The 144179-nt window shown below is 38.7% G+C and overlaps 1 protein-coding gene across 4 annotated transcripts; it reads right to left on the reverse strand.

Moving 5' to 3' along the window:
* Positions 1–37968: 37968 nt before the first annotated feature.
* Positions 37969–115610, reverse strand: NEK7 (NIMA related kinase 7). Of its 4 annotated transcripts, none has more exons than XM_075156548.1 (10): positions 115530–115610; positions 101274–101358; positions 94609–94749; positions 84701–84763; positions 84043–84153; positions 68982–69090; positions 66572–66679; positions 58507–58601; positions 53784–53897; positions 37969–46954 (listed from the first exon to the last, which is right to left on the reverse strand). In XM_075156548.1, the coding sequence occupies exons 2-10, from the start codon at positions 101328–101330 to the stop codon at positions 46844–46846; spliced, it is 909 nt and encodes a 302-aa protein (XP_075012649.1). In that variant the 5' UTR covers positions 101331–101358; positions 115530–115610; the 3' UTR covers positions 37969–46843. The 4 variants fall into 4 exon arrangements, with proteins under 4 accessions (XP_075012649.1, XP_075012648.1, XP_075012651.1 ...); XM_075156547.1 differs by lacking the exon at positions 115530–115610 and adding an exon at positions 114864–114888; XM_075156550.1 differs by lacking the exon at positions 115530–115610 and adding an exon at positions 96894–97032 and having other exon boundaries at positions 101274–101349.
* Positions 115611–144179: the final 28569 nt, after the last annotated feature.

Consider the following 144179-nt stretch of genomic DNA (forward strand, 5'->3'; position numbering starts at 1 on the left):
GCATTATCATATCTTCGCGTTTTAACACAAAAGTCATCAGTATCCTGAAATGCTTAAGTTAGCATCTCTCTCAAATATTCATAGCTTAATACAGTTGTCATATGCTGCAAATATTCACTTTACATAATCAAATTATCAGTTCATGATCTTGCAGGTACTAAAATGTGCACACACTTATCTGATAAACAGAAAAAATCCACATTTCATCTATTAGCTGATGGACACATTTTAAAATCAGTATTGATTATTCTCAGCGTATCTAAATGTATGACTCATGTATGCGTCACATCACAATCTAAGGACCAAGGTAACTGTTCAACTTTATTCCTGTGAATGAGATTGCTTGTATTTGCTAAACTAAACAAATATGCAACTCTTTGAAGGCATGGAGAATAATTTGAGACATTAAACTGTACAATGGGAGAAGAGATTGCACGAGCAATCAAAGAGATGACAAAGCCATGTTAGATCAGAATGACAGGGCTATCTCACTTTTGGGTACTTAAAACTACTAGATCTTCAGGAGATGCTGAATATTTACCTTCAGAGAAAAGTCAAGCCCATCCGAAGGTGCTAGACAAGAATATCTCTCTTGCAATAGAAGGCTTGGGTTTCACTTCTACTGCGCCAAGAGACCTTCTGCCTCACCTCAGCAAACCTGGAAAATACTACGATGGAAGGTGCCTATCACAGCACTGGGAGTCAGATAAATATCTGGAAGAGAGTCATCAACCGCAGCATGGACACTAGTTTCCTTCAGGGTTTTTCTTCAGCTTGTTTTAAATTTGGTGCTTCCTTCATTTTTATTCTCTTGCTTGGGACCCCAGCACTGAACGGGGAGCGGCGTGGGTCACCCAGGGCAGCACCTCGAGCTCCGTTGCTACCAGTGGCTGTTCCAGGCAACAAGAAAAGTACGAGATGAAGGGCATTGTGCACATTTTAGGCGTAGGTTGACAGTGAAGTTGCTACGCATGACACTTTTTTGGTACGGGCTCTCGTTTCTAGGAAACACTTTGGTAAACAACTTTGAAGTCAAAATGAAAAATTACAGCCTGAGTGCTTTTTTCGCTTTTATCCACCGTACCTTCATGACTGTACTAGTCCATTTAAATGGCAAAGCAATGCTGAATGCAAACAGCCTCCTTCTGCAGGCTGTCTCCACAGTTCAATTACCAGTGCTTTAACAGTGCTAATTAGCATTCCTCAGAGCTAGATCTCTTTGAGTGACAAGTAACCATGGAGAGTCACAATCCTGTAGGTGATCAGCAAGAATCTGACTTTTCTTTTTAATTAAAAATTAGAAATGCCTTAAAGAAAAAAAATAATTCACTGATTTATGCTATTATCCCAGGGTTGCCAAGCTGGCGAGAATAACATTAGTGTTGCAAAAATGAAACAGTTTTTAAATGAAGAGACTAGGGCGATAGAAAGGAGAGCAGGTTTATTATCTGTAACAGAGAATGTACTCATAATGATGGTACAAAATAGTAGACACTTCTCCAGAGAGTTGGCATGGAGACCAAAAATAGGGCACTTTCCTGAATGTGGGATGGGATTGCCCCAATTTATTGTAGATTTTAATAAGATAGGTAGATAGATAAATACTAAGTCTGTTGCACAAATAGAAATTTCATAGGGATATCATTTCAGTAAAATTTAACCATGAGTTATACTGAGATATAATATTGCATCTGGTCCAAGTGAGAGCCAAGATTGGAAATCAAATCAGCCAGATAATCAATTAGTGAAAATTGTTTTCAACGTAACTATGCCATTTCCTGCCAGCTGATGATCTAGTTCTCTTTCCAGAAATGGACTCCAGCAGAAAAAAAATCATACTTATATTTTTGAAAACTGCAGTGGGTCCAAATCAGCAGTGTTGACCCAACCTAATCTGAATATTATTCATCAACAAATAATGACGAATCTTTTTAAGCTGAGCTTGCCAAAGATGGGGAGAAGGATATATGCATATTCGTAATTATGAAATATTTTCCATGACCAAGTCATCTCAACTCAGCAAACTCATTACTTACTGCTAGATTCTAATTACAATGATTGCACATAAGACAATAAAAGGAAACAGATGATAGAGCAAAAATTATTCTAATAACAATGACCATAATTCAGAACTATAACCATTGTTCACACGTAAAATCACGGCTGTTAATTGCGAAGCATCAAATGTCTATTCAACAAGGTTTTTTTAAACCTTCACCCACATAATTTCTTTTCTATATGCAAAATAAAACATTTTTAAATCAATATGGTTCTTTCTGCTAAAGAGGTATTTACATCTTTAAGACCGCATTCATGCTAGTAAAATTTAACTCTATATGGGAAGGAAGGAACTAAAAGTACTTGCATGCCTATCAAAATTTCTGTTGGATTGACTGGTACTATTTCCTTTTAAAGTAGGAATGGTAACCAAAAAAAGTTAATTTCCACAAATGCGGGGAGGGACACTTTCCTAAAAATACAAGTAAAAAAAATGCAGATAGCTTTCCATCTTACCCATTATAAATGTATAGTAGGCACTAGTAACATAAATACCTAATTTTCAGCTCATTTATTAAATATTTTAAGCTTACAAATGGATAACAAAGTATCCATCCATAGTTGTCAGGATAGGCAAATAGCCAGGGCTAATCACAGTTTTACTGAATTTATAATACAGCCAGATGAAGAAAAAAAATATTAAGATGAAACATGTTTCAGTCTAATATTATCTGTGGTTTTTTCCATATTTACAAAAATATCAATCACGGACAGATTTTTAACTCCACCGAATGCTCTGAACTTTTTATTTGGAAGGAGAAATTTTACAAGCAGACAAATCGGGGAACTGGCTTTGTGCCGTTAAGAGACTTAAGAACTACCCAGCTCTTATCCAAAGAGGAAATCTCAGCATAGCTGGTAGCACCAAACTGACTCAGTTTCTGATGATTCCCAGTAAATTCAGTTTGACTCCTTACTAGTTATACACACACACACGCACATCTCCAAATTTTTAGGTCTTGTAATCTTCTTCTTAACCTCATATTTCAAGGCAATAATAAATCAAGATTAATAATAAAGCTATTTTGTTCCAAATTCAGCTTATGCATCCATGTAGAACAGTTCATCCAAATACTGTAAATTTTAGTCACCAGCATCAACAGAAAATTCTTAATAAAGGACAATTAATTGGTGGAAAATAACTCTCAGAACAAAGGCAGCCTGCTTTTGAGATCAGGTTCTTCAGCTTGTTTTTAAAGCTGTTCTGCTTTCCTTAATCTCTACTGCAATGGAAAGGGAGCAAGCAAGGCAAAAGAGACCGCTTACACAGGAGTGGGGCAGGAAAATAAACCCACCACTCTGGAATAACTGCTCTTGTCCTTGCTCTTGGAAAGAAACTCTTTCTTTTATGGATCTGCTAAACTATCACCTACTTAAAAGTCGATTTAAGCTACTACAAAAATCACAAATATTCCCATCAGTAAGTTCCAAATTTAAAGAGTTACCAGAAGTGTAGAGTTTCGATTAGAAATAATCATCTTCTCAAACACTAAAGAATTTAAATAAAAGTGTTTAGTTCAGAGTTATTTTAATTAAAAGTACAGAAAATTAAACCTTCTATAGTATCACTGTGCTGTTCAACAGTTTATATCCTGCTTGCTTCGCTCACATCCTGGCAAGTTTAGGTTTTTGAAGATTAATTATCCTATCCAAAGATGATTCATTTGCCTCAAGAACACTTTCCCTTCATGTTGGTAAACTGATATCAACATCTTTATATCCTATTAGTAGGCTATAATCCAGTCTTTGCAGCACCAAATCCCATTTGAAATATGAAATGAGCTCTCTGCTAACTCTTAGCTGAGGGATGAAGTTCACAGACAAAGGAAGCTGATAAATTCTCCCCAAAATGGCTATCAGAATTTCTCAGCAAGGACTCCCGCTATGATAGCCTCTGTGCCTTGCCCTGGGACTATGGAGCTGGACGGGTCGCTAGCTGGAATCTCTTCGTTTCTTTTGCAAAATCTTTGACAAAATCTTGATCGCTGTCATCCTTCCCAAAATCAATGCAAGCAATCAGATTGCCTTCAGTAGAACTTCTACCAAAGCTTAAGCATGCTCCTGTTACCGATTTTGTGATTGATTCTGGTGGATATTGCAGTATTAGTAAATATTTATAAAACTTCAGAATTTTATACAAGCTATTATTTCTCCTTTTCCCTGAGAGAAACCCTCTGGCTATGAAAATTGAGTGGCATTTTTCTGAAACCACACTCTGCTGCTCTTCTTTCAACTCTTGCCTCAGCCATCTTAAAAACAAAAATAACCTCAATCCAGTTTGGTCTTTCCATTAGTCTACTTGTAGGTAGGCATCATAGGGTAACGTAAACAATATTTCCATTTTTTTCTTTAAGGGGTCCATAACTCTTCACCAGCTTTGTGGAGATTGCTCCCAAAAGCAGGAGTCTTCACAGGTGGTGCTTTAACATGCTGTCCCTGTCCCTGCTGTGATAATCTCATCTTGCTTTCATCATTTCTTAACATTTTGAGATGTTTACAATTTGATACAACCCATTTTCTGAATAACATTATTGAGAGTACTATAAATCTGCTGTTCAAAAGTCCCTCTGGATGACTGAATAATTATACAGCTGAAAACACTTCCTTCAGGATAAGAAGCAAAATGTCCTGAAAACATTCAATTATTAAAGTAAAAATTGCTCTACTGAAAAACAGGGCATGACAAGAAAACCTATCTGATAAGAAGTTACGTGGCAAATTTGTAATTTACCACTGAATTATACAATGAATATAATTCTGTAATACGAGTGTCTTGCTACAAAGCCCACTCTGGACAGAGTTCTCGCCCCCTCTCCGGGGTTAAGGACTGCCCCAGGAGCTGTGCCAGCTGGACCCCGCTGCAAGCGCAGCACGCTGCAAGCGCAGCACGCAGGCGCTCGTGCTCTGCCTCCCCCGGCGTGCTGGCCTTCTGCGGCTGACTACGGCACGCCAGGAGATAATCAGCAGAGGCTGCTCCACGATATGTTAAAGTTCAAAGTATTACAAACTGGTACCTATACGCAATCCCCACAGGCTCTGCGCTATATCAGGAGTGTCATCTTCTCTTAAGCTAAATTACACTAAACTGTATTTCCATCAACTCCAGAAGAGCCATGAGGTGTGTTCTGCAGCCTGAGCTCAGAAGCAGGTATACTGTAGGTGGTGAGCAATGAATCTACCTTGCTCCTGACTCAAACACAACCCTAACAGGTCAAAAGTTGAGTGTGGCACTCACTGTTATTTGTTTTCCTATTATATTTTGGGTTAGGTCCATTTTTGAGTCATTTTACAAAGACGGCAAGCTGAGACTGGATTAACGATCTGTTCTCAGGCTCCTTTAGTGAACGCACACATAGAAGCAGTGTTGTTTACGCATGGCTAAATTGTGTTTAAACACGCATGGCACGAGAAAAGAGAAGATGCAAGTTAGACATCTAGGAGAATAACTTTTGCATCTCTTTTTAAAAGAAGCTGTTGGAAAAGCTGCTGGCGGTTGCAGAAGCCCTGCCTAGTTTGGCTACTCCTTTCAGACTCAGCATCAAAATGGGAAATTTCAGTGCTCTCCAACATAGGTGCTGCATCTTGGCTTTCCCAGGGACGGAATAGGAATTGGTAACTAGTGAAAGTGTACTATACTTTTTCCTTTGGCAGCAAAGAGGCTGAAACACAACTTAAAGCCTAGAAAGAGAAAAAGTAGGATGCATCTTTTTATTCCAACCAAAGAAGAATTACTTGCAAAGAAAGGAGACAGTATCTCAAGTTCATTTATTGAGTTTAAAATGTATGTATGCAAGTAGCTGTCCACACGCTACAAGAATTTCAAATGCGCAGGGGCTAAATCTAACTTTCAGTGATGTTAAAAAGCTGTTTGCTACTTATTTCAGCAGGCCATGTGATTTTATACTCAGCAGAGTGGGACAGAATGTATTTCTCTCAGGTACAGCAAACTGAGTACCTTACAATGAAAGGATGCATTGTTTCGTCTAACTAAAGAGAAATAGTTGATGAGTGAATAAGAGCATGATCTAAAGCCTATTGAAATCACTGGAAAGATTCTCATTGACTTCTCCAGGCTTTGGATCAAGCCTCAAAAGAGCAGCTATTTCTCTCTGATACAGCAAGGAATCAATTCCCTCTCCCAGCGGTACTCTAAATAATTCAATATTTTGTCTCAGATCATTTCCTAAGAAAAATGATGAGGATGTTGTTTAAGTGGGTGATACCCTGAAGTGACAGAGTTTACAATGCATTCAGCCATGTAAAATCTCCTCTGTGTTGTACGCCGCACAAAGACAGCAGAGTCAAAGCACCCCTCAGACGACGAGGAGCGCCTACCGCTCGCCGGCTGCAGGACAACGCACGGTCCACTTCTCCCGCTGGCCAGAAAGAGCTGTATGAATTTTGCTAAATCTTGAGGTATGCCTGCACAGTGACAGGCATTCCTGTCATTCTTTAAAGAAACAAAATTTTTTTTTCTTTGCAGTAAAATCACAATCTATTTGCACAATTTGTTTTGATACACACAGAAGGGCAAAAATTGGACTGCGGATTGTGTTGTTATTTACCAACAGAAACCATACTCTCACCATTCTCCAATGCTTTTGCTTCATAGAGCAAAACACAACATGGAAATACTATCTTCTTTTTGAGCTCTTTTGTTCCACGTGAAAAATGAATCGGTAAAAAGCAAACCAGCATTAGATTGAGGAACTCTGCCCCAAACCACAGCAAAACCTTACTAATTTTTACTCTCCTGCCATAATCAGGTGGCCTTCTGCACACTAATCCCTTTCTCCTGTAAATCGGAGAAGCCTACTACAAGTTGTTTACGAACACGAGCTGCAGCATCCGTGCCGTCTCCCACGCGCAGAGGCCGACAGGAGCACAGCCCCGCTCGCAGTCACACTTTCTTTCGGCCGGCGGCAGAGCAGGGCTGGGAAGTATTCTCCCCATTTGCACAGAAGGACGGCAATTTGCAATAAGCCGTTTTAAGGGTGGAAAAAAAAATCCCACTTCTCCACTCCCACCAGGCAGCTCCCTAGCAACAGTTGACAAACGCACAGGATGAAATTGGTACTGAGCTACAGCTCACGCGATTATCCCCCTTCCCTATCACTTCTGATTGAGTTACACCCGTGGGGAGCATCTCGCCAGCAGCACCTCTGATGAGTGCAGACGTGGCAGCTCTGGCACATTCGCTCTCTTCCATTCCCAACACAAAGCACAGCCACAGTCCGGTCTTCCATCATCATCCACGGAGAAATACTGATCAGCATCTGTCCAAGCATGCTCCTATTTTCCTCCCAACCTCCTTGCTCTATACATATATGTGTACTTATGCTCTTGCTCACTGTCCATTGCAACTGAGCTGGATTACAGGCAGTATCACCTGCTTCCAGGACCAGGCGTTACCTCAGATGCACTGTGGTGCCAGTCCCAAAAGCTTGCCCTGACTCCGACGCAAAGCCTGGAAATCCCCACGGACAGACAGAAACCTGCCGCCGAGCCCAGCTGCCCCCGGCAGCTCTTCCCTAAGCGCAGGAAGAGACAGGGGCTCTTCCCCTCGCCCAGGAGGGTCACACAATGTTTTCAGAGATCAGCTGGGCATTTCTGCCAAAGCCCACCCAGCTGCTCGGCCGGGCCAGCTGGCTGCTGCTCACCACTGGCACAGCTGGGACAGTCGCAGGGCACAGCTGACTGCCCAAAAACACTCGTGAAATCATCCTCGTGGGTGGTACAAAATACGCCCGCTGTCCTCTCAGACACCAGGAAGCGTGTGGCCTTGGCGAGGCCAGAGACGGGATCCTCAGCATCCTTGCTCCACTGTTTGCCTAACAGTGCCACGTACAGCCTGATTTTTTTTTCCTCTATTAAAGTACTTCTGCTCTAGTGGTTGAGAAGATAACAGTTGCTAAACTGAGCTGCTACTCAAGCAAAGAGACTCAGAGTATTTCTGACATGTCCTTCAACTTTGTCAGAAATTGCTCTTTTGGTTTTTCATGGTATCAGGACATTTAGGAATGATGAATTTCAAAGACATGATGATAAACAGATAATGAAAAATAAACACTGTCCAAACTTCTAGTCAGAGAAATATTTATCTGTAGATAGACGAATGTATTCCAACAATTTCCACAGTTGCTTTCATATTATGGTCAGCTGAATTGCCTACTTTTCTGGAAAAGGCTTTCAAAAATGCAGCAATACACCATTAGTGCTGTATGTATTCATTTAAATATCTTTCCCAAATAATCCAACTCAGATTCCTCCTCCCAAAACCAATTTTTGATTAAACAATTTGTTACAATACCAAGGGGGATTTGGCAAAATACCATATTTAGGACTCATTGTGCAAAAACCATGAACCGTCTCTCTGATTTGCTGTGTACACCTCCGAAGATGAGTTAATATCAACATCACTCAGTCATTTGAATTGCCATAACAACGCCTTGTGAGCAAACTCTAAGACTAAAAGCAACAATTTGAATTCCTTCTTTTAATTAGCATTTTAGGTTGGTTTTAAAAAAGAGCAAAAACTCCTTTTTGCAGTTTTTTAATGAGCAACATAGAGGAGAATAAATATTATAGTTAGAAGCTTTCTTCTAGCATGAATCATTTAATCTATTTTATATATGAAGCATTTTACCTTTTTACATGGAAATTTAGGCCCTACACACAGAAGACACGCGCTTCTTCCCCACACACACACACGAGCACCAGACGCAGCATTCGCCCCCTTTCATTCTGCGTTAGACTCCGCAGCTCAACTGTCGCGCCGAAAAGACCACTATAGGCATTCGTGTGCATCACAACAGCCTCGTCGACAAGGCACGGAGTAACGCCTCCGTGTGCCTTCGCCCTGAACCTCCAACCATTTTAAACAACAGGATGAGGCTCTGTCACAGTCCCACGAGTAAAGGGGAAAGACAGCACGAGAATTTCATAGTTACACCTATCTAACCACAAAAGAAATTAGCTGCTAAAACACCACTTCCTTTTCTAATGAGCAATGAACAAAGTACATTTGAGAGCTGCTATTTACTACAAGGAAATTAAAAATGCTCAGAGCACACAGAAAGCAAATTTATTGGGGAAGACATTGCATCCAATTCTCAAATGTTTTAACCCCTGACTGAGACAGAGGAAAAACGTTCCGCTTTTTCTTTAACCAACCCTGGTTTTGTGTTATTAAACACTCCCCCCACTCTTGATAAGAGCGGGCGGTGCAGGAGACCCCACGCTAGCTATCTTGCCTCGTTTCCTCTCCAAGCATGGCTCCATGCCTTTGGGAGGCTCCCAGCCGGATCCCGCACTGTCGGGAGCATGGGTACACCGGCTCTGCTGTGAGACACACAAAACCGCACTGCAGCCCCTTTGATTCTGTACTTTCTGTCCCTGCCTAGATAACTTTTCAGAAGCTGACAGAGCCTTTACAATTTAATTGGTGTTGACACCTTTTGAAGCAATGCCTTGAGGCGCCGAGGGTCATTGTCTATTTTTTCCTGCTTTTCTGCGGCTGCCTCCATTTGGCTACCTTGCAGCCTGTGGTTCTGTGGTGGCCCCTGCACTCTTCATTCATGTTTGTACTTGTACTGGGTCCCGTTACAAGGACCCTTGTTAAACGCCCAGCAGGCAGCACTGAATAGAGATTTTGACTATCTGGGATCTGAAGGCCTCTAGCAATAACGGAGAAAGCCCTGTAAACACAAAAGTATCCCAGTAGCAGTGGGGCGTTAACGTAATCGTGCATTTATGCCACAGGACCTCAGGACCAAGCTCCTTACTGTCGATTCACCAGCTATTAAGCCTTGGTAATTAGGTGGTTTCCCGTGACTTTTCTTTCTTGGGATTCACCAGCTATCATTTTCCATATGTCCCTTTTTCCCAAGGTAGCTATACACCCTCACACATTCAATAAGCTGGGCAGATGGTACCACGTACCAGCCTCTGAGTGCCAAAGCCAATTCAAAACAAGTAAAAAGGTTCGGCCTGGCATTCCCAAAGCTGCCCAGGAAAACTGGATCCAAAATTCACAGAGGTCCCATGGCCTCATGATAGCAAACACATCTCTCCAGGTTCAGCCCTGCAGCAACCGCCAGCAGCGAAATGCTTATGGGCAGTCACATCCCCAAAGCAGCACTTGCACGGAAGACAAACAGGAGAAAGACGCTACCAGCACTTTGAGAACCTTCCTTCACTTGATAAACAACTTTTAAGATGCTTTTCAGTGACTTTTTCCAGGTTTAAATAACTAAAGCGCTCAAATTTCCTACTGAAAACACACAGGATTCACTCACTTTATTTGGTCCCAAATGTCAGTGAGTTCGGAGCCAGTCTCACTAGTCAAACCTGATGCCTGGGCTTTGCACTTTCCAGCCCTCTCTTTGTCACATTTTAGAGACTGCATTTTCACATTCATTCTGTATTCCAGCCATTCACCTATGGGGATCCAACAAATGAGACTTGTAATTCCAATATGATGCTACCAACTGCTCACGCTTTGTCACCTGGGGGATGCTTGTCCCTGTGTCCACGATCACACCAACCCCTCGCTCCTACTGCAGAAGTAAACAAGCAGAACCAGGCCCCTGCGCACGCCTGCACCCCATGGAAACCAGGATCCGACTCCAGATCTCTATTCCTTGTTGCCTCTCTCCCCCACAGTCATGCCCAGCCAGCTGCAGCCATCCTCCTTCCCTCTGTCCCCTGCCTGCCTGACAGACGGCTGCACCTCCAGGCTCTTTATTTGAACCAGTGCCGTACCCTATTCGTTTCCATTACCTCAATTAACAAGTGACTATAAGAGTTGCCAAGAGTCAGAATAAAAACAACTTTCCACACACAGACAAAGCAGCATTCAACTGTGATAAAGGACTTACCTTTCTCATGCTCTACGAAATCCCTTTGCATCTTTCCATACACTTCTCTGGCATGGCACACGGGGCTTTCTGGAAGCACATCAAAGTCCAACAAACAGGGCAAAAAAACCCCTGTAGGCACATGGAAGAAAGGAGCGGTTCTGGAGGGGCCGGGCTGGCCTGGTTATGAACAGACATGATAGAGAGTTTCACAGAAACCACCCCTGGTGACAGGTTTGCTGTTTCAATGAGCTAAATGTAAATAATGCCAAGAACAGCTTCCAGCTGCAACGCGCTTCACACGGCTCTGCTGGCTCAGCCAGGAGAGGTTCCCCTTTGGCTGGCAGAGGAAAACGGCAGCTGCAGAGCATGAAAGTCCCATGAACAGCACTAGCGGTGACAACTTGCTGCACAGACTTAGGGAGAAAGTCACTGGACGAGAGTTGATTACGTTCGGCTAGGTGTGTGCTTCCTTGAAGACTGAAGTCAATCAAAAGGGCACTACAGCTGAGTTAAGAGCACATGTTGGGGCAGAACCTTGCTTTTCTTCTGTTTTCATCGTCTCATACAGAGTCTGCAGGAGGGATGGCAGCTAGTAAATAAAAAGTAAAGAAGCTCCTCTAGACTGGCCACTCTATCGTGTAAGTTCAGCTCCGGTTGTTCCTTGCAATGATTAAACTGAAAATACAACTCTTTCCTCAAGGAGGCAAGGCCTTCACAGAGTCCACTGCAAAGTACAGGATATTATCTATGTACATAAAGAACAACCATAGCCGGTCAGATGAGAGGCTGACCTCTCTTCTTCTGCAAGTGGCCTTTCTGCCCTTTCCTTTAAGAGCCTTTAGTGAAGCTTTCTTCCATCATTGTGCCCAGCTTCTTCCTGAGTCCATGCAAAAACTTTTGACACCCACCACTAGACACCCACCCATTCCAGAATCATGATGCTCATTTAGAATATCTGCTCTTTTCCTAACAAATCATACAAAATAGAACAAAGTACAGAAACTGTTCCCACAGCTAGAACAGTTTTCTCACCTTGTATGCTTGTCTTATTACAAAAGGCTATGGAGAAAACATTAGTTTTATTTCTGAATTGTTCAATATCCTCCTTTTTTGGGGTTGTTTGTTTTTGTTTTTTTTTTTAATTCTCCTGTATTCTCTCCAAGATGGGAGGTGCATACCTTATTCAAGGACTTCTATGCACAGAATCTGCTGAGCCGAAAGAAGCCCCGTGTCTCCCCTCCCTCTGACAGGCGTTATGTGGGAGCTCTTTCTCATGCACCTTTCATATCCCGAACACAGGGCAAGAAAGAATATCCCTGTTCTTTTAACAGCTAGTCAGGATAGATTATGTGTAGGTACAGTCTATGTCCAGCAAGGCACAAGGGCTTCCCTAGCATCTGCTACTCAGGCCTGTATCCTTGGGGCCAAATAGTCATGCTGATTACAACGCGCTCCAATATCTGCTCATTTTAGGGAAACCAGGACTAAAAAAAGTCAAAAGCTCTTCTTTGGGTTGGAAAAGCTCAAAAAGCTCTTCTTTAGGTTGGATTTATACCCGTTCCAGTTGTCTTCCAGGAATTTACCTCTGATTTACAGCATGCTGAAGCTGAAGCCGTCTATCTGACTCTAGTTATCAAGAAAAGCAATACTGATCCTACCGGGTGTCAGAGGGGGGGATTACAAATGAGGGAAGGAGCCGTCCCAGCTGATTGGACACACTTCAAAATCCTTTCCTTTCTGCATCCTGCATTTGCTCTTTATTAAAGCAAAAAAAATAACGCAGTGTTTACTTAGTGCACCGAGTAGCTGTAAAATTTAATTAATCACTGTAGCTTAGCTTGCTGAGATTCTTAAATGAAAAGCCCTATAAAAATTTAAAGTTTCCTATAAAGAAAACCCCTCAAAATTGCCTAACTTCCTGCTTTTGTATTGTACCTTATGGCACCAGTGGCTGGACACTGCCTATAGTCCTGATTCAGCAAATCACCTGGAAGTAAGCATATACCTAAGCCAATGGACACCAAAGCATGCATTAATACGGTTGAGTTGGATGGACTTAAATTGGTGCCCTACAGACTGTCTGCTTCCATATTTCCCGTCCCCCTCCGAGGGAGTCCAAACTACCAGAGGAGCCTTCCTTTCTCACTCCCAGATTTCCAAATGCAGCTCTAGTCAGAGTCAAAGTGTGAGCCCCTACTTAATAGTACCTTACTTCATGAATACCCTTATGGGTCCGAATGAGTGGGCTTACTGCACAGTATGTTATTCTGAACAATAATTACATCTAGGATTGCGAAACTAGAAAAAGCAACCCGCCCTCGCCCTTCAAGCAGCACTTGCCTGGGATTTGCCCCAAGGTGTAACAGATGAATGCACACGGTGGTACAAAAGATGAATGCTATATCTCAAGTGTTTCTTTTGTCTTCTGGGTAATTCAGTTTCATCACATGAATATATACTGTTACAAGCTGATAATCCCTACAGATCTCCTTTCTTCTACATCAGATACACTAGAAGAGAGCAAATACTCCTTTTTTTGCCCTGATTTACAGCCTTAAATAAAGATTAGGACGTAAGGATGGGATGAGCACCGAATGTTTCCTCCCCCCTACAGATGTTATTTTCACTCTTCCAGTCTCAACAAAAAAACCTCATGGGTTAATTTTTCAGTTACAGGGAAAAGCAGAAAGGGAAGAAGGCCCTTAGTGAGATACAATAACATGTGCAGGTTTTCGTGGATCAATTGCCAGCATTGACACCGTATCCTTCAGCTAGCAGTCTGTGATGAATGGTACCCAGTAGCACTGGAGAGGGCGGCGGCAGCCAGGCAGGCTGGGTGACTGTGTGCCCTCCGAACTGGCTGATGAATCAGGAAACTCAAGAGAGACTCGGAGTGTGGGAGCTGGAGTGGTAAATGTTTTCATCTTTCTCTTTTATGATCTTTCCTTTTCCATTTATATAGGACATTTTAGAGACTGAGCTTTGTTACAAACTATTAGCCCAAGGCAGTAGGTTGGGGAAGTGAGATTATATGGAAAGACGGAGCACAAGAAAGTGTGAACAACTGGAACTACATGTGATATTAGTGGTTTGTTGTTGAAGGAATTTCTGTTTGGATTGTAGTTCAGAGAGTTGCCTTGATGTACTGCAATGAAAATCAGCACCCAATGTGCCTAGAGAAAAACCACAGAAGTGTCAAAAAACACTCTTCTTTTTATCTCCCAGAATCTTGAATTCAAAATGAAAAGTCCCCATTCACCCACTACACAAAAAATACAGCTCGGCAATCACAGTACTGTGCAGTACCACGCTACAGAAAACAAGACAAGCAACTCCCCCCAAAAAGCACCAAAGTGAGACGCTGATGTATCCAGTTGCCCAGACACAGTACCAGCGAGTGTGACAGAGTGTAGAGCCTAACTTTAAGCAATCCCATCTCTGGTAATGACCCAGAGCCAGGGAAGCACCCATTCAGATTGACCAGGTGTCAATCTAGGGCAATTCTACTGAATTCAATTTTTATTCCATATTTTCGTCCATACAGTAGAGAAGAATATGGTATTTGCTAATTATATCGTGACCCATATACGAGCGTTGCTTTAATCTGTGTGTGATCAGTTTGTTCACCTGTGTTGCAGCTTCAGCTCAGTCTGGTGTGAGCTCCCTACCCACCGCTGAGGGTACGGGCTAGTGTTCGCACACCGCTATGAGCTGGAAGCGACATCATGTTTGTCATGTACTTAAAATGTTCAGCTTTGGCAGAGCTTGTGCATGAAGGTTGTGCAATGGCTTCCCAGAAAACAACAAAAAAATGCACACACCGGGTGCTCATTTAAATGGCAGTAGGCAGTCTACAATGCCAAGAATTTCTCTGATCTCTTAACTAGCTACAGCTCTTAACCACCACGATGAAAAAGCTGGAGCAATGCAAACAATGTCTTTCCCAGCAGCATGGCAACATGAGAGGCTCCTCAAAACACACACATGAAAATCTACATGGGCAGTCCACAGAGGAAAAGGGATACCACGGGACGTCCCAGAAACTCTTGATTTCTGTGATGCTATGGCAATCTCACTCAAATGTTTCAATGCAAATGAAGACGAGTAGTGATGCAATGCATGGACGCATTACGGACCCACATTAGATGGCAAAGTAATCTTGCAGGAGCTGTACAACTGACCGAAATCAAAAATATTGTCTACAGCTTGTTAAAATAGCCCTTTTTATCCCTTTAATTGTGAGGGGACTAGTTGTGAGACTTCCTTCCTGTCAAATAAATAATTTGTTTTCCACTCGGAGGCAAACTGAACTGCCTACTGGGAGAGCCCTGCAATGGAAACGGCTGAGGAACAGAACTCCCAGTTATGAGGAACTGAGGGCTTTAACCGAAGGGAAACGTTGTTTTCCTTATTAAATTAATCAGTTTACAAAATATGAGATCATAGAAGGAAAGGGGAGTTCCCCTTGTTAAACATTTACCATTAAATCTCCGCAGGGACTCCTACCATAAGTCAGGAATTAAAGAACACGAGAATTAAAGTCAGTTACTTCCTGCACCATGGTATACACGATGCCTGGAGGACAGGACAGAAATCTTCACCCTGAAGGAAGCATTAAAGATGGAACTGTCTTCTCTCTCTGAGTACACCTTTGATGGGTGTATGTTCTTCTCCTCTTTTGCTCTCCTTCATTAATTTGTATTAAATTACTTAAAATGAAAACTTAAGATCTTTGGACAAAGTTTTTAACAATAGGAAACTGAATGTTCACATTTAAATACATAGCTTGATTTCCAAAAGCATAGGCTACAACTAATGCACTTACAAACCCAGCTTTATCCTCTATTAAAGCTATTTTTGCAATGCTTTTTAGTTCTTTTTTAGAGTATTTTGTAGAACAATTCCGTATTTTGTCTGCCCTTGCTTTTATGGGAGAGGGAAATTTTGAGTTAGCCAAGCAAAAATTACTTCCAGGTCCTTCAAGGTTCTACTAAAAAATGAAAACCAAACTAAACCAAAAAAAGCCACAAACAAAACCACAAAGAAAACGACCACTTTCACACTCACATGGAAAAACATCTGAAGAATTGTTATAGTAAATCCCCAGATAAAAAGGGGGGTTGTCAGAAATTTAGGAGATATTGGATGATGGACACTTGAGTGAGGGATTGCCCCATTTGAGGCAATCTGACCTGCCCAGTCAACAAAAATCATACAGGCAATTCACCACGTCCATGAGTATTAATGACATATCTTTCTATTCTACCTCAACAAGAAAAAAAAACAATAATAAAAAGTCTTCCTTGGTCTACCATTAGAACATGTTCCCATCACCTTCCTAATGCTCAAAGCGAAGAACCCATCGGCCAGCTGCATTCATCCAGGGGAGCAGCAACAAGAAGAAGGAACCAAGACAACCAGACATCGATGAAGACAACAGAGGACGACTACAAAATCCAACAGCTTGGACTGGCAAATTGCACGTCAGGCTGTGTTCAACAAGCCAATATTCTGACTGGTGTGAGTCACCCTAAGCAAATGTCATATTTTGTTTATTTCTACAGGAAAATAATGGAAAGAAGGAAGAAATGTCTGAGGAGGCTGACAGAGGAACCCAACAAGAGTGATGAATGTTTTGGTTACAGTCGCAGGTTGCTCTGGCAACCGTGGGAGATTCCAGGAATGCTTTCACCCACAGCTCTTGCACGTAACAAAGCCTAAACTTGTCTGGAATATGTTTAGGTTTCATATAGTTCAGGCACACCTCATTTGTAAATAGTCTATGTCACTTTTAATAGAAATACTTGTTCTCAAAACAAGTCCAAATAAGACTGTCAGAACGACTTCAGTCAGGAAAATCAAGCCCTCCCATAATTTCAGTAGATGGTGAATTTCTGCAGCCTTCAGCCCTCAAAGTCCGGTCCCAAAAGCAAGTCCCAGTGCTGCAGCACTAGAACGATGGAAGTAGCTGTCAATGGTCGAGTCCCGAACTGTTCTGACAGCCACAATGTACTGTACATAACGTGAGCATAAGAATCAGCGCAGGACTTGACCCATCTCCACCAACCTGACTTTTGCCTGGTGGTATCCTATCTACTGGTTCCATTTGGGAACCAGGTACAGCCCATTTCTCCATTAACTAACAAGAAGGCACCAGTGGGAGGGAAGAGGGGAAAAGATTCTCATTGATCTCTCTGTTACTGTGGCACAAAACATGGAAGGATTAGGGTCAAAACACAGCATCAAACAAATATAATTTCTGGCCTTCAACTTCAGTCATGCAAGGACCACCTTTTCACCTCCAGCTCTCTACGATTTCAGGCCAGAGCAGCCTGTTGTTGCCACTTGAGTGGTGCTACATGGAGTGGACAGAAATTCGTATTGAGCAAAGCCCATATGCAGAACAACCACTCGGCCTCCTGGCCTAGAGACCCAACACACTGTGGATGTGGAAAATGCAATAATGGCACCCTTGAAGGTCCTCAAAGGTTCATTCTTCCAAAAGCAAGGATGAGGCACACTGAAAAACGAGTACTCACTATACTTACTTCAACAAGCGAAAATGTCAGACTTGGCCCTGTCAGTCCCGAATCTTTCCAAAGCACTTGGAGCTTCATTTTTCTGCTATATCTCAATAAAGTCAAACTTCCAGAATTAACCCCTAAATTTGCACGGCAATGAAACACCGGAAAAGACATATGTTTATCAATATAACTTCAGAAAGGTAAGGTGATATAACAGAGAATCAATCACTGCTGAAAGTAAAATAGAAGGGCAAAATAAAAGGATTCCACCTGCTTTCAATTTGAACGCACAACACAAGGGAGAAGTTAAAACTCAAATAGGTACACACGTTCCTTTGACAGGCTAGGTCTGTGCCTGAACAAAAGAAAGAGGCTTTTCACTTACCTTCTGTGGTATCAAAGAGCCCATTAAAAACCAATAAAATATCATGAAGATTTTTCCCTTTGTGAAAAAGTGCAATTAATATCCTTCAGCAGATGATTATTGATTTTTATAAAGCAATTTACAGGCTTCTAAAGTCATGATTATCCAACCCTCTGGGTGCCAGAAAGGAAGAGTTTTCAGAAGTAGGAATCGTATTCTCATTTCCACATCAGCACAGCTAGAATTTACAGACTTCTGATTTTTTTTTTTTTTTTTTTTTGCCCCCAGGATATTTTTGTTGATGTTGATGTTGCAGTGCTCCAGCACAGGATTAACCCTTTTATTCCCTCCCACCTGAGACAGATTTTTTTTGTGACCTGTTCTCGAAGTGTATCTCCTGTCAGATATTCATCCACTGCTCACAGCTGGCGGGTTGGATGCTCAGCAGAGTAGACTTCATGTCAGAAAATCAGCAGCTGCTCATATATCACACTGGTCATTAGTAGAGGATCATTCTGGACCTTTGCCCACAGCACCTTGCTATGGCAAGAGAAAGGCTATAAAACCCTAGGCCCTGTCAGCTGTTGTCATTTAGGTGAGAATTTATCAGGTCTCAGAGTGCCCTCTGACTGGATTATTATGAATAATGAATGAAGCTTTATGCCACACTGAGGCATTAATAAGACTGGGATGACTGGGAGAAATTCAGTACAACATCATAGCAGTAACTTTCTGTGAGCAAGTACACAGCTGGTGGGCTCGCTGGATTTAGCTTATGTTAGATACTGCGACTGAAATGAGGAGCTCATTTAATTATTAAGCAAGTAGCACGATGTTTTTGGTTTAGCCTGTGGGTGGTATTACTGACCTGCTCATGGAAACCGTGCAACAAAAGGCTTTCTATCCTCTAACCGAACTCATTCTGCTCTTAAGAAGCTGAATCGCTGAATCCTCCCCAAAACAAAATCAGTGAATGTTAATCTTCATGTTTACTTTTAATCCATCTTTAAAAAAAAAAAAAAAAGATATGTCAGAGCAACCAGTTAACAATAACTTCCTAAAATCTCCTAACACAGAAGTCATCTAACCTGTTGGTGATACTCTGGGGATATCAGTCAGGATTACTGATTTTCTTCCTTATTTTTCCTCAGTTCATTCAGTACGTATCCCTATGGCACACAAATGAGAAACAGAGAAGGAAGGAGACAAAAAGGCAGCCACTGACCTAACCGGGGGTGGGGGGAAGCAACAACAAAAAAAGCAGATGCACAGCAGAGACTATTGGCAATAATCAACCTCCTGGTGCGGCGGGTCCAGCTGCACTCCAGAGGACCGAGCCCACAGAGCTGACAAGCACTCGAGGCTGTCATTTATCTTGGTACCAGCTTCACTAGGAAACGTATTTTATAGGGCTGGACACACTTTTACAGGCTCTTTAATATCTTAGGTGCATAACATTATTAAAACCTTAGGCTCTTACCATCTCATATTACTGTGTCCTCAGCAAAAACAAAAACTGCATGATCTCTTTCAAATAAAGATGTTCTCTCTAAATTAATTTTCTTTTTCTTTTTTCCCTTCTAATTTGGCATGCAGTCTCCAGAAAATCCAGATCTTAGTTCTTCCAAATGGCCCTAAATAAGGAGGCAGCGAAACAGGACCCAGCCTGAAGAGCACCAACCGGAGGCACCATGTCTCAGAAACACAACTCCCTCTCTCAGAGACGTGTCATTCACAAAGACTATTTCAACTTCGTACTCGTGCACGGGCAGGCAGCGCTAGGACTTGGCCTAACTCTCACATCAACCTCACATCAATTAGTTGCTTTTGCAGCAGAGCCACTGATGCACAGCCAAATTACAAACAGAGAAACTTTATCTTCTTAAAAGGGAACATGGCTTTTTGGCAGGGGCTGGACATTTGAAAGGGTTCAGTTTTCCGCTTACTCATAGTCAGAAATGGAAAATGGAAGAGCATCGTGAACCACAGCTAATGGCAGACTGAAGGCAAAATACTGATCTGGTGGGCAGCCTTCCAGACCCAGCCCCTGGGACCAGGGACAAACCTGGGCACATGTTCACGGTGTGACCAGAGTTTTACAAGCAATCATGTCAGAGAGGCTTAAGAAGCTTTTCTCTAAAATATTAATCAAATTATCAACTTGGATACAATATTAATGATACAGGTTTTTAAATATGGTCATAACGTAGCAGCCCTCAAAACAAATATTAGGTAAATTAAAAGGCTTTGACTTGTCCCAACTCAGTTTCTGCTTTTTGGCCCCAATTGCTCGGACCTGACCCTCGATAGGACTCATTTTCCAGTCCAATATTCAAGATCTTATTTTCTTTGATTGTTTAAGAAAAATCTGACCAGAAAGAAAAGAGACAAACATACCCCTCCAAAAACCCCAAATTTTTTCAAACAATACATAAGAAAAGCTCCTAGGAGAGCAAATTTCATTATAATAAAAGCAGCCAGTACAATTCTGATTTGCAGTGACAATATGGCCCTTTTCCCATACTTCTGCTATTCTTTTATGAAAAGGAAACAATAAAGACAAAAATGATGACAATCCCTTCATTTCTTTAGTACCTAGAAATAATGTAAAGTGTTTTATTTCCATTTTTTCAGTGTCAGACCTCAAAACTTAGTGTAATCTGGAACTCTGAAACCACACTGTACAACTCCTACTGAAAGATTCCTATAGATTTTTTCCTTTCACTGGATTTAAAATATTTATCATTAGTATCACTCACTGTATATTTTGTGGATAATATCATCTTCATATTTTTATTGCTTTGATCTAGAATGCCTCGTATTTGCATCCTGCCACTTTTGTTATGTATAGGGAATTTAAAGATGACAGTGTAGTCATGTATGGTTTTTTAACTTGCAGATCTTTTCATATATCAGTCTTTTTCACAATGAGTCAAGAATGTAAATAATCTATGCTTGATTTCACATTGGTGAAACAAGCTTTGAGAAGCTGTTTAGAAAGCTAGGAAACAGAAAACCGAGTTTTCTCTCTTATTTTTTATTTAATAATCTTTATGACTTTGGATGGTTTTCATGATAGTAGGAAATTTTGTACGTTCGCAGCATTTCTTTAAGAGTCTCCTCTTTTGCTAAAAACAGACACAGTCCTATTTTGGATGAACAGCAGCAAGAACGGGAGTGAAAAAGCAGAGCTCCCAGTCCTGCAGTTAATTAAAGCACAATGGCTATGGGCTTGGGGTTTTTTGTTTGTTTGTTTGTTTTTGTTTTTTTTTTTTTTTTTTTTTTTTTTTTTTTTTAAGGGGTCTGTGGGAATGTGGGTGACAACAGGAACTGGGTGTTCACCTCACTTGACTTTCCTGTCTGTGTCGCACAACCCTGCTGAGGCTAAGCCGTGTTTGTACCGCTGATGGTTGGGTTGATAACATCTTGTTTCGGTAGCTGTCTATGAGGGGTTTCCCCCTGTTCCCCATTACAACTCCCTGATGGAGCTTCCCCACCTGGAGTTTGGGGGCAGCAGGTGCTGCTTAGCCCATTTCGGACATGCTATCCAGGCCCCCACCCCACGGGAGGGGTGCCCGACGGGTACCACAGGGCTGCAGAGGGGCTTCATCGTGGTCTCTGCATCGTGATGCTCTGTACAGATAACATGAGAACCAACACAGTATCCCTGATACCCCTCCTCCCACTGCACCTCCTTCTGCCTCCCTTGGCTCACAATCCATCCTGCTTTCCTAAAATTTAATTTGTACTCTACAACAAATTATATACACCTCATTATTTCCACTAAAATATTTAGAGGGCAGGCCTGCGAAAGCTCTGGGCACTAGCACTGCCCACAGAGCGCAAGGACTGTTTTGCAGGGACGCATGCAGGAGCCCGCTTTGCTGAGGGGAGAGGCTGGGCTGGGGCACCAACACCACACCCGGCTTTTCTGAGCTTGTTAAAAGACAAAAAGAAAAGTGGCACTGTGGACACCAAGCTTTTGCTTAGAGCATATTTATAAATGAGGTTACATATCCTTAAAAGACATCGTCCTTTAAATGGTGGTACAGGGCTAGGAGAAACCTGCCCAGCCCTGGCAGTGTGAATCCTCCCCATGTCATAAGCAATACACCAGAGGCGACCGTGTTTGTAGAACAGGCAAGAGGTTAATTTTGGCTGCTTCTGTGTTTTTTAAATAACCATTTGATATTTCAGCTGTCTTGCTGCAAAGTAACATTGTCAGCAACACCTAAAATGTGAGAAATCAATGAAACATAACTACAATTTTTCTTTTTCCTTTTTTTCTTTTTAAAGTCACTGCACTGTGGTAGGTAAGGGTTTACCCTTGCAGTTACTCCTCAGTGATCATAACGTTTCAAGCTGTTCTCATGTTTAACAAACAATTACCACAATTCGCTGGAAAATGATATTCAGAGGCAAACTTGCTCTGGGGGTCTCAATGTCCAGGACTTACACAAAGCAGAACTGAGTGATTCTTGAGGAAAGAAGGGAAGAAAAGGATGAAAATCAGTAATTCGTGAATAATGACTAAAAAGACAGCTTTGGAGGCACTGGAATGATTTGTGAATTCAGTTGCATTTTGACTACTGAAAATAACTAAACACATACATAAAAGTTAAAGTCGCCTCCTCTGCGCAATGCTCAATTTTCACACAGGAACTCTCCCACCTTTTTTCTCGTGTGCCGTTATAATGGAGCCGATACCTTTGGAAAAAACAAAAACCTCTCAGCAGAAACCCCCTAGATCAGCGTTCATGCTCACAGAAAAAGCATGTCATACACACACAGCAGGATCCCTCTCATTTATTTGAGCCACCCAAGCTTTTACATCGTTCCTGTGAGCACCGGGGACAGCCGATATGGCCACACATCCACCATCCCTTTTGGAAGAAAGTATCCAATCCACTAGTGAAATTGTGACAGGTTCAGGAAAAAAACCTTCCCTCTCCCCCCCATCCCTCCGCACAAATCATCCAGTACCTTATGGCTGAGGCACCGCAGTTTCCGGCTCACCCCAGGGCTATTTTTGGCCGTCAGTAGGGTTCTGCATCATTCCATGGGCAGCCCGACGGGTCTCCTTCCCTAATTTGGGCCAAAAGAAGTAATAGAGATCGGGTCCAGTTGAGTTTCCCATTGCGTGTGTCTTTCAAGCCTTCGCAGCAGAAAGCACAATTACAAACTCTTATTCCAGAAGGAAAATGCACAAATCCCTATAGTTCCGCTACTGTAGAAGAGCTAAAAATCTGCATTTGTTTTATTTTTTGACCATTTGGAACTTTAATTTATTTTGTCCTGCTTGCTGGAGCTATTTCCTTTCTTTTAGTACTTCACATTTTGGTTAAGCTGAATTTCTGTGAGCTCTGTTGTTGGGCACACGCTCCAGTTTTTGCTTTGGATGAAAGCTACAGGCAGCCACACTCCCATCTCTCATTTTAAAATATGAGACTGTTCATGCAGGGAGACAACACTGCATGTTTTAATTTTTAGGCTGCATAATCTAGGAACATTGGTATAATAACCTTTTAATTGTAATTGAGCTAATGGATACGTCTAAGAACAGAAGCACTGGTAACTAGCTTTATTTTATTATCAGCAATAATGAGTAGCAACCCATTCATTTTAAAAGTCGAGGTATACACTGTAAAGTTAGTAAGAACCTAGAGTCAATTAAAATAACAACAATTAGGGCATTTTATTGATTTTTCAGCTTCCTCCAGCTACCTTTTACCTGTAGCAATTTTGTGGCACATATCACACTGATCTTGTAGCTTCCAAGGAAGACGATAATTTCCATTTAAAAACTGTATTTACTTTCCTATGATTGCGCAAAACTTGCTGCTTTAAAAATCTCTGGTTTACTATTATATATGTCTAATCTATGCCATTTATTCTATTCTGTAAAGCTTAAAACCATTTTTCAAGCTTAAAATTTCTTAAAACTTGGATTAGGAGAATCTGGGATAGGTGGAATTAAAGAATAGTCTTAACCAGCCCACATTCTGTATGTCTTAATTCAAGGGTCTCTTCTGGAGAAGAACTTTTTTTTCCTAAATTTATTTCCAACTACTTTTGTTTTCCTTGAGGGACCTTTGAAACACTATATTGCTACTTTTCATGTTTTTTATTTGCCCTCTGGAACAATAAAGGCTCAAAGGTTCATAAATATGCATTCTGTAAATGTATTATGCTGACAAAGTGTTGCTCAGATAGCTGCTCTTGCCTTTAGGGAATGAGTAAGTTTACAGCATGCTTAAACAACAGTGTAAGGGGAAAGAGAGAGAGGGAGAGAGCTGTGTCAGCGTGTGGGCTGAAAACGGAACAAAAGAGTTATCCTGAATGCACAGAGAAAATAGAAAATAAAGTTAGATAAGACACCACAGCTAGTACCTTGCAATAAGCAGGGGTGGGGATTTGAGGGTGTTACTTACTAGTGACATGCTTGAAAGGGCATCGTACCTTGTTTTCCAGGAAGGCTACGCAGCCAAGACATCATAAAATATCAAACTTCGTTTGCTAATTTTGGCACGTGAATCAGGATAATTCCTTTGTTCCTCCCAAAACACTGTTCCTGGCAAGGTCCCTGTCCCGCTTAATTCTCAACCCATCAGACACAGATCTAGTTCTGCTTCACTCGTCTCTGCCTCACCGGAAGCTTAGGGCTGATACTTGTCAATACGTACACTTTTGGCAGGAAGAAAACGTTTAGTGATTAAAAATACCATTTAAACACATACCTCCAAATTGGCTTATTAATTAATGTTGACGTGACAGTAGGTTTTGACAGATAAGCCTCAGGACCAGCCAAAGGAGGAGGGATGGAGCATACATTTATATCTGAAATAAAAGCTGCTGACAACCCTTCCATCACGTTCTTAATATCAGGCACTTCGTAAATGCTGGAAGTTCACGTCCAGGTTTCGGAGCACGGGCAGCAGGGAGACACATCACAAATAGCAAAATGTCACATGTGTATGGCACATCAAACTCCAATAAACCTGGAGATAGGAGCATTTCACAGTGATGTTTCTCAGCTTCTGAGCAGCCAATACAGAGCCAATCCAGCCCCACCTGCCTCCATCCATCTGACAGCATATATAGATACACAGACATGCTATGCTTCTACTCTTCACAGGATGATGACTTCTGCAAAGTATCTTTACTTAAGGCTAAACAAACATGCCAGTACGGTGAGGCTACAGGTGATCCCTTAGACCTACAAATCTTAAGTCCCTGACATTTTGTATGGATAAAATCCAAAGGGATAAAGTAGCCAACCAGTTGCTATCTCCAATTTTTTCATAGTCTTCAAGCTATTGGCTAAATGTCTCCTAAGCACATATATTTTCCCACTTCATCATCTAGGTTGTCTCTGGTTCTTTTCTTGGTGAATGTTTTGGGATCATCTATCATATATATCAATACTGGCTACTAAAATTATTCTTGCTGGCCTGAGATTGCCTTCAAACTAATTTGGTCTTTCAAAAGCCTTATACCTTTCCTGGTCTCCTTTACTTCATTCTTCTGTTTTATGTTACATCTCTCTTAGGCCAGGATTAATATCTAAAGCTTCTTGATATTTATTTCCTAGGGTTTTTTTTCCATTCTTGCTTTGTTTCCTCTTCTCAACTGTGAGCAAAAGCAATTTCCATCTGAAGACTTAAAGGATGCTCTTTTAGCCATGTAAACAATTAACAATGCTTGCAAAAGTAAAATATCAACAGCCTAAGAAACCCCCTTTAAATAATCTCTGGTATGTTGTATTATACTATTCTCAAAAACCACCCTCTAAGTTGAAACTAAGTGAAAAACCTAGTATGCACTACATACCATGAAGAAAAACTATAGAGTTTCTAATCTACGATTGTTCTCTTCAGGGAAGGCATGTCTTTGCAAAAATAATCATCAAGCTATGCCTCATCAAAAACTTCTCCAAATGCTGCAAAGAAAGCATTGCAAAATATATTTCCTCATAACAGCCTCTCAAGATACATAAGTCTGCTTTGCTGTCTGGTGTTCAGTGTGGCCCCAGTCACTGCTCAGGGCAAGTTTGGGTGTTTGAGAACATAACGTCTTCATTTAGTCCTCCGATTATCCCTGACGCTTATACACCAGGGAGAGCCTGAATTCAGTCTACTCCACAGTTCCCAAACTGGGGTGAATGATGCACATCCACCTCCAAGTCTGGAAAGGTATCTGTGCTAGATACAAAGGACTCGAAGGGAGTGGTGAAGGCTGTCTGAGAGGTTTGCCCCATGAATAAGGATGAAGAGGCAGTCAAATAATCACATCCTCTCTTGTGAAGATGTGAACCCACGTTCCAACTTCCCCCTCTCACCCAAAGCTTTCCACGTGAAGCAGCAGGATCTAACAGCCTGTGGAGCCTGTTTTAGCCTGAATGGCTGAAACTCTCTCTGACAGGCATGTAAAGTTTGAAACAGAAAAGAAAATATAATTATTTCACTAGACTTCTCTATTCTTATAACTCCGCTGCAGGCTGATACAGCTCTGGCAGCACTCAGCCAAACCCCAAATCCCGTTTTTTTCCTGTATCTCAGGTCAATATATCACTCCATGTCCACTGGCACTTTTGCCATCCCCATTTTGCTTTGCTGAGAAGCACTTCATCTACTTGAGTGTATATTTATTTCCATACAGCTCTTTTTTTCTTACTTAAAATGATCAAAATTGCAATACTCGATGTACAGTATGTTCCTACATCTAAAATTGAAATGTTCGCCCAGTCATTTCTCAACCCTTTCCAGGCAGTGGCTCTGGATTTACCGTAAAAAACCCACAAACAAAAGTCTACTTGCAGAGCACAGAATAAAAAAAGGATTCCTTGCTTAAGAGTGGAGCAGTCTCCCCCCTTTCCCACCAATGCAGGATCAGTAAGTTTTCTTAAAAGTTTATCTTAAAGTAATTAAAAGATTGCAAAAACATAGGGGGCCTTTTTCCTGTAAGCCCTGAACTGCATCAGACATTTACCCTGCGCTCTGTCTGCAGACACAGACAGCATCAGCTGAGCATCTTTGCATGATTGTATGCAATTTATTTCCTGAAATGGCACGGATTGCAAATGAGGGAATGAAGTTAAATTGTTGGCTACTACTTCAATTATACCCTGTCCTGGTTTCAGCTGGGATAGAGTTAATTTTCCTCCTAGTAGCTGGTATGTGCTGTGTTTTGCATTTAGTATGAGAATAACGGTGATACCACACTGATGTTTTAGTTGTTCTTAAGTAGCGCTTACATTAGAGTCAAGGACTTTTCAGCTTCCCATGCTCTGCCAGCTGCACAAGAGGCTGGGAGGGGGCACAGCCAGGACAGCTGACCCCAACTGGCCAAAGGGGTCACGCTCAGTATGTAAACTGGGGGGAGTCGGCCGGGGGGCAGCGATCACTGTTCAGGGACTGGCTGGGCATTGGTTGGCATGTGGTGAGCAATGGCATCGTGCATCACTTGCTTTGTATATTCTATTATTACTACTCTTTTACTTTATTTTATTTCAATTATTAAACTGTCTTTATCTCAACCCACGAGTTTTCTCACTTCTACTGTCCCAATTCTTTCCCCCATCCCACCAGAGGTGGGGGGAGTGAGCGAGCAGCTGTGTGGTATTTAATTGCTGGCTAGGGTTAAATCATGACATGCCCCTTGCTAGAAAAAAGAAATTTTCCTAGTATGGACGAGGCTAGGTTTTAAACTGAAATTGTATGCAATAAATCTTGACAACCAACTGAGGATGAGGGAAGGGGGGATATAATAATCTGACTGCCAGCCAGTTTGTTCAGTCTGCAAGCATTCAATGGCAGAAGAAAGGGGAGAGTCCTAGAACGAAGAGGGGAAAAAAGAAATAGGCTCCTGGGCTATTCAAGACAGAGACAGACATACTGTGAGGATTTCCAACAGAAAGAGAACAGATCAAGACAGGGGATACAGATGCACACACGTTCTGCATCTCTCCCATAGATCTAGTTTAATAAAGCACAATTGATGATCATTTTTTTCTTTTTTAATCTATTATTAGGTTTTTCAAGTGTGTAAGTGTTTCTTAATCAAAAGAACAGTTCCATACAGCTCTTGACATCAAAGGAGAGCATTTCCAAAGCTATTACAGTATCAAAGTAATATTCTGTGCAGAATCTAAGGTGAACCATTGGAATAATCCTTCTGGGATAGAGATAAAAAAATGCTGCATTCAATGTTGCCCAGAAGCATCCAAAGCAATCTATCAAAAGGCCATAAAAATATTGGGCCACACTTACTTGATGCATGTACTCACCACTACTATTATTTTCCTCCATTTTCTCTTTGTCTGGTTAGCTACTAATCTTACCTTTGTCTGAAAGTTCCTGCTGTATATATGAAAGTACCAGAGCTGACTAGTGAGTCACAGGAGGAAATGACCTCTGATGTGCTTCAAATCCATAAACCTTTTATATAGTTGAATCATATTATGAAAAAAGCGTTACTGCAAAAATAGCAGCATTGTAGCAGCACTAAAGCCAGACTGCCTGGTATTAGCAATCCTTTTCATGTGCTCTTAGCAAATTTTCACTATGTCGAAGTCAGTTATTAGTGACTTCTCTTCTGCTTATTGAATATGCATTTAATAGTAAACTATATTTAACTACAGCAGTTTAGTTTGATAATCCATTTCAATAAAAGACTTTGGTCATCCAACCAACCATCAACAATTATATGCACTGTACAATACACAGACTTCTCCCTTCACCTATATGAGTGAAATACTGGTTTATTTGCAGAAGGGATGGGCAGTTTGGTAGCAGCTGTGGCTAAGTGAATCGCGGGGACGGGGGAAGAGAGGGAGAGAAGGTAAGAAGTTACCAAACAGCAAAAGCTATTCCATCTGACAACAGTAGTTAACTTGCTCCTTGAACTTAACATCTGGTAACATTTTCATCTTCTGCAAACTTGTAAAACGTTACGGTATTTTAGACAGTGGGAGTTTGTTTCCAAAAGAACTTTTAACAGTACAAAGAGACCATAAAATCAATTTCTTACGGGGCCATAGGGTTTTCTAATTCTTAACTCATAGCTTACTTCAATACCTTAGAAGTTCTCCATTTGCTTATAATTTTTTGAGAGTGTTTTTAGCATTAGTTTTCAGCAGGCATAACATGCATATATGGAAAGCTTGATCTCTTACATATCCTCATCATAAAGGGATAAATGTGGATAGATGAGATATTTTTTCCTTAGCTGCCTAATAAGGCCAGCATGGGAAGCAGAGAAAACTTCGTTGCTACCAGAACGCATCTAAAATTAATATCCACAGAGGAAGATGCAGTATTTTCTGGAGCTATGGTTCCCACCTTTAAACTCCCAGTTCGCAGGGCTGAGGGGCTGCAGGGGGGCTGAAAATCGCTTCCCACCCTGTCCGAAGGGGGCACAGCAGTACGCACGCTCGCCTGCCGCTGCAGGAGAAAGGTTGGCAGCCGATGGCATGGGACGCTCTGCCCTCCAGTGCATGCAAAGGAGAGCCAAGGAAACAAAACCGGAGACGATCACGTCCTAATTCCTTCTTCCCTAACAGTACTGCTAAAGCTATATTGGAAACTGAACTTGGGGTTAAATGAAGCCAGCAAAGATTTACAGTTTGATATTAAATGAGCTTTAAAGAAACTCCAACATTGCCAATATGCAAGCAGCATAAAGAATCACTCAGCCACAAAGACCCAAGACACCCATCATGTATGTTGTAGACATTGTTTGTAACCAAGCTTTACTTTAAAACACAAACGAAAAAAATCCCTTTAAAATGGTTTCTCTCTCACACATACGTATATTGCTGCATGATGGCTGTCCCCATACGTGGAATTAACACCTGCTCCTTCTGGGAAAGATTATTTTTAAAAAGAAAAATATGTGATTAGGTGAGAATGCGTTGGTGAGTACTAAGTAGCTGAAGTGGCAGTGGGCACTGCATTTGCCACTCTCTCTAAATTAGCGCTATTCCAAAGCATAAAACAATCACACGATGCTAAGAAAAATGCAATCAAAACCTGCTGTGACCCAAAATGCAATATTCTTGCCTTAGTCTATGCTGAGATAGCATGTAATAAACAGCAAATCTGGAATGAATACTAGGCTTTTGCGTATGTACTACTGTAATGAAAACAGGGTTGAAGTACTTGCAATTAACTACAGATTAACTGTCAAGATTGGAGAAAACTGGGAGAAACCACAAAATTCATTTATCAAAAGGAAAACAAATAGCTGATGATTTTTCACTAGGGTCAAACACAAGATAATGCACTACAGGAAAAATAATGGAAAGCATCATTTTTTTTCCTTCCAAATCAAGTTTGTTCCAAAATTTATTATAAATTAACTGTAGAAGTAGTCATACCTACAGACAGATCTTTAAAAATATTAAGCTCCTACATCAGATAAAGGAAATTCCAAAATAAAGGAGCCAGACTGCATTTTAGCAGTGCAGAGGCAATCTGGAAGACATTGATCCTGATCAACCTCAACCAAACTCAGGGTGCTTAATCCAAAAGCGAAACAGCCAGGAGAAAGTTATATATCACCTTTTGGAGCAACCGTCGTAAAGCTCACAGTCAAAGCCATCCTTGGGAAGTTTATCTGTTTACTACACAAAAGATTTTAAGGAAACTCCCCTTCTGAACTGGGCGACTCCTTTTTCTCAACATAATAACCATATTTTCCTTAACCTGGGACAGGTTAACAACCTCCTCCACAACTGGGGATGGATCCTCTGCTGCAGATCTTAGGAGCATCCAGAAGAGGAGCTATGCAGCTGAGCAGCTCACAGGATGAGGAAGGGCTGCTTTGGACCTGCGGTGAGCTTTCCGAGTGAGCTAAATTAGCTATGCTATTACTTCGCAGGATTTACTAAGCTTCCATTTGCCTCTTCACTCATGCATGCTTGCGCACATACAGGGGAAGAGCATACTGCATATCTTCAGAGGTAGGTAAAGAAGTAACATAGGCTGCTCTTCCAACTGTCTCATTCTATTTGCACCGATGCCTTGTGATGGATTTAATAAAGCTTTTGTAGATCTCAAACTTCAGGAAAAACAGATAATCTAAGGGAGAAATATTCTAAGTATTTGTCATCATGCTGTCCTACAGGGATCAAAAATTGAGAAACATGTTCATAGATAGCTCTCCCTTAAATCCATGCATAAGCATTTGTGCTTTTGAACAACTTGATGGATTATTGAGATGTGCCTCTGCCTGAAACAAAGTGAATAATCCTGGGTGGTCAAAAAACAAGCAATGACTATGCAATCACAGTGAACTGAGCAGTTTTTTTGTAGCAAGATGTATGCTTATATACTTTGCATTTAACATAGGCCATAACACTAAAGATCATTATTTCTATCTTTACTACCTTTAATGGCTTCTTATTTGCACTACAGAAAGCAAGCAAGAATCTTAAGAGAAGTGACATTATACATGGAGCTATTTATTACAGGTAAAATGTTTCACATACTTGCTTACAATACCTCAAATATGGTGTAGATAAAATAGTGCGAGAAACTGAACCGCTCTGGGGACAAGATGGAAGGAGGCAGTTACAGGAAAAGATTTCTATCCTATGGAAAATGTCTTTTTTTTTTTTGCCTGCATGTTTGAGAGACTCTTATTTCCTCTGCCTCACTTGTCTACAAGATGACAAGTGATGCCCAGCTACTTTGGCATATCATATTGCATTGTGTCATTGCACCACCTGCCAATGCCAGTGGCCCATCAAGCCTGAGAAATCAAAAGAAGCAATTTGTTAGAAACTGGGAAAAGAAAAAAAAAAAAAAAAACCACATTTTAGCCAAAAATAGAAACAGTCATTTTGTATTAGTAAATAGACCAAGAAATATTGATCTACAAAAGTAAGCGAGCATGAGTAATGTAAGTATCAATCTCATAGGCAGATTCAAGGATTAAAGGCATTTCAGTATTTCTATGGAAGACAACACCTATCTCAGAACAAACATGATTCTGCAAAACACTGCTGCTCTCTATACTTTCCGTTAAGGGTGGCAGATCTTGTGATGAAAGAAAAGTTAAAGAAACTAGAAGTTTTAATACAAAAAAAAAAAATGTTATGGAACTATAACCAAACATGTAGTTATTTTTGCTGGCAACAATAAAAGGAAGTGCCATTAACAAAAACCAAAACAAAACAAAAAATCACTGCCTGGATCCTCATTTGTTCTTAAAGTTTAGTGCTGAATCACAGAGAAGTACATTTGTTATACAACCACAGAAAAATCCTTCATTTTTATACAGTCGATATCTATCAACAAAATCGTCTTTCAAAAAAAAAAAATCACTACTTGCTTTTCTCTACAGTGAATATTAATGGACAAAATATAGACAGAGAAAACAGCAAATTTACCAGTATTAGCCAAATTACAGCAATCATTTCAAGAGGTGCTATCCTTCAGGTAATTGTTTTGTTACTTGTAATGCTGCACAAGTACTCTTCATAAGAGTGTTTGCTTAAGACCTAATCCCACACTATACTGAGCACTACTTGAGATCTCCACTCAAATTTTTTCCCTCAAAATCCTGCGTAACGCGGCCTCTCAATTTTCTCGATAGCTGCCATGTGCAAATTATGTTTTGTAATGCATCCTTTGTGATCCACATAAGTAATAACAAAGCCTGCTCAGAGGCTCCTAGTCCAACTTCTGTGTAACTGGGACTGTAGCAAAGTAGTTCACGATGTTACCAGATTCTCAGAATGGAAAGGGATTTTAATGTCCCACTAGGGAGACGAGGAAAGAAGCCACAAAAGCAATCTCATCCTCAAATCACAGCAGAAGTACATGAGAAAGTAAGCACAAAATTACTAGGTGAATAAGAGAAGTACAAGGTTACCAAGCCAGATGCTGTGAAAAGGGCGTAACATTGAAAGGAAAGATTCTCAAAGCACAAAAAAAATCACAGAACGGAGCAAAGCTAAGAGGTAAAAGGCAGAACTGAGAGCTAAGCACGGTGTGAAATGCAGGATCCCACAGAAATTGGGAATGCTAAAAAAAGGCCAGAAGCACTGTAGGAACTGGCTAAACTCCAGAAAAAGAGCAGAAACCAGAGCTACAGATATACAAGAGGAGGGCAGAAGTTGTGAGGTTTGCATGCTGCTCCAAAGTTGCTGGACTCCTCTAGGACTCCTGCTCACTTACACAATTTGCTATGAAGTATTCTGCCTGGGAACATCTGTCTGGTACACGACAGAAACTGTATTGTGCAAGTTGCATGGGAAAATAAAATGGAAACAGAGACATAATTAGGGCCAACCTGTACATTCAGGATCATTAAGGTAGAAAGTGTGCAATGAGCAGGAGATCAGGCTGTTCAATAGCACTCAAGTGATTTTTCAGATATCCAGTTTAAAAGCATCTACGATACCCATATCCACATAATAAATGCTCAATACATGTAAATAACCAAGTCCCTTTATGGTGTCCAAAGATGGACGTCCATAGAGTTCAATAGAATAGATATTCCTATGCCATACATCTTCAAGACTTTTAGCTAGTTTAGAAATATAAAGAGGCACTACCATGATAGAAATAATTTTTGCTCCATTATTCTTTCTTAACTACTAGGAAAAATGATTTGATTAACACGAGTAAGTATGGGCAGAGGTGTTCCGGAAGCATACAAGGCCAAAGTAATGCCTTATTGTGTTTTTTAATAGAGTTCTGGATGCAGAAAGTTCTAACCATTAACTAACTCCTATAAAGACAACTCTGTGCTAGACACGCTCACTCATTTTGGTATGACTGGCAATACCCAGCACACAAATGAGTTGAGCACAATGAAGCAGGCCAAAGCATCAGCCATTCTGTGACAAATGCTAGCAAGTCAGCCTTAGTTCACCAAGCCGACACCACCTTGCTCGTAACACACTGTATCGCCAGGTAAGAGCGTGGTTAGAGGCTGCACAAGCAGAGTAGTTGCCATAGGGTGAGTTCATACCATCCCCTCCCCCAGAATGGCTCGTTCAAGGGTCAATATCCGTGGAGGCGAGTGGTAACACTGACAGTACAGATGGACAAATCTGCTGTACCTTAACATATCTGGACAGACTGAGCTCAGAAGTACCACTTTTATTCATTTATAAACTAAACAAAATACTACACAAATCAGAATAGCCAAAGATGCAATGTTAGTTCATGCAATCATCACCTGTTAGAGTTTGATACTGTACTTTTTTTTATAAATATGTCAATAAAAAAATAGCCCCAAGATTACAACCACACGTTTGTCATATGACAATTATATAAACCAATTTCAAATGAGGCGTGTATGTGTTTCCTATTTATGTCCTGTAGCAGAGCAAAAATGATTCAATATACCTCCAGCAGTGTGTGGAGGTATGATTCAATATACCCTCATTGTAGGGTACACGTAAATTATTTTAAGGGAATAATACATCTCCAAGGACGTTTTCATGGATTAAATGTCAGGAATGAAATATTGCATTTCAACTTAGTTAGGACCTTAAAGAATGAATATAAAGACAATTATTGAGAGGTCTGAAAAACACAATCGATTTCTTTGCAATTTCAACTCTGAAGCACTTTATGCAGTCAAACAAAAAGAATTTCTACTTCAGGTTTTCATTACATAGAATTATGAAGCTATGTAAAGATGTAACACTGACCATATTTTAGGTTTATGAGAGAACTGCAGAATATCTGATTTAAAAGGAAGTTGTGTTTTAGGATTGCATTTTAAGCACAGAATTTTACGCTCAATTACTGTGAAATAAATTACAATTATGATCTGCCGTTCTTTTTGCAGTAGCTTGATGGTCCTATACAAAGTCAGAAATTAAAAGTCAGGAGGAAATAAAAAGGCCAAATTCCAATAAGAGCCCCATAAAGCAGGCAGAAGTTATACATTTGGAAGGCACTTTGCTGCAGGCAAATGACTATCAGCATTCCAAATCAACGTGTGAGGCAACTTACTGCAAAAGTTTATTTAATTAGATGACAGACTACTCAATACAGAGAATATTCTCAAATAGATGCAGCACTTAGTTACAGTGGGATTCTGATCATGATTATGGCATTTGGGTACTACTCTGATAACAAAATCATACCGTGTCTAATTTGAATTTCTTACAGAAAAGAAATATAAATCATTAATTGCAAAATATATGCAGAGTTCTCGTAGCACACCATATTAGAATACCCAAGTTGTTTTTATAAAAGCTTGCAGCAGTTTTGAGAGCTATTAATGCTGTTTAAAGAAACCATTCAAGACTGAAAACAACAATAAATGGGAGGAATATGGTATCTATGAATAGTATGTTGCCCATTTCGTGGATATTACCTGAATGTCATCTGTTTCTACCCATTTGGGACCACTGTTATCAACTTGTGTGCTCTTAGAGAATGAAAAATAAAGCCATTTTCAAATAAAATATAGTTTTATAAACAGATTGCTTAGCATCATAAGCATTTCATTACTAAATAGGCAGAACTTTTTTTTTTAAAAAGTATTATAGCTCAAAACAATCACCAACCTTTTGTATCATAACAGCTTTAAAAGATGACAGCTTTCCAAATCTTGCATTGGTGGCGTTTCACAAGGTCTTCTTGGGATTTGTGACATTGTGAGGGATGGCCAAATGTTACAATAACAGAATGCCAACAACTAAGGGTCAACTGCATGATCCTTTGCCCTTCTAGCTGGAGCTGACAATTCATATCGAATTGCCCACTGCTTCTAAAAACTCCAGGCAAGTGGGTCATTTCTTCCAGTTGGTTATCCCCAGAGAGAAGTAAGAGATGGGGGAGGAAATACTGCGGCCCAGAGGCCCTGTGCCGGCTGTTGGATCAATGGCCAGTGTCAGCAGGCTTCTATTTAATGATGCTCGAACCAGCGCCAGCCTTGCTAACGGCCATACTTACCACTGATACCCACGCACAGGAAACAGGGTTCTGGAAAGACCAAATAATTGCCTCGTTTTGCAGTATGTGGATTTTTTTTTTTTTTTTAAAGGTGTACGCCTTGCATTTTATGTTCATAGGATCAGTCCTCAGATTTTAACAAAGAAAACATGTTCACATTCACAACAGTGCAATGTGACAGTCAAGGGCAGCTAGTAGCAAGTACATCTGGGTGACTATACATCAACTTACAAATGTTTCCTATAAAGAAGCATGCAGTGTTTTGTAAGCCTTGCTAATATATATAAAAATGTATATAACATTATTATTCCATATATATGGAACATTTTTTAATTATAATTTTAAGGTGAGAAGTCTTTGGCAAACAAACCAAAAACCATCAAAAAATAACAACCAATAAAAAAAACACACCACAGGAAAACACAAAAACAAGACAGGGCAACCCTTGTCCTGTTTTTGCTATTATACAAGGACTGAGTTATCAAAATCATCTCCATATCCACATAAGCTCTGGAGTGAAACAACTAAATTACAGAAACAAGATGACTGTAGATGGTTCTTCAAATTACTGAGTTACTATTATTATTGGATATTCCAGGCAAACTACCTATAAAGACTCTCCCACCTGAGGCAGGATTTTTCAGCCAGACCATGATTTAGCCCCCAAACAGACAGTACAGTTCTCTCAGCTAAAGGAGAAAGGACAAGCAGCCTTTCCTTTGAATTCAGCCTACTACGTACTGCAGCTGCAGACCCCCATATTCCCAAAGCCTGTCACAGAGGCCACAGCATTAAAAACACTCCCCACAACAATAATGCTTTAAGACCCCTTTCTTCCCTGCAAACTCATTAAAACTTTTTAAGGTGGTCCTCAGAAAGCTGTCTTATGTCTGCTAGCAGAGCTTCTCCCTTGGAGGAACTCCTTTCCAGCTACAAGTGGAAGCATTACAGCTACTCAGACTGGACTCAAACACAAGTCCTTCTTTGGGGGTTGAAATCAGTGCAACTGCATTTGGCTCTTCCTACACTTCTGAAAACAAACTCTGAATTCCTCCTACCCAGTGAGGAGAAGTATAGCAGGAAGAATTTTAGTCCTAACAGATCAGTATGGAGAAATCATACTCCAAAATCATTATTTGTTTTAGAATAAGCAACAAAAAACATTACTGCTAAGAACGCATATTGAATCCTGCAAAATTAAATTACCTTATAAGGTATTCTTCCACAAGAGTAAAAGCTCTGAATCATTTGCAACTCCTTTTTTATTTTTTTTTTAAACTTTTGAGTTATATTAAGTCATTACAAATGAATGAAAATCAGAAGAAATTCTACCATGGTGGACTTGATGTACATCAGAGATGTGTGTTTACATGGTACCTCTAACTTTCCTGTTTCCCAGCACCAGACGGTCTGACCTACACAGCTGGTGCTGGGAAGCAAGAGAAGGGAGCAGCATGTGCAGCTCCACCCCGTGCCAGTACCTGCTTGGAAGCGAATGCTACACAGGGCACACTCGGTCACGACGTTCCCTCTGCCGCCCGTGCTGCACTAACATGGAATGAGGCAAAGGACCCCAGCTGCCAGACGGCCCAGAGAGCTGCGATACCCCACAAGCAGCTCTAGGGAAACACACGACTTGTAAAAGCTCCAGTACAAAAATTACATACAGCCACCACCACCACCACCCTGCCAGATCGATAACTGTTAAATGATATTTTATAAGATCAAGAAATTATTCTTGGTTTAAGGAAACTGTCTCATAAGACTGAATTTCTGTCGAATTTGGAACTGAATCTGTTTGTTATGTTCTTTATTTGCTTCCAAGAAGTTTGTGGTCAGAAGTTTCAAATTTTGAGTTCTCATTTAACACATGGGAAAATCTACCAAAACCAACTACTACTCTGAAAACTGCCCCCCCCCACCCCGGCCATTTTCCTCCTCAAATCTCAGTTTTGATAAATCTCTCTAGGCAAGCTTCCACCAGCACATGAGAGTTTAAAAGTAGAGTTCCCATAACCACCATTTATCCTGATGTATGTTAGCTTCCTTCCCATCCCTGGCGGTAAGCTACCTTCCTCAAGGCAGGCTCCAGAAGACAGAGATGCAGTTATGTTCAGGATCCCAAGTTCCCTGCTTCACCAAGGCAGGCAGAACTGTGCTCTGCCAGGAAACATCTAGAAGATTTAAAAGGTAACAATTGAGAACACCCAGGCCATAAACATCACAGAACTTTTAAATCAAGTTTTACTGCCAAAAATTTTATTTTACACTGAAGTAGTAAATGAATCTAGTGTACATGTCATACAGGATGCAGAAGTACTACATGAACATATTTATTTGTTTGCAACAACAGTTTCAGAAAATAAAACATCGTAAGTTCTCTGTTTGTTTCAATATTTGACTTACCTTTTTTGCAACATAAAGAACATTTGAGGAGTGGCAGGAGAACAAACAATGGCCATAATTTGTAACTAAGGAGTTTCTGACTGAGCATAAGGAAAACAAGGTTTACAGTGAAGCTAGCTATGCACTGGAGCAGGCTGCCCAGAGAAGCTGCACAATCTCTGTCCCTAGAGGTTTTCAAGATCCAACTGGCAGAAGCCCTGAGCCCTGGTCTGAATGCAGCATTGACTGTGCTCTCAGCAGGAGGTCTAGGGGTCCTCTCTCAAGGTCCTTTCCAACCTGAATGATTCTACAATTTGATTCAAGCACAATCAGCAGCCAAATTCAAACAAATCAGTAAACGCTTCCCTTCTTCCCCTCTCCCAACAAAATTTTACCAGAAAATGCAATACTCATCTTTAATGATCATCTTTACAACAGTCCAGCATGACTGAAATCAAAGAAACAACCAGCAAATGAAGTGTACAGACGAGTACCAACACCACATTAAAAGGCAAACTAAGAGCCTTTGCATGATTTAAAATTCTCTTTGTAACAGCAAACACACATTTTTTTATTCCAAATGTGTAAAGAGCAATAAACAAATGTATAACAATACCAAAGATCTTCCTAGTCATTTTTAAATGGGAGATTTCCTATTCACACTGAGAAAGGACACCACAAGAACATCAGCAAGATAACATCAACATTTTAGTTTCGAAGTTTCTATGAGCTCTCAATACACTGGCAGTGCCGTGCCCCCAGCAAGCGCCCCAGGGAAACCAGAGAATCATAGAATCAAACAGGTTGGAAAAGACCTCTAAGATCATCGTGTCCAACCGTCAACCCAACACACCATGCCCACTACACCATGTCCCTAAGCGCCTCATCTACACGTCTTTTAAATACCTCCAGGGATGGTGACTCCACCACTTCCCTGGGCAGCCTGTTCCAAGGCCTGACCACTCTTTCAGTAAAGAAATTTCTCCTAATGTTCAATCTAAACCTCCCTTGGCGCAACTTGAGGCCGTTTCCTCTTGTCCTATCGCTTGTTCCTTGGGAGAAGAGACCAACACCCACCTCGCTACAACCTCCTTTCAGGCAGTTGTAGAGCGCGATGAGGTCTCCCCTCAGCCTCCTCTTCTCCAGGCTAAACAGTCCCAGTTCCCTCAGCCGCTCCTCATAAGGCTTGTGCTCCAGGCCCTTCACCAGCTTCGTTGCCCTCCTCTGGACATGCTCCAGCACCTCCATGTCCTTCTTGTAGTGAGGGGCCCAAAACTGAACACAGTATTCGAGGTGCGGCCTCACCAGTGCCAAGTGCAGGGGCACGATCACCTCCCTACTCCTGCTGGCCACACTATTTCTGATACAGGCCAGGATGCCGTTGGGCTTCTTGGCCACCTGGGCACACTGCCGGCTCATGTTCAGCCGGCTGTCAACCAGCACCCCCAGGTCCTTTTCCTCTGGGCAGCTTCCCAGCCACTCTTCCCCAAGCCTGTAGCGTTGCATGGGGTTGTTGTGGCCAAAGTGCAGGACCCGGCACTTGGCCTTGTTGAACCTCATACAGTTGGCCTCGGCCCATCGATCCAGCCTGTCCAGGTCCCCCTGCAGAGCCTTCCTACCCTCGAGCAGATCAACACTCCCACCCAACTTGGTGTCATCTGCAAACTTGAATGAGGGGCTAGGAGGTGGAGAGGAAGCAGGGAACCCCACAACATCTCTACTCTATCTTGGGGACCATTTCTGTCCAGTTTGAGACCTCTTTCTGTTGCTAGGATTTAAATGCAAAGCAAGCAGAACTCTCAGGAAGGACTCAATGCACCTAATTTCTTTATTTTTTATTTCCATATAAACAGAAGATTTCAATTAGACAAAAGGTGTAAGGCCTCCACCCATCATTAAGGCAGTTGTAGAAGAACAAATTAAGTAATGGTATGACATGATACAAACTGGCAACAAAGAATAAACATAAAACCTGAAAAATACTAAAAGTCTTTGTTTGGTGCGAAGAAGCAACTGATCCTCTAAAAGAAAAGAATTATTCTGGTGCAAATAACAGTGATTAAATGTGCGTATACCCACAGACACCAAACTGAATCTGACATTCAGCTCTACATACTACAGACCCAAAACCCCAAACTTCTTAGTTTTATGGAGAATTTTACTTCTCAATCTCAACATATATATGAGGATAATTATGAGCAAAGGTCAAACAGTTTGATCAACAGTAAATCTCTGCAAGCATACAGCCTTCCAAATCTGAAAGCCTGCTAAAACTGGCAAGTCAGATAGTGCACCTACACAAAAAACCATGCAGTCCACCATGCAGGCAGATCTGATTTGGCTTTAAATTAGGGTAGCGTGGACAGAGAAGTAATACAGCACAAAGCTCAGTTCTCGACCTACAGGACAAATAAACATTTGGCTGTTGATAAGAACTTGCAGTATTGCTGCAAATATACAAGCTACCTTGTCTGCGGCTGGCTCACCTGCATCTACACTACCCCGCAGTGTAATAGAGTGTATCTTCAGTTAGGCAAGGTACAGAGAGCAGCAAATACGAGAAGCCAGTGTAAGGGTGGGACAGTAACAGAGAGGAGCATTGTGCCTAACACTCTGGATCCAGCCACTGAAGCTCTTAAGCACATTCTTATTTCAAGCAATGGTAGAAGCACTGAAACCAAGCTGCTATAACAAGAAAACAACTGTTAGCTGCATGTGCAGAAACAAGACAAGACAAAATTACATACAGTAAACACAAAGAAATGAAGGGCAAAACCTTTGTATCTGAAGCGGTAGAAAACTAAATCAAGGCCCAAACTCAAAGACTTTTGAAGTACTTGGAGGAACAGAATCTACGCCAGCTCTACAGTCCTGAAATAAGACCAAATTTATGGGACTCAAGTCTCTTAAAAACACAAAACAAGGAGTAATTTGGTGGAGTTCCTTCTTCAGCACATGAAACAGCTAAAGCCCAATGACAGGAGTTTAGTCCTGTCAATTCTGATACTTTGAAGAGAGAAAAGAAGTCAAAATGACACAGAGGTTAGAACAGTGAAGATAAAAGATATGAAAGAACACAGATAGTGAAGAGGGCTGGAATCTGATACTACTAACTTTGAGACATTTGATACGCAGGCATGGGAGGAGTGTCAGGGATAGACAGGTTGTGGCCCTGGAAAACAGGCAAGTAAAATTGTCAGGGGTGTTAGAAAATAGTCTAGAGGGAGTTAGGAATAAAAATTAGATGTTCAAATCTGAACAGGTCTGAACAGGTCTGAGACTGTGGCTGGATACTCAAGGAATCATCTGGAGATAGAACTATGGGAGAACCAAATGGGGGAAGGAAGCACTGGATTTTTGGGGCATTCAAATTAAAGTGTAAAGCCAAAAACTTAAAAACAAAATAGAGGGAGGATGTTCAGGTACATTAAATTAGGGGATGACAAATGGGGAATAAAGGGCAAAGTATTAAAAAAGAGAACCATTAGGATGATGGGTGCCATCCCTTTCAAGACAGAGGAAAGAAACTTGGTTGCTAGTGAACGAAACGAGAGGAGGATTTAAAGAGGAAGAAGCCATTCAATAAAAGGAGTGAGAGACATAAAAGATACAGAAACAAATGGGGCAAACTCATATAGTCAGAGGCAGAGAAGTCTGGTTCAGAAACAGATTCTTAGAAGTAGAACAATTTTGAGAAAGATCTTATCCTGCAAAAATCAGGATTGGTTTTGAAGATATATTTTGTATCAAGAATGAATGGAGAAATAAAATGCAAGCAAGTTCAACAAGAAAAAAAAGGTGGGATAAAATGGCTAAAAAGTCCTTTTGGAAAGAGAATTAAAACAGGTAAGGCAAAGCTGTGTTGTGCTGACATAATCTTCAGAGATACCTGGAAAGGCAGGAATGGAAATTAAGAAATTACAAGAAAAAATGTCTGGGGAGAGGAATGGAGACAGGGCAATGTAAGAAGCAACCAAAAAAACCACATATAGAGAAGCAGATTGAGAAGAAAATAAAGACCAGTGAGTCAAAGGAAGTGAAGCCAATGAAGGGAGGAGGCAGCTGAGAAGAGTAAAGGAGTCAGAAAGGTTAATAGACTGGAGATCCCAAAAGGAGTGAGTGACAGGGTAGAGGAGAGAGAAAGAAAGATAAGCTGAAAGAGAGCAGGTAGTGATCAGAGAAAGGGAATTTAGAAATGAGACATAATAAAGCGAACAGTATTTAGTAAAGACAAGGTCATGGGAATGATTGAGGCAGTGAGAAAATCAGTCTAAAAGTACAAATCAAAGCTGTTGGCCTGGAAAAACAGTGTAGAACAATGGAGTTAAGTACTTATCGGAGGGCGGGGAAAAAAAAAAGAAAAAGAAAAATAGGGCTTGCCCATGGTGAGGGACAAAATTTGAGTAGACAGAAATGGGTTGAGTTCAGCAAAGTCACAAAGAAAGCAGCAAAGTAATGGCCACTAGGAAAACTAGACACAGAGGACTTTAAATCAGGAAGAGGGTAGAACAGACAACAGGGCAGATGAAGCAGAGGCAGTGGAAGACAGGAATCGTAGGACTTCAGAAGTGAATACGAAAGGGGAAAAAATTTTTAAAAAGCATCAACTGAAGAACAAGGTTCAGGGAAGGGAGTAAAGTTTGAAAAAGAACCTTAAAAATCTATATTTGACTCACGTTCGGAAACATAAGTAACACCCCACTAGGCATGCCCAGAGCCTGTACTTCCCTCCTTGGGTGATCTTGGCAGAAAGGTTTAGTTATTCACTGAGACCAAACGAGAGATCAGAAATTCAGAAGACCAGCACTGCTACTGGCTAGATGATGTGAGGATACGGCAGGGTTGCAAAAACTTTTGACTGTTAAAGTAGTATTAAAAATGATGGAAAAGCAGTGATTTGAACTCTGCTATCCAGCACCTTTACTTCCAGATTAAATTAACTCTCCACAAAGCAAGACTTGAAGGTCTTTGTTGACTCTCCCTCACATCAACCTCCTGTTCCTAGAAGCTCAAATACCTGACTCAGCATTCGCCACCAGCATTCAAATTCAGCCATTAAGATTCTCATCTTGCTGTCTAACAGCGAAGACAGAGATTAAGTGGACAGATTGTTGAAAACAAAACATCACTGCAATTTTGGGTCCTATTCAGAGATATCTGAGAACCACTGGCATAAAGTCCTTCTCCATTTCTAAGCCTCTGTCAAGAATTTCACTCTATGGCTTTCTTAATCACGAGCATGAATAAAACACCAGCCTTCTGAGACACTTCTAATACTGCATTTCATCTTCCGGTATATTGGCATGTTTTTAAAGGTTCTGCTCATTACAAAAAGACGACATACTTCTATTGCCTGCTCGTACAATTGGTAGCTGGATCATGAGTATGCAGCAGAACAGGGGGAAAAATACATTATTCCCTGCTACCAAACCAGTGACATACAGAAAGTATGTAATTTCTGTATACCCTACTGATTACTATTTATTCATGTGTGTACATGAGTTTCACTCAAAATTACTGAAATTACATAAAAATCAGCCTACCTATAAACACAGGACTGGGGCCATAATGGGAGCTCTTAGTTATTTTTATGCTTTTCAGATATTTTCATATGGTTTGAAAATAATTTTAGATTTGTTTTTAAATTTTAGATAAAAACACTCTTTTAGGTTAATTGTGAATAATATATCTGATGTAGTATTTTTAGATAAATTTTTGACAAATAACACAAAAAAGATTTTTTTAATGTACTATCTTTTGTTACAGTCAAGAAAACTCACCTATAATCAACTACTGGAAGCAGTAAACTGTCCACAAGATAGGTAGCATCTACTGTAACATATATATACATCTGTAACAAAAAAAGTTTGAAAAAATATCATAGAAACACTATCATTTTTACATTATATTTAATACCTGTATGTTTTATTTCTATTAGACTACTGCACAGCAGGGGACCTTTCAAGACAAGACAAAGATTTTATGCAATGTCACTCAAACCACAAAGTTCACTCATGAAGCAAGTTAATACTGTAGCATTACTGAAATAAAAGGAGGAGCTAGTCAGACATTTTGGTTAGAAATGTAACATGTTCTCTTTAAAGAAAATAAACACATAATGCCATGGCTTAAAATAAATAGTGCCAAATGTCACCATCAACAACATGAAAAAAAGAATGGGGTTTTATAAAAGAAAATATTTTATAGGTGTATAGCACACATGGGAGTGTTATAACAGACTTACCGTTTTCATATGTTACTAGGTGCTTTACGTAGGGAATAGATTCTGCAGTCCCCAGTTATATAAGCAGTTCTATTAACCCATACGGGCTTCTTAATTATAAAGTTTGGTACCAGAGTCATCTGTACCATTCATCTTACAGATTTTAAAATAGGAACAACTATTTCTCTTCCTCAGCACAAGATTCAATCATAAATACTAAAAAAAGAACAATAAAAAAATTTAAATGCTTAAGTATGCACATTTGCTAACTCTTAACTCATGTTTTCTTTACTCAATGTATCCTTCCAGATGGGGGGGAGAGGGTGGGGGGTGGAAAAATCTATTATTGTTTCTTTCAGGAGAAGTTCAATACTTGACGCATAATACTAGATGCAAATAGCCTGACTGTGTTGAGTTTGTTCAGTGACTTTTAAATGTTCTAGTACCTTTCAGAAAAAAAAATTGAGTACTTGTGCATATTAAGAGTTAATCCTGGCAGAAAAGCAAGTATTGTGCTGTCTTTTCCAATACAAACCATTTCATTCTGACAGATGAACTGTTGTTATAGAACATAACCATCATTTTTGAAATTCAATAATCAGATAATAAATGAAAACAGATCTAGAGGTTGCTAGACACAAACCAAGGTTTCTCAAATACTTCCTGCCTACAAATTGTTCCACTGAAGTCCTACAAGATTAAGTATACACAGAAGCTAGAAGGAAAACTAAGGATTCATCCTACAAAATCTGGAAACAAAAAAAATACGTATTAAGACAAGCTGATGATCTGGCACATACTATTTAAAAAACTCCCGTATTTTTTCAAACACAATTTCCATGGTATTTGTAGTTTTAAAAAATACAAAACCACAAAAAACCCTGAACTAGCTTGAACATTTCATCCACAAACCCCACAGTTGGATTTTTATTCCTTCAGCATTATATCAAATCAAAAATTAAAGCTGCACAGAGAAACAAACAAACAAAATCTGTGCATGCAGGGAACTGACTGCATCTAGAACCTCTATGTGTATGTGTACGTACATACCATTGCTTTTATTTGAACTAACTTTTTACCCACATAAGGAAGAAGATTTAACTGACCGTAACAGCTTCTTAGCAATATCACTGGTAACAATTATGTTTTGACAGTTCTGTATAAAAAGTTCAGTCTTGAAACTCAAGAATTTTCAGTCCATTCTCCATTTTTACCACATTTAAAAACAAGACACCTTCCTTCCTTAACAATAAAACTATTATTTAAGCATACTCAAAAAGGTACTAAGGTCTAACAAAAATATTCTGAATTTCCTTTTCAACTAATAACGTATTTGTAAGACATTTTGCATATATATTTATTTCCCAAATGAAGGAGTGGCAACTTTTCTCTTAAACATAAAATCTAAAATTTGCTTTTGCTAAATATAAAACTAATTCTCAGGATACAGTATACAAAACCAGACATTCATGAAGAATACATTTTGTGTTATACTACACTATTGTATCTTTTCCAAAAGCTTTCTGTATTTAAAAAAAACATTTTAAAATTTAAATATACTGTAAGGTCATTCAAATTATTTTAAACACAAAAATCTACAAACAGGGACATATACATAAACAGTTGGGAAATTGTATCTTAAAGATAGCATCTTTTAATCAGACCTTCTCATAAATGCTAGCCTCAAAAGAACCCTATTTGCTACAAGAAGCATCTGCATGGTTTTAAGACTTAACTATGCAGACTCCTATTGCCCCAGGGCAGTGCTGCACAAGTCTATTGAAAACGATCAGATTGCAGAATCGACACCTTAAATTTTCCCAGAAAACCTCCAACAAATGTTTTATGTGCATTATGACAGAATAACAAAACAAAAAGGGATGTTACAAAAAATCCAGCGTGACAATTTTTCCTGAAACTATTTTCCCATCACATTTGGCAAGCAGAAAACTAATCCTATTGCCTGTCTACTTTTACTCCGAGAACTGCAAACTACAAGTCAATATAAAATACAATAACCTTCTATAATAATTATGTCCCACTTAGAACAAAGATTAAAATAAAGTTAACTGTGCTGATCCATACTTTCCATAAATTACTAAAAAGGTGAGAGATTCAGACATTTTGCTTCTGGATAATAAGCTAATATCTGTATCATGTGCAAAAGTGCAACTGTGTTTTAGAACTGAGGCCCAACTGAATACAATTTTGTTATTAAAGAAAATGTACTTGAACCCACTTAACATGGAAAACAGTGGTTCTCAGTATCTTTTAAAGTTACTCTTTACATATTTAAACCTGTTGTAAAACTGCAAGTCAGTAAAAAATACAAAAAATAGAAATAAACAGAAAACAACAAAGCCTGTATATAAATTGGTTTACAATTCAAAGCACAACAGTAAGCTTCAAATAATTACATTTCAGTAACACACAAACAAAGAGGTGGGATGATCTACTTAAAATACTTGGTTACTTCTGCTTTTTCTTCATAATCTGATGTCTGTTTAGCTGCTCGCAGTGTGTGCATGCATACGTTTCGCTACATCATAGACATAGGTTATGTCTGGTCGCTTCTCTGGATCCGGGTTGATGCACATATTAACTAATTGTCGCAGCTAGGAAAGGAAAATAACATGTAAGAAAGCCAACAATCCTGTCAATTAGTATTTGTGCATTATCAAATTCAAATTAAGAAGCATGGCAAAAATTAGCCAAACATAGCAATTCTGCATAAACACACACACTCAACACCCCCCCTCTACACACACTGCACACAGTTTTATGCAAGCATGTATACAATGTACTTCCTCGATTTTTACATTTTGTACTGTTGTCCAGAAAAACTGATGAGCAGATTTAAGTTCTAATCCTTTTAACATACAACTTTAGACACGTATTTAGTCCCATTATACATCATTGAAATGAAAATTCCTGTGCTTTTGGACGGCTATGCCTGCAAACCGCAGAAGGCTGAAACTCGCACAGAGAAGGTAAATTGGGACTGCTTGCTCATTCTTTCCCGATACAAGAGTTAGCCAGCAATAAACGGCATTGCTGCAGACAGGTTCCAACAAATAAAAGGCAGCGATTCTCCTTATAACACACAGTTAACCTGCAGAACCTCCCCCTGCTAAAGGCTACCAATACACACGCATTCAGAAAGCAACTGAACAAATTAAACCCACTGAGGGCTATTTAATATAAAGACTCCACCTTTGACTGAGGAAATCTCTGAACTTAAAACTGGAAGCTAGGAAAGTATTTTGGGGAAGTATCACATTATGCTGGCCCTGTTACTCCACTTGCCCAATGTTGGAGACATGATACTGGAATAAATAACCTTTGGTCTATGTCCCAGGATCTATTCTTAGGATTAGATCACTGATTTTTTTCTTTACAGAAAGAAGCACATAATTAACAAATAAGTTCATGGAAGCCTGTGTCTGGGAATAAACAAATCACTATGACTAGAAAACCCCATGTTTTCACAAACACCGTAATTTATCAGGCCTTCTACAGTGCACATATTCAGCGGGAGCAACCCAAAGAGCTTCCTCGCCACTCAGACACTTCTCATTGCCTCCACAAATTGGCATAACAGTTGCAGGTTTATCTTCCTCCCTTGATACGCCTCAGGTGACATTAGAATTTAACATAGTCTGGATAACCTTCTGATGGGGCATCTATTTTAAATTGTGTGCATCTCCTAAGCATTTTGTAATGTAGAATACACCTGCTTCATGACAACTTATTAACTGTTTATAATCCTTTGCAAGAGCAACTTAATCAACCCTGAAGCTCTTCCTTTATGCTTTTTACTAGCTTTGCCAAATCCTCCTGGATCTCTTACAGCATGGGGGGGGGGGAACAAAACAAAAACAAACAACAAAAAAAGCCAACACCTTGCGATCCACCCTCCTATAGCAGTATGTCAAATTTGGTTCAGTCTCCCTCCAGTACTATTAGGTATGACTATTGAAAAAATCTGTAATTATTGCAACTAATACAGAGCTACTTCAGTACCATGATTATTCAAAAGTAACATAGATTGCATATTCAAATATGCCATCAGAGAGTTTCCTTCCTGCTTTTTATAAAGACCAAGAAGGATTTTAAATTATAATTATACTCTCTTCACTTTTCAGAAGATTAATTTAAGTGCACAGGAATAGGAAGTCCAGAAGTAAGAAACATTGCATACCACCAGTTAAAACTTTGTTCATTAGCCCTTGCAGAAACATTGTAAATTATATACAATGTACAGGTTTTTCATATTTAATAATACAAGAACTATGTCAGTAGACACCCCCCTTCTTTAGCAAGCAAAGCTTAGTATTTAAAAATGAGATCATTAATTCTGAAGATAGTGGTCAGATTGCTGGATTGAAAAGAAGCATTACATCAAAATCATCTGTAATAGACTTGCTATTTGAATCTTAAATATGCTAAGTGTATTTTGACTAATGGAGTTATAAAAGCCATCATATTGCTTCTGGCAGCCAATAAATAAAATACAATACCACTGACAGGAAAAACTATTAGCCTGTAATAACTCCCAATCATTTGGAGAATAGAACACTGGAAATTATGAACTACTGTAAGAAATAATAATTGCCAACATGTAATACAAACATGCAAAGCAAAACAATCTCCTGCAGAAGAAGCAGGTGGGACACAGCGTAAGCCACAGGCACAATGTATTAGCAGAGATGAGCAGCTTGCTATGCAACACCTCAGACAGCCTGCACGGGAAACAGGAAAGACTGAAGAACATCCAAAAACCCCAAGCCTGAAACTAGACTCGAGTAAGTAAACATTTTGTAAAGAGAATACAAGTGCAATTTACTGCAGAATTTGTACGTATACATTTATCTTTCTCTGTGAAGGCTTCCATCTCTTCAATAGAACTGCATACAGCAAATAAAGTCTTAGTAAAAGACCTTGAAGGATTGAAACCTATAAAGCTATCATCAGAGGGGAAAGAGTATTCTTTCTCCTCTTTTTAACAGCTGTATAATCGATAACTTTACTATGGGTAGAACAGCAGAAGTAGACCTTCAAGAAATTTACCTGTGAAAAGCATGAGAAGCCTTGTTTACCTCCAACAGGCTACTTCATGACTTTTCAATCCTGGCCTGTGGGTAACTCTGATTTTGTTTTCTAAACTGAACTTTATCATCTGAAAATCAATTTCAGACTCAAACTGTTTGTTAAGTCATTAAACAGGAAGCCTTTCTTCAGAGTTACTTTGTAACTTGTTACAGTATATTACAATTCAAAGCTTCAATAAAACGGCCAAGAAGATTCATTGCTTAGAAAGACACTGTAGCAAAACAGCATCATTACTCAAAAGTACATGTAAGGCTTTAGGTCCTATTAATCCCTGGAAGTACACTTGCAAAATCCATTCACCCACGTGGTGTCTTGACCGGTGACTTTTTGCAGCTTCTGATTTTTTACTCTAACCAAAATGCATATGTAGCTACCATTGTTAGGATGCAAGAAAGGATCTACAAGAATATCTTCATAGTAAGGGACAGTCACTGAATCACTTTACCCAGAAATTCTCTTCCCAACATAGGGCAAGAGGTGAGCTCAATTAGTGACAAACCTTCACTATTACTGTAATAAAATAAACCACAGAGTCATAGATCTCTCTTGGCTAGCCATGAGTCTTAACATTTAAATATTGGTCACTGCTATTACTGCAAAATCTCCTTCCCCTCCCCAGTCCAGAATCTCAGTTGTAAGGCAGGAACGCTGAGCTGACTATGCTGGGGACACTGCACAATGATCGTACAGATTCCTGAGTAATTTCAAAATCCTTGAGCTCTTTTGAGCCTTGTTACTGAACAGCAAACCTTCGGGAGAGGGTGAATTAATTTTGTTTTACAGGATGGAAACGGTTACGCAGGAAGATAGCCTCTCAGGACTGAAATTGGGACCAGGCTGGAAGTTAATACTTGGTTATAGCACTATTCCTTTACCTCCTACAGGAATATCCATTTCAATAAACCTGAAATCCATTTGTCAACCCCTCTAGTATTAATAAAATTTCCAATGCAGCAGAAGAGCCCGACAGTACCATGGGAAGAGGCATGGGATTCTAAAGTCAGACTACCATTAGAGAGAGAGTGACTTTTTATTATCTGGCACAGACTGGCCAACAGGCAGAGTGGACTTATGACTGAGCTGGAGGGACCTCCTGTTGCATCCCCAAGCTGCAACATCTTCAGCTGCTCATTGTTCTTAACCTCCTTTGTGCACTTAGCACAATGACTGTCTTTAGCCTGGAGCATAGCCTGACATCGGAGCAGTGAGACACACTTTCTTTAACTTTAGCAGGTTTTTCAGCTATGAAATAAATAATTATCACTCAAGTCAGGAGGAAGGGGCGGAAGACAGAACTATGAGAGGCAAATACTTTGCATCGTTAGCCAGTTAAAAAAGCAAAATTTTCATATAGAAAATTTTGGATGGGGAAAAAAAAAATCCAAACTCTTCTTACTCTGAATAGGAGACCTGCTTGACTCAGTGTTTTTCTCAAGCCCTTCTGCTGGCAACTAACACTGCCATTCTAGACCTGCTGGCTCACTCAGCCTTCACATCTGGGTAGGAGGTTGGCTACTTTAGAAGAAGTGCACCTCAATCAAAGGAGAGATTGAAAAACTTCATCTATTATGAAAGCAACATGATACTAATATTGGCTGACAGCATTTAAAGAGTATTGACTGGGGGTGGCAAGGGAGCCCCAGTTTTGAATTCCCTAAAGCAGAATACAGCTTTCAGAAAATGCTGAATACCAGACATTCTTTAGGAATGTTCAAAAATTGAGACTCTACTGCTGAAGCAATAGATTGTGAAAGTGCATCTTAGACTATTAGGATTTCTAATCAAAGGTTTTTAAAAAAATATCCATCTGTCCATCTATCTTAAGGTGCATCTTTCTGTCACACTATTCTCTGATGACACAGATGTGATGCACGACTAAAAGGTTAGTCTTACAGAGAGATCAAAATTTAGAAAAACTGTCACATCTTAAAACTCATTAAAATTTACTTACAAAAAGTTTCTCTGAAAAAAACTTGTCTTGTATTTTGTAATGAAAGTATTTACACTCCTATATCAGAGGATGCAGAGATGAACCTCAGTGAAATTTTCTCTCAAATAATTCTTTGTTATAAAACATGAAGTGGGTTTTACTGTTCAGTGATCCCTGATTTTTACTGCTCACTGAGTGTGCTTCCAACTGGTTAAAGGTTCGATATCTAAATTTCCAGTACAGGTGAAATATTTAGGACAGTATCCTAATGACAGATAACGCTTCTTTGTTTCTATTTTTTTTTACAGTTCATGCCAGCACAGTGTTTTTTTTGTACAAGTGAAAAAAAAGAGGTGTATTTTGGTGCAATAACTAATAAACTTATCTATTTTTCCATGTAGCTTAGCGAAGACACAAGTCTTCATATCAGAACATAAAAAATGTTCCCATTACAGCCTCCATAGTTGATTACTTCTTTTAAATAACTACTTTCATACCTATCTTCATACCTATCATAGCTCTGATTCTCATTATGTTTTAAACAACTTGTGTATTTTGCAAATAACTGTTTTATCCAAGGTGCAGAAGTATGTGTCTGCTTTGAAATAAAGAAAACGTAACATGTGCTTTGCATCTGTTTTCAAAACTAGAAACTATACAGATGTAAGTAAAAGGTGGAATCTCCTTCCCCATCCAAACTCTAAGACCTTCTATCTGGGCCAGACTTTGATATTTGCCCCTTGGCTGGGAATCCGCATATCCAACTTCACACTTAGCTGCAGTGAAGTAGCCCTGCAGGCAGGCCAACTTCAACGAACCACTAGTGGTATCATCATTAAAATCCTGCTGAAGGTCACCATGGAAACCGCCTGCTGAGGCTTCGCTGCTGCACTCGGCATCTCCTAATCAGCTACCATGTGAAATGCAAATTCAGACAGTCTGAAAATTAGTCAAGAAGAATAGAGGATGAGGATGCAGATATGTGAAATATTCATGCGCTTCATGGAAAAAGGAAGACAGCATGAATGACACAACAAAGAACGGCCCCTGACATTCTCGCTATCATTTTGCATTATTGTTCACACCCTACTGTATTTCCAGGCCTCCAGTTCTGAAGTTGGTTATATGAACTGCCATATTTATAGTCTACAAAAAATAATAATTAAAAACGGCCCAGGTAAAATGACTAATTGGAAAACCCACAAAGAGGTACAATGCATAAATTACACAATAGATCATTATTTCATCCTTTATAACATCATTGAATTATCTTTTTAAGTCCAGTTTTTTTCATAAAAGAGGAAGAATGGTCACTATACAAAAAAAAAAGAAAATACTGGGCAGTAATCTTTTATTAATAGTCCAATCACTGTCTTTGAATGTAAAAAAATTTAAGGTTCAGAATTACAACCCCTACTCTCTAAGTGAAATTGCACAACGCTTTATGTTTATTAAAAGTATTTCAGTGCTCATGTTTATCTGCATTTTCAAAGTAATCTTTAATTCATGTAGGCTGAATTCAATTAGAATTGGTTACTAATACGTGTTGTTTGGTTTACAGCTTCTATCAGTTTGCCCTGTTCTTTTCAAAGTGAGAAAGTATTTCAAAACTGGCATCTCAGAACATTAACAAGAAAGCATTTATATTTCTTCATTCTGTTACTCGCACTAAGAAAAATATTTATTTTATTTAGTTTCTTTTCATTTTAGAGTTTAAAAAACCAAGTACCCCCCTTAAATGCATTAATGACAGTAAAGAACTGTTACCTATCAGCTTAAAACAAACACTGCTGCGATATGCATGAGTATATTGTTCAAATTCAATTATATTACGTCTGCCTATATTTCCCTGAAATTTACTATTAGTGTTGTCAAGAAGCACTCTTTCTTGCAAAAAAGCTGCCGTTCAATTGTATCGACCAGCACATCGCAGTTTTATAATGTGGACAAATGGGAACTAAACAATTCATTTTTACTAGTGAGTTACATTGTATCTATTCTAATGCAAGCCCCTACAGAAACAAGGCTAGTGCACTAATTTACTGTGCAACATAAACTTATATAGTTGTGCTTTTAGAAAAGCATACTATAGATGTAAGACTCAATCCTATTCTGGCATGTAGAACATACCATTGTGCATCCTGCGAAAGCATTTTGTCATACTTGCAAGGAAGCTCAATGAAATTAAGAAGCTAACGGTATGAGGCTTCCATCATTAATCCCCCAAAATTTAAAATCGTATCAGAGACTTGTTTTGACAGGAACATTTGAGCGAGTTCAACAAGCAAACACTATGGGCATAATCTGCAAATAACAAAATCACAGAAGTTCATTTACTTCCCTGGAAATGTGCCAGCTTACAGAAACTGAGGATCTAGCCCATGAAAAGGAAAATTTCTTACTTCCTCTGAATAGTGATCTGAAGGGAGAGGTGGATAGTCGCACTGTTCTATCTTCTTGCACAGGGAGTACAAGTTCATTTTATCACCATAAAAGGGACTCTGCAGTGCAGCCATCTGTTTAAAGAAAATGTACAGTTTTCTTTTGTGTTTTTAAGTAAACCTGTTTTGTCATAAAACCTGTAATACTAACAAAAGTGATTTTTAACGACTTTCGATTCCCTGCTTAGAAGTGTCACAGTGCTAAAAAAAACGTAAGTTCCAAAACTATTACTGTAACCAGTGTGTGTACTTATTCTATGTTGTACAGTCATACCTGTCACAATCCTTACATTGCAATATTTGAATTGTATACCATAGCAGTTTTATTAATAGAGTATGGGGAGAAACTGAGTAGTTTCCAATACTGCTGTGAGCGTGGAGGGTCCTTGCACCACGAGGGAGACAAAAAAAACCCCAAAACCTACAATGTAATTTTCTTCTGAAGACCTTTTGGAAAAAAAACATGTAATTTATTTGAAAACACTATCTGATCTAAAGTATGGTGAAAATGCTGTGTAGCAGTAGATTTTGTAATCTTCCATAGCTATTACTAGACTACGATAAAGTTGTTTTTTTTTTTTTTTTAAAGCAAGAAAACTAAAGGTAATATCTATATTTCAAAAAAAAAAAAAAACAAATCCAAAAACTTCATAATTCAGTATATTATTTGAAAATACTTTAAAAAAAAATCCCAAAACATCATCAGAAGTGCAGAACTGGCACCCATGACTATAATTTACAATTTTAATACAAAAATAAGAATATCTGTTGGAGAGCACTTAAATAAATGATCAGCAATTAAGACCAGCATTAGTAAACCTACGCCTTATTTCCAGAAAATGTTACAACTTGACATTTAAGGTGGAAACAAATGCTATAGTTAGCAGGATTACAAATTTAAAAATTCATTTAAAATCTCTCCATTCTGTTCAAAGCCTTCCAAGTCTTTGAACCGCAGCAGCACAAACGCTGCTTTGAGTGCAGCGCTGCCCCAAAGTCAGTCACCCTTTTCTACATGTGCTAATAAGTTTGATTTTGGAAGGACAATGTGTACATTCCCCAGACAGGCAGAGTGTGTGTGAAACACGCTAGTCCATGCTGTGCTACTCAGTGAGCTTCAGCAGGGACAGGACAAGCTGAAAATGGCTCTCATCTGTCTTGTGGTCTTCCAGATAGGAGTTTAACTCTTTCATGTCTAAGCACCGATATCACGGGGAAAATGTAGGAAGAAAATTACCAAAATTCTCTTACATTTACTTTATATCTGATAAAAATGCTCTCAAATAGTTCAGTACTCTTTCATATTCCCCTCAAGTAAGAATAATAATTTTAAAGCTCCCAAAACAAATACCATACTACAGTTCCATCCTACACGCCTCCCAAAAATTCTGTAACTGTATTACCAAAATAATGTTAATTTTTGGAGATACATGACATTGTTTCTTACCTTAAAAACAATGTTAAAAATGCAAGCTAAAGATCAAAAAAGAAAAGAAAAAAAAAAAGAAAAAAGAAAAATCAACTGCAGGATCTGTACGCATGCAGAAATTCTAAATAAATGCACAGATACTCATTTTCGTACTCTAGGTGTTCATTAAAAAATACTTTTGTTGGAATGCTGCAGAGTGTTAAAAAAATTCTCAATGTCCCCTAAGGAGTTAAAACAGGAATACTATATTTTCATGCATCTCCTGCTTTGACAGATGAAAAATGTCAACTGTCCTGTTTTTATTTTCAAGCTTTTGCACTATTCATCTGGTTCATTAGTGCATCTCGCTGCTGCCCCTGACAGCTGCTCGCCCTCTCCTCCCAGCAGCTGAATTTTTCAGGCTAATTTGATCCTCCACACTGAGACGATCGCTAGAATGATTGACTTGCTCCCTGACCTCCAGGGTCTGACTTTCCTGATTAGTATTCTGGGGGTGTCTGAGGGACGAAAGCCCACTGTCTGTCTTCAGGGCTGGTGGCAGCTCTCTCTCTCCCCCCCCACCCCCCCTCCTTTTTTTTTTTTTTTTTTTTGAACTGTAAGCCACCAACCTACAACCCTGTAAGGATGCAATTGCTACGCTGAACAATAAAAGGAAATGTGTAAAACCTACTTTTCCATGTAAAGGTCCATGTAGCAAAAGCACAGCATCTTGATTTTAATTAGTAAAGTCTACTTTGTTGCATATCAATTAAAACTCCAGTGGTAGTGTTTGAGGTTTCAGAAATACCTGGGGCTCTAAAAAAAATCAGACTTTAAAATATACTTTTAAAAATCTTACTGGCCACGTAGTTAGGATTGAATAATAGACTGTGATATAGGTTAGAAATAATAATTTTTTAATACAACATATATTATAGCAAATTACTCTAAACTTAAATTAAAACATAACTGAAAAGACTTTAGCAGCAATTAAGCATTTATTGAGAAGTGATAAACATGCCACAGCTTTTCTCCAATTAAGCTGGAGAGAATCCAGAGCACATATGAGCACATATCAACATGAAATCAATATAATAAAACATGCTAAAATACAGGCAATAGACATATCACAAAAAGATACCTAGCACAAAACTGCACGGATAATAAAAATACCATGCATTAGTCCACAGAAGACTAGTCTTGAAGAACCTTAAGTAACCACTTTCAAGTAATTAAAAAAAAAAAAAGAGAAAAATGCTAAGCATATATTTTGAGTTTACTGTACCTAAAATTTCAAAATTACATCTCAATGATCAACAACAAACATACACACATACACAAAAAACCCACTACAAACATCTGGTATGTTGTAGAATTATCTAAATGGGATAAAAGCACCTCTCAAAAATATTTAAAAGCTATAATTGAAGACACTGCCATACACTATAGCTATATAATATATATCAACAATAAGTATCCTAGTAATTACTTTATTCTTACAATAAGGAAAAAAACCGAACACAACACCGTATCAACTTAAATACCATCCTGGTAAAACTTCTAAAATAAATAAAAAGAGAATGGTATTTAAAGATGCTGAGTTAATCAATGGAATTAAGAATTTAGCTATTTTGAAATTATTTAGCAGATCAAAGAAAAATTTAATATTCACATAGGTGAATCAGCATCGAAGCAAGCAAGCTCAGAAAAAGAAATCTTCTTTAGAAAAGTGCTATTGATTTCTATCCAGCAATTTTATTTCATATAAAATAGAAGAAAAGTTAACCTTAAAACATGTTTATTTCATATAATAATTAGTTATTCAAGGGTTTTATTTGTTTGTTTCCAGATTTAAAAAAATCCTCAAGAAAACCAATGAAGGGAAAAGAAGTAGTAATACTGAAAAATCCTCATCTACCTTTATGCTATCTTTAGGCTCCTACTTGCACAAGTGTGTAAAGTAGACCATTGAAATTGATGGCAGTTGCCATAGTCAGTACTAAGGAATCCCAATATGGGATTAAGTTTTAGTTCAGGATTTAAACTTCTAAATACTTGCTCTCAGGTATCGGACTTCATTCCTGTGAATTGTCCCAAAGATTTAGAAGCAACAGCTATACATAGATCTGTAAACTCTGCAGAATTGCAGTATAGCTATTTGCCCTTCTAATATTTAAAGCAACATGTTAGTGATAGAAAGTAAACTAATATTACTAGAGACAATTCATCTCGTAGTAACATACAACTTTAACAGGCTGACAATGTTTTCTATAAAATCCTAAAATAACAGGAGGTGCCGATCCTGTTGAATATGTGTTAAATGAGTTCTGCTGACTCACTGAGGCAGGTGGCTTACAGGTAAATGAAAAGTGAGTTGGGTATATTAGTTTTTACTGCAACATGACTAGAAAGACTTCACTGCCATTGCTGATGGAAAGAAATTTTTTTCCAGCATCCTTCAACACAAGTGTTTAGTCTTTTGATCAACAAATGATATGCAAAGAACTTTGAAGGCATAGTTGCCTTAGAAGCCTACCTATTTTTCACACCTTCATTCGCCTCAATTTCAATTTGCCCTATATTTTTAGTTTCTCAGAATATAATATAATTTAAAATCATGTGTCACCTACCAATCTCGACCATATTAATACAGAAATTAACCAGTAATTATAGTTTATCCAATTGGAAGAGAAGAAAGAGTAGAAAAATTACATATGTCTGTGCAGCAGAAGTCATCACCTTGAAAGTTAATCGGAGCTAGTATAATAAGTACACCGTAACCCTTTTTTTTTTTTATTGTTTTACTTAGATTTTAAATAATTTTAAAGGAATTAAATTTGGATTAAAATAACTATATTGCAGTTATTGAAAGCGTTAGTTCAATACCCAAGTCAGTGCTATTATTTCTCAATACATTTATTACCAATGGCATAGGCCATTAAAACACCTAGAACAATTTTACATGTGCTTGCCATTATTCATTTGTTAACCCTTCAGTTATTCCCAATCTTCAACAAATTGCTGTAAAATCTTTGCAGCAAGCCCAGTAAAAGGCAAGTCTTGAGTAACACACAAATAAAAGAGTTCTTATTGCTAATGTTAAAGACAGACATATAATAGCTGAAAAGTAGCTTTTCCACAGTGCTACATACTTTTCTGAACAGCAAAGACATAGAAATAGATCCTAAACCAGTACTTAATATGGGGGGCGGGGGGGAGAGGGGGAGGTAGGGAGCACAACAGTGTTGTTAAGTTCACTGTATATATCAATATTACCTCATACAGCAGACAGCCTAGAGACCAGATGTCAGATTTGAAGTTGTAACCATTTTCGTGTATTCTCTCTGGAGACATATAATAAGGTGTACCAACTGCAATAAATACACAAGTATTTTTGAATGAAAATTTCTGTTGTTATATAGTAGTAAAAGTACAGTTTTACTGGTTGAAAAACATTTTTCATCTTCTGTATTTCTCATTTTGCTACACATATAATTTCAATTCATACTTATGACTCTTCAGTTTGATAGAAATACACATGAATTAGGTATCTATTTCATCCAATACAGCTTTATTTTCACTACTGATATCTAATTACCAGAATTATTCAGCTGTAGAATACTTCCAATTTTTGCTTTTAAAGAAGCTTGAAAGTAATTATTTTCTTCTGAACAGAACCAAGGGAACATACTAAACACACACACACACACCCCCCCCTGCTCCTTTCCAAACTGCTATGACTGTGGCTGGAAATAACAACAGCTAGAAATTCTCCTCCATGGCTTGATTTTTTTTTTTTTTTTTTTAAATGTGTTGTCTATTCTTCCTTTTGAGAATATACAAATCTGAAAAAGCTGGTTTTGAAACTAACACACGCAATTGAGTTTGAATATCTGAAACTAAAATTGAGCCTGAAATCCAGGATCTTCAGATTCCCAGAGAGGAAGGAAAACCTGCAAGCCCAGCAGAAGCCGAGGTTCCTATGAGCAACTCAGCCATCTGCTGCAGGACTAGACTCTGCAAGGGCTTTTTAGCTCCCAAATCTGTGGCTGTCCTAGCTTAATCCTGCCTCAGAACTGTGGGCTCTGGAGACATCTGCTCTTGAAAAGCAGCATTTACTAGAACTGTCCCAGAGCAAATTTACATTGGATACTCCAGGACATCTCTCTCCTTAATCAGACCCTACCCATCTGTGTCACAAGTTACTTGGAAGAGAGAAATTCTGAGAGATATTTCAGCTCTGTAAAAAAAGCTATTTAAAAAAAAAAAGTATCTGAGTGATGGGTTCATATGTGACAGATCAACAAGAAAAGAAGTTACGAAAAATAATGGTAGTGGCAATTTTGGTGCATTGTCTCTGAACTTCCTCCCTAAATCCCCCCCCAAATGACTGTCTAACAGCAAAGAGAGTCACAGATCTACGTAGATTTTTACTTCAGTTTTGTGTGGAATATTTTCTTGAGCACTGAATCCTGATGATGAAAACCAACTGCATTCTGTCAATTCAATACAAGTTGACCTTATTTCAAAACTAAACATCTTGCAACACAGCCAAAGATTAAAATCGGCACTCTCACTGCAAACTATTAGAGTATGATCCTCACACTAATTTATTTAACACAAAGATGTCATATCACTTCTGCACTTCTGAATTAGCCCCATCTATTCAGAATTCATCTCTCTATGAATAATGGAAACAGAGATATAGTGAATACCTAAGTAATTCCAAATCTGAATAATCAGGTTAATAGTTTTAATTAATCAGATTAATAATTTTACTCTAATCATTTCAAACAGTTAAGCGTTTAGCTTTGACAATGTGCCCTATCTTTTAGAAAGGCTGACATCTCAAACTATGCCATACTTTCTTGGTGGGGAGGGGGGAAGCACTTTCCTATTGAAAGGCCCAGCTCAGATTGGGAAACCCAGTACCACCTTATCCCAGGTCAGGCCACTGCTGCTGGTAACCCATAACTTCAACTGATCTCTTTCCTGGCAAACAATATTGAAAACAATATTCCAAACCAATATAAATTGAGAACATACTTCTGTAACAAGAAGCAGCAAGGACAGAGGTCCCATATTGCATCCTACAATGGATTTGGCCCCCTAAATATTTCAGGGGAGACTTCCAGCCCCGGGAGAGCAGAGGGTGCCGCAGCCCTGCTCCCCAGAGGCTCCCTCAGCGCTGGCCTGAGGAATCACTGCAGCTCTGAACTGAGACCGTGAAAGATCAAGAGCTTAAAAGGAGAAAGGCTGGGGAAAGGCAACTCAACATGATGGAGTACTGTGAAAACCATTTACTCTCATGGGATGTTCATATTCACCCAAGACAGAGGAACGGTCAAAAGGGATGGTTTGCTCCCCATGAAAGAATAGGCAGGCAGATGGGTGGACTGCAACACCAAAATAGCTACCAGAATATCCAGAAGCAACTCTGTTATTGTAACCTATCAACAGCAGTACTTTAATGGGTGTTTAATGACAGCTATCTTAAAATTGGAAACTGTAATTAAACAACATTTGGCATGACACAGCTTTCATATTTTTATTATTCTTACTGTTGTACTTCCTCCTGAAATTTTTTTTTTTGTAAGCTTGGACACCTCTGAAAACTTTCAGCTGTATTTTGCATCCATTAATTAATGCACCAGTTCAGTATATTCTGCTGCTTTGTTGGCAGAATTCATCTAACAACAAAAAATAAGTTTAATAGTAATCTGGTTCTTAGCTGGTTACAGCAGGCCTGCCTTTGCTGCTCTGAGACGTCACGCAAGTAGCTGGCAGTGAGTAATGTGCCAGAAAGAGGCTTCACAGAATCCACAGGGGGCAGCTGAAAACACAGAGGTTTGAAGGTTCATAGTTTACCAAAAGCAACGGTAATTTTAACCAGTAGCTCTGGGAAGCCTGCTGATACATTAGGGGTCTGATATGACTGTGAAAGATTGATGATAGTGAAAAGGAAGAACAAATGCTATCATTTTACAGCGTTTAGCCTAGTGTAACACCTTAACTGTAATACAACCTGAAGCCCCTGATGACCAACAAGTGAAAGGAATTGAAATTACAGTTATGTTAGTCACAAAAACAACCTGAAGATCTAGACATCATTACTACTTGTAAACTGTTTTTAACAGAACATGACACAAAAGATTTGTTATTCTGACATTCAGGAACTACTGAAGGCATTGCAACAATTCTTTAAAATGGTGAGCAATCTCGGTACATAGCTGTACTGCTGGCAAGCAACTACCAGATGTGATTATACATTATGTTTACTTCCTGGATCTTTTTTTTTTTCCTGTTAAGTGAAATACAGCATCACAATACTATAAAGACATGGGTCTTTCTTTACTCATCTGAAGACATAGATGTGGGATAATATAAGACAAAGACGTAACACATTAAGGTGCCTATGTTTTTAAGAACAAGATCTGTAACTTCAGCATTCTGTTCACTGCATTTGCACATCTTGGATAACCTGCAGGTCTGCATGGTAATCTCCCTGAAAATGGCCTGGGTCAAGTAAACTGCTTCCTCAGAATCTGCTGCTGCTCTGGAGCTCCCTCCCTTTAAACATGCTGCAGATCCAGAAAGTCTTGTTTCTTTATGCAAGCTTTCTGCTATTGGGAGAGGCAACAGACATAATGGAAATGGTGGTTATTAGGGGGCAGGAAGCTGGGTCTGAAGGATCAGAGGCAAAGAAACTATTATGAAGGGAGTTATGATATAAACAGTCCATCTTATTACCTGCATAAACACATAACTCACACTGCAGCTGAGTTAAAGAGGAGAGTGTGTTCACTTGAAAACCGACAATGCATCAAGTTGTTGATTGAAATACGGTAACCAGCTCTAAGTACTATCAAGCATTTTTAACCTGGGGGAAGAATCTGCCTGGTAAATGTTAATACTACTTATACAAAACAATGTAATGGTCGATTTGGAAGGTGTTTAATAGACTAGTTTTAAAAAACGCCATATAATTATTACTGACATTCCATGCATTAGGATACTTAACTATCCAAGTTCAGAAAGGGGACTAAAATCACTTTAGTAACTCTTCTGATTTTCAAAGAATTCCAAAACAAGACTTCAGTTAAAAAAAAAAAAACACAAAAGGCCCAATTTATTTAAGTAATCAAAAGATACCGTTTATGAATGACTTAATGTCCATGAGATCACAGGAATTTCATAATACAGAGTTCAACACAACATGCAAGTGCTTTACAAGATCAATGGTTGATGCTGATGACAGACAAACTAAGACACAAATAAGCTGCCGTTATGGAACAGTGAGGGTAACCAACCACTGACACAACAAATTCTCTCTTTTTTTTTTTTTTTTCAAACTTATTTTAATACAGATGTAGATTTCTAAGTCATAGGCTTGTCTTCACTTCAACCACAGATACCGGATCTAAAATACTGCACTTATCCAAAGTAATTCTGCAACCTAGCCTACATTATGCAAATAGTCTAACTGCAGAAATCAATCTATAAATATTTTGGGTTATTTTATAATGTAGCATTGTAACAGCACAATAATTTATCTTCAGCTTTCAAACTACTGTAAGACATCTCAGGGTTTTGTACATAAAATAGGAGCTCTTTTAATACAGCTTCTTTGATGACTGCAATGAATCAGCTGCAGATTTCCCTGCTAGCCTTCCTGTACACTGAGCATGCAGGTTCTCAGAAGGGTTTGGTTGAGAGTATGAAAGTGGAGCTTATTCTATTCACAGCAAAATGGTGCTGTATGCCACCACCTCAGCACTGGCTTTGACACCCTCTGCTGGGTTAGAGATCCATATGTAAGAGGAAAGGAGAGTATCCGCACATATTTTTACAAGGTATTTCATCCCCCACAACCTGCATGAGTTTACAGTCAAATCCCTCATAACATAGCTCTGTGCTGGGGACAGGAATACCATGGAAATGACAGAAGCTGTCAAACCACAGAAGAAACACTGGAATTCAATGCAGATGATCCTTTGCTTTCAAGCACTTTAAGATTGCAGATTCGTTCCTTTGCCCTGCAAGAAGGTATTCACATCATGGCCGCAGTGTCCACCTGGACAGCATACTGTGCAGCCCTCTAGCACACCGGAGAACTGAAGTGTTTGGTTTTTTGGTTTTGTTTATTTCTTTTTTTTTTCTTTTTTGTAATTGAAATACTAAAATATAGACTATCCTTAAATCCACCGAATGGCTAACAAAGATAAAAAAAATGCACATTTCCATGAGCTGGCCTCAGAATTGCCATTTCAAAGAGCATAAGGCCTGGCATTCAGCCATTAGAGAAAGCAAAAACAAAAAAACCCCTAACACACAGTCATAGGGGAAGCAATAAGAAGCCTTTCTTGGATCATCTTCCCCTTTCTAATACAAAGTCTTCTGAAAGCAAGATATTTTGTCAAGTTTGTATTGAATCAATGATACCAAATGCCTCCATTTCCTTTGCATTTTTGGAAGAAAGATTTTCTATTTTCAAAAAGGTATATACATGCCACAATAGAAAATTCTACTGTTTTGATAAGGCTATATAGAAAGAGTTAAGAACATTAACAAACCCTGTCCAGTGCAGTATTTTCATTTGTTTCAAATGGACCATCAGCAAGTATTCTAATTAAATTCTAATTAAATCAGTATTATTCATAATTAGCAGTTAGAAGCTGTAGCTAATGAAAATTTTAGTACATTTCTTTATCTCTGAAAGCCTGAATCTAGTTTGCTACTGAAATTTTTATAAAGCCTGTAAACAAGTACAAATTGCTACACATAACGTTTGTAATTCACTGGGTTTTGTGCACCAAAGGTTTATGGAATCATAAAGAGATACAACTTTGAAAGAAATTTCAGGAAAACCAGCATCAGAAACTGCATGAGAAATTCATTTTAAAAACTGGTCTCTGCTAGTGACACGATAAATCAGAGTGTCATTGTCTCCACTGTAGCTTAAGTTAACAACTCAACAAAACCTTTTTCCTAGGCTGAATTCTGACATTAGGTCATAATTAAGAGGGAAATGGTAGAAGAGGAGATGGGGAAAAAAGAAAATAAAAAATAACAGCTCCTCTACCAAGACAAAGCACCCAACATTAGAAACAAATCTTCTATCCCCCTACCTCCCGCTCTCTGGATGACTCTTGTATCTGTAAGAGACAAGCTTTAAAGCGCTTGGGGGTTTTACACCGTTTTTAACTCTAGCTCGGTCTTCATCCCTTTGCAACCATTCCCCTACAATGGGCCAAAATAACCCAGGGTTGAAGCAGTTTGTTCCTCTTTAACTTCCTGACTTCTGCCTCAGAACACAAGTCTAGCTCTCCCGCCCTCACAACTGACTTTTGCCTTCTTCGTGTGCTCCTACCCACAGATTAGGATTTACAGGTTCCTGCAAACACGGTCCAGGAGCAGCTCTCTCTTCACACTGCTCTTTTACATCCTTCTTCCATTTGCAGACAGTAGCAGGACCCAGCTACAACAAATAAGATCTCCACGGTGCTGCCAGAGTCAGCCACTGGGCTCCGACGGCAGCATGAAGAGCAGCACTTTATACAATACACTGTGCCATGAACTAGCATCAGATCTTTAGGGTTATATCTGAACTTTGACGTGGAACCCAGCACGTTCCCAGTCTGGTCTCACTGCTTCTCCTCTGTCTCTTTCTCTCTCTTTTTTAATAATGCAAGACTACATATCTGTGAGTTTCACCTCAGTCCTATTAAGATCTCAGCAGTTACTCATGGTTTTGACTATACCAGTATCAGTATGCACCAAACATGATAAAAACAGGAAGGCACAAAAGAGTGACCAAAGGCTTTCTGGAAGACAGGGAAGTAAGGATCGTATCAAAAATTTCCTTTCTAAAATATAGGGGGTTTTGGCTGTTAACAAAAGTACCGTCCACACCTCAAATGTGGTACAAACATGCTGAACATCCATCCTCTCTCTTTTTCCACACAGGGACTATCTGAATAAAGTTAAATTAAGAGGTGAGGATAAATATGGCATATTTTAATCCAAGAAGTCTGATATTTCATAGTCTAATTAAAAACATCAGCATCTGAGCAAACACAATTCTTTGTGTGTCCTCCCATGGCCCTAAGATAGGGATTGTAAGTATTACTTAATCATTCTTGGCTTTCTTAGATATTATCTTCCGTATCATGCACTCTTGTCAAACATATAAAAATATCCAAATGCCTAACTACAGAATTGTCACCGTCATTTGTTAAAAATCCTCACTGAGCAGCATTTGAATTGATTTTACATATCTATATTCAAGTATCAGTAAGGTGCTCAATACCCTTTACAAGGAACAGGAGACAATTCTGGATGCTGCCATCAATGACCCTGCTCTTGAGGGGTCTAAAAGTTAATTTTACATCCTTTGCAGTTAGTGAACAGGCTTGAATTCAGCAACCACTAAACACAGCCACTTCAGTGGGGGAAAAGATTTTTTTTCTTAACTAAAAAACCTACATAACTGTACTATAAAGACTAATTCTTACATTTCTCTTTAAAGCAGATGCTACTCTATTTACAAGGCTTTTCTCTTTTAGAGAGATCCTCTTGGATTCTGTCATTTTCCTGTTCCCTACATTTAAACTTAAAATACCTGCCAAATTTTTACTAATTCTTCTTCTTTAATGGCTTCTTAATCATCCTAGTCTCCACCTGCTACTCAAAAGATGCAAATTATATAAAAATTTTGTTTGGAAACAGATAATACAATGTTATTTTTTATGTGCTAGCAAAGAATTGTTGTTTGTTTTAGTTTTTTGGGGTTTTTGGTTTGTTTTGTTTTTAAAGTCTTTATGGTTCATAAAGCCTAATTCTGACCTCTCCTCGACTTACTTAGCTTATACTGAGAAACTCCACATCAAAACAGGGAAGCTCCTCTGTTAGCCCTTTCAAAGCATATAACCAACATGTCATCAATGCTACCCATACAGGCACAGAGAATTACTAGATTCTAACACTGATTAAAGTTCAAATGAATTTTAAAAATTGCATCTGTATTATTGATCTTATTTTTTCCTAGCATTTCTAGAAAACACTACTGTCGCGAAGACTTCTTTTGAGCCAGGAATGTACATTAAATTATTCAAAAAAAGGCAGGGGGGGGAAGGAACGAACAAGCTGTACTGCTGAAAGGGACACCTCAGTGTTACAGCTTTTCTGTATTTGTCCATGGTGCTGACTATTCTTTTTTTATTATTTAAGAAAAGCTTTAGCTGGACCTAAGCCTTTTCTTCCTCCTCATGAGTGGGCACAGTATTTCCACCATGTAAAAAAATCCACCTCCCCCAACACCTGTACCTCAGAGAAAGCTTACCTAAAGAATGTGCAGCTGTGGTTTTGGAGCTGAAAAATCGACCAAGTCCAAGGTCTCCAAGCTTTACTACCCCTGTAGCTGTAATGAACACATTAGCTGGCTTTATATCTGAAAAAAAAAAATTTAAGAAATGTAAAAGTCACAGTGAGGTTGCAAGAAAATCTACTGATCTATTAATAATAGACTGAAAGATTTTATTTACTGCTAATATTAAAAAAAAATGACTATGCTATTCAGAAAGAGCGAGACTGGGATTTGGAATTTCAAATTAACTATTTTAATACTACAAACATCGCTCAAGCAAAAAATTAAGAGCCATGAAAAGTATTTTGAAACAAACAAACAACAACAAAAACCAAAACAAACCCCCCACACACCCGAAGAGGCATATACAGGGAGTTCATTACTACTTTATATAACCTATATATAAAGACTTCCATTAGAACTAGAAAACCTCTCATTATGTCTTAAGTAACAGACCAAAAATTTTCAAGAACTGTAAAACATATTTTTCATCACTTTTGCTGATCAGATTACCCACAGTGGCATGATGTTATTTATTTGAAATAGGTAGCTGATTCTTTTTAATAGCAGGCATTAAAAAAACAAAGCAAGTTTTACTCAGGAGAATGGTTATTTGAACTCGTCAATGGAATTAGGCTAATCAAGTGGAAACAAAGAAAAATAATGATGTATACCCCAGACAGTTATTTTTCACAAGTAATATTGAGTTTAAGTTTTAAACCAATCCTTTAGAGACAACAGCAAAGATTTTTATTTTATGATTTTTAACAAGGTACCTATCCTGTTAGTCTTCTAAATAAGCTGACCTGATATTTGTTTGGCAAGTGTACTTAGCTCTTACTCAGCTCAAGAGCAATGCACTGTGGCTCTAAACTTAAAGAAAATCACTTAACTTTGACAAAGAGGGGACTACAGTTTGCATAAGGTATGGGCACAGTAAAAGGAATGCTTCAAACCAGCATTTCAGGTTTCCAATAAAAAGTTACAAAACCTTATAAGCTTTAGAAAGGAAGACAGAAGCAATTATGTTATGCTGCTATCTGACCTAGTTTTCAGGAGTTTGGATCACTCTTTGTATAACAATCCAACACAGATATCAGCTCAACTTAAAAATAGCTTTAATTGTCATTGGTTTTGGTGTGTAACCATGGAACTGTTAGATTTGCCATAGGTTTGCCAGAAGCTTTGAAGGTAGTACTTCAGTTTAAGGAATTTAAACTCATTTTAGTTTTGAGCTAAAATATACTAAAATAAACTAGTTTAGTCATAAAAGTATTAAAGGAAGATACCTATACCCTATGGAAAGAATCTGTAATTTTATGTTCTCCTCTTTGTGTAATTTGCACTTACAGATACCTGTACAAATGCGTAAAGGGAAAAAAAAAAAAGGAGAATTACAAGGGAAAGCCATTTGCAGGGGCAAGGGCATCTAAGTTGATCTGCTGAAGGGTGCAACATCTCTAGCTGCTAACGACAAAGCTCAGCAGAGATCGAGGGACTTTTGCTTTCAGAGAGCTATTTGCATCCCAGCAGAATGAAGCCACCAACTTAAGACATGTAATTTCACCTGAACCCAGAGAGACAGCCCATATACAACTTGCAACTCATAGCCAGGGGGATTTCCAAGGCAAAAAAAAATTGTACATCTGAGAAGCAGCTATACTACGATCTGTTTTCTTTGACTCAGAGTTACAAGGTAAAATTAAGACAGCATATGGAGGAGACAGCAGTACAGAGGTTTAAAATGGGTAAAAGAGGTTTAGTACCTGACAGGGATAGCTGGCAACTACAAGGGCTGTTGGGACACAGTACTTGACACAGAGATTGGAAATAGTGGAGAGGAGCAGAGAAGGGGAGAAAATGCTCATGGCTGCACATAATCCAGTAGATAAGGGAATGGGAGAAGGGCCTATACATCACCAGAAGGCATGGCAGGAGGCAAATACTTTTGTAAGGAAAAAAGGTGCAAGAGGTGAAAAGAATGGATGGATTGCTGTGCAAGAATGCAGGTAACAATACTTGGGAGAGACAATGGGCAAATATAGAAGAATAAGAACAGGACAGAAAATAAGAGCCAGCAAAATGAATTGAGCAAGCAAAGAGGCAGCAGTGGCAGGGGCTCCATCACTTACAGAACTATCACCTACTTTGAAAACTTGGTATCATAAGCCATTGCTGCAAACAAATGCCTACAGCAACAAATGTACAACCACGAACTTCTGTCACGCTTTTCTGTTACTTCTAAAACATTACAGAAACATACATTGTGTCAGCTGTCAAAATTTATGCCATTAGGACATTATTTGGTGTCATTTGCATTGAACCAGCTAAATTCTCACATAGTAAAAGATTTAGTAAAGACAAATCATCTTTGATCCTATATTACCTCTATGCATAACACGACGAGAATGCATATGTTCCAAGGCACTGCAAAGCTGAACAAAGTACTTCCAAACTGTTCTTTCAGGAATCAACCTCTTCTGTTTCTTAAAATGCTTAAAGAAAAGAGGATGGACACTGAATATTAACATATAAAACTTGCATAAAATGACTGAAAAACAAAAGATAGAAAATCCTTTATTTAAAAACCAAATACAAGAGGCTTACAACCTAATGAGAAAGGTCTAACAAAATTTCTTGACACAGAAAGCTTTTTCCTTAAATATTAATATATGTATCATCAATGTATGTGTTTAAGTCAGTCAACACATAAAGCCACAAATGACATTAACGAAATAAAACTGCTACCCCAAAAAAGGATTTACATAGTATTTGGCAATCCTCAGTGCATGTTTAATGTGCTCAGAATAGACTAGCATAGAGTAAGTGGCCACAGAACAAATAAAGGTCAGATATAATGGTATGTGCCACAGAGCTTCCCAAACGAAATACTTCCTTACACTAACATTGATTTCCATATCCTCATATTCTAAATAGAGGAAAAAAAATAGTAGTGACAATCACAAACAAAGATCATGTAAGAAGAGTCGATCAGATTAGTCTTAGAAACTTCTGCAATACATAAAAGCAGACTAAAGGAACTGTGGTTTCTGAAAATTTCACAGTGATCTAACTCCTGTCAAATATTTTCCATCTTGTATAAACAACCATTACCAATCACTGGTAACAGTTCAATGGCCTGTTAAAGCTTACATGAAACATAATTATGCTCTGCTACACACATCTCCTTCAAATATTATATTCAAGGACTGGAATAACACAGTCCTCCAAAAATACATACTGAAAACCTGGAATTCAGCCAATGCTAAAACATGCAAGTTTGATCATTATAAATTTTGCAGCCAAAGGTAAGAAGACAGAAAAATTGTTGCTTGCTTAGTCTCTCTTTTTAAAGAATCTGTATTTTGACAGATTTTAAAGTTAAACACAGGAAGAAAATACATGAACAACATGAATACTAGCAAAATTTTAGATGGAAAGCAAAGTACTTAGATGTATTTTAATAACACTTCACACTCATGCACACCCTAAGAAAGTTCATATAACAAACATTTACTACCCTGAAAAAATAAAGATATTTTCATATACTATGTTAAAATGTGCCACGGAGAAGCTGACAGCTGCATCTAAACATTACAGAGACATGCAGGAGTATGAGAAAGATGTTTTTAAACTAGCTATAGCAAAATGCACCAGTCATACAAAGGATCATAACATTTCACCAAAATGTTTTTAGTTATAGGTACTACTTCAAAATGCATTTTCATTTAAATGAGGCAAAGCATATAAATTACTTCTTTAAATATAATTTTCTCGCAGTCTTGGACTGAATCCAAATAAACCCTGTGTATCTGTTCTCCCCATAGCTGGATTTGCATATCAGAGGATTGTTTGATGTCAACAGGAAGATGGAGACCAGGTTTCTTTCCATTTAAAAGCAAATGCACAATACATGTAAGTACATGCACATGAAAGCATAGTTCCTTTATTTAAAATGCATTCTGAAATTATCATAATTATAACTAGGTAGCTTATTTAAACATTCTGAATTATTATTTTTTTAACTCAAATCTAAGCACAAGCAGTGATGAAACACCATTCACAAAATGTCTGAAATGGGAAGATTTTCCATTACAGATCTCCATTTCCGTGTACTTAAAGTACGTCAGTGTACTTTCAAAGTATTTATGTACAAGTATTCTTTTAACATTTTATTCATTTGCCATCTATAACACTGTAGCTGATTGAAGCCAATTTTGTAGTGTACTATTCTTACAGTGCAAGCATGCAATGTAACAACAGTTTTTAAGACGTAGTCTCATTCTACTGAAAACATTAATAATTTTGGATTATAATAACAACTTCTCTTCCTGAAAGCATCAATAATATTATTAACCTTGTAGAATTTATGCATCTAAAGAGGATGCAAAAAAGAGCTGCTAGATTTGCTAACAGTGTTTAAACTAAACAAAGAAATAGGCTCCATTTTTGCTTGTATAGGTTTAAAAATAATCCAATCTCTTTAAAATAAGCTCACTGAACATTATTTTCTGTAGTAATTAATCACACTATCTTCCATCAAAATACGTATTCTCAATCTTTTCTTGGGCTGTTGTCCACCAATAGCCAAAATAGTGATGAAAAGCTTCCACTATCAAAAAAAGATTGATTTTGCAAAACTAGCTATTTAAACAAGTTGTATGTTTTTAGGGAACAGGCCAGCAGGCAGTGTTAATTCTGAGAAAAGTCAATAAGGAAAAGGAATCCCATTCCTGTTTAGAACCTTACCTTCTAACAAGAAATGTAAGTTGATGGAAAACATGGTTAAACCTATTTTATACCAAACAGCATAATTAAATTCATATAACACATATTAACTGTATTCAGAGTAGGATCCTTTTCTCTCTCCTCCATTTCAAAATAGTCCACAATGCAAAATACAGTTCTAATGGTTGCGGGGTTTGTCCCCTTCCTACGGGGAAGCCAAAACGCAGAAGACATGATGCCAAAAGAATATTTTTTAACCTCTACTGTAGCAAAGCGGAGCAGCAGCACAGTTAACACTGAAACTAATTCACTGCCTAGTGCTGTAATGTTTCAAGCATCCTAAGGTCTACATAATCAAGTTCACTTAATACAGTTATCTCCCATTGCATACAAGTTGCTATTACCTGCCCAAATTTGACCTCAAAGGAATATAGCCTGACGTACAGCTTTCTAAAGTACTCTCATCTTCAACACTTTACTATTCTGCTTCTTCCACCTGCCTGAGGCTCAAAGGACAGTCCTGACGTCCCTCAGACCACTGACCTTCTAGGATATGACATTAAAAAAACCCACATATTCCTGTTTGAGGTCAAAGATGAGTCTCAAGATAGTTGAAACCGGGCAAAAAGGGAACTGCTGGTACATGCGCAGTAAAAATTTGGGCAGTATTGCAAGCTAATGTTTTATCAGGTAAACAGAGAATACCAGGCATGCTCAAGCAGCAAACTATCTCCCAGCAAGATTTGTTTCAAAAGCCATATCCCATGAAATTTCCATCTCTGTCTTTGAGAATGGAATCACAAAAAACTTCTTTGAAGAGTTTTCACAATGTCAGTACAGATGAAACTGCAATACAGTCATTTAATGCAACCGGAAATTTCTGTGGTCATAAGAGCTTTAAGGTAGGCAGCTTGTATCACCAGTTCGTCTTTTCGTCCCTTTTTACAGAATGACTGAGCAGTTTCGTTATGGGAAAATGGAACTCTCCTGGTTTTCTCTAAAGAATTGCTAAAAGAAAAATTAAATATTCTCCAAATGTTTCCATCCTAGTAAAGTTAAATATAGCTGCCCTGCACCTAAACAGCATATGCCATTCAGTTTCTTGGAGGCATTAAAAAAAAAATTAAGACAGACAGGGAAAAAAGTTTAAAGTCAATATAAAAGCATGGAATTATATTATACCGAGTTTCTAAAGATGATGCTTTAAAGGTCAAATTCCGAAAGCAAGAGTGACAGCAATTAGCAAATGGTCTTACCTAGGCTTAACAAGCACAGTTCAGAGAATACAGAGAAATACGCAGGACTATGTTTGGCTTTTATAAGAAACTGCAGATGAGTAAAGAACAGTGAGCACAGATGATTTCAATACAATTGGAGATTTCAGATATGACTGCCTACGTCTCAGTAACCATGCTTGGAAAAGATTTAGCATTCAGTTCTGATGTTAGTGTCTCAGAGAATTTTAAGGTGTGATTTAGCCTGGTTTAGGCCTCACTGAACAGGAAAAAAAATAGGAATAAATAAAAAAAGATTTAAAAAAACCCAATGAGTGTTTAAGAAGCAAACTGGACTATAGAAAGCAAGAGGTTTATGAACATCTCTTGCAGAAAGATGATAAACTGATCATCTAAATTTTGTACAGTCATTTAAAAAAAAGAAGCCTGTGAAACTGTCAAACGAGCCCACAAGAACATATACCTGGATTTTTCACTCTACATGCTCTAGGCTAGAGCTGCCTTCGGAAAGAGAGGATATGGGGGGAAAAGTAAAATGAGAATGATCATTTCCTTGCTTTAAATAGATTTCTTTTCCTTTCTTTCACATTTTGATGAGGATCTTGATTGCATCTGTCTGTTCTCATGACTTCAATTCTGGCTTACAAAAATATAAAAGTTTGTTTTGTTTTTTTTTAATATTTTATTGCATAGACTTATCAGAACACAGTGATTCAACAACCGGATAATTGTGGGAAAAAATCTGAACTTCATCAAGTGATGCAGAAAGGATTTTTACAAGGAACTTCCAAGTAGCACATAATGAAGTTCTTGGCCACTTCTGCCTGAGTTTCTTTGGGAGTCTTTTTTAATATGGACTAGCAGAAAGAACAGAGAGAGGAAAAAGGAGGTCAGGCAGCTGTAATAGGAAATTATGGAAGAGCGATCAAGAGTTCTCACTCTCTGAATACAAGAAAAACAAACCAGAACTGGCAAGGGTGTGCAGGGTCAAAAGATAGACCAGTGAAGATGGACTCAAAATCTCTACATTTCGGAGTAAAGATCAGAGACTCGTGTATATAGAAATGAAGTTTCTACATAAGTCTTACTTTCTATTTAAAAGGGTATATAGTTCTAGTAGGAAAGCAGTGTCCCAGGAGTTTTGTCTGGCTCTGTTCATTCATGAATTCAGCTGCCCATCTCTTCAGACTGTGGTAAGTTTTCTGCCGTTCTTCCTTGCTTTCTATGCAGAACAAAAACAGAACTTCCACCACATCTTGATTCATTCATCCAATTTGATCACAAGGTGATCAAATTTGCCTACGTTTCAAGAGAAGCAGCTGTCTCTTAGTTGTAAAATAGAACAAATACAAAAAAAACCCCAAACTATTTGGCATCTACCAACGGAACACACAGAATGTAACAAGTACTTGGCCAATAAAGTGACTAATGAGAATAATAATAAACAAATAAAAATATTTATCTGGTTCTTTTTCCAACTTTTCTTTACAGTTGTTTACATCTCCAGTTACTGAAGATGCCATACATTTTTTCCCTTCCAGAATCCACAAAAAAAATGCATTTTAAAAAAAAGTCTTCCTCTATTAGTGATCTCGGTATACAACAAGTAACTTTATTCCATCAATAGCAACAAAAGACTAAGACACAGTACAAAAACTAATAGACAAAATAATTGTACTTATAGAAGTACCTACTAGCATCAGAAGGCCAAATTACTAGAATGAAACTATGGTCTTTCTTACAGATAAATAAATAAATAAATAACCCACCACACACAGACCACAGAATTGAGATAGAAACATCTTCTCAAGCACAACCTTCTTTCACACACAATCAAAATAGACATCTACTTACAAGAAACAGAAAGCCTTGTAAGAAAAACACAAGTCAAAACGGTCAAAACTGTCGTATTTTCCATTTTTAGTATATATTCTTTCATGCTAATAATCTATTAATCACTGTTAAAAAGACTCCTGATTAAACTCATATCCCTTAGAAAGCTCTGAACAAAGTCACTTTTTTATATATATATATGTATTTTTTTTATCTAACTGCCTTTGCAAGGATTCATTTCATTTTTCCTTATTGACTAGTCCACTTACAGTCATTCTGTTCCACCTAAAGTTTTTGCTCGTGCAAAAAAGCAAGAATATACAGTGTTCAGAGATAAAGATCACCTACTGAAATCAGATCTACTTGCAGAGCCACTAAAATAAAATTTCCAGTACTGCATTATTTTCATTGTCTCTGCTGTAACCGCTGAGTGGGGTTTCTTAAAACACACAGCCACATGTTTAAATTCAACAGTATTTGTTTACATGCATCTCTCTCCAGTAAATCCCCTTGTGAAAACTGGTACAGCATGAAGAGGTGAAACTCATGCTTGAATCATTAACTCTACTTCCTAATAAAAAGCAATAGCATGACACAGTAAATACAGAGGCTACCATTTTAACTTTTTTTTTCTTTTTACTACAAATAAGGCAGACAAATTCGAAATCTTCTCTCTTCATTCTCAACAAATTATTCATACAGCACAAACTGACATCACAAATTTTTCAAAGACAACTGTGTGAAAAACTAAAAATAATCTCCAAGTATTGTTTGCAGGGCATTTCAAACAAGACAAGCACCCAGAATTATTATTTAATAAAATCTTTCAATTTGCCCTACTCTTTAAAGGTTCATGGAGCCAGACAATTCTAGCATCAGTGGGCAAAGGAGAAATACACCATGCATTTCTGCCCCAGTTAGAGCTATCTGAACAGCCTGTGTAATAGTTAAAGCCTAACATCAAGTTAACTTTTCATAGCTGACTGACACCATTACTCTCCCTGCGAGTACAGCCAGTCGCTTGCACAATAGCTTCAGGTGTGATGACTGTCCACAAGACAAAACAGTGTTGATAGTCTAATTATTTTAGCAGAAAATCTGCCCGCTTACTCTTATTGTTCCAGTGGCAGACACAGACAATGGCCAATTCACAGAAAAACTAACAAGGTTCCCTGGCAATTACCCAGCCCAGTTACTCCACTGGTTATAAACTCCAGGAACAGTCAGCTTTCCTTCCACCAGCACATATACGTAACTTGCACATGGTAAATTGCTGCCACTGCTCTTGTTCTGGTTACCTGCGGTTGAGAGCAAAGGTGACAGTCAAGCACCTGTCAGACACCCCAGTAACACACAAGTACAGGGAGCAAAAGCATACCAGAACTAGCCCTCCTACCTTGGCAGGGCTCTATGCCTTTGCTTTTTCTTTTAGGACTTCACGGCTCCATCCAGAGTGTCTGTGTCCCCTGAGAACACCCGGTCCCCCATTTTTACCTTCTACATAGCTAGCATATATATACAAAGTTGATATATACAAAGTTGAATAAGGATGCACTATTTTTTAATTACAGAGGGAAAAAATGTTTAAGAAAAAGATTTTTAGTAGCTTTAAAAAAGGTTAGTGGCAAAAATTAGCCTGACTGGTTCAAAGCCCCAGGTTTCTCCTTTAGGAAAAGGCACATAAAAATAATTTAGCTTTGATCTGTAATTAGCACATACAGTATCCTAACATTTTATATGTTTCTTCAAGCTAGACTCTATCTTTAAGTCTTTTCAAAAATGAATACACAAAAAAGCTAAGACTAAAGGTGATACAGAATGTGAAAAAAAACATTGAGGAAAAAATACTTCGAAGCTTTTAACATTTATCAATTACGTAGCTTCAGCAAGGTGCCAAACTGTTCTATATTATAAAACATAATCATATGCTAAACAAAAAGGCTGCGAGTCAGCAGGTTTGGCATTGGGGGCGGGGGGGTAGTGGGGTTTTTTTGTTCTTTAAATTAAATCTAGCAGTCATGGGGGAAAAAAAAAAAAGAAAAAAGCACAAGAGATACTGCTGAAAACCAAAAGAACCAGATTCCACGTTTTAAAATTTGCATTTATAGATCATGATAAATCAGTATCATGAAAAGAAAATACACAAACATGCATAAAAGACTACTTTATAAGTACTTTTTCCACAATCAGTATTTGGTTGTAAATACGCGTATAAAAAAATCTCAGAATTAAAGCCACCATAATTTCTCCCCCTTGAGAGAGAGAGAGAGAGAGTGTGTGTGTGTGTGTGTGTATCATGCAGTTTTCAGTTCTGTTTTCTTTCTTCCTGTCAAAAGACCCTTTTCTCATTCATTCATGACACTCAGCTAATGAGCAGTTTGAAAATGTCTCTAGGCTTTATTTATTGTGCACTATTCAAAATCTATTATTAAATGGAAGTTTCAGGGAGGGGTACAGCTTCCTGGTATGCATCATTGGAATACCAAATTAATAAAATAAACTTTGTGAAGTTTATCTCCAAAAATAGCCTTAGAAATGATGAAGTAGTAATATCCCCATTTTACAGATTAGAATGGGGGCAAAGAATTAAGATCAAATTAATTAATTCTGGCACCAATTTAAGTACCTCCTTTTCAACGTACTTAGCTTTATGAAACAGTTTATCTTCAAAGCACAGTTTCACAGAACAGATAAAGCTGTGAATGCTCAATACTTCTACAAATCAAACCCCAGAGTCTTACCTTGATTATCAGAAATACAGAATAAGCAATTACAATTCCCACCAAAAATAGTGGTTGAAGTGGTTTATACAGTATTCCTTAGGAACAGTTGCAGAGACAGTAAGAAAGGATGGTCTTTGGAAGAGCATTCCATTGTATTAACCATGAAATCTTTGTCTTTCTTGAATTCCTTGCCTTGAAAATGATCACTGCAGCAAAGGCGGCAGCACAGTTGCAACAAATGGTGGTGCGTGTACTGCAACACCACGATTCCTACCCCATTAACACTGAATAGAGTGGTGGTTCTTCAAAGAAGAAATAAACCTGTAATTTGCTGGAATGAAAGATACTCAGTTGTAGGACCGTCTAGCCTTTGCATGCTTGATTTTGCAGATTCAGTGTTGCTTCCTTAGGTATAAGCAATTCCCTAGATTCAAAAAAGCATAAAAATAACTACAGAAATGTAGGCTCTTTATTATATTACCATGCACAGCTTACCAGAGTGGGCACTTTTACAGCCACAGATAGTATTGCAGGTGGCCAAGTAGCTTGCACAAAAGAGTATCATCCTTCAGCAGTAATGGATGGGTACTGCCAGTGGACCTCATTTACATTTGCCGACAGCAGCAGAACAGCAACACTCCTGAACCTTGAGTCCCATTCCACACTCTACATGGCAGTACTTTACAGGACAGGTTCTTCTTTGTGTTCCCCTGTATTTGATCTGTAATTCCTACGCAACCTGCCTCTTCTCTGCCCCCACCCCAGTCCTGTTCCTCTCCTATTTCTGTCACTTCATCCCATTTTCTCCATTTACACAATCGCATCCTGTTCCCAGCCAGTCCAAGTTATCCCATCCAGGCTCCCTCCCTACTGGCAGCCAGTTTGCCTGTCTCTAGGATCCTTGCCCAGTCTATCCTATTCTCTGGCAAGACACTAGCTCTTCCCTAATCTCACTGTGCTCATGTCCAGTATTGAGACTCCCATTTCATAGTTTCCCAAACCATTACTCTTACACTCATTCTCTTATTCTCGTATAATCCTCTATCTCTATTGCCTTGTGTCATAACTTCCCGGTCTACCTTCTCTCAAAAACTGCTAACCAGCTAGTCCCAGTCCACTTGTCTTCCCTATTCCCAGTCAGATCCTCTCTCCTCCCTTAAGGATCACTTAGCTGCTTGTCCCAGCGTACTTCTGTCTCCCTAGTCTTTTGTCTTCTCCAGATTCATCTCAGATTACTCCCTTCCCTATGCAGTTAGAAAGAATAAATACCCTCTGAGAGATAGGAAAACTTCAGCCCATCCAAAGCATCTGGAAAAAGCTATTTCTGGCAAAGCCATTTCAGTCACCCATACTATAGGTTGAAGCATTCATAGTCACTCAGGTAGTATGCAATGCTGTCAGCACTAAGAGATGCAAGAGTTTCACGCAGCTCTATATGTACAGAAATCCTCTACTTTGGCTGCTATGCTCCAGCAATTTCTGTTAAGCACGTATGAACTCTTTTGTTAGAAGAATTTAAGTTTAGGTGAGTTTTCACAGTCATTATTGTAAGAAAAATCCCCTTTCCAAATTTTAAGTCTCTGTTTCAAGGCACAAGGGGTTTACAGTATTTCAGATACAATGGTAGCTAGATTTTAAAATAAATAAATAGATTAAAAAACAAACAAACAGACATCTCGGCAGAATAATGTATTTTTCCTTAGCCATCTACTACATACAACATTTTTTGGAAACATACACCCTCAAGCGGGCAGCTGGCATGCAACATTTTAGTATGAAATTGTTATATTTTGACAAACTGAAAACACATTCTCGCATAGCTCAATCTTTGGCAACCCTAACAGCAAACAGTTACTGTCCTGCTACACACGTGTGTGCACAGCAGAATATAGCTTCTGCAACACTGCCATTCAAACCACATTGGAGACATCATCATCGTCCGACCAGCCTTCCAAACATAAATGCCAACTATCTCCTACAACTGCTAAAGATGTAAATCAATGTTTTTTTATGATAAAGAGATAGCCAAACAATATAGTCGGTTAATAGCTGAGGGTTTTCCAAAACACCGGGTCATGCCCTGGGAAGGGGTAAACACCTGACCTGTTAATTTCTGACACTGTACCTCTTCCTTACAGGAAGGTGCTTCCCTAACTTCATACTCCCAAAAATCTTCCAATTATCACAGCAAAAGAAAATGATCACTCTTGCAATTAAACAAAGTCAAACTATAGCTAACGTGCTATCAACACTCATCAGATAACGCCACTATCTGAAAAACCATCTCTATTTCTAGCACATTCCCAGAACAGCAATCCACCAGCAAATAGTTTGAAAAAACAAGTGACAAGTTTCCATTCTCAGCAACATAACCAGCTTCACTGCAGTGAGAGAATGGTTAATCATGGGCTGCTAACCATCCTGCAATCCAGGGCAGCTAGTTTGCAGACAGAAAGAGTAATTAGCTTCTACAGCAGTACGTGCCCCCTCAACTCTCTTGCCACACTGCAAGATCAGCAGCGTGCTGAGTCCATAAAAGCAACTCATGCAGAAGTTTTTGACCTGCACCTGATCACCACCCAAGTCCAGAATGATGTGAATAACCCTCCATTCAGTGCTGTCCAGCCTCACAGATACCACTGAACACTTAAGATAAGGCAAATTGTAATAACTACCCTGGTGCCCCTGTGGTCCTTCCAAATCCACTGCCATTACAACATGTCTATAAACCCCCAAAGGCTGTCAACTCACCCTGTAGCCACCTCACACTATAACACACTCAGGCTGCAGTCACATGGATTCTGCAACGGGGTCGTGGTTGCTTCACACAGGCAGGAGCAGCACTCTGGGGAGGCAAAGCTGCCAATGATGGAAGCCAAAATTGCTTCCACTCTCTTAAGACCTTAAAAAAGGCAAGCTGTCCCGTAATGCAGCACAGGCAAGTTAGTCAACCCCGGAGTACTACAAGTAAGTTCCAAAAAACCTCATTGCCAATATATTTTGGTATAGGGAGAGGAGGGAGGGTCTGCATCCCAGACCATGTGGAGAGGAGAAATTGCCTGATGCAATTTCACACAGTGAAGCCCAAAATATCCACCATTGGTGAACATCAGAATGATAATCAATGAGATTTTCAACAAGTCTAAACAGAGCTCCAGCTACTGCAATGAGCAACTTAGATATGCATCGGTTGCTTGGAAAGAAGTGACTACCACTGTGTTTTGACTGTCCTATAAAAACCAAATATGTTTAAGGACAAAGAATTCACCATTCCCAACTATGGAAACCTGAGATATCAATATGAACTTCATACTGATAAGACTTTTTAAAAATTTATCTTATTTTACCTAGCTAATTATAGTATGTTTATTTTTTTTTAGTTTAATTTAAAGTAAAAAAACAAACACCACACAAAAAGTGTTCTCCGAAGAGTGGGTGAAGCGCCTAGGTGATGTATTGTAGAATTCAAATTATTTTCCCTCGATCTTGAGAAAGCTGCAAACCTATTTTCAACTTTTTAGATGAAAGCTTTCATGCTTGTTCCCAAAACATGATTAACCTCCTCAAGATCTGTATGACATATTCAGTTTAAAGTTTGCTTTTTTTTTTTTGGTGTGCTAAGATTATTTGCCAGAAAAACTAAGAATATCTGCAGAAATGAAATGGACCTAGAAGTTTATTGCTGATTTAAAAAAAAAAAAACACCAAGAAAAAAAACCAACCACAACTTTAGTGTCTTGATAACATCCCTTCTTACAAGCCTTTCAAATAATTTTATATTAATCTTAAATAATATGCTAATTATTCTGCAAGATAGTTCAAATTCTCTTGTTTCAACGTCTTCAGCACAAACTTTACTAACTAGTTCTTTCTACTGGATCATTATAATGTATTTTCTTGATTAATGCAATGAGTAGATTCTTCTTTATTTATGGCATTTTCTTTATCCAATATATCAATTGTTGCTGTAAAAAAAAAAAAAATCCCAAATCAAAAAAGTCCACAGAACAACTTTTGCTTAGGAAAAGGGATCAAGCCTTAAACCTGCTTTACAACATATTTTTGTATTGCAAAAGGAGGTGGTATTACAAGGAGGTCTCATGAACTACTCTTAACCTTGGTAGCTGTGTACTATCACCATGTTCCATAGTAGAGACCACAGACACCGCCAAACAACAGACCATGAGCAACTGGGAACTAGCATAATACTTACTAATTATTTACTTGTAAAATCTTTGATGTAATTGTATCCAGCAGCCTAATTCACAGACACAGAAAATCAAGAATTTTTCCTTCTTTCACCATCCCTACACAGGGATTACACAGTACTGAGGTACATATTCTAGTGCAAAACCAACTGTAAGTCAAATGCAAGTATTTCCCCGTCACTGATAATGTTTGCCTCTCAGCATTACTGACATGCTAGATCCAAGAATTCTACTGAGCCATTAAAAAAAGCTGTAAGATAAGAAATCCTCAATTTTGGATTCTCCTGCTTTTGAGAACAGAGGCTGTACTGAAACATCTCCCTGTGACAGAAGTAATTAAAAAAAAAAAATAAAGGTAAAGTGGATTAAATCTGTGAATGTACATACATAAACACACAGAGAAACATAACACATGAGATACCTCTGATTTCATTACGTGATTTGTAAATGCTAATGCACAGCTCCTTTTTTTTCTTTTTTGGACATACAGCACATTCTATGAATTCTATTAGAATCCATATGAATGCGCCAAGTGATTTTCCTCAGTTGTCTACTCAATGGGGACAAAGAGAGTATTATTCACAGGTAACAAGAGGGATGGTATAAAAGCTGGGCAGCAAGGATGTGGTTCATTAAGGGAAGAACTAAAGAATTCATTAAGGTGCACTGTGAGGCACAGCGGCTTTGCAAGTATTCTCTGATGTGCCAATAATGTCGTAACAAATATCCAAGTAAACTACTTAAGTAGTTTTGCCTCACATTAACGTTGGTTTCAGTGTCATTCAAGCTGTGGTCATTTACAATTTCAAAAATATGCTTGATCTTTTTTACAAATCACACAACAAGCCTGGTACCCAAACACTCTTCTGGGGGTGCCTCAACATCTTCCAACAAAGTTAGAATAGCATTCTAGCATGAACACTGGAGACCAAAGCATGGTTTGTTTGTTTTAATAACACAACGTAGTTATTTACCTTGATAGTGTGACAGGCAGCCATTCTGCTAGGAACTTTCCATACCATTACATATCATTTATTTTTCAGGCAATTTTTAAAATACTTCTTTAAGAAGACGCTATATAACTGATGCGCCCCACATTTAAACTCATACCATCCAAGTAGTCTACCAAATCATTTCCTCCACCAGCAGCATGAAGACAGAGTGCATTGTGACACCTCATACATATTTAATAATAGCCTGATAGGCTGTCATTAACATCAAACAGCAATCTAAGTTTGCTACATTAAACATGATCCCTGTGTTAAGAGGACAATCACAAAGCACCTCCAAGATCGAGCCTGTAAGAAATACCCACCGACTTGGACAAGGTGTAATGAGGCCAACTGCACTGAAGAAGCCATTATTCACACACTGGATTTAAAATAAATTAAAAAAAAAAGCAGAGGAAAAAGAAAAAGCTTCAATGGGTCATAAGACCAGACATGCCATAAGGCAATCTGTCACAGAGTACTCATATTAATAACTGTTGTGTCAAAAATGAACATTCAAAAGAAAAGACAAACCTTCCTTTATGTTTTATGAAATGTAAGCCCACAGAATTAATAATTCATAAGATGAAGAAAAATATCAGATTTGGATATAAATATTAACAGAACACTGTCAACCTGTTTAGAACCGAATTTTGACTGTCCTACCTTACAATCACCAATCTAGAAGGGAATATTCTTCAAAAGCTCAAGAAAAAAATCCGTATGAAAGTCATTAATGAAGAAATTAACTGAACAGAGAATGTTAATCTCTTAGGTAGGTCCTAAGCAAAACAGCAGATCTCTGTTCTGTGCCTGGCTGTTGCTGAGCGAATGCTAATTGACTGGCATTATTTGTTCCCAGAGTTACGCTGTGTTGACAACAATAATGCTGGTGTGCACAAAAGAAAGTACACCAAGGGGACATACTAAAACCAAGACCCAGTGGAAAAAGGGTAGGAAAAGAGGGGAAGTAGATGTCAGATGACAAAGATAAAAAAGCTAGTTAAAAGTTAATATAAGTTTCAGAATACAAAGTCTATACAACGGGTCTTGGATAAATTTTTCTGATTAGCTAAAGAACAGGCATTTAAACACTACAAAAGAAAGCAATTAACCCATAATTCACAACCACGTATCAGTAAGTTCACTGCATGTGATTTCAACCAAATATGAAATATTATTTCAGAATATTTGTTAGTCTCAAGATAAAGAAGTATTTAACTAGACCTATAAAATGATGCATTTATTTCCATTTTAATCTTTATTTTGTTTGCTAAAGTGGTTAGCAGTTGAAGTTCAAGATCTAGAAGAAACTACTTCTGCCTTACAACGCCAGCCCTTCTCTGCTTTCACTACTATTACAGAGAATAGAATATTGGAGCACAAAACACAATTGTGCCAAAAGTCAGGAATGCCTTCAAAATGTATTGTTCTAAATGGTGGTGAGAGTGCTTTTTCTTTACAGTTTCTTTTTCTTTTCCCCAGCACTAATATAATTTCAGTCTAGTTATGGCCCCCATCTGCACTTACATTCTGGGCAATAGTGTTAAAAATACTTACATAAGCATCAATATTGGGCACACGTTAAAAAAGTCAGTCTAAACACTCCACTTTTCTCCATAGTTCCTGATACTTTCACTGCATTTCACCCAGTGATGAGCACATAGAATGAAAAGCCAAAGTTGTTGAATGCTACAAGCTCTTAATTTTTTTAAAAATGTTAATTCCTACCTTTATCATTCTAGAGAGATCTCCAGCATCAGCTAATTCCAACACTATGTTCAGTTCATTGTCTTCAATGAATGAGGCATAATATTTAATTACATTTGGATGATTCAGTTGCTAAGAAAGTAGAATAATAATGCACATTTTAGTATAGAGCACATCTTATCTTTTAAGACAGACATATGAAACATTCTTATTTAGGCAAACGAAACAACCCCTAAAATCTATTTCAGTATGATGCAAAATGTATTTGCTTATGAGAAGCATTTACAGATAAACATTTTGCAAGAACATGGCATTTTAGGATCAACATGATGACTGAAGTTGCAATTTTAGAGGAATTTTGCTTCAATGTATCTATGCAATAGCATGCTAAACTGTTACCTGAAACAGCAAAGTCAATTTTTAAAATCAGTATTTTACAGTACACAGGACACAGTTATTTACAATACTGTGGTTTTAGCAGAAACTTCTACTTGAAAAGTCACCCATTTTTCTATAGGATGTACTTCTCAATGTTAATTTTTAAAGCAATAAAGATTACAACATTCCTTAAGCGAGGCTTATAAAAACTACACCGACAACAGTGGACACCTCAAGTATGTCTATGAAAAACTTAATATGCTTTGATGATGGCTGCACCTTTTTTAAACAAATTTTTTACCTTAAGAAGATCTATTTCTTTGATGCAGTCAGCACGGGCTTTGGCATCCATTAAATCAAATATCTATGCACAAGAGATAAGACATTTTTATTAAGTGATAAAAATATAGCAAACAGAGATCATTATCATTATTTCATAGCATCCATAAAGCAACTTGAGTTATGCATTTCATGGCAAGACATAACATTGCAGTAAGAAATGCTCCTAATGCTCTGATGTACTGATTCACTGCTATATCCATTCTTTTAGCCCCCTCGTAGAAAACAAGTCCATTGTAAGTACAAGTCTTCAAATGACTTAATTGCCACCTCCGTGTATCTGTTGAAACACACAGCAATAATTCAGCACATTTCCTTCAAGTTGGTTCTAATCCAAATGTCAGCTTCCTTCCCCATTCCTGCCACAGCATTATCACAAACTGATTCTTTCTAGTACTGAACATACCTTTTTTTCCTAGTCCTTGCTACAGTCTTCCTTTTCTATTCTAAATAATGCATACACTTTTACTCTCTCTCTCAGGATCAAAACTTCATTGTCTCCTCCAATTCTTTCTCTCCCATTTCTTTCCCTTCAGCAAGCAAGAAGTAATTTGGGTTCTGTAATTTGTTTACTAGAGCATTTTTTCCTAAGCCCTCATCTGTCACCTTGACTTTTTCAGCCTTTTACACTTAGACATCTCTGCTCTTCATTTTTTCCCCACCTCCCATCTGCTCCAAATTACTTTGCAATGTATCTCATTTTTGCCTCCTCCAGTTAACCATGTTACTCTCCACTAATTTCAATTTTTGTCTGGAGTCATTTTTTCCTGCCATTAGAGTCCTTGTCCATGTTCTACACATCTATATTTGATCTAATACCTTTCTATTTTCACTCCCTTTTTTTATCACCTTTGGGTTCCCTTCTCGCTTCACTTTCTCAGATGTGTATCTCCATACACTGCCACTGACTATACCCCTTAGAAATGACCAAAATGTTACTTTTTCAAGGAACCTTCCTCTCTCATTTGCTATTACTTTCTGAATAAAAAAAACAACACAAAAAAACCCTGCCACAACACCCACTCATCAACTTCTGTGTGGTCTGCCTATAACAATTTTGAGGTATCCAGAATAATAAGAGATGCATTATGAGTTTTAGTAATTGCCACAACATTTATGAGATCACCTTTCCCACTTACATCTTTTCAATGCACATAATTTCTTTCTAGATAGTCTCCAGGAAAAGATGTATTATATGCTGTGAAGATCACTGGTACCTGGTTCCATCAGCTCAAAACGATCAAAAGCTCAACAGCTGACAGCTTCCATTTCATATCTTGCCACCAACCCCAGAAACAAGAATAAGGATTAACAGCACTTTGAGTACTTAATGTCTGCAAAAAGGTCATCTCTTAAACTGACTGCCTAACTGTCCATGTGAATCACACCTTCTTTTACTCTCCCCAAAGAAGTTCAAACAAACCAGGAAGTCCACATATGATCTGCTAAACCTCATCTTAATTTTCTATGCCACTATGCACAATAAGTTTGTCAATCCCTTAATCAACTGAAAGAGAAATCTAGAGACTTCACCCATGGAGCAAAGTCCTCACACGTGCTCTTGACTAGTCACTACTTCCCTTCAGACATCCAGTCTTCTGTCTTCAGAGCTGGCATAAGAAAAAACAGCCTGAAGTGGATACAAGATTCACTTTTTGACAAAATGACAACTAAGTCAAGAACTGAAATGCCAGGCTTGTAGACAGTAAGAAGAAAAGGGGGAGGAGGAAAGAAAGAAGAAAACAAAACTACCTACCAAGAAAGAAAGGGAATAAACCATCTCACAACTACTTGTATATTAATGCCAGGATGATGGGAAATCAACAGACTGAGCTAGAAGCAATTATTCAAGGAGGAGACTGTGGAGGACTTCACAGAAACACAGCAGGGTAAGTCACAAGAAAGGAATGCTAACACTAAGAAATAAAGCAATTTCAGATGTAGTAGAAGAAAAGAGTTAGTACTATATATGAAATTACAGGTACAAGTATTAAGAGGTAAATAACACTGATGGAAAAGACAGAAAAGATAGTTTATGAATTAAGGTTGGGAACTTAGTGAAGAAGATGAAACAGCCTGCATCTGTTACAGATCTCAACTCTGAATGAAAAAAACATTGTTTTTTAATCATTTTGACAATAGACTGGAGTCCTAGTATTTGGTACAGTCATGAAGGACTGTAATGATTTTTCCAGGAAACACTTAGGAAAGTTCTAAATATGAAAGCACATTAACTGAGGAAATACTGGGAAAACATGAGATCATAATTGTCTTCCCCTGTAACCTAAGAGGCAGCAAATGGAAAATTTTATACTCTCTCTCCCAAAAACAAAATCAATGTAAGTGTGTACCAGGGAGCAGGGAAAAAAGGGGACAGGTATAGGGGCATGTCTTGAAGCTTCACACTTTTTCTAAGTTCTAAATAATAGTGAGATAAGAATGTTCCTTATAAATGATACAGAGATTACAACTCCAAACACAGTGGAGAATCTAATCAAAGCTGCAGACAGAATTTTAGGCTGAAAATTGTAAACAAATTATCTATTTGTAACATTTGGAGAAATTACCCAAAGCACAATTTCAAGATTCAAAACCAAAAGTTTCATTGTGTAAAAAAAACCAGGGCAGTTTGCACCTGTTAGTGACTGTTCCAATATGCCAAGAGGCTTATTAACTTACCTATACCAGGAGTGTTTCCCTACACACTTAAACGAGCCAATTTTGCGAGCAAATTTTTTTTTTTTTTATAAGCTATGCCTCTGATAGGGATATAAATCAGTACCTCTCACAGAGGAATAACAAAACAACAAAAATAAAGCCCTAGACTCAGGACTGTGAAAGATCTAGGATGGAGGCATAGGAAAGAAAGACAAAATTTTGTTTGTGTATTCTGGCTGGTATTCCCAGTGCTTGTAATTTGTTATTAAACAGCCTGGAGTAGACTAGACCAAGCAGCTGCTCTCATGAAAGGACAGACTTAAGTTTTATAAACATGAGTCCCTATACTTTTGCTACACTTCATACAGCAGAGCAGCAAATTTGTCACAGCTTCAGCTAAACAGAATATTTCAAACATTACCTGAATAAAATAAAGCAAGACAGAAAAACTGAGTCTTTTTTGATCCTTGCAAACACAAAGACAGACAATCTGAAGATTTACTATATATCATTCTTGAGGTTCTGCGGTAGACTTTGGTCCAGATCTAACCTCAAAAGACTATAAATAGCATTTCCCAAAAATCCAGAATTTCAGTTTCACAGACATTAACCTCTTCCAATAATAAGATTGGAAAAAAACCCACAACCTAAAGTAACAACCAAAAAAAAAAATCACCCAGTCCACGGTCTCTGAAGAACCTCTGCCCTATCATATCAGATTCAAACAGCTTGCAGAGATTTTCTTTCTGAAAGGATTATCCTTCCATTTTGCCAAACTGCTGTAGTTCAGATCAGAGGCCCCTAATGTAATAAACCCTGTCAGCTCACAAGGAGGCTACTGTAAACACGAGAAAACCTCCACGCTTCATCACCAGAAGATGACTCAACACTGAAGAACGACTTACACTGAAAAATGGAAGCCGCAATGAAAGATTTTAGGAGTTTAAGAACATCCTTTGAAGTGCATGTCAAAATTACACATGGCACCTGGCAGCGATCAGAAGGCTTGTTTTGCATGAGCTGCCGCAGACCAGATGACCGCGCGGGAGAAGCTGTCCTTCGCTTGTGGTTTACTACAGACTGGCCAATGTGAAGAGATGTCGGTACTTCCATCACGACTGTAACAGCTTACAGCTTTGCAGCTACTACTACTCAGAAAGCCAACCTGAAAGGTCAGCTTATGCTCCCCACTCTCCAGCATGCGGGTGGCACACAGATTTACCTCACACACACACAACCTGTAGCCCTATAAAGACAGTGTTGCCACTGCTATCAGCAGGCCACAAGCCTAAGACTGCCTAAAGACCTTCCACATTTTGGCTGGTCTTCTCTTGGCCTGAACTTATTTTTTTGAGCTCAGATTTAGCTGTAGCGGTTGAGAGACTTAACTGTAATGAAGTTATTACAGTCAGACAACTTGTGTCTAACTTGTTTTTAGATTCAGCTCAGCTTTGTGCAACTGCACGGTCTTAAGGAAATTATAGCAGATACAATAAAGGTCTAACAAAACCAGTGTGATGAACATTGATAAACTTTTGGACCAAGACAAAGCATTAGCAACTGACTGCTGGAAAGCACCCAGCATATCCCATGTAGAGCCACCACCAGCAGCCTCCTCCCGGCAGAGCTCAGGAAACTGGGAGGGGGGGCCTGAACAGCATCGATGTGAAGCAGCTTGTGTACATCGATTATTGGGAACCAGCAGTAATTAGACCACAAGTGTTAGCATCACTGTAATTGGCTAACAATAACAACTGCTGCATTTTGATTAGACTGCTAGGGCATTAATTAGACTAACAATAAATTCTAATTCTTGACTCCACTTATGAGGTCAGGATCACAGGGTAATTCAGGTTGGAGGTGTGTTTCTCCAGCCAGCACAAATTGCACAGTGTAACACACACTTATTACTTTTCCCTAATTTCTCTTTTCAAGGACTACAATAAGATTAACATTTCTACAAAGGAATTACGTTTGCTGTGGAAAACCTAATAATAAGCAAAAATTATATTAAATGGTTTTATGATTGCCAGTTTTCATGAAGAGTGTAATCAAAAAATCTCATTGTGGTATCTATACCTTAGTTAGCAATTACTGTGAAATTCCTGAAAACAGTTAGGCAAATACAGCTGAAGAGACTTAAGAGAGCATTTTAAAAGCCCTTAGCAATTTTTCTTTCCACTTAGCAAGAACACTAAGTGAAACAAAAAGTCCATTTTTAGCTCTCCATTTTTCATCTCCCACTGCAATCAATAGCATACAAAGGAAGAGTAGAAGGACAGGCATACATTGATATTTATTCCAAAATATTCCCCTCTGTGTGCTAGGCAACTAAGGGATCTCTGCTACCTCTGAATTGAATCACTTCTCCAGTACCATCTGGGCGTAGATTATAATTTTATTCTTTCAGCATTCTAGAAATACCAGTTGTAAGTACTGTCAAGAGATATCGATATTTTTAAAATAGTTTCTAAGCTATTGTAAGATACAAAGCAGGAACTGTTCCCTATGCAAATGTGTAAACTAAACAAAAAGGCTGCAATACACAAAATCAACTTCCTGAGTAAAGTTCTTACATTCGTGCTCACGCATGCAACTAGAGCTCCTAGAAGGCTATGTGCCTAGCAAGAAGGTTTAGAAACATTTAACCACCAGATGGAAAACATCAGGCCCTAGGTTCCAAGTATACACTGTATCTGATCAATTACCACCTACCAATTTAACTCATCATCTGAAGTAACCTGCCAAGTTGGGGAATCTACTCGATTCCTCTTGCTCTAAAGTCCATCACTTTTCCAAGTTTTCCTTTCCAGTATTGAAAAGGATAAAGGTCTTTCTAACCTCGCCATTTAAATGACAATTTAACCTATTTCTGTTTGAAATTCTGTATAAAATAAAACTACCAAAAAATATTTCCAAACCAAAACACAAACACGACTGCTGTAACATAAAACTACAGGCAGGCAAGCAAAATAAAGACTTGAATGCACATAAATATTAAGAGATATGATACTGCATAGCAACAATGAGCATTAGAGTATTTTGCTACCACAGCACTGCTGTGTTGAGACAATAGTGCTTCATAAAGTGTGAAATTACAAATGCTTTCCTAAGATTAATTATCTCTAATTCAGGCCTGAAGTAGCAATCCACTGACAATGCACAATGAATAATGAATGTAACTGCTAGATAAAAGGATTCATTGTCTGAATCTCTAACACAGGGGTCTCCAATTTTGGAATTAAAGGGAAGGAACAGTGGCACAACGTAAGGCAGAAACGTAATGAATCTGGAATTCTGTTGAAATATGCAGTTTCACATAATACTTTAAATTTTGAGTTGCTAAGGTTTACTTGAAAAATAGCTCGTAAAGTGAAATCACACAGCCTTACAGTCACTGACTTCAGATACTTACAACTCTTTTGCCCTTTAAGGATGTTTTGTGAACATTTATTCCAGTATCTAGCAGTTGCCTACTCCCCTGGTGTCACTTGGAAGTGACCACTAGGGCGCTCATTGCTCAGAACGCCACACCATACCTCAGGGTGTTGATGGTTCTGTTGCAAGGGTTACTTGGCAGCAGTAGCGATGTACTGCTGCTTCCTCAGGCATGATCTTTCAGTACAGTTTGGACCTCAGACTTAACACACACTAGGAAACTTATCTAGAAGCTCTTCAAACTTACACTGCTATGTTCACAGCTTATCTGTGGTTGATCATCCCTAATGCTTCTTTGATTCAAAGTGTGGTTTACACAGTAATGGAAGTGAAGTAATGAAGATTTGTTTTTTAATTGTGGTTTTATTTAGGTAATATTTCAACAGCATCTCAGAAACATAGTTCCATGCAAAAAGAGAGAACCTAATTATTATAAATACCACTTCCCTAATTACAAGAAGGCAAACCACACATGGAAGGATGAAGCACAAAGAGTACAATGAGAAGAAAAGACCCAGCAAACTATTTTGTGTATTCTGCTGGTTAAATTACTAGAAAGGAACTGCAAATTAGTTTTCACTCTGCTACATACCCTACTGGAAACCAAATCAAGAATACTACTTCTTCGTGTCACCTGGACTCAGCAGCAACTACAAATTCAGAAAGAGTGGTTTCTGTCACCATCTGCTTGTCCTTCCTCCCACAGCATCTTACTGCCACTTGCTTCTGCTCACACTGAGTTCTACAAACATATATTTTGTAGACATTAATATAATGTTTATCAATATTGTACATATTTCAGCCAAATAAAATTTTAATAGCAGAACATAAAACTCCTGTTTGGAAAGCTTCGTAAGAACTCAAAACTGGCAATCCTTTGGAACAAATAACGGCCTGAGATCCAGTAACTCTTGAAGAGAGGATAACTGAAGAATTTAAGTCACATCAGACCTTCAAGACAGAAACAAACAAGGGGAACCACGAACCGAATACACGTAAAGAGAACAGCTATATACCCAACCCAGCCAGGAAAACAAAATGGGGAGAGGGTGGAACGGACACAGCTTGCAAGATCAGAGAGGAAGACACGTAGTGGTTAAGATGCGAGATGAGAAAAAGGCAGAAAATGGGAAAGTAGAAGAAAGTCCAGATCTCAGTTATGTTATTTAACACGAAGTACAGCATTTAGAGACACTGTCTCAATGTGGAAATGTGGAAAGTGGGATCCATGCACAGATCTAAAATAGAGCCTCTCCCTCATGACAGAAAGAAGCATTCCTCCTGTTTTGTCCATGCTGAGCTTCCATTAATGAAGCATCAGAAAAAAAAGCAGTAGTTTAATCTGAATAAAAGAAAACGTGACTGAAGTTAAAAGCAAGAAGCACCATCACAGAGCAGAGCCACAAAAGCTTCTCTGCCAAGCAATCACTTCTCACCAAAATATATCTATGAAAACAAATTTTATAGTGAAATTAAGTATTATGACTATATTTAAAAAAAATATTTCCAGGCAATCTTAGGGAAGGTCACAGAAGCACAGTAACAATTAAAATGGTCTTCTGTCCAAATGGAACAACTTTACATGTCAAGTATGCAAGCTGAAACGGCTGTGCCAAATGCTCAGTGCTCTCACAAGCCGGGTAATATTCCATCCTACATTTAGGAATTTTTTTCCCTTACATTAGGTTAACCAAATCTCACTTTCCATTCAGATAATAGTCTTCTACATACATCCAGCCTTCATATGGAAAGTGATTTTACAGATCACAGAACATAGCCCCTCCTGACGTGCACTAGGCAATAACATTCAATGGAAAACCAACAGCATATGTTGGATATTTTAAGACAGTCGGAACACTATCAGGATAAAGCCATTTGGGAGAGCCACACCTCTTTAACCCTATTTCCTACCAACCACCAAGTATATCCTTAGAAATTTATTAAATGGTTGAACAAGAAAGCTTTTCTGCTATAGAAACTATGACCCATATATGGACAGCATGATATCTTCTTCATTAGTTGGGAAAAAAAAAACAAAACAAAAAAAACCACTTTTGTCAAATTAGGAAATCTGATGTGAGAATACAGCTATACATACTGACTTCTGAAATACTGTTAAAAGTATACATGCTATAATGCCTCCGTATTCTTAATGCAAACACCGTTATAAAAATTTCATATTTAACAGTGAAAGGCTGGACTTTATGACTTTCTTCAAGTACCCAGGCATTCCACATCCACCTTAATTGACATGCATTTCAAGTCACATTTGACCTTTTTGGTTTCTCATGCACTGAAAATGAAGGAAGAATTAGCCTAATGTTTTAAGACTGTTGATCAAAAGTTCTTAGAATATATTTCAGCTTTTGAAGTAGTATATATCTGGCAGTTTTCCCAGAAGGGGGAACCAAGTCTCTTTTTTTATGACTACCAGGACTAGCCCTGCCTCCTGGTGCTGCAGAGCACAGGAAATCACAGAAATGGAACAGCAAGTCAAGATACGACAGAGAAATTTACAGGGCACGTGTTAGCACAGCAAAAAGAAAATTATTAAAATCCAGAAAGGCTAGAAAAGAATCTATGAAATCTGACACACATTATTTTGCAATATATAAAGGTAACAAAAAAAACCCTTCAGCACTGATGACAGTATTCCTTCAAGTAATATGCTAAACATATCTTAAGAGATCAGAACTGAAATGACAATTTTAGTTTCAGTTTCAAAACTAAACACGTTGTCAGGGAATTTTCAAAGTAAATCCAATAGTGAATTTTTAGAGGGTGACAGTCTTATAACAAACATCTCTGAGCAGCTCCAAACAAAAAAAGAGAATGGAAATAATACTGGATAGAGGCTTAGTTCGAGCTGCCTTTTGCCTGTCCAACAATAAAAAAGCATGAGTTTTTTATTTAAACTGTCACTTTTGGTTTAAATATTTTAAAAGTTGCTAACTGCAAAGACAAAATATCTGAACAAATAATCAGCCCATTTCTTATACTAAAATTTACAAGGCCTTAACGTTTCTTGGCCGCAGTAACTTAATCAGTTTGCTGCTCTTCTGTGACAGAACTGCTGTTTCACTACCGGTTAAGCTGTGAATCTTGGAAATATTCAGGGTCCTCAAGAACATATTTTGACCAATGCAATTCACTTAATTTCACAATGCACTCGCATTTAATTACTACACAGGGTCCCATACACAGATATATTATTCATGAACATGATAATATGAACTCAGTTGCATCCTGAAATCTGAAGGAAACACTGACCTATAGATTCAAGCACAGTTTTGGTTTATATTTGTTTCGGGTAATTTTCAATCTTTTGAAACAGTAATTCCTTTCAACTATTACAAGTTTGATTACATATAGAACTTATTTGATTTATGCACTTTTGAAGCATGGTTACTCTCTGAAAAATTACTTACAGATGTTTATTTAATAAAAAAATGTGTGAATTTGCATAATATTCTCACATTAGACACCACTAAATATTTATATTATTTATAGATTCCAAGCTTTGTTTAGGACTGTTCTTATACAGCTAATTTATATATGTTATCTTTTCCCAACAACTCTGGACTTTCAATTTCAAAACACTGATTTGTGAAATACTACACAAAGTCATGTCACAAATTTTCAAAGCTCTTAATTTCCTACTATCTAGATGCTAAGCGTTTAGAAATTCATTAAGACCACATCCAAATGACATATGCCTTTCAAATTTAATTGTATCGAATCCTTTTAAATATTTATACATAAGGTCATCCTTACCTGAACCTTCTTCAGTGCCACTGGTACCCCATCCAACAGGCAGGTTGCTCTGTAAACTTCACTGAACTGCCCGCGGCCAATCTTTTTCTCTATTCGGAAATTGGCAAGTGTATTATAGCCCATGTCAGGTCGCAAGGCTTTCTAGAATCAAAGATATCGGAAAACAGTTTGCACTTAAGTCAGTAAGACTAATCATGCCAGAGTAAAAATACATTTGAAAGAATATGGTTTAAACTATTAAACTTGTCTTATTCCGATACATTAAAAGCAAAACTGTCCCAGACTAATCACAAGATGTTCTAAAGAAAGCATCCATTATACTATTTTTGGAGTGAGAATTTAAAATTATAAAGTGTTGAGATATATTGAAAATGTTTTTACCCTATCATGAGTCTGAGACACAGAAGAAAAGAAATCCCAACAGGCTTTAATTTGCCATGTTTCCTTTTTATGTTCTAGCTCCCTCCATCCAAAAAAAAAACCAAAAAAACAAACCAAAAAAACCAACAATCCACTAAACAAGAAGAGAGACACTAGAGATTATAATAAAGGATCAGCTCGCATAATAGTAATTTAATGTGGTATTTAAGTACCTATGCAATGTATTTTTATATAATCTTCTGTTGCTCCAGAAATGAAAATAGTAGGACACTCATTTTGATAAAAGTGGTGCAGCATTAATGCTAGAATGCATTCCAAAATGCAGGACCTAGCTTAATGAGATATTTATAGGGCTTTTAGGGAAAATGCCTAAAATTACACATCACTTCAAGATTTACAATTCTCTACACAGAGCTGCAAGATACAGACTCTCTAAATAGGCTATATTTAAGAAGTATTGTGTTCTTCCCATTTGAATTGGGAGTTGCAGCCTCTGTCTGCACAGTAACTTGACAAATATTAGCGTGAACTACTAAGGCAGTGTGACAACCGCATGCTGAGAGCAAAGTCTCACTAATGTGTTTTGGCATGCAGGTTTGTAATCACACATTTACATATGCAATGACCTACATTTGCATGTCAGATCACACACTGTCTTGCTTTATTAAGACCGGGCACCTCCCTGTGCTTGGCGGCCAGAGTGGCGAGAGAGGGCCAGAGGGCGGTGTTTTTTGGCAGTTGAGGGATGAACTGCCACCAAGGATTAGGCTGATATGGCCTGAGCATTAGACACTTCATTAGAGGTAATCTGTTTAACAGTGGGCAGTGTATGTAAACTTCACAGCCCATTTGCGGCACCTTTTCCCCCCCATGGCCTTTCTTCAAAGGGCAGCGTGGCTGAGTGACAGCTTGTCTCATCTGCTCCCTTGTCCTGTCATACAATTTAGATGTGGAGAGCTGACATGAGAAGCAACATAGCTGCACATCTCCAACTACCACTGGGCCTCTCCTCGCCACAATGCAATTTGTACGGAAATAAGCTTGTGCAGGATAAAGATTTCCTTCGATCCGAGACCGTAACAGAACAGATTAAATACACTTCACTAATGATCACATTACATTGTATTCACCGAGTAAATCAGTGAGCACTCGGAATATTATAGTTTCCATGGAAGAGATACCTATCTTACAACATTAAAATAACCAATGAGTTGCTTCCTCTTTTCAGACTCATATTTTAAGCTTTTGGCCAAGCAATGTATTAAAACTGTATGAATATTTTTCTTTTTTCTGCTCTGAATAGACTTCCGTAAATTTCAGTTCTCAGCCACATATTCAGTTGTAAACCTGAGCACAGAAGAAATGGGAGGAAAGGGAAAATTAGTTTAAAAATTTCTACTAGAAAGAGGTAAGACATATCATAATATACTAATTAATTAATCATGGCATGAAGAGCTCATTTATATGACAAGTAAATGAAGACAATCTTCAACAGAAACCTTAATACTCATTTTCAGATTAGTTTCAGTCTTAGAAAAGAGCTGGTACCCAATTTAGCAGACGGCTGCCAGGGAAAGAAAGCATACGTTGGTGAAAGGCCACAGTAGTTAGTACAAGGCATTCACAGTTAACTTCTAAGACTATGCCAGATAGTGGCTCTCCAGCTTAGCCAGAGCTCTCAAGAGATGTCCTAATTCAGTGTTTTTCCAAAACTTTCTATTTGCATGCAATTCCCATCATCTTCAAGATTTAAATTTTCAAAAACATCTAATGCCCCATAAAATATCAATGAACTTCAGTACTGATCGAAGGAGGCACACAAAAAGACAGCATGTTTCACAAATCTGTTAGAGACCACTGACAAAACCAATAAAGTCTTTATTCACCAAAACATCCTATCTTACAAAGAGCCCAGTGCACAGCACACATTGGTTTCTCCAGTGACCAAGCCTTCCCAGGAGGTCCTTGTCCTCTCCCACTGCAGGCTCCTCAGTACTGCTCCATTACTGTGAGCCAGTGCACTATACTGAGTCAAAGACTGATCTGGATTTTTAAAAAGAAAATTCAAAAAACAATTTTTTTTTAATTATGCACAAATTCAGTTCAAACATAGCCAAAGAAATAGTTGAATTGAGCAATTTAGAGATTCTAATAAGCAGTTAAGAGTGGAATGAGACAGGTTTTTCCTAATTGGGCTTTTCTGCTGAAGAAATCACACCACACATTTTTAAAAATGTTTAGCCAGGTTCCTTCTGTGAGGATTCCTAACCTATAAAACTAAGTGCTCTCAGGTTGAGAGAGAACATTGAGCAGATTAATAGCCAGCTATAAGATGAGAAACAGCAGGAGAAAAATTATTTTCTCAGAGAAGTTACCAGTGAAATCCCAAAGGAAACTGCACTATTCAATACATATAATGAAGCAATAAAGTTTCTTTACAATCCAAACTTATCCAAGACAACCAGCTCAAAATATGACTGCAAAGCCTTGCAGATGATTCCCTTAGTTTTCCACCCTGGCACTCAGTACTAGCATCCCAAGGCTAGCAATCAGAAACTTAATGGGAAATACAACTCTCAAGACAGAGAACAGACTTTTAAATTAGCTATTACAACACAGGAAAAAGATCTACAAAATACCATGGAAAAACTTCCTTGAAAAGTTAAACTGATTGGTCAGTCATCATCAAAAAGAAAGGCAGACATTTTTAGGAAAAGCATTTGAATGAAACAGAAAAGAAAATGTTTCACTACTTAATTTTATTGTGTGCACACTGAATACCGCACAGAGCTCTGACCCCTCGTTTTGAGGGGAATACAGGGGAACTAGAAAACAAAGAGCAGAATAGCAATACTGAGCAGAGATATGCAATCTCTTCTGTATAAGAGACTTGATAAACTATTGTTCTTCAGCTTAGGGGAAAAAAAAAAAACACAACACCAAAAAAACCCAAACAGTAAGGGATATATGCTGCCTTTGGTTTACCAGGTCTAGTAACAGAGTCGTTTTTCCCCTCTTCAGATGCTAAAAAGCCCCCATTCTGCTCTTGAGGAAGTTCTAGAGCTTGAAGTCTACTGTATCAAAATACTAATCTGTATTTTCCTACCTTGTTGCATAATCCTTTTTACAATATTCAAGAGCTTTGAGCGCATTTAGATATCTGCGCTTTCAAAATGTCCTTGTGATGTAATGAAGTACAGTGTTTTAACTTTGTAGGTAACAGACTATGACAGAGATTTTGGGCACTTAATTCCAAACAGAAAATGAGTTTCTAATGGCACAGAGTCTAGCTGGAGGCCAGTGCATCTCAGGGGTCAATACTGGGTCCAATCCTGCTCAACATCTTCATTAATGGTCTGGATGATAGGGCAAAGTGCACCCTCAGCAAGTTTGCTGATGACACAAAACCGGGAGGAATGGCTGATGTGCCAGATGGTCAAGCTGCCATCCAGAGGGACCTCAACAGGCTGACGGGAACCTCATGCAGTTCAACACAAAGAAGTGCAAAGTCCTGCACCTGGGCAGCAATAACCCCACGCACCAGTATGTGCTCGGTGCTTACCTGCTAGAAAACAGCTTTACAGGCCAGACCCTGGGGGTCCTGGTGGACATCAAGTTGAGCATGGGCCAGCAAGTGCCCTTGCCGCAACGGCAGCGAATGATGTCCCGGGCTGCATTAGGAGGAGTGTTGCCAGCAGGTCAAGGGAGGTGATCCTTTCCCTCTACTCAGCACTAGTGAGGCCACACCTGGAGTACTGTGTCCAGCTCTGGGCCACCCATACATAGACATACTGGAGAGAGTCCAGCAAAGAGCCACTAACAATCAGGGCACTGGAACATCTCTCATATGAGGAAAAGCTGAGAGCACTGGGAACATCCAGCCTAGAGAAGAGAAGGTTCAGGGGGGGATCTCATCAATGTGTACAAATACCTGAGGCGATAGCGTTAAAAGACAGAGCTAGGCTCTCTTCAGTGGTGCCCAGTGACAGGACAAGAGGCAATGGGCACAGACTGAAACACAGGACGTTTTGTCTGAACATCAGGAAACATATTTTTACTCTGGGGGTGACTGAGCACCGGCACAGGTTGGCCAGGGAGGTTGTGGAGCCTCCCTCCTTGGAGATATTCAAAAGCAGTCTGGACGTGGTCCTGAGAAACCTGCTCTAGGTGACCCTGCCCGAGCGGGAGGGCTGATGACCTCCAGAGTTCCTTCCAACCTCAACCATGCTGTGAAATGGTGTTTTCAAACTAATTGGGACTAAGCCACTGTTTGGCTAAATCTTCTCATGCTCCTCAACAACAATTTTCCGTGATTAGGGTAATTTAATTTGCTACAAATAGGAGCATATATTTACACAATATAATGACCAAGAGAATTAGAAGAGATTCACAGGTTTATCAAAACCTGACACACAATTCTTCATAAATCATTACCTCACCTCTTGCTCATAACGTGCTGTATTTTCAATTCCAGTTCTTGCTTCTCCTAAATATATCAGCAATTAGTACAGTAACCTCTTTTCATTACTAGTTTTCACCATAAGCATGCTCCATTAGCAGAGAAATCCATAAGAATTAAAGTATGTATCTGGCTCACAGGAAAAACAATCTGGATTAACAAGACGAGAACATCACTGAATGACTATTTTAGTATCACTCTGGCAATATGACTATCAGAGCATGTTTGCTCCCCTTTATTCTCTATCCCTTGAAAAGCAAAACAGTAAATATTCTGATGCCAGGTCCAGCTCAGATCTACAAACCCAAAACCTTTCGTCTCAAGAAAAAAATTATGCTTAGTGCAGTTTACACAGTAATTGATTTAAAAAAAAAGAATAATGAGACACAGATTATGAAAATGCTTGACAGTTAAACAAAGCTGAGAATAAACATTAATTTCTTCTTTTGTAGAAAGTGTCTAGTTGATTACAGCAGTATTGATTTTAGGTCTGTCCTTAGTTTACCACACAGGAAACTGGATACCTGTAGATGAGCCGTATTACTTGGAATAGTAAAACTAGAAGCATATTTTACTAGTATGAATTAATGAACTGAATTTGTAGGTCAAAGTAATATTCCCAAAGTTGAACCAGTCCTCAAAAAGTTGATTCTGTGAATCAGAAACAGGTATTCAAATACTCAGAAGACAGATGAGGAAATATGAAACCTGTTTGTAGTCAGCAAACAGAAAACATAGGAAGGTTTCCCAGAAATACAGAAACCTTCATCAGCTGTGTTCCATTTTCTCTTTAGTCAGGAAAGAAAAAAAAACTGTAATAATAATGGGGACCCTTTATGATATTCATAATATGAATTTTAAGTATTCTTTTTTGTTTGTTACAATGTATTTTCTTAAAATATCTGTATGCATAGCTATACATTCGTCTTAAATTTCTAACTGTTTTGCAGTGGTATAAATGCATTGGTATAAATGCTATTAAATCCAGATTTTTTATCACAATGCTATAATAAAAACACTGGAGCTAAGGAAAGCTGGTTACTGTAAATTTACTAAATTTCACAACCTAGAATTTACTTTAGTTTTTGTAAAATAAAGGGCACAAGTTAACCTATGCTGTTAACAAGAAAATTACAAAATTTAGGTTTCAGCTTTGTAAAGAACTGCCCAGCTTTTACTTTGGAATGGTCACCACAGTAAATATTTTTAGGGTATTGCTCTACAGGTTCTTGCACTCACTCCAAAGAATTACCTCCTAAAAATGTCAAAAAGCAATATCCCAATATTATCTCTTATCAGATAATCTTTATCCTTTGTTTCACACCATCAACACATATCCAAAGATTAAATTTCTTATGCATCTTCTTTCTAACAGAACTACAGTTACTGGGAATTTCTCTTGCCTGGTTTCAACACATAATGGCACTACTTCATATAGTATCACCATCAGGAGGTGTAAGAAGAGAAAGTTGAAGGTAATAGTCTGAAATAAATATGGTAATTCTGATACAATTTCAAAACACATAGCATTTAACAACTCACTATTTCTCAGGAAAACAACTGCCTTCATCTTTGCTTCCTACTCCCACTCCAACTCCAAACCCTCAAAGTTGGTGAAACAGTAGGAGGCAAAAATGAAAAGTAATTATTTTCTGTGAAATACAGGACTGATATTCACTTAATTTCAAGACCACCAGAATACATTCTATCTGTTTACAGCTTCTTTGTCCCCACAAGAAATAATGTTTTCTAATTTATCTCTTTTTCTATTTAAGAAATTGTAACATCCACTCTTGAGTACCTGTTTAAAAAAAAAAAAAAGTACCTGTGGCTGAAATGGTGGAGCAGTAGGCCCCTGCATGCCTTGTGACTGTTCATCCATTCTATCACGTAAAAGCGTCCCTTTTGTCCTGAAAAAAGAAATACAGTCATTACACTGCAATTCAATCTGTATTTATGATCAATGAACATGAGCAGAAGAACTGAAGAATTAATTTTATCATTTGCGTGCTTGAGTTTACTAACATTTAACTATTCCAGCCCTGCACTGTTTTGGGAAGGAAGTTTTCTTATCGTTAGCTGTTCTATAAAATGAAATAAATCACTATACACATCTGAACTTATTATTAAAAGATGTGCATTAAACTATTTCAGCCAGACAAATGGCTCGGTCTGATAAAAGCTGCATCACCTCATTATTCTTCAGAGGCACCAACCACTTGTTTAACTACATAGATGTCTGCTGGCCAGTACCTTAGACCTATGCAGCATGGGAAATAGCCCACCAGTAGAAGAGTTATAACTGCTGCAAGCATACTGTTTATGTTGCATTAATTTATCTGTAGACTTTTAGGGACTATGCAAGAGTAGTTCCACCTAAAGAGAAAAAAGCTGAACACATACACTCATTACATTCGGACAAGCTAACTAAGGGGGCTTCGAGATACCATATTAGGAGCACAGCCTCTATTCCCAAATATGAACCTCTTATACCCATCAATAAGATGGGAGGAAAGATGCTTGCCAAGTTCCCAAGATAGAGACACAAGGCTTTGACCAATAATAAGGGTTGCAAAACATGCAGAATCATTATTAGGAAAAACAGGAGAGACAAAAATGCAAATGCTCAAGAGGCTTTTTTCTCAGCTAAGCTAATTCTTTTTTAGGCTACATGACATTTTGTTGAGGGGGAGCACGTGCAGTTCCCAGTTTTATTGGTGCCTGTGAGGACCATCTCTGTTCAGATGAAGACAACAGAAAGTTCACTGGCAGCTTCTAATGCAAACAATGAAATAAACGTTTATACAAATAAGAGGCAAGCCCTGAACAACTCTTTAATCACACAAACACAAAGTGTTTCTGCCTACTACCTGGTCAAACCCGCCAAGGCCTTCAGAGGAACAAGAGTCATGTGTCTGACTGGAAAATTACATTTACTTTTCAATTTATTTCTTATTTCTTTATTTTCTTATTTCCTGCTCCAAATCCCAAAAGCTCTAGAGATGGTTTGACATAAAACACTTTTCTGATACCTCTTAATCTTCAACATTAGGAAATTTCCTATGATAAATTTATTCTGATAAATCTACATATTTCAAATACTGCAAACATGTCCTTCTGTACACAGAGCTGCTTCTGTTTGTTTCACAAACCTTTCTTTGGAAGGAGTACATAAAAATTCTCAAATAGCATTTAAGTTTCAGCATGAAAGCATACAATCTACCACCTCTGTTAAAACACACACAAAATAAATCTTCCCAGTATTTCTTTAGAGAATATTAAAAAGGGTAGAAATAACTCTCAACATAAAGCAGCAAGCCCTAGAAATGGTAAAGCCCATTGCAAAATATTGAAGAAACTCTAACAAATAGCTTGTGTTCACAGTACTGTTGACATTCTTACAGCATCATTGTGATAACATTACTAATGGATAAAATAATCACAAAGCAGCTTTGCAAAGTTTCTCAAAATACTGCTCTAGTGTACTAAACAGTGGATTGGATACACAAAACAAATCATTAGCGATCTGCTTCCAGTCACCCCATGCCATTCCAGTACCATTAGCTACTCGTAACACCAAACCACAGCCATCCTCCAGAGCGACTAAAGGTCCCCATGGCTTTGTCTTCCTATCCTTAGTACTCCTGTATAAAGGATACAGTTTGGGACTTTCTGTTGTTTTTTCTGAGGATTAGCTGTAATTAATCCAAAGATAAAAGAGATCCGAAAAAGCAATTTCAGGCAGGTCGGGGGGGGGGGGGGGGGGAATCAATTATCAAACTGAGGTGAGAGGCAGAGAAGAAGCTAAGACTGTTAGAGTGAGCGTGGTGCGAAAGGGGGAAACAGCTGGCGGATACATGCTGCACGCCACTGCCTAGGCAATCTTATAGCCAGCCCTAGGACACCATTATTGACACTTGCTGCAAGTTCTACAACATCTCCCGCACAACTTCCCCACCAAGGCAAGAAATCATAAGACAACAGCAGTGAAAATTAAACTGTTGTCACAAAACTGCATCTAATTCTCCAGTTAGATTCACAGAGGTTTATGCAGTTGCAACAAATGCTGGGGGAGGAACGCATGGCAATCTTAAGGAATCTTCTGCTAATTTCTTGCTGTAGAGATCTTTCTATCACTGCCAAGAAGCCAAGAATTCTTTTCCAAAGTGCTACTTTGGAAGAATTTATAAGAATTTTAATCTTTTCGATAGCATCAATATTTCTACTGAAAGTTCTATAGCATGTTTTACTAATATGTTTACATATTGAAGACTGTTAACCATGTAATGCACCAATAGATAATTCCTATGGGTCACACACACTTGTTTCAAAATCCCTAGGAAAAATAAGTAAATACAAAAGTCTTTATCCTCTATTGCAGACATTTATCCAAGATTAATGAAATCCAAGCTGAAATGTTTAGATGATGTATGTTGATTCAGGAACTACGCAACCCACTCATCTAGCCCGAATGGACAGAGGCACTGACTGAAAGTGTTTGGGAATTTGTATCTTTTTTTTTTTTTTTATTTTGAGCAAAAGAGTAGGAGAGAAGTCATATCATTACCACTGCCAGTGACTTGTTTTTATAATAAAAGCAAGCAACTGAAGAGGTAACAAATATGTTCTACCATAGGAAGCATGGAAGATTTATTAACTTGCAGATTTGTTGTTGCTTTTGCAGAGGAAAGGCAAAGATTGGTATTTTCTGTCCATATACGGAAGCTCTTTTATTTTTTAAACTTGTTTTTGTCTTTGAAGACTGCATGATAGATTCACATTTTAGAGTAATTTGGCATTTTGATCATACAAAATGCCAAGGATGCAAAAAAATGCCACGGATGCAAAATGAATCTTTTGTAGTGTTTGTCAACATAAGCAAGAATTAGATTTTGCTGCTTGAAGACTGTTTTCACAGTGAGGCATGCCTTTCACCTTGATAATAAACTCCAGAGGTCAAAACACAGTGGAATAATACTTATCATCTTTAAATTTAAATTGAGGCAATAATTATTACTTCCAAAGATGGTCTTCAAGTTCTAATTTATAGTGGAAAGACACTAAAAATACTGCCAGAGAGTCATCGCTTGTTTAAAATTGAAATGCGAATACAAAACACACTTAAATATGACATGTCTATCACCTCTTTAAACAAGCAATACAACAACCTTCTTCTGCAAATCCATCACCATGATATACCTTGGTTCACGGAAAACAGACAACAGATGAAGCGAGAGGCGAGCCAACTATGCCACCACCACCCAAAACTTCCAAAGAGCCAAGCACAACTGATGTTTTTAAACGCTCTCACACTAATCATGCAGGGGGAAGGGACGGCTTGCCTTCACCATACCACTTGCAAAGATAGGAACAATGAAAGACATTCTGAATCATTTATCTTGCAAAGATGACTTCCATCATTTTGAAGATGAAAATCATTTGGATTCAGACGAAACTGCAAACAACAGTGTTCACAGGAACACAAGCATATATACTGAATCTTATACTTCAATTATGGTTACTAATACTTTGCAGCAATAAGACAACTTTTGGTTAACTACTAATACTTCAAATCTTTGTCTTTTTCAGTTGATCAAAACAGTAGGTGGCACCTACACATCAAGGATGCAGGATGAAGTACCTGGGGATACAGACAACACGACCAATTTTTCATTTGAAATTGCAATTGCGTAGCAACTCCTGTAATTGACACTATTTACTCCACGCACCGAGTCCCCCATACAGCAAAAGGAAGTTAAGTCCTCCCCAGTAAGATAGACTATCAAACTGCAACTGCCTGAACTGGGTATAACACCTTTTCTTTTCTTCAATACACAGGCCTCGCTGTCCTTATTCACTTCCTTAGTGGCCGCCTGTCAAAGCTCTCGGATATCTGCCCATACATCTAAAGATCATGCAAAGACACAAAGTAGCCCAAAATGCAAGGGTGCATTCCTACAGAAGCTCATGTCCCACAATCAGCACTCAGCTGTGCAGGTGGTTTCCACCAGCCTGCTAGAGGAGAGGTGGGACTACTCACAACTGTTCATGAAATCAGAGCAGAGGACCTACTCCTGAACAGGAACCAGAGCTCATCACTGACGTTTCACTGGAATATATTTTAAAATAACATTTAAAAAAAAAAAAAGGATATCTGAGAAAAACTTGAAATCCTTGTGGCTTTTAAGTCTTAAAACTAAGTCTTTATAAACATGATCAAATTATTTCAGGAGAAAAAGTTTAAATGCGCTGCCTAATCACATGAAACATGCTTTTTAAACACTAGTTTCATAGCTCGAAGTCCATAAACCATTCACATTGAAATACATTTCACAGTATTCAGGCAATAACGTTATTGCTTTAATAGATGGCAGTTCTACAACAACAAAAAAATACAATGCTTTCCTGTAGAAAACATCGTTAATAGTCTCAGTGATACCTGGTTTTCATTAGCTATATGCTATACACTTGTTTGTTAATTTTGGATCTTAAGTGGGGACATTCAGTAATCAACGTCAAAGAAGAAACAGCTATACTTAAAAAAAAAAGTATATACTTAATATTCAGTGTGTTACAGTTCTGCTGAGAATCTGAACATCTCAGCGTTCTTTTCTGCAGAATATAGATGTAACTACTCCACATAATTGCTAACACAGAGAAACATGAAGTTGCACAATGTGCTGATCAGGCACACGGTCACTTTAGTTGCTCTTCACAAAGGACGGAATGTACCGTGTTTACTTCTGGATTACACCGTCAATTAAGGCAGGTATTGTTATTTTTTGCTATAACCATTATTTTAGTTAGATTAGAGCCGAGGCCCTCCAGAAACAAGTATCCATTTAACACCGTACATACTCCTTACTTTTTGATGTCAAGTTAGATTCTTCAGTATCTAACACGGATTTAAAATTACGAATTTTAGATCCCTAAACTTTTCAACTATGTTTATTAACTAAATTCAAAGATAAGGATCATGCTCAGCTAAGGGGGAAAAAAAAAACGAAACACCACATATATTAATACTAGTTTCCATATAAGCATATAGGCTAAAGGAATATTTCCATTTGCTTACATCACAACATGAGTCTCAGCTACCCAAAAGCACAATTTAAACCTAGGTAGAACATTCAAATAGTCACCCTGGTTAAAACTAAAAAAAACTGTGCTCTAGAAACAAGGGTTTAGATTTCTAAATGCCGAATATCCAAAACACAATTGCCCAACCCAACACACTGCTGTTAATCCCAGCAGTTTATGCCAGGGAGCCCAAGCACGCCGGTCGGATTCCAGCTCTGCTCTCCGTCCCCTGGAGAGCCACACTGACATAACTGCAACGCTCAGCTCCCAGACCAAAGCCACATACCTTTTGGGAGGCGACAAACTTTAGACCCAGCAACTACAGCTTGGCCCTTAAGCTTGATGTGAGCTTCTTAAGAAACAGCCATCCTACTGGTTTATAAAACACACTGCCTTAACAGTCATTCTTTACCTCTAAGGCAAAAGGTTGGCTGTTTGGAGGGAACTGGCTTGCTGGTCAAACCTGGCCCACACTTTGTCAGGTGACCAACACTGATCAACCCTCTTCAGCACTCTACTCCATGCTGGCATCCAGCATGCAGGCTGCTGTTTACAAATTTTCAAAGTGATTTCAAAAGCAGGGCTCAGGACGCACATGGGGAAGATCCTGGATGAAGCGAGAGAATGTTGGCAGCTGTAAACTGAGCATCCCAACTTCCTTGTTCACGTTACGTTAAATGACAGCACAGCTATGTGTTTTCCAAAGAAATGGGAAGTCAGAAGTCATGTCCAATAAAGCAAACCAACTTTGAATTTAAATCTATCATCATTCTTTAACATTAAAATGTAATTTTTTCCTGGTGCTCTGCATAAACCATTGAACAGGAGAAACACGTAAGTTTTGATGTCATAATAGAAACATTTTACTTGCAAAGTGAAAGTCACTTCAGTTTCATAGATAGTATTTTTAGTGCCTTCCTAAAGCCCGGGAAATACTTAAAAAACAACAGTCCACATACGGTACCCCAAATGCAGCTCTCAGAACACTGACGTGTCCAAAGCCTTTATACACTTCCCGTATCTCAGTATCTCCAAAAGCACAAGAAAACCAATACCCCCAGTAGTTTACCTAAAACTCTGCTCTCTTACTTCAAATTGATTTTGTTGCGGTTTCCTCCTCACACCAGAATGCAACTGGAAAGATGAAACTCAACTGAGTTGTAGTTTAAGTGCTTTACATTTCAAGAAGTTATTCATCCACTTTTATAGCATTCCAGAGTCTATATTTAATATGGGTATATTTAACATGAGCAGCAAGAGATTCTACCTGGAAAAAACAAATTTCCAAATAATAGGAATGACAGCACAGTACATACGTAGTGTCTTTTCAGTAAATTATTCCTGACTAACACAGACTATTAAAATGAAATCTGGTTAAATACATCCACATTACTATGCCATCCATTCATCAGGTTACACACTCAGCTTAAAGACAGCATTAGAAGTGATGAAATAATGCTGAGACACTTTAAATATTTAAAAATAATAGCCAATCAATGCCTTTCCATTAACCATCATGATCTGGTCATGCTCCTGCCCAGTCCACATTATCTATTTCTCAAAAATACTAAACTTTTTATCCATCTGCTGTTAATCACAAATTACAAGAAATATACAATCCACAATGTAATGTCGTCAATAAAATATTACAGTGAGTTATTTGATTTATAGTGTACTGCAATGTTGCTGATTATTTAAACTAGTCATTCATTCAATGAACAAATATTTGATATATGCCAAATAATTACCACACTAGCTTATTTTTCTCACTCTGTGAATAGCTAAGTTAGATGTATGGATTAATAAAACAAAATGCATTTAAGCTGACACTCACTTGAACTCTGCCAAGACAATCAAGACTTAATTGGCAAGGGATAGAGCAAACTCAAGACTGGAAGACCAAGTTAATCATTAGCATAGTAAAGTACGTCATTTATCCCAATTAGTATACATACATGTATATACACACACATTATATACATGCATAATAATATATAAATAATATATAAATATGCACCCACACATATACATGTGTCTATGCATATTTATACATTATGCATATATACCTATGTGTGTGTACACACAGAATATTTACTATTAGCTGACAGTGGTAAAATGAAATATTTGCTTCACATTGTCAAAAAAAGTCTTCTACAATGTGAAAAATACATACTCATTTGTAAAATTCTGTAAAATGTGGAAGCATCCACATCAGAGAAAATTTGTATTTGCAACTTTTAAAGCACTGAAAGTGATTGAATATAGATGCATATACAGATGTAGGATTAGCCTTAATTTTAGAAACAGTTCTAAAAGCCTTTAGTTTTTTAATACGCTAGCAGATCAATACGCCCCGCCGGATGGCAGGACATTTTTCCCCTCTGTAGGGACAGCTTTGAATGTGGACAACACAAATTCTCAGCACTTGTTTATCTACAAGTAGCTATCATCTATCTATATAGAAATAACTAATACTGAATTTTTCAACAGACTTCTGTCCAAATTCCCTACTCATGGGTGGTCCAGTCAAAGAAGCCAAAAAACACACAGATAGTTAAGCTAGGTTAAGAGTTGGTTTTAGCAAGAGCAGAAGTAACCAAATAAAATCTACTTATCAAAAAGTAAGGAAATACACTAAGAGTTCATAGGCAATTTTCTCATCCGTTTGTCCCAATTTATCAGGCATATTTTCATTCCAACCCTGAAAACATACACGCCAGTCACTGTCATTCCCCAAGTACTAGAGTTCGCTCTCTGTCAATGCTGTCTGACTAGAAGATGAAAGTCCAAGCTCTCCTACTTCACAAGTCCGCTTCCCTTCCTCTTCATTTGTTTGCACAATTTAAGAAGTTATATTTTGTTTACTTCTCCCTCTCCATTTCAATTATGTCACTCAAGTAGATTGCTTATCTTGCGAGGTGCTCCCAAAGGGTTGTACATGCACTGACTTGCCCTTTTTTGAACCATTTGTTTGTCTTTTCATATGAATTGAAGAAGAAACAGGAACTGAAACTGCTCAGGCAGCAGGGTCCTACATTTTCATTTAACTTCTATTCACCTGGAAAGAAATTTGATAACCCATTTCTTCATACTGAATAGCCAGTTATAAAGGACAGAGGTGGGTCATGATCATGTCACAGTGAAAAGTTTTGCAGGGAATGAAGTATCATATCTAACCACGATACTATCAAGAAAGCAAATCCTCAGCCCACATCACACACTGTCGTGCTGCTGCCTCTGTAAGGATGCAGTTCTAAGACAGAGTGAACTGATTATGTGATGATGATGCTTCCCCTGCCTTCAGCCATGCCTTCCAGACGCTCTTCCTTCCAGTGGGGCTCCTGTGGCTACCTAGGCTCCTGGTAAGGTAACCGAAACTAGCTGAAAACTAACCTTGACAAAAAGTCAATTTTTCCGGTTCAGTTCCCTGAATCGTTCCATTGCAGAGACAAGGACAGAACCGTGATGGCAAAAGACAGAGGGAAGACAGTTGGGGGTAGAGCAGCCCGAACTTTGATCAGTTAAATCTATTGTCAAATTATATCTCTAACGTGAAATCATACAAGCCAATCTAATAGCGCAGTGACACCAAAGGTCTTGTTTTCTCTCCCTTTCTCTGCCAAATGATCCTGTATAGCCTTCTTGAACTCTGGACCTTTTGCTGAGCGGATTTAATTCCCTAATGCAGCTGGGTTTATGTTCTGCGAGCAGCGAGCTGAATCAATGCATACGGGAGTGTGCTGAATGCCAGAGAAACAGTAAGTAGGGGAAGTTCAAAGATGGGAGATGTAGGAAGGGGATTGTAGAAGAAATGGAACATCTCCCTTCTGCCAACAGCGTGCTAGTACATTAGCTCACCACATTTTATTTTACTTCATCCTTAGGCAGGGATGCTAACAAGTACTTAAACTCAAAATAACTATGACAGGAAGGCAAGAGCCAGCATCGAGAGAAGGCAATTTATTCAACACCAAGCCAGGAGTTTTGTCAACAAAATACTGTACAGGAAAGTAGAAATGGGAAACAAAATAAATGGAAGGAGAATAAACCAGGGTAACAAGTCAAATTGCAACAAAAAATGCAAAGGTTTTCAGAGAAAGGAAGCTGAGACATGATGTGGAAACCCTTACAATCCCAAAACCTTGCAACTCCAGTACTCAGAGAGGGAGGAGAGCTTTCCCTAACAAAAGGGTGGTTTTAAATGCATCTGTAAAAATAAATTATTCATAAAGAGATGCTGAAGAGATTTACTAAAAGTGTAAACAGCTGAGCTTCACACAGGAGTTAAAAAAGATGCAGGATAAATTAAAAGGCTGGAAGCATTGTCTAATAAACCCATTATTGCTAGGCACAGGGGAAAAAACACCCAGTTTGGAAGGCTGGCTGCGTACAACTGTGCCACAACCATGGCTGGTAACGTCCACATTGCTACAGGTGAAGTAGAACACATTTAATAATAAATTCCACATAATATCTCAAGAACTGCCTAAATACCTTAGAAACTAGTGCAAGACAACACCTTGTGATATCATACTGCAGGTGTTAGATGCACATTCGCATCTAGCTGGAATGTGCTGGAAAAAATATACCTGTAGTATATAGTTTGAAATCTGTGCTACCCCAAACATGATTAAATGAATGAAGCACTATACAGGATCAGAAGAGAAACACCAGCCATATTTAACAGGCTTTCTATGATCCTCTGACTAGCATTACCTTTGAATCCTGAAACCACGCGTGACAGTAGCAAGTAATCCAGGATCCCTGGGTCCAGAGGCAAAGCAGCTAGCAGCCAGCACATGCACTTCAGAAGCAGGCCAACACTCAAGTTCACAGCTGTTTCTATGTTTTACATTAAACCACCACTGGCTAAAACATGCAAGATCCATTCCTGGTTTTGGAGTACCCTCAATGCTTAGCCGTACGTTAAGTGCTCTGTTTGCAGCCTGCTTGCTGCTCCTCTTCTCAAGTCCTACTTATCTCCATGAACTTCACAAGCAGCCCACGTACCTAACCACAGTTCTGAATTTCAGTCAGGGCAAGTACTGGAAGTTCACTGCTGCAAAGACAGCTCCTTTTTTGGATCTGCTCTCAGATGAGGACAGAAAGGGTACAGAAGAAGGGCCTCTACAGGACAGAATGCTATGCATTTTCCCACCCCAAGTTTTTACTTATTTTAGAATTAACTTTAAGTTCACCTGAGATATTTTTGCCTTCCAGCTTTCAAGGAATCAATAATTTGGTAAATTTTATAGGGTGATAACAGAAGATTAAGATGAACTGAAAAAGATTGGTTCATCAACACTTTGCAGCACCTAATTTAAGCCTCTCCCAAAGATTTCAGCAAGGATCTAATCTACAAGCTCTGCATGTACTTCTATGACATTGTAAAGTAATTAATCTGATCCAATGCAGATCTAGCTATTAAATAAGACAGCAATAACTTTGTTATAAATCATTCCAAGAAGATGAAAGCAAAGAGGCTTGAATGCAAACTCCCAGATGATGCAAATAGTCTATTTACTTTGTCACCTATAATCAACAGCGAGAAGTCACCAATATCACAAGATTAACTACGCACAATTGGGTTTTAACATGATTGTTTACAGTATTTTCTTACAAATTCCTCTTTTTAATGCCTTGTTTAAAATTTTATAACAAATTCCCTTACATAAGCATTTGTTCTGTTTGCCCAACGGGGAATAATGGCACTTGAAATATACTGTGTATTTTCTAGCTACAGAAATCACAACTGAATCACAGTTATGTTTCACGTGCCAGAGACAAACGCACAGGATTATCTTCACCAGAGAAGCAACTCATTTTAATAGCATTGCTTCTCTTCAGCTTTTTTAACTAACCTAACAGGAAGAATCCTTTTAATACTTACTAAAAAGGAAACGGGTAGTGATGTTGTACTTCACTCTAGGGCTGAGTTCCTTCCCATGTGGCCAGGGAGGGTCAAATGGTGATAAATACAGCAAAACAGTGCTCGAAAGGCTGCCCTTATCACCACTTTGGTATTTTGGTCAGTTATTTTCATCTCTGTTGCAAAGCACATGGAACGTAGCTAAACCGAACAAATTTTCTGGAAGTTAGTCAGCAAACTCCTATGACTATCCACAGTATTAACCTGCGCAAGATAATCCCCCCCCTCCACATCATTCCTAAGCACTACTCCTTGGGAATCAGGAGGGATTTTTGGATAAGCCCCAAATAATCAAAAAAATTCCCTTGGAGGTAGAGAAGAAGTTATTGCAGTTTGACTTTTCAAGGTAACGGGAACTCATCCATTCAGCACAGATGTTTGGAACAATGTCAAACTTCAGAAGGTAACAAGGCATCGATGCCGATACAACTGAATATAGGGCTACTGTAAATGCAGGATATTGCACTAAGTTTATTGAACATGGGGTTTTTTGCATGCATGAACAAATTACCTTACCAAACTGTCTCTGTGGACAAATATACTGGACTGGCTATGTTTTGTGCAACTGAGTTTGACTTTGTTGCACAACAAAGAAAGGTATGGGTGGGCTATATGGCTCTATCTTACAATTCAGAAGGTACCACAGGTCACAGTAAAATGAGCAACTGACTTCTTGTACTCTGTTTTTCATTTGAGTTTCTCGTATGCTCTCAGGCCTTCAGATGAACTCTAAAATGTTAGATTTTTTCCTTCTTTAGAAACAAGTTTCTATGGTAGGGATGAGATTCTACTTGTCTAATTCTTGTAGACCCTGGAAGACACTGTGATAAGTCAATCAAAAAAAGATTTTTAGTTGGCTAAAATTCCTTGGTTTGTTCTCAAATTATTTTTTTTTCACTCCAAAGACTAATTGGTATGTTGAATACAAGATACCTATAATAAAGGCAGTATCTCTACCCTTACAGTGAAAATCTCTAAGTGTGCTTTGAGAAGTCATCTACCCAAATATCAGATATTTATAAACATAATATCTTCATGTTTTGAAATGAAAGAACAAGTGTTCTTAACATATTGTTTCTTCCAGTATCAAAAAGGAAAAAACAAACAAACAAACCTGGAAGGCTCTGAGTTCTCACTTCAAAGCTGTTGGACGTTGCTTGTAAGTTTCCCTCTTTCCACAACACAAAACAGTTTTCCTTCCTCTGCTTAAGTTTTTCATAGCCCATGAGCTGCATTTTATCCCTCTCATGACAGCCAGAGTCCAAAATTTCAGATACAGACATTTCTAAAGCATTGCAACACTGAATTGTCTCCTACCTAGCCTTGAAAGTAAAATATTTTTAAACTTCATTCTTCCTGATTTAGCGGAGCTGCAAATATCCACTTGACATCTAATCATCCAAAGTGTCTACCTTACAGATTAACATATCATTCACTGTAATTTCTGCATCTCAAGCTTGTAATACAGCTTTATACAGGAAATATATCCAGTACATTCAGCAAAATTACTATCCATGTGTGACCTTTCCTTAGAAGTGATGCTGCCACTGCAATCTGAGAAAACGGTGCTATCACCTCAAAGGTGACAAAAGAAAAGTTTACCATTCCGGCACAAAAAGTGAAAAAATTTAAGAAATAGTTTTTTCCAATATCAAGAATCAAATATTTGTGTGATTTAATGCACACAGACCTCATCATCTTTTATCAGAAGTAGCTTTAACATCCTAAGTAGTTTTACCATTCAAGAAGTGATGCTCCTCACAAAATGCAAAGCAGAACAAAACATCTTCCATCCAAAGAACAATATTCTGAACTTCTGATTCCTAAAGCCAAGCAGGCATAGTTTGCAGGGACACAAAGTGGAATTCAGGGCCAGTACTAGCATAACCGAGATCAGGTGCTACATAAGGTAAACTGCGAAGCACTGGGTGGGGAGGGAAGAAAAACCAAAAGACCCCAACAGGTGGAGGACGCCTCACTTCCAGTTCTTCCCACTAGGCCTCAGCTCCTCACAGCCTCGTACAGCTACTGGTGCTGCCACCACCTGCGAGCCTCACCAGGCAGCGAGGAAAGGCAAACCCAGAAGCCACGGGAGGCTGGTGAGAGCAGAGGCGAGGAAACGCTGGCACCTGCAAGAGGGGCCCTCGCGGCCAGACATCCCCCCCTGCCCTCCTGCCTGCCCCGGGCGCTGCTGCTGCCGGGGCCAGCGGGGGCTCCCCTCAGCCGCCCGGGTGGGAGGGAGGGGGGCAGGGGCAGCAGGCTCCCGCCGGGGACAGGGCGCTCTCGACTCGCTACCCCAGGGCCGGGGCTCCCAGGGACGACGCTATTTTTAGCCAGTGCTGTGCGGAACCCGCCAGACTGGGCTGTCCCCCTCGGCTGTGCCTGGGAGCATCGCCCGACACCCACCTCCCAGGTGAGGGGAGGGCTGAGGAGCCTGGAGCAGACCAACTGGAAACGACGAAAAACATCACGGAAAGAAACTCCGCTTGCGGCATTAACCCGAAGAGACCAGCCAGGGGCTGAGGCGGGGGGCCACGGCAGCCAGGCCGCAGGCTGCCTGAGTCGCGCTGAGGAACTCGGCCGCCCGCCTCTCGATGGAGGCAGCCGTGCCCCGCAGCGGGGCCAGCCACCGCGGGGCGAAACACCACCGCAGCCCTCAGGGAGCCTCCCCAACCGCCATCACAACGCTCCGGCGCCCCTACAGCGGCCCGCCCTGCCCCTCAGGCCGCGGGGCGCCGGGCAGGTGGCGATACCCAGACGCGAGGCGCAGGCACCGCCGGGGCCGGCCGCGGCCATCCCGGCCCCTCAGCGCGGCGCAGAAAGTTTCTCGCTTCCAGACCCACACGGCTCCCTCCCCCTGCGGCGGGCGGAACGGCAGCTGCCGCGCCCAATGGCACTGCGAGCGAGAGCCCCGGCGACCAATGGGAGGAGGCGGGACCCCCGGCAGCCACCCGCGCCGAGCGGCGGGGGGAGCGTCTCCAGGAGAGCGACCACGGCCACCGGGACCCCCGCCCCGGCCCCGGCCCCGGCCCCGCGCCGCCCGCCCGGCGGCCCAGCCGCCTCCCCCCTCACCGGGAAGCCTGGCTCCGCCTTCTCCGGGCGCGGGGGCCCGGAACCGGCCTCCTCTCCTCTCCGGCGCCTCAGGCCCGGGGCCGGGCCGGGCCGGACCTGGCCGCGGGCGCCTAGCGGGGCTCCTGGCGGGGGGCTCGGGCACCCGCAGCGGCCCCAACCTCCTCTCCGCCCCCTACCGCTCCTGCCGGGCCCGTAAACATCCCGGCATCCCCGAGGAGGGAGGCGGGGCGGCCGCCGGGCCCCGCCTCGCACCACCGCCCCCCTCCCGGCCGGAGGAGAGGGGTCCGGCGGCGGCGGCGGCGGCGGCAGCGGCTCCTCGCCGCCGCGCCCGGGCCCCGCTGCCTGCCTGCCGGGCGACGGGAGCCGCGTGAGGGAGCGGGGCACCGGCAGAAGTTGTCGTCCGGCGCTGGGCGGCCGGGACCCCGCCGCGCTCCGCCCCGCGCTGCCGGGCGGCCTCGTCCCGCGGGGTGACGGGCGCTGCCGGGCACGGCTCTGCCCCGGAACGCCAGTGTGGCGGCCGAGGGCTTGGCTGGCAAGCAGCTAATCCAGTCAGCGTGCATCCAGCGGCGGGGAGCGCCGGCCGGCTTCCTCCGCCTCCGTGCTTGCGGGAGAATTCGCAGCTCGTTTGAAAATTATTTGGCTTGCAAATGTTTTGAGACAGGGACCATTCATCTGCTGCGTGTTTATACTGTCAAGCACGATGGGGCCTTCATCTGCACGGACACTGCGGTAATACAGCAATTACGGAAAGCGCAGCGCTCTCCTGGCAAAAGCAGAAGTGTGCGGGAGCAGGAGAAACACAAGCTCAGGCCTCTGGAAACCAGGGACTGGTTCTTCTGCAGTTCAGTGAACGGCACTGGTCTAAGGCTTTGGCCCAGTCTGCTTTGGAAAACACTGCGTGTCAAACGATGTACTTTTCATTTTGTATATAAATTGTGACACTCAGTCTACAAGATACTAGGTATTGACTGAGTATATCAGCTGGAAGTGACTCAAACTCCTTTTTGCTATACTGGGAGAAATAAAAGTGACAGGAACAAAAAAGACCAGATTCTCGATGAGTCCTGTCCCACCAGCTTCTACTTTCGCAACAGCACTGGGGTTAGATAGATAAAAAATACTGACTTCCAGAATACTACTATTTTTCAGGTTCCTGAAAGTTTAGCCTGCTTCAGGATGAGGAAAAGCAATTAACTTCACTGAGTAGAGATCTTAAGAACCAACGATGGGGAAAAAGTATGAAAGCTGGCCGCAATTTCCCCAGTAAGGTTATGGATTATTGGAATCGAATGGCTTCTTCCTCAGGGGTGGAAACCCTCTGTAAAAGACAGATCTCTGGCATTCCAGTGAGAAAACAGTAATTTTAAACTATCTTGAATCAGACATACTTTATTTTTTCCAAAGCAAAGTCTCATTTCAGTTCTCATAAGGGTTGGTTGGTTGGGCTTTTTTTTTTGTAACAGGTAGAATTATACTTGGTTTATGTCTCTTGCAGAATAAATAGGAAATAGGCCAATGTGTCTGGGAAAAGTCTATTCACCTCCCTCTGTACAAAATAATACTGTCTGCTTCTGAGGCAAACTTTTCAGCTTTGAGAAATCTGCAGTGTATTCAGTGATACAAAGTCTAACGAAGTTTGCAAGGAAATTAGTTTTTTGTTGGCTCTCATTTCTCTCATGTTAACATGTTTATTAACCATTCTGCACGTTTCCTCTGTATATTGGGTTATTTGATGTCACTAGCCAAATACATTGACAAGGTGACCACTCTGCCTGTGGAATCAGACATACCCTATAATCTTCCCCTTTGAAGTGCATTTTGTATTTCTTTAAAAAGTACAGTCCAAAAGAATAAATTGGAATCATGATTAAGAGATATATATTTTTTTTCACGGATAAGCTATCTTGCAAAAGCAGTTTCTTGAACAAGAATTGCCTGGATTGTTTTCTTGTAAAAAGTGCAATACTTTAGGTTTCCCCACATACCTAAGAGTGAAAACTTGATAGATCTGCCATATAATGTTAAGAAGTTACTCAAAAGAATTACAGTCGGCAATTCCACTGAATGTTTTCCATCTCCAAAAGTCCCTTTAGTCTCAACCAGAAATTCAGTTGTGCGAGGCAGTCATGTATTTGCAAAACCTCTGATGGAATATCTGATTGGTGTTTGGTGTGCAGCTGACCACAAAATATTGAGTCTTATTAGGTATAAATTTTTGCAAGTAAAGGCAATTACTACTATAATATCCAGCTATTGCTCTTTTCTAGATTCTCTCAGATGGAAAATGAGCAGTTCATAATCACGGGGGGGAGAGACCTAGGTAGCATTTGAAGCTTTCTCTACATTCATGCATTAAAAGAGAATAACCTAGAGCTTACTTGCCTTTTTTTCCAGTGGGTTTCTCACTGTCTTACTTTGCTTAATCTGATTGTATTGGGCTTTTTTGTCTTTCATCCTATTTTTATACTCACTGCACTTACTTTCATTCTTTTTCTTTGATTTTCTCCATGCTGTTATTTCACTGTAGCTACTGTTACTACATTTCCATAATATTTTGACTTCTTTGTTTAGTTGCCTGAATCCAGCGGCTACTTTAGCCTGACATTACCAATTGCTGCAGCATCTTCTCTTTCCCTTATTCCAACCTTACCCTTCTTAGAGGGTGGTTGTTTCCATTTCCTTTTTGGTGCTCGAGAATCAGAAAACCTAAAAATAAAGAGGCTTCTTCAGTTAATTAGTCCATCATCATGACCAGGCAAGAAGACTTTTATATTAATGCAACTACAATGCACCCATTAATTTTAAATTTGCAAAGTGACAAATCTTCCACATACCATGGAAGATGATTGTCTTGAGAGCTGTGCTGTATGAATGTTTATTTATAGAAGGATGTTTTTCTTTGCTTTTAATGCACATTTTCAGTTTAATAAATTCATCTAGTATTCCCTGTAATGGAGTCTTTACATCAGACAGAATCAGAAAGGCAGAAGAGGCTCCAGAAGATCCAGTAGCCTTAGGGATTATTAAGGAGAAGGCTTCTCTCTGGCAAATGCTTCTCTTGGAGGCTGGAGGGGACACTGCCGAACCGGTTAGCAAAGGATTAGAGAAAATGGACAAAGACATGCTGGAATTAAGGATCGGGGAGGGAGAACATGGCTTGTTTCCTAAGTCTTACCAACTTCTGAGGGTATTGCCGGCAGATGCTCTATACCTGGAATCAAACAGGCCAGAGGCAGAAGGAATGAGGACCTCACTATTTGTCGATTGATGCTGCACTTCACTAGCTTTGCTATTATAAACCTATTTGCATATCGATATTAATTTAAGAAAGCTCCATCAGTCTTTTTTTGATCATTGAAATCTGTGAATATATATAACCTATAAATATGGTCAGGGTTCAAGGATATCAAAAATATCAAATTATGACAGATGATATTATTTGGAATGGCAATGTTACGCTTGGATTGTCCCTGAGCTAGAATGGTGTTCTTTGCCAGGACTAAGCTACCGGACCTAAAAACAGCTAGAGACTGTTAGGTAACAACGTAAAAGTCAACCAGTAGCTCAGATGTTTAGACCTACTCCCTGCATGATTCTTAACTTGCTTTCCGCTATTATCCAGGCCTCTGTACATCTAGATTCTTGAGATGTTCATTAACATGAATAAACTTCAGACTCGGGTAAAATACAGATTTCAAAACTTTAAAACTTTCAGGCAGAAGAGCTCACTAGGACAGTGGAGCATGGGAATAGATGTCTTTGGGGTCACAGAGGTAGGAGCATAACATAACAGCTCAGTGGTTAACAATTCTTTAGGTTCTTCAAATCAATAAACTACAGGAAATTAATCAAAAGGAGCAACTGCTCTGCTGTAAGTCCTTGAAGCCTGAAAATTCAGGCTTCGAGTTTCCCTCTATCCTGGTTCTTTGTTACTAACAGTAAAAAGGCTAGGATAGCTGCCTGTGACATGGTAGGGGAAATCAGAAAGGCTGTGAAGGCAGGAGTAAAGAGAGAGATCAGTTATATCTGGACTGGATAAATATTATGATAGGTCCTTATTCAGAACTTAAATCTTCAGACAACATAAATCATTAAATGGAGCAATTCATCAGAGGAGCTTGGAGAACTCCTGACGTGGACCAAGCAGGGCACCAGACCTTCTTCAGAACTTCCGTATCAAAGAACCATTTCAGAATTTTGATCATAATATGTTCAAATTCAACACCCTTGTAGAAGTGAAAACGGCAAATAAATTTACCATAGCAACAGTGAACGTTGAAAAGAGGACTACATAAAATCAGGGAAATTTGTTAAAAGTAAATTAAAAGGAATAGCCAAAGGGGAAAATGACCTGTATTAGAATTTCTGAGTAAGTATGTCATCTATCAAAGCCAGTAAGAGGACCTCCGAAAGGCTAGCAGAGCTCTACATGAGAAAAAAAACCAAAAAAGGCACTCCTGAAAAAAATTGTGTTCAGATGAGGAAAACAGAAAATAGCAAAACCTCTGGCAAGCTAAATGTAAAACTGTAAAAGGCAAGCCAAAAGCATTTGAAGGAAAATGTTGGTAATGGTATAAAACTTTATTGTAAAACCTCTTCCAAACACATCAGAAGCAGGAAGCCTGCCGCTGTAGACTTTGCAGGGCCAATAAATGGCCATGATTTAAAGACAGAAGGATTCAACAAAGATAAGGCTAGAAAAATTATTTGTTTGCTTAGGTAGATATTATGAAAGATTCCTACAGGGGAGCCCTTTATACCACACAAGCCTGTTAGAGTTTTTGGAAAGCTGTGTGGAAAGGCTGAGCTTGGATGATACAAGATTCCTGTATTTTAGAAAATCTGCTTGACAAAATCTTCACTAACGCTTCTCACAGAAATTAAGCTGCCCTGCAATAAGAGGAAAGGCCCTGTACTTAGCTAATAACTGATTTCAGACAGGAAAAAAGGTGGGAATAAATAATCCATCTCCACAGTGGAGGGAGGTTTCTACTAGAATCTCACAGGGATGTGTGCTGGGTCCATTGCTGTTTACATACTTACCATAAATAATAAAAGAGATAATAAGATGACCAAGTTTGCCAGTGGTACCAAATTATGCAGGATAATAAAAAAAAAAAAAACACAACTAGACTTGGAAAACGTGGGAGGGATGAGAAGGAAAATTAATGGTAAGCAAAAACTTTTATAAGAGGAAAAACGTGTGGAAAGCTTCAGCTTAAACATAAGATGACTAAGGGAGATGACTGAAGGGAGATAGAAGATGGATATGTCAACTTATGAAAGGCGTAGAGAAGATAATTGTGATTGTTATTGTTTTATTGATTAGTATTGATAAAAGCATAATTATTCCTTATCTCCCATAATGTAAGAATTGGGTGGCATAAAATGAAATTAGCAGGTAGAAGTTTTAAATGAAACAGACGAAGGCACTTTTCTATATGGTGACTACTTAAACTGTGCAGGTGAAAAGTACGAGTGGGTTAAAATATTTCACAGAAAAGACCATCAATAACCATTTAAACCATAAATGAAAAAATTACGGGTATGACCGCCAGCTTCAAATCTTTTTAGTGTTCAGACAACTAATACCGAGGAATGAGATTGCTTTATACTTTTTTCCGGAGGTGATTTTGTTCACCGTCTTAGGGAGATTAACTGTGTTCTAATAAAAATGGAGGTATTCTTTTTCGTATAAATACTGACTGTTTTAAACATTGTGAAGATTGACCATGGAATTTTGTATTTAAAACAGGGCTTCTAAACCTGAAGGCTGACAACTCAGTTTCATGTGAGAACAGAGAGGCCTGAACCCTTAGCAGTATTGCTGTGCGGCAATGTGTGGCTGCATAGAAAAGTGTGAGAAATACTGAACTTAAGGAATCTAAAACCATGGCAAAATTATTAAGAAGTAATTAACACAATGCTGTCAGTGAACAAGTAACTGACTGTGTCTATTTTACACTACCAATAATAATTATGTAATAATTATTCAGAAAGCTGATTGTTCTAAATTTTGAATTCAGTCTTTTGGAACAGAAAGATTTTAGTCTTTCTTTCATTTAGGGTCCTAAAAGCATTATTAATACAATGTGCTGTTTCTGATTCCTCCATAATTTTTTGTCACGCGCAGGAAACTTTTGCCATGTATGAAAAACAGAGTATGGACACCAAAAGGGGGAGTAAACTGGAAATTATAGTCTACTTCCAGACTGAAAACTGCCAAAATAAAATCTAAAGGACATTCATCCAGCTAAAGATCACTGAAATAACACAAAATAAGACATAGGTATAGGAGATTCAAAGAACAAAGGTTAAAAGAGGATTTTCACCGGTAGGCACTGGTGAGCATAGTGAGCATACCTAGGCCTGGCAGGAAGCCTAAAAGGTGCTGGTTGGATAGAAATTATTATAGTTACTAGCTGTGACTTTGAACTTCCGTCATTTGTGGAGCTGCGCTCAGGATTTGGCACAATGGGCATCACAGTGGCACCTCGGAGCTGTTGGTGGTTTCTGTAACAAACACCCACGCAGGAGAGTGCTCCGCCGCACAGAAGGCTGTTGTGTTTTCCCCGGCGCTGCCCTTCCTGGCAGAACTCGTGATGATCTCTCAACGCAAGGCCTGGACGCAGCAGTGTCATTCCCAAGGAGTGGGGATTTTTTGCTTTATCGATTATCTGGCAGCTTTGCTGCAGCAGCAACGTGGGCAGTACACACTCCTGCCACGGCACTGACCGTGTAACTTTTATGATATGATTAGCAGCCTGAAACCACGGATCTATTTCTAAACCTGAATGTTTTGGTTGGCAAGGCAATGCCTGATGGTACAACTAGCCTCTTAAGATTTAATTTTGTTCTTAAAAATTGTGATTTCAAAAAAATGTTCTCTGTGCAATACCTTTTCCTAAAATTTTGTGCTATATATGTAATCACTCTGAAATATGTTCCTCTTTTCCAAAATTTTCTTTTGCTTTATCACACTGTTATTTCCATGTGTTATCATAATACATATATTTTCTTCTGTAGGAAGCCCAACCTAGCTTGGCACTAGTAATAAAAAGTTCAGTGCAGGATAGTTGACCATGGGCTTATCTCAGGCTGCAGGACAGGCTTTTCTGCCCATCCATTGCAGCTAGATGAGCAGGCTTCGGGTTTTGTAGTGCCCTGGCTCATCCACGTCTTCCCTCAGTACGTCCTAGCATATTCCTAGCATATTCCTAGCATTCCCCATGTTCCTCGAGGGCAGGGCTACTCTCCCTCATTTTAGAAACTCCGGTAATAGGCTACCCAGCTAGCAAGTTCAAATTCAGTTTAGAGATATTTGTACCATGCTCGAGTTACACAAGAGAGCAATGGCTCTGTTCAAGAACCCAGCAACAGATACTTGTCTGTATTACATCTTAGCCCTGTTGCTCATATTAAACAAATATTTATCAGAAATCCTTATGCATCAAGCTACTGTTCTCAAGATTTTTCTTTTTTTGGCTAGGACATCCTCTATGTCTATCTAAAGGTCCAATCCATTTTGAACCTCACAAATTTCTTGGCCTCATGAATGCTGTGACAGTGAACCTCTAATCTGTGGCTGGGAAGTATTCCCTGTATATATTTTTAATTTTCCACCTTATAAGTTAATTGATTACCCTGCTCTGAATGCCAGAATCTGTCTACTAGTACATTTTTCCAACGGCAGAAATTATCTAATTTGTTTCCGGCAACAACCCTTCATACCTGTAGATGTGGCACTTAGGGACATGGTTTAGTGGTTTAGTGCATATTCGAATATATTATGCCATCCACTGTATCATACCAGGTGATACAATTGGACAGCTATTCAAAATGCACAGTTAAGATCTTACCTGAATTCAACAAAATGTACACCTTTGTAGAAAGGCTGCCTGACGTTCATGATTACTTAAACACCATTTGGTGTTTACATTTAGTCCCGATACAAGACAAAAAGGTATATACATTGCACATAGGCTCTTTGCCCAGAGACTAATATGTCTTTGCAAATGTTCTGAATTCCAGTGTTACTCAATAAATTGCGTTCAAATAGCTTTATTCAGTCTTTCCATATAAGCTTGACCAGATTTCCTAATCTCTAGTTCCAGCCTTTCAGCTAGAAATAAAATGAAGATAGAAGAGCGTTTGTTCTCCTGGCATCCTGTCTCTCAGCCTGTGTCACAACTGGTTAGAGTGCAGCTCTTCCAAACAAGAGTTGTCTCTCACCATGTCTTCGCACTTTGCCTGGTGGAATGGAGCCTATGCCTGTGCTGCAATGCAAATGAATAGTAATTTATGATGATGTTGGAAGGGTGTTGACAGAAACAGAGCTAACAGCACTAGCGGGGAATAACTGCATTTATAGTAAAAATAACTATTGTCAGTCAAAAAAAGCAAACTTAATTTCCAGTGTTTAATCTTTAGTAGCCGGAACTCCCAGTAGAAAGAACATGATTTTTAGTGGCAATTTTGCTAGAATAAGGACTGCAGAATTTTTCTACTGACTTCAGCAAACTTTGGAGCCAGCTTTAGAGGAAAAAAAAATCCACAGAACAAGTGAAATAAATATTGTTGGCATTTTACAATAAAATGGGAGTGCATTTTATAGGTGGCTAGCAGCTTGTAATTACCCTCAGTAAAACTAATGCTTTCCCTGTGCTTATTAAAATGTTTCATGTATCAGCAAGCCGTGAAAAGGACTCACTACCAATCTCTTAACTTGCACTAAAACTGAAAAACGTCCACTTGAGTCATAGTTCCCAGTGCCAGTCCTGTTTCTCTGTCTGCTATTGGAATTCAAAGTCTCTGAGGGAATTAAAACTAACACATTAGTTCCTAATTAAATCCAAAAGGGATGTGAAATGTAACCAAATAACTTTATAGTATTTCTTGGGAATATGGTCTCAGGAGGATAAGGAAGGAGCAGTGGGTTTCAATTAATGATTTTCCCTCTTCTAACACACAGAAAATGTTCTTTTGACCCCTTTTAATTTCTTCAAGGGGAACATTTGACTCTTCAAGCTTCCTCCTGCAAATATATTTTTAAAAGTTGCTGGAGGTTTGTAATAATTTAGTAGGATAAAGAAGTACAGTCATTACTATTGCAGTCCTTTCTTCTTCAATTAGTATTTCTAATCACATTAGACATGTTTTCAGTATCCAGAGAGGATGACTGATCCCTACAGCTATCGTGAACCATTAACTTTAATTAAAATTTACAAGTCTAATGTTGTTACATCTGCTAAAAGCATTAACTGCCATGTTAATTACCAAAATGTTAATGTTGCGTTAAAATATGAATGTTCCCTTTTGACAGTTCATCTGTGGTTTAATTATTTATTTTTATTAGAATATCTCCTAAAAGAAGAAAAAGGCATAAAAGCATAAATGCTGACTGAAATAATGAGACATAATGAGAAAACTTCATCTAAATAGAAAACTTAATACTTTAGGATACCAATAGCAGAAACTCATTTGTATTCTTTGCTGCATCTAAAATAAATACGTGGTGCTTGTGTCATGTCTAAGATGTTATTTATAATTGCAGCACATTCTTTTGCTATTATTGTAGGAATATCTAATCTGCGGGACACAGTTCTTAAATCCCCGTAGCTGAGCATTGTCATTGTTTTGGCCCTACAATAAAAACTTCCCCCAAAACAGGATTTTAGGACTTCACATCAAAAACTTCTATTGAATTTCGGAAGGTTTCCCCATATAACTCATTTCAAAATAGATTTACAAAAGGAGATGTCTAGAACTCAGTCCTGAAGTTACTGTACTCCCTATCCATCCCAAGAGTACAGGAGCAAAGCGTAAGACTTTTTAAATCACTACAATTAACAACAGGTATAGCAAAGTATTTGCAGTAATTCATCTAAAGAAAACAGACATCTCTGGTTAAAGTAAAGCTGTCACTTACTATATTTCATGGTAAGATACTCCTCTATCATATTATTCTTAAAGGCATTGTCATCAAAATGAATAATTGAGAAAGTTCTGACAAACCAATGTTAAATATAGTTGTTACATGTTTCTCTCACATTGAATAATTATTTTAATGGCTGAAGTTAATAGTCTACCAAGTAATTTCTTAATGTGATTGTAAATAGGTAGTTAGATTTCATGCCATAATCTATTTTTTTAATTTACCTTAATTTTGCCTGTAGATCTATGTTATATGTCAGATGCACATTCCTCACTCTGTACTCTGTTGAATGTTGGAAGTAGGCAGCTGTTCAGTGGCAAGTGCATAATTGTTTTTGTAGGGTGAGGGAAAATATATTTTTAGAGATCAGATGTCCAGTTCACAAATTTAGACGATTTATTAGAATAATAACATTTTAAAAAACTACAAATCACAGTGGTCAGAATACAACATTTCAAATTGCTGTTCCAAACTTATTTTAGCATTTTTTAAAAAACTAGATCTATAAGTTCCTTCTCATAATCTGAAAATGACAAGTTCGCATAGACTGCTGCAAGTTGTCAGTGGACTGTCAGCTAGCAGGGCAGCACGTATAGCGTAACACCGTGCTTCACCACAGCCTGCCCTTTTCTCATGTCCGGATATTCTCTCAGCTGTATGGTGGAATTAGGTAGCTCCCCTCATATAGTGTAGTATATTTAGAGCTCCTCTTCTTAGAGGTAGGTATTGTACCATTCTAACGGGATTCTCCTAGCAGAAAAGTTGCATTCAGTTGTCTTTTCAAGTTAACATTGTAGGAAAGTGCTGCAATAAAGCATCATTTGTCTTCCGCAGAGTTTAGGGAACCTCGTCTCCGTATGCAGAGCCTTTAATAAAGGACCATCAAATGAACTGGCCTGAAGCAGAGGAAAGCTCTGCAGTCTCCCAGACCTTCAGAACCACAGTTGGTCTGAGAGTTCGTGGAATTTTTCCCCCTCCCAAAAAAAAAAACGAAACCACGTTCAAGCTCAGACAGTGTAAAACCCAAGCTACGGCTGGTTATGTTCTTGTAGATTTGAGCGATGCTGCATTCACATTCAATAGGACTAGCAATAAAACTTACTCTGGTGCTCTGAGCCCAAGGCTTTTTAAAATACTACTTCAAATAGAAAATATTTCCATTTAAAAATAATAGTTGTTATTATTTTGAAGAGTGTAGCAAGTTGCTAAAAAAATGTTTTCTAATAGTCTGCCAGAAGGCAGCCTACCTCCTGGGCTTTGTTTGCTTGTATAGGTTTCATTGCCTGCAGCAATAGTCCTTAAAGTCAAGTTTACAGAAACTTTTGTCTCTCTTGGGGAGATGAATGCCTTCCAAAGCTCATTATTTATTTCGGAATATTCAAGCACTCTAGAAAAGACAAGGAAATATTTCAAATGATTCATTTGCAGTTAATCTGGTATTAACTTTTGTGTTGCAGAGCTCTAACTTACATAACTTCTTGCAAAGTTCTGTATTACCTCCAGTCTTGGAGCATGGAATTCACCCCTCTCTTCTGGAGTCTTCCAGTCCTATGGGGAAACTACTTAACTCCTTTTTTCCTGAGGAAAAATACAAACACGTTTTTTATTTGGTTGCTTGTGGCTGCTTGATTGACTGTCATTATAAAGCAGAGTGTGAAGGAGAGTGCTGTAGAGCCACTGAGACACACAAACAAGCAAGAAGCTTCCCTTTTCATTTCTGCAGTTACTATAACTCCTTTTATTTTGTGAAATGTAAATTAACCCCTCAGTACCATGCCCACAGAGTAGCTCCAGCAAAAATGGTGCCTTTTCTCAGGCATTCTGATTAAGGGAATGCTGGATCTTATTCAAGGATGTAGCATTGAGGAAACAACGGAGCGCCTGTATTCAACAGGTTTGGATTCGTCACAGAATGTACGCTAAAAAAAACAAAAATAATTTGTGTTTAACAGCAATGCTTGCCTTAAAATTTGCATATCTTCCTTCTCTGCCTACTTTAAAATCTTTTTTTCATAATGCACATACTATTAAATGGGAACTTTAAAAGATTTCCCTCGTTCCCTTCACCAAACTTTTGGGTGGAGGGTGCGTGTCTGAATACACTGTGATAGCTGGCAATCAGCCTAGCACACCGACCACTGAAAAACTGCATTATTGAACTGTAAAACAGTGGAGTCTTATTATTAATAGTTAATTAAAAGGCCAGTGTAAGGGCATTATTTTATGAGCTCTTTCAAGGTATGTTCACAACAGTTTTTATCAGACAAAACATCAAAAGGCAAGCTGCACAGTTTTGCTGTGCGCAACTTCTTGATAAGTCACAGACTCAGCTTCAACAGTAAACCTTTTTTTGACCTTTCTTGTGAATATACTTACATTCTTGAACGAACATAGTGAAAAGCGCTGCATTCTCAGAATTACAGTGGAGTTCTGAACATCTCTCTGTTGCAGAATCACTGTTATAAATTTAGATTTACTTTAAAGAGAACCATAGTGATCGCACATACCTGATTTTGTCCACAGAGGAGCTCCAATGTATGGGTACATAAGACCATACCTAGCATCAAGGATCTGTTTTATATGGGACAACACTGTTCACATGTTTAATTTGGGCGCATGATTTATGTACATTCCAGAACAATACAGGTTTCGGGTTCATTAGATGTATGCATCTGTGTGTGTATATATGTATGTATATTTGTGTGTGTGTCCTATACACATGTGTATATATCTGTATATATATTTATATAAAATACTATATGTATAATTGTAATTAGGATATCAGAAATAAATACGGTAAAAGTGTTGTATCACGTCAAGGAATACTGAAAACAAAACTTCACATTTCAAAAGTGAAATCTTGGTTCGTTAAAGGTAATGGAAATTTTCATTTATTTCTCTATGACCAGGATTTCCCTTCAAAGACTTAATTTCCACCTAACATCAAGCTTTCTGTTCTAATTACTTATTCTTCTGCAATTACCTGAAATGGTATTCTAGCAGTGGAACAAACACTGTTTACTTGACATTTAGCAGACATCTTCCATCAGTCATTTTTCAGATCTGAAGCTTATGCAATTCTCTTGTAATTCTGGACTCTTGAAAAAAACATAGCATCAACTGCATAAGGCAGTGCTTTATTGTTTAGAAAACAAATCTTTTAGACTTTTAGGCACATCTTTGTTCTCCATTTCACATCTTAAACACTGAAATCTTTATAATATCTCCTCATCTGCTCTAAACTTTAGAGCCTCTCAAGGCTAATATGTAGGAGTAATTTCACCTTTTTTGTGTAGTCTCACTGAGGAACAGTATTAATCACTCTTCTGTAAGTATCTCATACCCAGTGTACTCAAAAATACTCTTGATTAGCTCAAGGCTTCTTATGAGCTACTTCATTCTCAGAATCTGTAAATTTGGAGGTATTTTAAGATTAATGCCTTATATTGTTTTAAAGTGCACATTTATATTATTTTTGTAACTTCCTATATAGCTGATTATATGGTTACATACCGTTACATACTATATGCTTAATTTTCAGAGTTCACAGAGCAGATGCTCATACAAGGCCTTCTGTTAAGCACTGATATATTAGGATTACTACAAGATCTGAAAGCAACCCAGTGCCCTGTTTTAAAACTGAACATTGTACTATATATTTTGCTGTGTATTGAAATACCTGCAGCAGGGTGATAACATAACCAAGAGTCTTATGAAAACAGTGGACAGGTACATGTAATTCATACATACAGTTCATACGCAATTTTGGTAATCTGATACAGTGGAATTTAATGATTGCATCAAAACTGAGTGCTATTTTACTATCTGCAAGCTGAACCTGCAAGTTATCATTATTTACTAATGATAGGTTTAAGGTAGCATAATGCTGCTACATCTGCAGTGCTATTAGAGAAGCCTACACGTACAAACGTATTAATAATCAAATACTTATTTTTAGAACATGCGTGCAAAAATATGAACATATACACTATTATTAAATATTCTAATTAAGTATCTAGAAAGGTACCATTCGTTGTTCTATAAACTTCACCGCTGTGGATGGGCAAACATATTCAAGACCCATCCCTAGTGCCTTATGTTTGTTTTATCTAACCAATCTCTCCCATCTCTCTGATTTGTTCTTTTAATCCTGCCTTATGCAATGGAAAACGGGAATCTCTGGTGAGGTTTCCTTTGTGAGTGAAAAATGGAATATATAGTTTTGTTCCAGATACTTCCACAAAGTACTGCTTCATCTGGCATGACACGACAGCTGAAATTGAATTTGGCAGCTTCCTGGACTGCTTTCCCTAAAAAAATATAAGAAAATACGTATGAATGGAAACTTTGCTCCAGAGTATCCAATTCACATTAAATCAGAGCAAACCAACAATGATTTTCGTACTCCAGTTGCCGCTCACTGGCCGCCTTTTTCCTAGTAAAAAGTCATTTCAATTACACACAAGCTGCCGAATGAAATCTATACAGCTGTACTGACTATCCCCTGCTGTTCACTAATGTTCAAAGGATGTTGTTGTTCCTTAACTCCTTATTCCATCTGATTTCCTGAAGGCTGACAACTAAATATTCCAAAAAAGTTAGGTCGCCAGAGATAATTATGGTAGCCTATTAAATTATTAAAATATAACTTTAAATGTATGGACCAATCCTTAATTAAACAAACATCAAAGAAGTGAAACAAGGTACATTAATTTGCCCAGAATAGATTTTCCTATTGTCAATATTTCACACAAGTGAGAACAAGTAGTCATAAATTCAGAAAAAAAAAATTGCACTTGTTCAGTTGTTTTTTCTTATGAAAACATGACTTGGAATTAGCATTATTGTTGTTTTAATCTTTTCTATACCTGTTCATTTCCATATCATTCATTTCTAACTGTGGCCAGACTGCATTATGAAAATCTGCCTACCTCCTCATTCCTACTGAAAACAGGCAGTATGTAGGGAAACATATAGGTAGGATTTTTTGTTTAACCAATAAACTAAACAGAAGACACCCAGTTTCCCAGTACTACATTTCGCAAAAGTTAAGGTATGCAGGTAATTCAATAGCAGCATTAAAAGTGTGGAGGAACTATTCTCATGTTCAGTTTTTAGGTCTTCTGCAAGAATAGAATGAAAGGAGGACATGATTTTGGACTGAAAATCTGATAATCCTAAGCAGGTCCTGATTGTCAGTGAAAAGGACAGTGTACTTTAAAGAGCCTTTAATAAAATAACACAGTTTTATAGAAGTGTGGGATACAGAAAATATTGTTTGTTCCCTCTAGTGCTCTTCTAGGATTCCTTTTCATGCAAACTTCTGTTTGCTGCTTATATTCCTCACAAGAACATATGTTATAAGTTTTTGTTCTGTTGAAATTTTACACATGCTTAATAAAAAGGGGATAAACCTCAGTAGTGTTCAATGGAAGGTGATAAACCTCAGGAATAACAAAGGCTTCTGGTATGAGCTGGAACTTTGTTCTTGGAAAAAACTGAGGAGGAGAAGGACATCCATTGCTTCTTGACTATAGAATGACAATGACCCAACAAAATGTGATGTAATGCAAAGACATTTAAGGCAATGATAGGATACATTGGGAGCTGTATATTCAGAGATTGTAACAATAACATTTTACAAAGCTACTACAATCTCAGGTGGAATATTTCAAGCAATTTCTTGTCATCCATTTTCAAGGAAGATTCATTCACTTTGAACCAGACTAAGAGAGAAGCTACTAACATTATTAGATGAGTGTTATTTTATCAGAGAACCATAATTTTTGTGTCAGTTAAAAAAAAGAAAAAGAGACAGGGAAATGGGGAAAGACTCCCCCAGTTTAGTTTAGCAGGTCAGCAACAGAACTGGAATAAAAAACGGTCTATTTGAACCCTGTACCAGTCACCTTAGAGTCAGTAAAAACGACCCTTCATAGTTGTAGGCTTTCCTCGCAACGTATGGCAGAATTCATAGACGTTCACAGGAAATTCACTGAATTGAGAGGATGATACTAAAGACAAAAAAATATTGAGAGAGTCTATGGTCAGAAGTAGTCATTAAATCAGCTACCTTAACCTATATAACAAAGCAAAACAGAACAAGTTTCTTCCTTTTGGACTGCTGCCTCCAAATTCCCACTCCAATCCTCTTGAAGCCCTGCCACTGCCTTAATAAATTCCAGATTCCCCTGGGAGCAAGGTTTGGAAACACTTCAGCAGATGAACCACGTTCTGAAAACTGAAACCTTTGTTTCAAAAACACATTCGGTACAAGCTGATTCACAGAAGGCCTGAAGTTAAAGCCTCGTTTTCTCTTTTCTGGACTCAGTCCAAGCAGAGAAAACTTGGAGAGAGAAAAAGATTGTTTTAGTGATCAGGATGCAAACAAACAAAATGCATATGAAACATTGGTATGCATCTGCACAGAAACGAGAAAAAAAAATAGCATTCATTCAAAGCTGCTTCTACTTTCTGACAGGTAATAATGATTGTTAATGGGACTGACATTTCCACTGTACAATCAAAACATATTCTTCAAAACCTATTGCATAATTAACATTACTTACACACAATTCACATCAAATAACATCAAATTAGAAAGACTTATGGGGCTAGAGAATAGCATCCTGAAAAGCATCTTGTCCAGGTGTTAAAAGTGAGCCCTGATAACGTACCCAAGGCCATGCTGGGTTGCTTCTGTCAGTCACAGAAGTCCTCATTGTATTCTGCCGTTGCTAGTAGTAAAAGGTTGCACACACAAATGCAGGACTTTCAGGAACTCATTTCCTTCCTGTACATTTTCCCATCAAGAATCGTAATTGATTAGCCATACAGAAGGCAGGTGCCACACCTGGTAATCCATATGAAATAGCAGGAGAGACAGCAGGAGAGGCAGGAGCAAGGTTCATGTCTTTACCCACCTGATTAGTGGAATGATGTTGCCCGAGTAGCCTAAGATTGGGCAAGAAAATGAAGGAGTTTAAATACTTAATTTCATTATATCCTTACCAAATCAGATACTTGATGCAAACTCTCTTTGTCTTCTAAATAAGCTTCTCACTCATTTTCTAGAACAAAGACTCATCTATGCACACATCTATGCACAGATGTTTTCAGAAGCATGGCACCTACTGCATGTAAACAGTTCAGCTCTGTCCTGGTTGTAAGCCAGAGGAAAGACTGATGCAGAGTTAACCATGTGGCCTCTTTGCTGAACTAGAGACATGATGGCCTGCAACAGCTTTGCTGAACTAGAAACATGAAGGCCTGCAACAGCTTCCCAACGAAACAATAAGGCAAAAGGCCTAATTACTTTTAAGGTGGAGCTCAGTCATTACATGAACTTCATTATATGCTGTAGTGCCTGAACGATGACCTGGGAGGTGCCTTCCAAACCTAGAGTTTGTACGGTTGGGAGGAACCTTGGAGACAATAACTCAATCATTTGTTGTCCTTTGCAAACTCTGTGAAGGAACTTGACATATCTTTTGGGTTTGTGGTGGAAGAAGGAGGGGGAAGGGAGGTTGCTATCAAATAGTTGTTAGAAACATGCTAAATAAAAGGTCTAGGTAAAAAAAAGAACCTTCTTCTACAGACTTTGATGTTTCCAAACATTGATTGTGAATTGAACAAGAAAAAAATAAAGCAAGCTGAAAATGTACTGTCAGGACTTTTATAACACCAGGCTTTTTTATGATTTTTTAATGCTCTGATGACAGATATATGAAAATGAGTGCAAAATGCACAGAAGAAAGAAAATAAAACCTCACTGTAGAATTTGCATAGACAAAGAAGAAAGCATAATTTCCTAGCACTGACGACAGCATAAGCAAGGAGTAACTTTCAGGAGAATTATTTTTGCAAAACACCAGAATGTTTCACATGCTTCAGTTTCTAATATGTCATTGTTAAATCAAAGAGTATTTTTTTTTTTCAGGCATGTAGAAGAGTTAAGAAATGTGAAGCAAATTGTAACACTGCTGGTAAGGTTTTTATAAAAATAAACTAACTTGTTTATATTATTCCTCTAGATCAAGCCAACAGATAAAATAGCCTACAGATTTCCAGCACAGTACATAAGCATGCACAAAATATGCTAATTAAATCTTGCGTGAAAGTTTATACAAAAGTATAATTATATCTGACATTTCAGTTTATCACTTTTTGAGGATTTATGCAGGAGATAGGTGGTACACAAGTCATATCTTCTTACTGAATCTGAGCAGGACTAAATTTCACTCCATTTAGTCTTTGTTTCCTCTTCTCATTTTGCATACCAAACATTAAATAGCTCAAGGTAAATTTTAAGAAAATTGCATACTTATATTTTCTTAGAGCTGAGGGCTTGTCTACAGGATGTTATTCCAGACTACCTATAGTGGATTAATCCATGCATGGATCACTCAAGTATAGAGACGCATTATTCTATGTTAGGAAATGATTTAGGATTTTGCTTATTTAAAACATTGCATTTATATCACATAGAAAGGGATCTGAACACGTTTTTATTTGGACACCTACAATTCAACTGCAATTGAATACTGAAATTAATGTCACTGTTGAAAATAATCATAATATTGCACTAATCTTCCCTTACATTAAATGGTTCTAAATTGTAAGTTGAATGTTATCTTGCTAGCAGTTAATCCAACATATTGTTTCTGGCTATCATTTATCCATACAGTGTTTACTATAGTAAAAACAAAAAAACAGTATTCAAAGAAATAAGAGTTAAACTTCTGTGGAAGCAATTTGATTTCATTGAGTGAAATTGGAGAGTGGCTTGAATTAGCAAGGTACCATATTGCAACTCTAGTTCCTAAAAGCAGTCAGCAATGATCGTCAATCAAGCTATTGAGTTTTCATTTTGGGTAAATTAATTTTTGCCTCCAAGTAATGTGTTCTGTGTCAGAGTACTTCTCTGCCATGTTCCTCAGATACGATGTTTATATGGCTCCAATATCCCACCATATTTTACTTCTTTTATGGAGTTGTACCACATCCTAGATGCTTTGGGCGCTTACATGGATACAAATATAAAATTACATTCCACGGTCTAGAGCAGCAAATTTGCAGTTCTACGGAGGACTAAAGATACTTTAAACAGTCAAGGCATGGGTTTTTTTATGAAATTAAAAGTATTTAAGTTAGTGCAAAAGTTCAGCTGAAAGCATGCAAAGATTAGGGGTTAATGAGACTAGATCAAGAAAATGTTATTTTAGGGAGTGTTAAAAAGAGACCCAGGATCAGATTTCCACAGTTTAGCCACTATTGTGTCAGCTGAGCTACAGTACTTGTCCACAAGGATCCTCTTAGCCTACAGGAAATAGGTAATTCAAGTAGCATCTCTCCCAAAGAAATAGAGAAAACTAAAGTCAAATTACTTTGCTAAGAACAGGCACGGACGCTTTCAGGGCCAACACATAGCAATGTTTTAAGTCAGAGTAGCCTTACAGAATGTCCCAGCCCAAATTCTGCAGAAACATGCATGGTTAATGGACTACCTTGCAAGATTTCTGGAGTTCAGATACCCTCTTGTCCCAAGACGAAATATCCCATGCATCTGACCTCAAGCTGCCGCTGCAGAAGTCTGCAAGTAGGTCATAAGTGTGTTGCTAAACTCCATCTCCTGGAAGGTTGGAGGGAGAAGCGGGAATAGCCAGAGTACATCATGAGTGTATTGCTCAAACGTTTCTAAAATTAGCAGTAATTCTATATTTAAATGATAGGAGAGAAATTAGCAATAAGGCAGAAACTGAGGGCGATTGAGAGAAAGAAGCTCGTGCTACCAAAAAGAGGAACAAATGAAACCAACTTTCTTAATATTGGTTCCTGAGTTTTAAACTTCCAAGGAAAAAAATCCTGAAATCTGTGGCCCAAGTTTACCTTCCTCAAAACCATCATTTGGGATGTTATATCTAAAAGACCTTTTAAAACTGTGAGTAGTTTTGATTTTTGCTTCCTGTAAAATGCACTCTTACATCCTGTCAGCACCTCAGTCTACCTGAAAAGCCGTGGTGTACTAGCTCTACCATAACCGTCACTTCCTATCACGACCGGCTATTGCCAAAGCGATTGAAGAGGCTAAAATGTAGTCTAGCCCAGACTGAAGCTAGCACAGTGACACCAAAGATTAATTTGGCCCATGTTTTTCCAGTTTCATTTGTGTTCTCTTGTATTTGCACTTTTAACATGAAAATAACTTCAAGGGAAAAATCTCCTATAATGTGTTTGTTGGTTGCCAAGACCATAATTCTGAGAATTCCGTAATGAAAAGGAAAAGGATATCAATTCCAGAAGCAGTTTCTTATGGTAACTTTTACGGGTTTCAGTGCAGTAAAAACAAGCTTGGAAGGACTTTGGATCCATCTTTAGATTACGTGCTGTATCTTTTTCTTCCATGGCATTTGTCCTGCTTTGGGATGCCTGGATGGATGGTCCAATAGAAGTTTGTAACAGATCTCACTGCCCATGAGAGTCCCCCTGCAGCAAAGGTTAGTCCTGTCCCCCAGATCCCTACAAGTCTTTGTGATCAGCGGCACTGTCCGCCCTCTTCACCACAAATCAGAGAAACAGTCACCTTTCTCTTCTCCTATGCGCTTCTTCGGGAAGGGAACATTATACCACCCTGGGTCCAAATCCAGCCTTCCTTCCAGGAATCATTTTTCAAAGCAGAGGCAACTCCCCACAGATTCCCAGGAGTAAGAATACAGGCAGGCTGGAATATAGCGCAGAGATATTCAAGCAAGGTTTAAGCAAGCTGGATCAACATTGGAATCAGCAAAGTATTTGATGCAAGCTAATTTACATGGTTTCTCAAAGGGCGCTGGAAAGATTTAGTAGTTAATTATGTGTCGAGGCAGCACGCCCAGGGCACTGCGCTGTGACAGGAGACAGAAGGACCCGTTCTCTGCTCTGTGGCTGATCTGCTTCATAACCATGAACCGCTGTGCCTGCCTCTCCTCCCCTTGTGAATCTTTCTTCGTTAAGAGTGTAAGGTTTTGGGGGGCAGGGAATGTTTTTCCTCACAGGTGAAATCCTTGATGTGTTGCAGTCAACAGTAAAACTCCAAGCTCTAAGCATTCCAAGTTTTAATTCTATGCATTCATAAACTGTTTAGCACAGTGAAGGCCCTACTTCAGCTTCCAGGTACTATAATGCAAACGAATTATAGCTATAAAGTATCTTTTAAATTATGATTTTTAAAGCAAAGCAAGAGAATCTTTTGTAGCTAGGAGGGTATATTTATTTATCCAAATATTTGATTAAACTCCAAGCCTTCCATAGAGAGGAAAGTAATTTTTTAATCACAAAAGAAATACATGAAAAATAGGCATAACATTTTTTCCCTATCCCCTGACTAGGCACACTTCAGACAGATCAACATCATATATTGGAACCCAGAAATGTGAGGCGTTTGGAAGAGGGAGGAGAGAGAAAAGGGGGAAAGGTTAGGAAAAAGGGAAAAAAAAAATCAGACCACTAGTTTGGAAAACATTTGAATAGTTTGGAATTGCTTTGAATACACCACTCTCAGCTGTTGAGGTATGACAAATTTGGGCTTTGTTTTAAACAGGCATAGTCTGCTGTTACTGAGAATGCTTTTCATATTTCAACTTAAAGATATCCTTTAGGGTGACATATTGCAGACACACTGTCTGCTTTGTTTTCAATTTTTCTTTGTTGTTGGAGTTGCAATGTAAATATGCACCATATTTTCCTCTGCATCTTCCTCATTATATTCATTTTAAAGTCTTCTCTATGAAGTACCTTCCTCCCAGCACCATAGCATATGGGAATATATGTCAGTAGCCTGCTTCTACTCTGAGTTTGACAATGAAAATATTCTTAGTAGTTTAACTATACAAGGGCAGAAATTGTGAAGGTAGGCAATAACATATGAAACTCATCTGCAAACATCGAAGATGACTTCCTGAATGGGCCACAGCAAAGTGTGAAAAAAGCAAACGATCGGCAGGGGGAGGGAGGGGGATAACTCCCATGTATGATAAAAGCAAAGAAAAAAGCGCACATTTGTTGATACAAAGAGGAATTTCCTACTTTTATTCCATTCTTCCTTTATCATGGCTCTGGTTCCTTCCATGCAAGTCTCTCCTTTTCCCTCTTTACTTCACATGAAAATTAAGAAACTCAGGATTCCTTTAACAACCTATTGCTCCATTTTACTCAACAGCCGCTGCTGTCCATTTCAACAGGTTCAGTACCATGATACATGCTTCCAGGAGAGTCCTGCTTTCCTTATTTTTCATGAATTCACTCTTAATTCACCCAGTCAGCACCAACCTGTGCCGTCCTATTTGAAATCCAAGGATGAATTCATGACTACTGCGTAAGCAGGTTGGCGGCTATCAGAAGCAAAACAGAAGAGTGCTCCCTAAGAAAGGAAACCTACATTATGTTATTACGACATGTTTTCTAAATCATGCTTTTTAGCCTGCAATATTCTTCGATAGCTATTATGTTACCATAGCAACTACAAGTACTTGCTGTGGACCACTGTGCAAGGGACTGTACAAAACAGAAAAGGTCCTCGCTGTAAATTCCAAAAAATTCTAAGAGGGGGATACAGATGCTTGGAAGAAAAAGTACAGATTGAGCCACAAGATAGTATGTGATATCACCGTATCACCAGACTCATAACTGGCACATTTATTGTAGATACCACAGTAAAGGAGAGGTTTGAGGAAGGATGGAGCCTAAGGACACAAAAATGATTGTTTGACTATGCTAGCTGGTGTCTGAACATGCGTGTAGGGTTGTCAGAAGGCAGGATTTGGCACTTTTAGTAATGAATAGGATTGATAGGATTCCACACTTCCCTAAAATTTTGTGTTATTCTTGTTAAAATTTATCATCAGTTGTGGCTTTTTTCAATTTCATACTTCAACAATTTTACAAAACTTTGTATCACTATGACCAAAAACAATACTAAAGAATTATTCTACCATACACCTTATAATTTGTGCATTAGGCATTACATCGACTTTAGGTGTTGAAATTAGGTGTGTTATTTTTGTACTAGAGCACTTGTCATTGCTTTCCTGAATTTAAATTTGACTATAAAAAATCTGTCATTAAATTTTTAAACATGGTTAGATTATTAAATTTCAAAACAAAGCAAGAAGCGAATTAAGTGCTAGGAAAAAAAAACACATTAACTCAATCTGTCAGAATCAGGGTTGTCAAATGCATCACCCTAAGCAGCACTGGTTTTGCTATTTTCCTGTTTGCCTTTAATACCTTCACTGAATAATGTTCAACTACATTTTTTGCTTTGTTTTTCTAAGAGAGCCAAACTCATCATTTATCTTGAATTTATGGGCAGAAATCAAACAAATCTCGTTGTTCAGGCATGGTATAGGCAGAGAGGGGTGCTCTGCATCCCACTACTAAATTCAGCAAATGACAAGGCATCACTTTTCTGATGCTGAAATACAATTCAGATACTTGTTTCTGTATTTTCTGGCCCAATTCTACTACTACGTAGAGAGTAACCACACTTTCAATTTTCTGAAGGTTGTATTACAATAATCACTTTACCAATTTGTAAGACTCAATGCTATTTTTAGTATCTGAGTTCTTGAAGGTAAATGAGATTTGCACTGGAGAACAGATCTGTTTTCAAACAAATTTCTTGAGATGTTCTTATGTCTGATCGAGCTTAATGTTTTAATTTTTTTCTGAAGATTAGGGAAGCTAATCTCCTACTGTGGGTGGGTAATTCATTTTTATTTATAAAATCATTGGTTACACCCAGAATGTGGTGGGATTTTTTGTTGTTGTTGGGTTGAGTGGAGTTTCCTTCCAAATATGCACATTTCAAGAACTGAAAGCACAAAGTTTTATCCAGATTTTGGTTGTTGTCATATTTGAGCAACTGTTCAGATGTGCCAGTCAGCCCTTCTGAGGAAAATTGGCCACATTCTCCCACAGTTGTCATGTATTTATCATACTGACTCCAGCTAGAAAAACCGTCAAGTTGGAACCACTCTTTTAGGAGATGCGAACATCCTTTGTAACAACGCCATTTGCAACATCAGAATAAGTCTGGTTTTGTTTTCAAATGTGAATATTAATATTTCAAAAGGATCAAGAAAGGCAGAGTGGTTTTTTGTGGAAAATCAGCCCATTCATGAGTGCAGTGAGGAATACACAGACTGAGTTGCAAAGTAAATCAGATAGGATTTAGGTCCTTCAACAGCTTCCACATACCTTCCACCAAATCACTGTTGATAGATACAGTTTTCATGAACTGCCTTACATTCTTCCAAAATACTATCTAACAAAAAGGCATAAATAGAAGTCTATGATGAAGAATTACAGTCCAGGAAAGTTTCTATATTCACTAATTTCATTTTTAAAGTGGCAATTACTGCTAAAAGTCTTCCCAATACTGGTCCTTTCAAATACTCATCCTCCCAATCAATGTATATAGAAAACAGACAATTCTGTAAGCTGTTCATTCTTCCAGCAATTAAGGAAGGGTTTTTTTTTTTTCCGAATAAGAAAAAGGATATATTTAAGAAATTGAATAGATAACTTGACACAGGAATAAGATAAAACGTAATTCTCTCAAACCAGAGGATACACTGAATCATTTAAGAACTCTGCAGCAAAATTTGCTTCTTGGCAAACTGTTTAAGCATATTTCTAGGACAGTGACTTGTCTTTTTTCTTTCCTCTGGCACTTCAAGATACAGCTGGTAGATTTCTAGCATTTTTAAGTGTCTGGTTGTTGTGCTCCTTCATCGTCACAGTATACACACACTAAGTAGTGTGAACTACTTGCTTGTACTATTTTCTTTCCATTTCTTAAATTCAGTTTTTCACTGCAAGGTATTCTAATAATCCATTCTCACGCCTATTTTTTTCATTGTCTCATCTATTCTACACGTTATTCTACTCACCCTGTTTGAAGACTACAGTGCAGCAGAACACCCAGGTTCCTTAAAACATGACTCTGAATAACAGTCCACTAAAAAATAGGAATACATGTATTTATTTATATGCAATATTAGGCTATAATTGTCAGGCTGCTTTTTCATAGAAATTAATTTCGTGATCTCATTTGAAATTGAGAACTGTGCAAAGATTCATCAGTGATGGAATGTGAAAGGTATGGAAGTAGACTGCATATGGTGTGAGAAAAAAAAAATTAAGATTTAAAGAATTGAGCCATGTGAACAAAATGAGAATGAAAAACATTTAACAGCACATTAAGCAGACATAAACAAGAAAGAACTGAAAGATATTGACACAATTAAGTAATTTAATTATAAGTTCCAGTTGTGTGAATGGATACAAAAAGAGAAATCTCAGTTATGAAAAATTATGCAAGATTTGGCTTTCATCTTGTCCTGGTTTCAGCTGGGATAGAGTTAGTTTTCTTCCTAGTAGCTGCTATAGTGCTGTGTTTTGGATTTAGGATGAGAATAATGTTGATAACACACTGATGTTTTAGTTGTTGCTGAGCAGTCCTTGCACTAAGTCAAAGACTCTTCAGCTTCTCATACTCTCCTACCAGTGAAGAGGCTGGAGGTGCACCAGAAGCTGGGAGGGGACACAACCAGGACAGCTGACCCAAACTGGCCAAAGGGATATTCCATGCCATATGATGTCATGCTGAACAAAATACTGGGGGGAGTTGGCCAGGGGGGCGCAGCCGCTCCTCGGGAACTGGCTGGGCATCAGTCAGCAGGTGGTGAGCAATTGCATTGTGCATCACTTGGTTTGTGTATTCTTTTATCATTATTTTCCCTTCTTTTTCTGTCCTATTAAATTGTCTTTATCTCAACCCATGAGTTTTACCTTTTTTCCGATTCTCTCCCCCATCCCACTGGGGGGGGAGCGAGCAAACGGCTGTGTGGTGTTTAGCTGCCTGCTGGGTTAAATCACAATGCACCTAGGTGTGGGGATCACCAAGAAACACTGATAAAATGATTACTGCATAAATGACAGACAAAGGTTAATTTTGTCCACAATGATTAAAAAGGAGGAAAGGAACAACATGATGAAAACACTAAGGGCTTTCTTTTAGCCATCCTACATGTGAACTAAAATCCAAACAACTGTAAGATCATGTCAGAACAGCTAAAGCTTTAGTTTGGATGAAGGGAAACAGGTGTGAAGATGAAAGAGTGAGAAGATGAATCTGCATGTCATCTGCACAGCAGCAATTCTAGAAGGACAGGTTCCCTGTCTAATGGAAAAAGCTTAGAAAGCACAAAATCAAGGAGGCCAGGCAGAACAAGATTTGAAGGAAGGACACTTACCACTTTCAGAAGGATAACACCACCAGTCATGAGATTTTGCTTGGATGAAGTAGAGGCTTTGGCAAAGGTATTTCAATTATGGTTAAGGCATTAAAGTGTGCTGGAGAAGAACTAGGATGAAATAGATATGTTGTCCTCATCTTTCCTAAAAAGAAAGAACGAACACTTACGGGTATCTTTCCGCATGAGAAACTAATCATTCTCACTGGCTGTCTCTCAGCTTCCCTAATCCCACAGCATTATATTGGAAGTCTGAGAACCCAAGACCGATTGTTGTTCAATCATACAATTTTAGAGTGCATTTATAATGAACACCAAAGTCTGACTCTGAACTTGGCATTATTTCCAATAGGATCTGACTGTGTACAGATGTGACAAACTGTGCCCTAAGACTTTTACTGCAGGTTTTAATTTCTAATACCATTCATGTGCTCATTTGCAGGTCTAGACCTATAATGCTTTGTTAGCTTAAACAGCTGTGTTTTCATGGCTGGACTAGATTAGAATGAATGTTTAAAGGCTTGTATGTACTTATTGTATATGTCCAATTAATCTCCACTCTGCAAGAATGAGGTTTTTCCCTTCTTTTTGCTACACCACAGTTCTTATGCTTGCTTTGGACTGCAAACCTGGCTCACACTTAAGTTAACAAGGCTGAGGTACTGCTCTAATAATCCCTAACATGTTTAAACAGATGTTTATAGCTGCTGGTGTACCTCAGCTCTTGTTTTAATTCGTGAAGTTACTTGTTAAACCCAAGAAAGACACAGGGTTTCTGATGATAAAGTGGGATTTTTGTTATATTTGATTGCTGGTATATGAATGCCAACACTTGAAGTGTCTCAAACTGTTCAAAATAAATGACTAGTACAGATATATGGGTTTTAAATCTCATAGCAACACACGGAATAATTTTTATCTTATTCATGTTATAATATGTCTAGAAAAGAGATAGGACTTCATTGTGCTGGGTACCATGTGTATAGAAAAGGCATTTTCTTCTACATCAAAAGACTAAAGAAGACAAAACTGATATGTCCTCTCCCATTTTATAGGCAAGTAACTGAGATATGGACAGTCTAAATAGTTTGCCCACAACCATGCAGTAGACCATAGCTGAGCAGACTGAACACAGCTCTTCTGGGTGCTGGCAGGGCCTTAGATTAGACCAGTCTGGTTTTCTGAAACTTTGCTACAGCCTTCCCATCACTTCTGATAGCGAAATTTAGGCCAGTATCTTCGCTACTGTATACTCATTATAGACGTTCACGTAGTATAGACTATGTGGTCAAAATGGACTGCTATATGTTGCTATGTAATACTGCCATTTACCATAATTGACATGGGACAGAAGACTGGCAGATCAGGACTCCTATAAACAAGTTCACATCGGTATTTTTAAGATCTTATTTAAAATACTTTGCGTGTGTATATATATATATCTCGCAAACTAGGACAAAGCATCAAAAAGGAATATATAATCTGACCAAGATTGTCACCAGGTAACAAACTTTTTTGTGATAAATTTTGAGGGAGGCATATTTAAAAATCCAGTTCTGGATTTATAAAATCCATATGAACCTGCGTATTCAAAAAGGGCCAACAGAAGATTCTCATAACTTCTCATTTAATTCATCAGCTTGCTCTGCAGATGGCGACAAAATTTTTCTATTTAAAGAATGTCTCGCCTCATCATAATCAAGGAAGTACACTTTCCAACTTAACCAAAAACTTGGCAAAGAGAAAATGCTGCACTAGTACCAAGTAATCCCATACAAAAAGCCTGTCTCCCATCTTACTTGTTTTGCTGTGCCAGAAATATTTTTAAAAGACCACAAAGTAGAATTTTCATATTTTACTGTGAAATATTCACTCACTTTTAAACACACATGCTCTCAAGACTCCAATTGGCTCAGCCTGGCCTGCACCACATGAAATAGAGGTTTCCCTTCCCCACAAACAGGTCCGTGGGAAGTTAGAGCATGTCGAGGCTGTCAGGAGAGGGGCAGAGAAGCATAGCTGGCTAATTGCCTGCTCAGGCCTTGTGCTGTGAAGGGGAAATGTCCTGGGAGGAAACCAAGGTCTTCCAGAGCACATCCTCAAAACTTTCAGATACAGCTGTTGAATCGTTTTTCCACAAAAGAGAGAAAGGGAGAGGCTTTCCCAGAAGATTGGGAAATCAGAGCTCTCAGGTTAGGCGTCAGAGGATGGGAGGAGAAAGGCTGCATTTAGCTCCAAGATGAGCATAGAGCCACTAGGACAAAGTACCCTGTTTCCAAAAGCAAGTGACGGTGGACAGCAAATCTGAGACATTTCCCTGGAGCCCTGGGACAGGAGTAGGCTGCAGAAGGGGTGAAAGTCTGCATAAATGGCTTTATCAGAAAGGTAAGTTCTATATCATACTGGACTTTCACACTAACA

Source organism: Calonectris borealis, chromosome 8 (genome assembly GCF_964195595.1).
Source record: "Calonectris borealis chromosome 8, bCalBor7.hap1.2, whole genome shotgun sequence".
Classification (NCBI taxonomy): Eukaryota; Metazoa; Chordata; class Aves; order Procellariiformes; family Procellariidae; genus Calonectris; species Calonectris borealis.

What these genes read in the sequence shown, in the direction of transcription:
- NEK7 (XM_075156548.1), bottom strand. Translation starts at nt 101,330, where the DNA reads ATGGATGAACAGTCACAAGGCATGCAGGGGCCTACTGCTCCACCATTT. An exon ending in TGGCACTGAAGAAGGTTCAG is followed by an intron (nt 84,764 to 94,608) that starts GTAAGGATGACC and finishes TCTTGTGCATAG; the next exon opens with ATATTTGATTTAATGGATGC. An exon ending in TCGTCGTGTTATGCATAGAG is followed by an intron (nt 66,680 to 68,981) that starts GTAATATAGGAT and finishes TTTTTTTTTCAG; the next exon opens with ATATAAAGCCAGCTAATGTG.